General features: G+C 37.6%; 6 protein-coding genes, 1 non-coding gene and 1 pseudogene across 8 annotated transcripts; 7 read left to right on the forward strand and 1 right to left on the reverse strand.

The window, feature by feature from the left end:
- The first annotated feature begins 21,643 nt into the window (after positions 1-21,643).
- Positions 21,644-32,677, forward strand: LOC145766251 (small ribosomal subunit protein eS8-like). The gene is made up of 3 exons (XM_082577925.1): positions 21,644-22,011; positions 32,101-32,236; positions 32,487-32,677. Exons 1-3 carry the CDS (start codon positions 21,677-21,679, stop codon positions 32,640-32,642), a joined length of 627 nt encoding a protein of 208 aa, XP_082434051.1. The 5' UTR covers positions 21,644-21,676; the 3' UTR covers positions 32,643-32,677.
- On the forward strand, positions 31,095-31,200 carry LOC145767745 (U6 spliceosomal RNA). Its single transcript, XR_014288893.1, has one exon. It is a non-coding gene; the product is annotated as a U6 spliceosomal RNA (small nuclear RNA).
- Positions 32,678-66,306: 33,629 nt separating the features above from the next.
- On the forward strand, positions 66,307-67,659 carry LOC145766756 (uncharacterized). The gene has a single exon (XM_082578462.1). The coding sequence runs from the start codon at positions 66,307-66,309 to the stop codon at positions 67,657-67,659; it is 1,353 nt and encodes a 450-aa protein (XP_082434588.1).
- Positions 67,660-68,974: 1,315 nt separating this feature from the next.
- Positions 68,975-71,574, reverse strand: LOC145766757 (uncharacterized; annotated as a pseudogene).
- A 315-nt stretch (positions 71,575-71,889) lies between these two features.
- On the forward strand, positions 71,890-73,800 carry LOC145766400 (KICSTOR complex protein kaptin-like). The gene has a single exon (XM_082578107.1). It carries the CDS (start codon positions 71,891-71,893, stop codon positions 73,097-73,099), a length of 1,209 nt encoding a protein of 402 aa, XP_082434233.1. The 5' UTR covers position 71,890; the 3' UTR covers positions 73,100-73,800.
- Positions 73,801-73,810: 10 nt separating this feature from the next.
- On the forward strand, positions 73,811-75,178 carry LOC145766401 (succinate dehydrogenase cytochrome b560 subunit, mitochondrial-like). The gene has a single exon (XM_082578108.1). The coding sequence runs from the start codon at positions 73,831-73,833 to the stop codon at positions 74,365-74,367; it is 537 nt and encodes a 178-aa protein (XP_082434234.1). The 5' UTR covers positions 73,811-73,830; the 3' UTR covers positions 74,368-75,178.
- An 8,571-nt stretch (positions 75,179-83,749) lies between these two features.
- LOC145767002 (solute carrier family 2, facilitated glucose transporter member 5-like) lies at positions 83,750-98,831 on the forward strand. Of its 2 annotated transcripts, XM_082578729.1 has the most exons (11): positions 83,750-83,889; positions 86,794-86,925; positions 87,177-87,308; positions 87,860-87,995; positions 88,540-88,661; positions 88,767-88,867; positions 93,020-93,167; positions 93,702-93,896; positions 94,600-94,747; positions 95,225-95,382; positions 95,958-98,831. In XM_082578729.1, exons 2-11 carry the CDS (start codon positions 86,896-86,898, stop codon positions 96,159-96,161), a joined length of 1,374 nt encoding a protein of 457 aa, XP_082434855.1. In that variant the 5' UTR covers positions 83,750-83,889; positions 86,794-86,895; the 3' UTR covers positions 96,162-98,831. The 2 variants fall into 2 exon arrangements, with proteins under 2 accessions (XP_082434855.1, XP_082434856.1); XM_082578730.1 differs by lacking the exon at positions 87,177-87,308.
- A 7,706-nt stretch (positions 98,832-106,537) lies between these two features.
- LOC145767121 (kinetochore protein NDC80 homolog) lies at positions 106,538-119,079 on the forward strand. Its single transcript, XM_082578881.1, has 16 exons — positions 106,538-106,724; positions 107,023-107,138; positions 109,611-109,780; positions 109,939-110,041; positions 110,370-110,429; positions 110,936-111,032; positions 111,554-111,648; positions 112,165-112,269; positions 112,443-112,544; positions 113,166-113,309; positions 113,768-113,947; positions 114,385-114,474; positions 114,922-115,014; positions 115,425-115,555; positions 116,105-116,252; positions 118,434-119,079. The coding sequence occupies exons 1-16, from the start codon at positions 106,580-106,582 to the stop codon at positions 118,521-118,523; spliced, it is 1,869 nt and encodes a 622-aa protein (XP_082435007.1). The 5' UTR covers positions 106,538-106,579; the 3' UTR covers positions 118,524-119,079.
- The last annotated feature ends 2,817 nt before the right edge of the window (positions 119,080-121,896 follow it).

Consider the following 121,896-nt stretch of genomic DNA (forward strand, 5'->3'; position numbering starts at 1 on the left):
GCAAAACTAAACAAAACTGGATGTCCGCATGAATCAAATTTGGTTAAATTTTGCATTAAATATGCTTTTGTTGAATACTTTTATGGGGGCGCGCGAGACTACATTGATTGCTCTGAGGGGGTCGCGGTAGAAAAAGGTTGAAAACTCCTGGTTTAGAGTGTCATTAGGTAAAGTATTACCATAGGTACCTATTATTCATTTCTTTCTTTCCAAAATCTTTTCCATCTGCTTCAAATTTGACTATAAAATTTGTGTTTGTTTCCAAAACCAATGTGCCATCATTAGCCATTTTTCTGTTATGTTTATGTTATTTTGTAGTGAATAATTTCAATTTTTCATGTATGTATTTTTATTACATTTTGTAGCTTGGTTTGCAAAAATAGGCCCTTCTCTAGTAAACAGCCTTAGGCCTACAGTATCCTTAATCCGGCCCTGGGTTTGGGGCAGTTTTTTCTCTTCCTCTGCTGACTAAACCGAGTATGATATCTTTTTCTATTGATTTACTTCTCATTATGTACCTAAACTATGATAGTTTCTGGTTGACTATTCTATTTAGGCAACGTTCAAATATTACGTAACGCCTTCGAGGGGGAGGGGGGGTTTATGCAAACCGTTACGTTAGCGTCACAGCGGGGGGGGGGAGGGGGTTCAAGCAAAACGTTACGTAACGCTTTCGAGTACGGAATGGTAGTTTTTTGTGCTGAATTCGTAGTGAAAAAGTGTTACATGGGGGAGGGGGGATTGAAAAAATCGTTACGTTGGCGTTACATGGGGGAGGGGGGGTAAAAAATTCGGAAAAAAAAGCGTTACGTAATATTTGAACGTTCCCTTATACTATTTATCTGCAATTAGGAACACTAAAAAGCACTAAACTTTATAGCTTGTTTGATGTTTCATCGTTAATCGTAAATTTTTACATAACTTTAGTTTAATTTTACTTTGCCATCACAACTTATCTATGTTTCAACTTATCTATGTTTTTGTCGAAAGTAAGCTTTAAGAAAATCTCTCTTTACAATGATAGCCTACAGGGCAGGCGAGATCCAACTGAAAAACTGCCTTGATGAAACAAGTAACGTTGAAAATACAAATTGAGAATACACGGAATCGAAGTTTCTATTAATTACCTCTGCATACTCTTTTGTTGTTCATAAATCTTGTAAAGTATAAACGGATTACTGTCGATCTCGTTGAATCACCATCTCAATTACTTGGTCTATTTTTCTCTTACTGGTGCCAGTCTAATTTTCCGTGGACTACTACAATATACACCTTGCATCAAATCACAAAGCTTAATTTTAAATAGATCAACTTAGCTCAGTCGCAATGAGATTTTGTGTAGTGGGATGTAGGCTACTGTATCTTGAAAAGTGCTTTGAGATAAAATTTTGTTTTATTTCAACGTAAAATTGTGCTTTCACCTCGAAACAGTAGCTTTTCGTTTTGATATACACACACACGCTCAAATCAACAATCAAACGTGTGAGTATAGCCTTCTTTTAACACTAAAGCCGTTTTGAAGGACTAAACGTGTGGATTTGCAAACAAAGTGCTCGGCCAAGATGTGCAAATTGTTATTGCTCAAAAGGTTTTTTTAGCTTAGATGCAACAAATTTAAAAACTGTCTTTTGTGCAAAATTCCTTTGTCTTGACTTCGAGTTGCGTCTGTTTCTTGCGCTGAGACCGCCGCAGGTCACGTTGTGATATCCAGGCGCAGCAGCCAATGGATTGCAATATCCGAGTAACTAATTCTGAGTAAAGGATTTCCATTGGTCAATTTGCTTTGTTTTAAGCCGTTCTTAAAAATGATTTATTCATTGATCACGCTTTAAAAAGTCCAAATAAACTTTATTTTCAACAAAATATTGCAATATTAGGGAATAAATCGATACGGTTTAACTTGATTTTGTCCATGGTCATTTAAAGATGTGTTTGTGTTTGCGAGTCAATGACATCACTGGCTAAAATCATTTTGTGACTTATAGTAGACCTACCTTCGTTTTAGCGGTGAAGTTTAAGCAACTTACCATAATTAGCTTACATTGTAGTCTAACTTAGATTTAAACAAAAAATGATTTTTATCCTTTCGTAACAATTTTTGCCTTCGCCACTGGCTGCTCTTGTTATCGGGTGAGTCCAATTTGTGGTGCATAAATTTCCCTTTGCAAATTTAAATTAGCCGTTGAATATTTTCACTGCGTCCAAAAAGGTTTACATTATTGATGGACCACTTTACCCGTTATTGTGTTTCAAGAATATTCCCGTGAAATAGCAAACCAGAGAATTTTAAGCACTCTTAACATTATAGGTCAAGCTGATAAGTTTAAAACTACTTTAGCAAATTATGTCTTTCGTTTTAGTCAGTTTATAGGTTCAGTTATTTTAAGGCAAAGGTGAAGTAGATATACCGCAGAATAAAATATGGCCTTGAAAACTTTGCTTTGTCAAAAGCGGTCAACAATAGCCTATAGTAAGTATTTTGTTTTTAGGCTTATATTTTTATGTTTACAAATAAAATAATTTATAATGTCTTAAAAAAGATTAAAAGAACTATGAGACACTTCAACAGGGGCGGATAGATATGAAATAAATGATACCAAAAATTACCTGAAAAGATAGGTTTAAAACTTACGCTAACATAATTTTTAATTCAAACTTCGAAAGTCTTACTACTATAGAAATAGTGTTTGTTAGATAAATTCAGTCAAATAGCCTACAAAGTGTGCGTCTCAAGTAAAAAAACATAACATTGGCGTACAAAACAAGCTAAGAATTGCCAACGTTTTTTGAAAAACAACCACCTACCATCCTCCTGTCTCCCTTTTCATTTTTTTTTTTAATCTCAGTATTTACATTATTCATTCTGCTTGGAATTTTTCGTTGTGGAAAATTTGGTGCCTACAATTTTTTTTTGTAGATCCGCTGTTGTACACACATGGATGAATTACGCAAACATTGCACAGCAAATGCACGAAACTTTGCACTTTTAAAAAGCTACATCGGTAAAGTTATAAGCGATTTCACAAAAACACAAACTGTAAGCTAACGAAAACATTCGACTTTAGTGAATAATTTTGTAAATTTTGTTATTTTAACTAAGGCAGGTCACTCATTGTCAAGCCCTGATATGTAAGATTATCAGAGCTAGCCAAGAGCAAGTGGACCTATAGCCTGCATTGCTAGCTTGTATTGTTAGGTTTGCTGTTTGCTTACACATCCTTTTTTGTTCCAGAAAAACTGATGACATTAGGTCTAAATAATTTTTTGCTATTGAGCGAAGGATGTCACATGACATTTAGTTATTTTTTAGCACATTTTACGTAGAAGGAAGGATTGAATGCTTTTGCATTGGAACAGGTCTCGTATCGAAGGAATTACTAATTTCTGGGCAAACTGTTAGCCTACGTTTTGTACGAAAGATGGATACTAAAACCTAAAGAATGTCTACAAATACATCTGCTCAAAGTACGGTTAAAGACAATCTTACAAACTCAACAGAGAGTGTTAACATGGATTTGACCTACTTACATTACGCAAGATATTCAACAATTGTTCTTGCAATCATTTCTTTTTACATGTTTGCCGTCTCAATCTTTCACGAAGTAAAACACAGAAGAGTCAAGTCTTCATATTCCATGAATTATCTGCTTTGTATATCAACGCTTTGCAGCTCTATCAGCTGTTTGAGTCAGATGCTGGAGCTGTGGTATGAAACAAACTCCATTCCATGCTCTGCTCACAGATGGACAAATGTAATAATGTACATGTTAGGTATCGCTATAACGTACACTGTGTTATGGGACCGCCAACGCCATTTGTATTCAAACCATTTGTTGAAAACAACAGTTAGTCCAAAAGTGAGACTCCTAAGTATTTTTACCATAATTGGTATATATTTTACAATCGTTGGAATTGGGTTTGCTAACATTGTTCGCGGATATATATATACCAACACACCGGCGGGGTGTTATATTACTTTTGGTAACGTTATTCCCGATGTTCTACCAGCAAGTATCGGGTCTATCGTGGCAGCTTCATTTTTCCAATGCCTACTGTTGTTGCTTATAGCTTATCCTCTTCTCAAAACAAACTCTAACGTCGTTAAGTTGGAAGCAGATATCCGTAATATGGTGATACGCCTTGCGAAAGCTGTTGTAGTGTGCATAATGTCTTCCTTAATCACAAATGTAATGATTATTTTAATTTCTTTTGATTATTTTAGATATTATTTATCGAACCTGGCCGTTCTTGATTTGATTATCAACAATGTATGCATTGTAGTCACTTTTGTAAACTGGAAGCAACGTCTATTTCCAATGTTTTGTTCTTCAACGAGCTCGGGTTTACGACGCCCGAGTTTCTCTCGTTCCAGTCGCGCAATAGAAATGGCATAAACTATTTTTTGTATCAGTGCTCACACAGGCCTAGCCTCCTAGAGTAGCCTTTTGTCTCGTAGTTCTCAAACCACAATTGATTTTATGTCAAACTGATACCCAGGGCTTCATGATAGGGTAGATTAGCCTGACAAACTGAGTCGGCCCGGAATTAAAAAACAAGCGGTCCACTTTTATCAAGTCCCATTGTATCGCTAATAAGTTACAATGCTCGTCTCATTAACTATTTATTACGGTTATAAAAAAATGTCGGCACGAAAAATATTTTTGTGCTTTTTTTTGAAACCTTAATCCTGGAAGTTTCGCATAGCCTACTTGTAGAGGCTTTGAACTACTGCCGCGGTCATCGAGATTGACAGAGTGAAATTGCCGATTACTGAAGTGTTGTTTTTTGTGAATCATTCCATCCACTATAAGTGCAGCTGAATGGAGAGCAGACCTTAAAATGGGTTGTTGAAGCGCACACCCCGAAAGTCGTACCAAACTCCCTTGATAGGCTACTGCAGTTTCTTTGTTCGTAAAACTGGGCGCTTAACCATTTGAGTTATCAGGGCGGATCTTTTGTGTTCATCTGTTGGTTGATGAGTGTGTGACCAAGAAATTAAAACCAGTTAGAAATTCGCTTAGTTTCTGATCGTTACCTCTGCCAGAACAGATGCAACCTAAAAATTGCAAAACAATGTTTGTTTTTGTTCACAATACGACAACCATAGTCTAATCGATGCAAATGACTATCCGCGTGATCAAACCGAAAATATACATTTCTACCATTAAATTTAGTAGCCTACTTTTAAGTTGATGAAATATTCTTTTGATAATCTCGCATAGGTTTTACAAATCACGAGGATTACCGCCACAACGATACCAACAGAGTGGTCTAGTGATTTGATACTGTTCCCAATTTACGAACTGTTTTCGTTTTTCGAGCAGAACCTGTTTTTGCGTTTCCAGCAGAGAGAATGTGTTAGGGTGATCTTGACTCAACTTTGTCAGTGTTGCTGTGTTGTTTTTGTACTGCCAATAATTATTGCAAGGTTTAACGTGAGATCTCATGTTGGTTCAGTCTGAGCAGCCCATTTGCACAAGAACATTTTACAAAATTTAGGCTAAATTGAATATTCCATATTATGGTTCAGAACATGAGTACCGGTAATTTAAATTCATGTACCATTTGTTATAATGGCAACATAAGTATTTTAACGCATTTTTTTTCTTTCGGGGGCCACTTTAACATGAAGGAATTCTACTAGACCCCAATGACACCGCTAACCATTCATAACACATTGTAAGAGGATACCGTCCAAGACCAATTGTGACCCTTCTAGAACTCAACCAGAGAATTAATCCTTGCTTTGAACTTTGTTTAGTAATTATAGTAAGTAATTACAAGAATAATAGTAGCGGAGACTGTGGACAAAAGTAACATATTTAGTTAAATCATGCCGAGATAAGTTGGTATAAGTTATTAAAAAAAGCAACACCTGCAACTGCAGTAGGCTAGGAAAGGCTAAGAATTGAGCTATTTAGCAGCATTGGCCTAGTCACTTTATATTTTACAATGAGCTCGCAGGAAACAGTAGAAAATTACAATTGTTTCGTTTCAAGCACATGCAACAAGCATAGCCAATGAGGCAATTGTAACACTTATTGCCCGATGTAGTTGCCCGTTGTAACACTTGTTGTAACGTTGCCCGTTGTAGGTGTTGCCCGATGTACTTAAACTCACTTTTGTAAGAAACCAAATTATTAGTGAAAACGAATAGTAGGCGATATATATCGTCTAATTGTGACCCTTCTAGAACTCAGCCAGAGAAATAATCCTTGCTTTGAACTTTGTTTAGTAGTTACAAGAATAATAGCAGTTGTGGGAATCGAACCGAGGTCATTAAAATGATTACTTCATAGCCCTAACTGTAGCCTAACCATCACTTAACTTGCTTTGTAGGCCCTGTCATCTGCTTTTTGCGCTGTTTTACGTCATGGAAAACGTAGCTTATAATTGGTTTAGTGGTTCGAGGTTTCAGTGGCTGTGGTAGAATTTTGTCATGTTAAAGTGGCTTCAGGTAGCCACTTAATCATGACAATTCCCTGTAAGACACCGCCAACCAATCAAAACATATGTTTAAGTGACTTCCCTCCAATTGTCATCTTTCTAGCATTCAGCCAGAGAGTTAATCTTGGGTTTTGTGGCCGTGCTAACTACTGATAGGCCTATATAGCCTACTACATAATTTTTCATTCAGGCACGTTTTAAACCTTTCAAGGTTTTGCCACCTTTTCTCGTTCGTTAACATGCTGGTAGGTCTATATCGATTTTTGTAGTTAGTATCTTTTTCGTCCCGGACGCGTTAATGACGAAAAATAAAATGATTGATTGATTGATCCTACTTTGAACTTTGTTTGGTAATTAGGCTACAGAAGAAAAATGAGTTATGACAGAGGTGGAAGTTGAATTCAAGTCATCGAAATTTATTCCCTAACCTTGAGGCAACCCCCTGGACCACGCTGGCTACGGTGGAGCGTTCACTGATTTTATTTTCTATCTAAATTTTTGCGTTTTTTCTTCGTTTTACCTGTAGCCTAACTTTCTGATTAGTTGAAACGCTGTTCCTGTAACTTCTGATTGGTCCAATGAGTGATTTGCCTTACCAAAAATGTTTATGTTACCTGCCCTTCAACCACAATGAAAAGCTGCTTTCATTAGCCTACCTCTGATCTCGAAGTTTTTTAGCATGAGTTTCAGTGGTGCATCTCATCTGTCTGTAATCCTGATTGCAAAAGACATCAGTTTGACACCGCTCGGAAGCATTTTTTTTTCAAACATTTTCAAACTGGCTGCCCAGTTTGGTAAGAACTTGAGCTCACAGATAAATTTAACTGAGAACAGTCGGGCAGCCCAGTTAGGGCACAACATATATTACCCGTTTGGTACCCAGATAGTTTCCAGTTGTCATTGCTGGCTGCGATAGGCTATTGTAGGCTACGCAAGACAAAATAAATGCATTTTAAACAATATACAAACAAAGCCAACAAAGGGTTTGACATACTCTGTACGGTATTTTAAATGCTTGACAAAAGTTATAAAACATCTGTGTTTTGCTTGGCTTCGTTTGCTCATGCTATGGTTTAAAATCAAGCTAGGCCCATTGTAAATTCACCCAAATTTTGGCGCCCCTTTGTAAGGCATGCTGCAATAGCCTACTCCAGCTACCGGTAGTCTACCGTAGCTAATGATAGCATATCAAATGCCTGGTCTAAGCAACTGAGCACTACTCTGAATATAAAATCTCGCCTCGGTCTATTTAACACTTGCTGGTTCTGAGCTTCTAAGACGGGAATGGGTCACGCTGAACCGATTGAGAAGGAAAGTTGAGAGTTTTTACGCTTGCTTGGCACGTTGGAGAGTGAAGGCCTCTACTACGTGTCAGTGTGGTGTGGCGCAATGGAGCAAACAGCAAACCACATCATCTTTGGCTGTCCCATGTAGGCTATTCCCCTCCCAACGGAATAAAAGGCATCCGCAAACTTGACGACCTGACGAAAAATTGGCTCCAGTCCTTCCATTCGGCTTATCACAAATTTTCTGACAACCTAAATTTTTCTTTTTGGGTTATATCAGAAATGCTCCAAAAAAAGGAACAACGATTGAAATATGATCATTAGTTATTCTAGCACAAGGCATTTGGTTCATTACTCCGATTTTTCTGCTGGAATTTAACGCTTGTTTTCCTAAATCAGGAAAGATAAAATTATTTGAAACACTTGATAAAAAATGTTTAGGCTTTTTACTGATTTTTTTCAAGCATGCATTCATGGGGAATACCCTAGCCTACGTCATTGAGCTCCTTCAACTGATAATTACAGTTTTGGACAAAACCAGCAAGAACAACAAAACAACTGTAGGCTATTGAATTTTTACAATATTTTATCTCAAACACTTTCGATGATTGAGGTCGATAAACCTTAAAAACAAACTTGATTAATCATTCAAATTGCAAAAATATTTAGGCTACTTGTCAACAAAAGACAACTAATAACAAAAACCATTTGCCTAATTTTACAGGATCTGAGTATAAACATACAATCAGAATCCAAATGTCCTGCTAGTGTGTATAAACTGTCTTATTGACTGTATATTCAAGTAAATCGGAAATTTCACTTTGTCAATCTCGGTAGCCGGCCCTGTGTCGAAATCCTCTACAACTACAAGTATGCGAAACTACTAGGAATAACCTATCAAGGCCTTGTCAGTCCGAGGCAGGGCCGAATTTACCAGTAGGCAGAGTAGGCAGTTGCCTAGGGCGGCAAATTATTGGGGGCGGCAAAATATACGAATATATTACGTACATTGATAATACTGTACGTGAATATAATAATTCACAACAGATATATTCAGATATATAGCAATTAATAAATATGTTATCACATCACACACATTTATAAACAGTGCGGCAAGTCATGTATGGCAAGTCATCGCCCCTAGAGTACTTCACGCTTGATTGGTTTTCAACAATATGTGCTGCTTAGCGCTTCTTTTAGTTATCTGTCTCGCTTAGTATGGAGAACTAGGCTTTGTCTGTGCAATTTTTATTAATCTTTGTTCGGTTTGTTTCACTGTTAGTAAATTTGAAGGAGCTTATAAAAAATGTTTTTAGTCAATGTTAGGTTAATGGAAAAGTTGCAGGCTATTTTGTGTACTTGCCTTGATGCTTAAAGTATGTATAAGGCTAAACAAACCAAAAAGTAAGACTAGTATACGAAAGAACTTTAGTTTCATGAAGTTTTATAAAAATGGCGGCATTGAGGACGAATGAGAACAAGTGCCTGTGTTGTATCAAAAAATCGAAAATCAAAATCGCAAAATTTTTTTGGGGCGGCACTTTTTCTCATCTGCCTAGGGCAGCACTTAGGCTAAATCCGGCCCTGGTCCGAGGATGAAGATTCCAAACCAACCAGCAAGTAGGCATATAGGGGAGAGTGGGGCTAAAAGTCACAGGGGTAGCCCAAGTTGTCACAAGCCTGATTTCAGCGCATCTAATGTATGAAACTACTTTCTGGCGTCATAAAAAGCGAGTAGCCTACTACTTCCTTGGTTACACGTTGAGATCGGCCATGTTGTTTTAAGCAACAGAAGTGAACAGAATCTAGACAATAACCTGTAGTGATTTTCTGTTCCTTGCGAAGACGAATTGCCCAAGGTAGGTATTTTGATATAACTTAAACGTTTCTGAATAGGCCTATATACGGAATCTTTTTTGTTTCTGTTAGTAGTGACAAATGTCAGTAATATATGGATGAACTTATCATTTAAAATGCTGAAGCATGTTAACCAGAATTTTAAATTTTGAAACTAAAGATGCTTTGGGGTAAGTTGTCACATTCGGTAACAACTTACCCGGAGGATCAATACTAATACTTCATTAATCATTTTGTTTCAATCAGGGTGTATTTCTGCAAATTTTGTTATAATTAGGATAAACCTACTGTACAGTAGGCCTATTACCAATAATTCTTATTTTTTCTTTAACATATAAAACCAGCCTACCGTAGCTTATATCTTTGCCGATGCGTAACGACCAAAAAAAAAATTGAATGTGGACAGTATTCGAAAAACGCGATGGAGGCTGCTGCAGAAGCGGTTGTGAATGGTGGCCCGAGCATCAGAAAATCTGCTAGCAACAATGATAACTACTAAACCTTAAGTCGTTATATCCCAATCTATAAGGATAATAACAACAGCCTGAAGGACGTCCAGCTTGGTTATACTTCTCACCGCCAAGTGCTGACCACAACTACGGAGAATAGTTTAGCAGAGCCCAGGAAAAGGAAGAAGGGAAAATCCGAGATATAACTTACACAGACTCACCTGTTATGAAAAGGATGGCAGAAGAAAAGAACAGCGAAAGAAAGGGGAAGAAAACAGCGCTAAAAGAGTGATAAACTTTCAAAAGAAGACCAACACTCCAGCACCAGAATCATCAAGTGAGGACAATAAAAGCTTAGATGAAACAGCCTTGTGCGATGATACCACCGATGGAGACTCAGATGATGAAAGTTGCGTCCAGACACCACTTAGTCTTAATAACATATATAGGCTATTGACGACTTCGAAAGTGATCGAGCCACACAATATTACGTTGGGAGAGTTTTAGAAGTCACCGAAGATCAGATTAGATCAAACTTCATGCGGAAAAATGCTTTGATAAATTTGAAAATATGCTGTTTCATTTTCCTAAAAATTCTGATACTTACCTCCACCACTAGAGAATGTTGTCTTCAAGCTTCCAACTCCAGTTTGTGGACAAACAAAACGAGGAGCAAACTTGTTTAGCTTTCATTGCTTTCAATTATCTAAGTACAATGTGCAGTAGTTTTGGACTCCACACAAAAGTCTTTCACTTTCAATTTTCCAATAGCAAATAGGCCTAACTTCTTTATTTTCTTTTCATTATTATTGAACATTAGGCTATTTTGTTTCAACGTTATTTGCCAATCCTTGACATTTGTCACATTAAGAACACGAGAAGCAGATGACTCGATATTATTGATACAGTTGTAGAAACCCTGTCTACAGAGACTATTTGAAATGAGCACTAGCAAACTTGTATAAAAATGCAGTTTACTATGAAGGGGAGCTAGCAAATATTTGCAACAAAGGCAAATACTTGGTCACCCAGATCGTAGGGTAGGTGCGGGACCCATGGGACAGATTTTTTTATTTGTTAATAGCGACTCCAACATAAAAACTACGTCGTCCATTTTTTCATAGTTTGTAGATCCACAGACTTACAAGTTATGATGTAAAAATTATTGAAATGTTATAATTAGTTATTGAGTTATACAACATTTTATCAATGTTGTTGGTTGTCCCATGGGTCCCATACCTATGGGACCGATGGGACAGTGTTATGGGACCGATGGGACATATCCAAAATTGCACAAAAGAAGTACAAAAAATGATTTTATGAACTGAAATTGGTTATTTACATTAAAAGTGAAAAATCAACATGAAAAGTCAAGTTCCTTTGTCAATGTTCGTAAGCAATTGCAATATCCATGTATAGATTGTCTATACCAGGGGTCGGCAAACTTTCTGTACTACTGGGCCAAATCTACAAACTTCCGGTAACGTGCGGGCCGCATAAATTTCAACCTATAAACAATCGCCACATTATCATTAAAATCATGGTGCACCTGCAACTCCTATTTCTGTGTCTATTGCACAATGAGACGTGTTTGTTGCCGTTTCATATTTATTATCAAACACGGGGAATGTGGGGAAATGTTGTATGGCAGAAAATTTTCACTAAGGATGAAAGGAAAAGTATATCGGAGCTGTGTGCTGCCTGCAATGCTATATGGTAGCGAGACATGGGTATTGAGAGAGAGTGAACTGGCAATCCTGAGAAGAACGGAAAGGTCAATGGTGAGAGCAATGTGTGGGGTGAAAACGAGAAGGGAAAAAAGGACTGAAGAATTGTTGGATATGCTAGAGATGAGAGAGACCATAGACCAACTGGCAAGGGCAAATGGAGTAAGATGGTATGGACATGTGATAAGGAGGGAGGAAGGAAGTTTTCTTAGAAAGGCACTAGATCTAAAGGTGGATGGGAAGAGGAAACGCGGTCGTCCAAGAAGAACGTGGAAACAACAAGTGAAGGATGAGTTTAAAAAAGTCGGACTGAAGGAGGAAGATGCAAGGGACAGGGTGAAATGGAGAAAAGAGATTAAAACAATTGCTGCGCGGAAACAATCGGCCACCCCCACTAGTGGGGAACAAACCGACGATGGATTATGATGATGAAACACGTATTAAAACGCAATGCATTGTTTTTATTTACTTATCATTTATCAATGTGAAGGATGATGTTGTTTCTGTGCCATGGCCAAGGTGTTTAAATCAACTGGCAACTTTGTTGATGATATTTGCAATACGTCATTCAAATGACGATCTGACAAGCGAGTGCGAAGTTTATTCTTTACGTAAATCATGTTTGAAAAAAGCTGCTCACAGAAATATGTGCTTCCAAACATGCACATTACACGTTTTGCATTGTCATACAGGTGAGGATAGGTGGATTTCTGGACATATTCTTTATAGAAGTTGGCAATTGGAACTGAATCGTATTTGGCCTTCAATATGTTGGATGATTGAAGTTCAATTATTTCCATTTGCATCTCATGTGGAACAGTATTGACATTCATTGAAAATAGAATGCCAAATAAATCGAATTTGTTTTTTTGATTTTTCAAATCGCAAAAACGAGATTCAAAGTTAGTTTTAGTGGAAACGATAAGTGATATGTACTTATCAGGGTTGGAAGGTTTACAAAGGCCAAAATTGGGAAAATAAGCAAAGTTGGAATTGAATTGATTGATAATGATGAAACTTTAGTTTATGCACTAAAAGTAAGATCGTTCGAGGGCCGCAAAAAGTTTGTCCGCGGGCCGCATTTGGCCCGCGGGTCGCAGTTTGCCGACCCCTGGTCTATACAGACGAAACAATCTCTGAGAAACGTAGAATGCCGCTTAGGCGTGTTGTCATATCAACTGGTTGTGGCAAGGATTATTTTTTCTTTATCTTTTTGAGAAATTGAGGCAACATCCTCATTGTTTGGAAAGACAAATTAAAATGCCTATTTAAAATGCCCTTGTCCCATCGGTCCCGCAATCAGCAATTTTGGAAAATATTTTTCTGCTGTCCATGCTGTTGACATCTGAAACTCCATTAGTATCACAAACCTTGCTTCCTATATCACTGAGTTAAAACAACTTTATTGTCAATCATTGTTATTTCTGATATTTTCCACAGATTTTTTTTAATCCTATAGCTACAATTTATTTTAGTGTCTTAAAATTAATATTTTGCCGCCATTGTTTACACAGTTGAGCTAGATCCTACTCCTTTCACGTGCGCAACCTGAGATACATATTTCGTGTCCAAAATCAACATTGCCAAAAACTATTCACTAGAGGGCAAGATATCGCGCTGTCCCTTCGGTCCCCGTGTCCCATCGGTCCCGCACTTCCCCTACATGGCCAAGAGGCATAAAAGAAAGAAAGTACACAAAGATGAAAAACAAAAGTTTCAAACCTAGGCAAATACCAAATCACCAGGTAACACCAAACAGGAATCAGAGAACAATAGCCAACAATGGCGTTTATGACAAATTAACTTGGTTCTTTCAGCATGTGATCAAAAACTGATTTAAATTTAACAATGTTCCAATGCTGAAACATAAAAACAATATTAAAAGATTAAAACACACGTTTACTTACAGTAGCCTACTCTTTCCATGGCGAACAAAAACCCAAAAACTAAATTTATTGAAATCTACAAGGCGTCAGGCGTGCCTTGCGGAAGGCGGTAGAGAGCACCAACAAAACAAAAAAAGGGAGCAAAGGAAACTGGCCGCTACAACAGTCTTTCGCTACTTTCTGTTTGTCAGCGTAAACGCAAACGTTCGAAAAACCATACGCCGTATGCGTCAACGTAACTTGTATAAAAAGTTGGCTGCGTCAGCGTCAGCGCATACATTAGCGCAAAATAATTATGTTTGCTAGGTGCCAAACATTCACACGGTATAAAACACTCGAAACAAACAAGTTTTATTTTGAATTTCCACGAAGAAACACAAGCATCTGAAAGTGTTCATCTGACATTTTGCTGTGTTTTGGTTCCAATATGTCTTTGCCCATTGAAAACATTCTTTCAACTGCAGCGCTGGAAGGTATTGGTGTGTTGTACCGAAAAAAATACATTAAAAAGTATGCGTTGATGCTATGCGTTAAAAAACCGCGAAAACTTTACAGCGTAGCCTCAAGCGCAAACTATCCAAAAAAATGTGGCCGCAAGCGTTAGCGTAAACAAAAATTCTACGCCGCAAGTCTGCGGCGTAGAATTTGCGGCGTATACGCAGGGGCGCCGGGAGCGGGGGGGCAGGGGGGCGGATGCCCCCCTGCCCTCAATTTTTCTGCAGATGGAGGGGCAGGGGGGGCAATGGTGCCCTTTTAAAGTCATGTAAGCAACTGCACATTTTGCAATATAACAATTTCTGCTAGTCGCTTTTAGCCTAATAATAATCTTTCATTTTTGCCTCAAAATAATATTTCCGGCACAAAATTTTGCAACACAGTACAGGCCTTAAAACTCGTTTTTTTTTCGGGAGCTCCTTCTCGGCGGCCAAATCTGTGTGCTTGGAGGCCAAAGAACAAAATAAAAATAACGATAGCACAAGTAGCCTAAATAGAATTAAACTTGCAACAATGCAAAAATGATCACTTAGCGTTGTTGAAGTCTGGGCCTGGGCGACGTCTACAATAGAATCGTTGCACCACGCAATAACTGCTTTATCGGGATTGTAATCCAGTACTGCGGGACCATCTAACGACACTCGCACGAGTGGTGTCTCCAATGTGGCTGATTTTAAAGAAGTTTGCCACTCCCCTAAAATTCTTTTTAGCAACGAAAAACAACGTTCGACATGTGTTGACGATGACGGCAAGGTAATAAAATAAGTATTTCAATGATGTGAAGAACATTACTAAAAGAAGCATAATTTTTGCAAAATCCCAAGCAGCAAAGATTGGCGTCTTGCCAGCTCCACGCTAGCGAAGTTATTGGCGACGCGCCAGCGATAATCGCCAGCCAGCCGCCACCGATCTGCTCATCGTTTAACCGGCGTAACGCTGGCGAAAATCGACAGTAAAGTTGGCGGCGCGTAAACGCCCAGAACACGAAAGTCGCTCAAGTTAGTTAACGGCGCGCTGTCTGTATGTCAACGAATTTCGCTAAACTTACTGGCACATTTTTCCGGCTGCGCGCGCTGTCGCTTGGCTGACGAATGCCGCCCTGCTGAAGCCCCTTTTTTTCGGCCACCATCAGCAGCTGTTGTTTTGCGAAATTACCAAAACAAAACACTAAAACTTTTGGAAGCATTTTGTGTATTAATTGTCTTTTTGTGATTAAAGCCAGACGCAATTCAAGAATGTAAAACAACGAAAACAATGAAGATTTTTAATACACAGTCTTCCCACAGCTCCATTTTCGTAATAGCCTACAATGCTAAAAAATGTTTCAGTAATTAATGAATGGCGGTTTTTATGATCATTTGTAATACAAATAACAAAACAATTTACAAGTCCAAGCCATGTGAGAGCAAAGCTAGACTATAAACATGAGGTTATTTCATAAAAGCCCAACAGCTGTTAAGTGAATTTTGACAGTTATCGCGCAAACAATAATTTTTAAGGAAGAAATTCTATTAAAAAAACTTTCTTGGTTTTCGAAACTATAATGGGTGTGAGTGTGATTCAAATTTTTGCTTGCACGATTTACCCTAGGGTAGGCTAAGGGTAAGTAAAATTTACTCCCGATTATAAACGAATTGTGTACTACATACTACAGTATCATAACCATAGTTATATTTAGTTATATATCGTTATATATAACTATAGTATATATAGTAATATATAACTGTAAAGTTATACATCTAGTTTCGAAAACCAAGAAAGTTTTTTTTAATAGAATTTCTTCCTTAAAAATTATTGTTTGCGCGATAACCGTCAAAATTCACTTAACAGCTGTTGGGCTTTTATTAAATGTTATTATTATTATTTCCTTAAAAATTATTGTTTGCGCGAAAACTGTCAAAATTCACTTAACAGCTGTGGGGCTTTTACAAATAAGCAATAAGCATATATGGTAGGTATTCCAATACGTCAAAATCACAGCACTGGAAGAAAATACACAGCAACATCAAGAACACTATTGCTTCCACTGTACTCTATGATGTAATAAAGATTAATACCAGTGACGTTCGGTGGCTTAAACCATTGGGAAAGCAACTTGGAAATATGTTGCAGCAAGGTAGTAGGCACGAGGGGCGTAACCGTCGGGCGAAGCCCGAAGGCGTGTTGCCGAAGGCAACACTTCCAGCGGGGGGTCTGGGGGGCCTCCCCCAGAAAATTTTGAAAAACACTTCCAATTTGGTGCGCTCTGAGAGCATTTCCAAAACAAAATCTTCGGACTTTCCCAGCCCGAGGATAAAGATTCAATCAATCAATCAAACTGGGACTAGTCTAGAATGTTGGCTGCTTTTTTAGACTGAGCACAAAAACTTATTGTCAATGTCATCTGTAAGCATTTACAACATGCATTGGACTGGTGCACTAGTAAAGAGCAAATAATTAGCCTATAAATTAAGCTAGTCCATTCTTGAAGAACACAAGTATGTTTGCTCTGAACTTGTGATGTCAGTCTATTGACCCAAAGAATTTAAAAAACACTTGTGCTGTTTCAGTACTGGTTGGTTAATGTACCCTTTGGAATTGCATGTCTTATTGTAGAATCTATGTTTTTTTTGGTAAGAGAACCAGCTTTATTTTCAGCGTACTCAGTAGCCTATAGTTACAAGCCCGAAAATCACTCATGCGTAGAGGCTGTATTCCTTTCGCCTGAAACCAAAAACAGCCGCTATGAGATACGCATTGACGTCACTGGGAAAGCAAGTTTAACCATAACACCAGATAACACATCTGATTGGCTAAGCAGCTGGTGTCGTTTTGCAAAACGATTGAGGATTGGATAAAACGAAGGCGTTTTTCAATGTAAGGTAAGCACTTTTGAAAGTTGATTTCCCTGGAGCTTCAGTGATGGTTTCTGACAAAAGCGTTTGCGTTAATTGGCATTTATAGGCAAGAAATGCGGTTTGGTGAGGACTTAGATACTCACAAGAGTTACGAGTAATTCTAGTCACGAACACAGTAATTTTCAAGTTAAAATAGACTTGATAAAAATAATAAGAAGTTAAACCTAGAATTCAGTCATTATATTTTGCATAGTTTTCGCTCAGGTAAGCACTGCTTTCCTTGCTTTCCCTCACCGATCGTCACTGATTAATACACAGCCAGCAGAGAAATTCAAATTAATGAGTTTTTCGTGCTATCTGGCTTTGATGGTTGCCAACACGGCAACCACAATTATAGGAAAGGGCCGCCTGAACGACGACCACAACGCATTTTCGTTTGCACATTTGTTGTGGCTGTCATGCTGATAACCTTCAAAGCCAGATATCACAAAATTCAAACCCTCATAACATAGCCTACCATTGCATGAAAAAATCGTAAACCCACGTAGGATATATGCAGTATATCAACAATCACTAGTGATTATTGCGTTTCGACATCCATTAGGTAAATATGAAAAAAAACTGGGAACAGGTCGTTTTGACGACAAAGAGCTTGGGTTCGGGGCAATGTTAGGGATTAGGACTGGCGGCAAAACACCCTCCGAAAACACGTTTGAATAACAACAGTAAACATATTAAAAGTGAACACTAAAAGGTCAACAAACAATCAAAAAACAGATAGCGTTCATGTATTGTCGGAATTTTTATCTGCGCCGGAAGTTTTGTTTGCCCAGTTCTTTTTTTTTTGCTTCTGTCACCAGCCGCCTTCAAATATCGCTTCATTGCAGATTCGATATCTTTGTCCGTCGCCTTGGCTTGCCTTCGAATCACATCTGCAATAATATGATACAAAATGAGCTCTCTGTGAAAACAATTTCGCTCACAACAACTTAGTTACACTACTAACTCACAATTAAATGTACTGTATATTGGTATAAACCTCCAATGACGTAGCAAGACGGGTAGTAATATAAAAAATACGTCAAAAAATTGTAATTAGGGAACGTTCAAATATTACGTAACGCCTTCGACGGGGGGGGGGTTATGAAAAGCGTTACGTTAGCGTCACATTGGGGGGAGGAGGTTCAAGCAAAACGTTACGTAACGCTTTCGATAACATAAGTGATATATATAATATACCGGTAATTCATCAGTGATAAACTCAGCATTATTGAAACATCTTTTGTGATAAGGTACTGCTGAAACCCGTGTTTTATCCAGCAACAACAACCACGCATGTGATATTGGGAAGGCAGGGCTAAATAGTAGAAGCTGATCTAATACTGGACGTTGTCACATTTTAACGTTTATATTACAGAAAAATATTCCATTCCTTGATAAAACTTCCAATTTGTCAATCCTCAGTTGATTTGATTTATATTTAACTTGCATTCGTAAAAACAAAGAGGCCTGGCATTTTCCACCATCGTACTGTAGTATGCATGGTGTTAGCATTGGCAGCACTTATTACTGACGATAGCTCGTAAAACTACGTAAATATACAATTATATAAATACAAACTTACCAAATAACACTTTTTTTATTTTCAGATCAAGAAAGGCAGTTTTTACATTTTTTCCAGTCCAATTAATCTGAGCGGCCAGATCGTCATTCATTAAAAGTCGCATAACTCTCCACACAGTTTCGGTACAATCGTTTTCTCCAACCGTTGTTATTTTCCATCGCTGTTAAATGAACATCCACACGTTACTCAATAATCAGTTTAAAACTGAACAAGGTAACAAGCCAAGTCTAGAACTCTAGATCGTGAACTCAAACCAAACAACTACACGTTCTATATATTGGTTATGGTTAGGTTATGCTTTAAAAATCATCATAAATTGGTCTAATAAACATGATTCTATTTTACAAACTAAAGTATTTCTGCACACAAAATGTATGTGGAAGCGTTTAGAGCAAAACAAACAAGTTTTAAAAATTAAAACAGAGCAGTTGAATAATTAGAAGGTTCTAATCTTTTTTAAGTATGATTTACCGTAGTTACCACCTGCAAAGCGAAAAAAAAACATGAACATCTGTAATGTAACATTAACTCACTTTCTGAAGAAGCAGCAGCTAAACGTTTTGATGCACCAGGTTGATATTCAGACGCATGAGCATGATAGAGCAATTTATAACTAAAATATAAATCAGGAGACAGACAAAGCTTAAATCTAAAATGACAGTCAATGGCGTTAGTGAGTGTTAAAAGTCCTTAAAATTTCGAAATAGAACTGAATTTCCTTGATAGTGAGAGACCTGAAATCATAGCCGTAGGAAAGTAAAACATTTTTTTTTTGGGGGGGGGGCGAACAAAATTTTCCCAAATTTGGCCTTTGCAAATATATTGTCAAAAATGCAATATTACTCACAATCTCTGAGGTAGTGTAGTCTAAGAACTCCTTACTCATCAAATGTAAGCCGACAAAATGCAAGCCTACCATAAGGTACGGGTACTGTATGCTACGCTAGCTACTTTAAACACTTTTCACATTTATTTGAAAATTTAAAGGGGTCGATCTTAACTTTGTTTTCACTAGCCCGCACGATTTTTCACTAGTCCGACCAGTTTACTGACTTTTCACTTGTCTGATGACGTAACATAAGTGTTTTGGCTTGCTGGCTTCTCTGACCATTGTGCAGGCGTGCTCACTACTACACGTGTCATGTCTAGCAAAGTTGCGAGAAAAAAGTAGTCACGTGCTCATTGACCTACTTTGCAGCCTTCTTCGCGCAACTTCGCCTCTGGCAAGCAAATATTTGCAGTATTTCAGAGTGACGTCACCAACCGCCATTTTGTAAACCAAAACTTCTCACCAGCGAATATTTTCACTAGCCAATCGGACTAGTAGCCTACTGCATTATTTCTACTAGTCCGCGCAAATTTTCACTAGCCATTGGCTAGCGGACTAGCGTTAAGATCGAACACAAATTTTGTGTGTATTCTTTAAAGTATTTATGCTAAATATCTCAAATTTGGTCATCATTGGGTGTTACCAGACAAAAAACTTGCTGTCCACTTTGAAAAGCACTACAAACACATTGATACAACCAAAAAAAAAATAGATAAGGCTACTTTAAACACTGTCCAAACTTATGCACACCAACATAAAGCTAAATCGCTAAAAAAAAAACACTAGAACACTAGATGCAATCCAAAATCACTAGATCTGGTGAAAAACACTAGGAGTGGCACCACTGACAATTAGACAAAGAACAAACAGGCTTCAACTCAAATCAACCGCTTGTTTGAAATGGCACGTGACTTCAATCAAGCGCAACTAAAACGGTATCATGACGAAATTTTTCTAAGGCCTGTCGTAGGAAACTCGACGGCGCGTTGTCAGCGGAAAACGAGCGAATATCGAAAGCGCGTCTCTCGCGCGAAAGTCGATGGCTGGAAGCCAGCAGAAATCGATAAACATTAAAGAAAAAAATTCATGACGATATTCGCCATTCAAGCGCTAGCCTACCGCTAACGATTTTCGATGTCGCCAATGTGAGCGCTCGCCGCCCTGATGACGCCAGCTGCACGACGACTGTTGCTACCTGGGATATGATCAAAAAATGTTTTCCCCTTGGATGTCAACCAACCTAGTTCTCCTTTTTAACAACGATTCAATGTCCGACAACATCGAATCGACATAAAAACGACAATATTGCCAGCCGATGTAAATTAGCACTTGGGATTAAAACTTTGTTAAAATAAACGTCGAGAATTACAAACAAGACTTACTGCGCTGGTGATCGCAGATGGATATATTCCATCAATAACAAATATCCCCGCACAATGCAACAGTGGCGATTATGACGCGCTGACCTAATTTTGCGTCACTCTTTGATACTACATATTTTCGACAGTTAATCCACGATCATTTTATTGCGAAATTAAATAATTGGTTAGAAGAGACCGGCGGCCAAACTTGGCCGATTGAGGAGGTAGCACCGGCGGTCATTCAAGCATTATTAGCGGCCACGGCCGCAGGCTGCTTTAAGGTTTGACAGTAGGTTACATTATTATAACATAGCATGATGCCCTTCTTTGTATACTGGACACTTGTAGGCTATCATTACTCAATACATAGTGAGCTGATACATTAGCATTATCGCTATATCTTATCTTAAAACTTGACAAAAAATTTGCCTTTTAGTAAAAAAAAGTGCCCTTTTTTCGTAATCTTGCCCCCCCACTCAAAAATCGTTCTGGCGCCCCTGCGTATACGTACATCTCTGGTTGTGATATCTAGATCATATTGTTTATATTTGCATTGTGCTATTCTTGCAGTTGCAAGGCGCTGCAACCGTGCCATATTTTAAACTGATTGTCCTGCTTTGATATCGTGCACTTAATAACGTCCGCGTTTTGTCATTTCTACCTTTTTCTAGACCTCTGCAATGTTTGTCATATATTGTTTTTTCGTTGTAATGGTCAAAAATAAAAATAAACTAAACTGATTCTCACAATATGCAAAATAAAAGTTTTTTTTCTCCTTTTTAAAATTGAAATAATAGTTTTTGGTTTTGCAAGATTTCAACTCACCCACAATGCAATGCTGCACATGAAGTTCTTTTCGGTGTTACTCTTAGTGAAAGATGGGGATATCGCAAGACTCATGGCATAAAAGGCGAGCTACGGGTGGCAAACGCCCTCAGCCACGCAAGAAGCGAAAGTTTGAGCTCGGTAGACCACCAGCAAATACTAAAATTGGAGCTAAGAGAATTCACCTTGTACGTACTCGAGGTGGTAACAGAAAATTCAGAGGCTTACGTTTAGACTCTGGTAACTTCTCATGGGGTTCTGAAAATTGTACAAGGAAAACCCGCATCATTGATGTCATGTACAATGCAAGCAACAATGAACTTCTTCGTACAAAAACTCTGGTGAAAAATGCCATTGTTTTAGTCGATAGTCAACCTTTCCGCCAATGGTGAGTAGTATTGTTTACCGTATTTACTTGATTGTAAGCCGCATGTAACAGTGTTAAAAATTTAATGTAAACCGCCCTTGAATGTAAGCCGCAAATACTGTTTACACGCAAAGCTGAAACTGTTTACTGTTAAGTACCATAAATAAAACTGACAACTCCTTTTTTTCTTTCGAATGCACGTCATAAATGCATGTGACAATTTTAAATGCACGTCACAACTTCACAATTGTCGGCATCAGACAACGCAGTACGGCAAAACATCTATGGCAAAGTCGACAAGGAAAAAGAAAAAATGTAAGCCGAATTTGATTGTAAGCCGCCCTTGAATTTAAGCCGCAAACATGATGGAAAAAAAAACTTTATAAGTCGCGGCTTACAATCAAGTAAATACGGTACGTACCGGTAGTATATTACGAATGCAACCTAGTTTGTACCCTGAACAGTTCATACCCTGAAAAGATCGAGAGAAAACATTAAAAAAAGCGGAAGTCGCTGATCGCAGTTTCCGCAAACATTTTAAAATTTTCCCCCTGAAAAGATCGAGGGAAAGATAGCACAAAGCCGAAGTCGCTGATCGCAGTTTCCGCTAACCTTAACCGTAACCCTATCCTAACGCTAACCCTCGCTCATCGCAGTTTCCGCAAACATTTTTCCGCAGTTTCCGCTAACCCTAACCATAGACTAATCTATGCTCTAACCCTAACCTTCGCTGATCGCAGTTTCCGCAAACATTTTTCCGTAGTTTCCGCTAACCCTAACTCTAAGTCTCTAACCATAGAGTAATCTATGCTCTAACCCTAATCCTCGCTGATCGCAGTTTCCGCAAACATTGTTTCGCAATTTCCGCTAACTGCAGTTTCCGCTAACCCTTACCTTAACCATAGAGTAGTCTATGCTCTAACCCTAACCCTCGCTGATTGCAGTTTCCGCAAACATTTTTTCGTAGTTTTGCAGTTTCCGTTAACTGCAGCTCCCGGTAACCTTTACCCTAACCATAGAGTAATCTATGCTCTAACCCTCGCTGATCGCAGTTTCCCCAAATATTTTTCCGCAGTTTTCGCTAACCCTAACCCTCGAGTTTGTTTGCGGAAGCTCCGATCAGCGAGTTCGGCTTTGTGCTATGAAACTGCGATCAGCGACTTCGTTTTTTTTTAATTTTTTCTCTCGATCTTTTCAGGGTACGAACTGAGGGTACAAACTGTTCAGGGTATGAACTAGGTTGCACCCGTATATTACAGCTGACCAAATGCTTGACAAGTTCTTGTACTTTAGCATATAAAGTTAAAAGGGGTATTGCAATAGCACATTTGTAATTGCTGTTGTAATTTTAAAGTGCTTCCAAACACTGCTGTCACACAGGTTGAATGATTCTGCGCAATCTGCATAATAATACAATTCATAAAAAAAACAGTGGTAAATAATACGATGACAGCAACAACAAGTGGACCCTAATAAATCACTTTTTGTTGACGTATATATGTTTTCACGCAATGGCTATTTATACCATATGTTGTGCATATAGCCTAAGAGACTATATGCACATGTCCACTCCAGCATGGCATTCTTTTCGTAAAATTTATGAAGCGTGTTAGCAACATTTTGATGTGGCCTCCAAACCAAAGACAGATGCCTTGTTGGGTTGCATTCCAGCATTTAATTTGTTGTGTTGTTGTACCAGAAACCTACAGACACAGTGCTCGAAAATACAAACTTAACCGAAAAGATTAGGCAGTGGCTATTTGACCCGTCTTTAAATCTGAAACACTATTTGACCGGTCATGACGTCACTATATAGGCACTTTTTTCTTTTTCAAAGCAAAAGACGAGAAGAGCGCCTATATAAGTTCTAAATTCGACAATTGTGTTCAACTTATTCGGTGGCGCGTAGAATACGTCTCGGGTTGGTGTTCCAGGGGGAATGAGTTCGATGCGGTACTACGCAGAAGCGTTTTTTTTTTTTTAAACTAAATTTTGACCCGAAGTGACTCAATCGTTAGGCTGCTGTATTTTTGTGGTCAATTTTTAATTTGAGTAGCCTACAGCCCAATTTTTTATGTCTTTTCAAATTATGAGTAATAAAGTTAGAGTTTTTTATAGAGATGTACCGATACCAATATTTTGGCCGATACCGATATCACTTTTTTAGGCCGATACCAATATTTTGGCCGATACTTTAGTGTTACAAAAAGAAGCAATTTTGGTATTTGCAAATAATTATATCAAATGCTAAGTTTTACCTTATTTGCATGAAACTATTAAAAAAAGCTTTGAATTGGCATATTAAGCCAATTCAACTTAAAGCACAAGATCAAAAGTAAAACCACAAGATCTTGTGCTAAAACACAAGCCGTGGCACCACCGCGACTGACACAGTGACAAATTAGTCTAAAACCAAAAAAATCCCCTAAATTCAAAATTAGTTGTGTTCAAGTTTGGCGCTTACAATAAATAAATTCCAAAATACGCCACAAAACCAACAAAATTTGGAAATTTATAGAGCAGCAAGGGGAACTTCAAATGGGCAACATTAGGTGCGAAAGGGAGCATTATTACGTCATTATGAGTGACAATGGACAGATTTGGAAGTCCTTGGCATTTGAAGATTCAAGAATCCAATCCCAACTGAATGTTGTGTCATAATAGTAGGTTTTAGTAATGAAAGGCCACCATGATTGAAACTGGGGAAAAGGGAAGAAACATTATATCATAATTGGGGTTTCTGAAAAATTAATAAAAGGTTTGCGCAAACTCTCCAAATAGGCAATCATAATTGATAATAAGATGTAAAATGTAAACCAAGTCATTTGTGTAGTCGTACAAAAACTATTCGACAAGTAATGTGCAACCTAAGGGCGGTAGGCACTTTAACAGGGTCTGCTACTATTCGGAGATTTTTTAAATTTTTTTAAAAAAATTATCAGTAATTATTATTAATTTTAAAAATTAATTATTTAAAAATTATAGGTTTACTTTAAACTGCCACTTAGGTTTTAACTTCATCTTTTATGGCAAACGCTATTTGGCAACTGTCTTTTTTTAGTTGACACGTTTTCGCTGAGACTTTATCTCATTAACTCCTATTGTTAATCATTAAAACTGTTGTTTTGATGTAAAACACATATTTTGAACAAACCCAGACAACAAAATTTGTCATTTTTACATTGATTCGAATGTCTGCAGGCGTTAAATCAATGTAAAAATGACAGATTTTGCTATCTGGGAAGGCACTCAAAGGTAAACACTGGATGAAATGCAAGAATGCAAAAGAAACAATATTGTGAAATAAAATACAAAATTCTCTTTAAACAGAAGAATCGGACATACATCTCTCTGTTATCATTTTTAATGTAAAAATTCCTTTTGTGGTCCCTTTGTCTGGAACAAATAAAAACTGTGCTGTTGAAATTTCCGATTGTAGTTTTAGATTGTAGTTAACTCATCTAAAGCTTCGATAATTTCAACTATAAAAAAAGATATTGTGGAATATCCTAGTATGCGTATCCTAGTCAGCTAAAGTTCTCTTTTCTACACGATTTCAACGTTTAGCGGCGATTTCTGCTGGTCGGGATAACTAGGCTATGGTATTTTAACGTTTAGCGACATTAAAACGATAGACCACACATTTGGTTATCTGTTACTACAAGTTAGGCTAACTGGGTTCTTGGAACAAATTTTTACTGGTCGGGATAACTAGGCTACGGTACCCGGTAATTTCCTTTCAATCCAAGCTGTAGGCCACACATTTGTTGATCCAAACTACCGGTAATCATTTTAACTATTCAAAAGTATTAACTTATAGACATGAACATGATTTTTTTTTTTGTAACATCTTTTTTTATTTTCCCTTCATATCTTAAATTTTTCTGAAGGTGTTGCGACCGTGCCAAATTTCTTTCAACTCAATCATTTACTTCGGTCACAAGCACGTTTTAACGTTCGTGTTTTGTCGCTTCCACCTTTTTCTTGACCTTTGCTATGTTGACGTGTATTGTTTTTGATATGATGGTCACAAATAAAAACAACTGAACTGACATGACAAATTTTCATTTAATTGTTGAAACATTTTATTTCTATTTTCTCTGCACGATTTCAACGTTTAGCGACGTTGAAGCGATGTAAAAACGGCAATGATAAATAGGCTAGGATACCCGATAATTTTCTATTTTTTTCTGCACGATTTCAACGTTAAGCGACGTTAAAACGATGTAAAAACGGCAATGATAATTAGGCTACGGCACCCGATATATTTCGAAAAATTTCCGAATAGGGAACTCTCCGAAAAAGGCTGTCTCCGAATAGGGAACTCTCCGAATCGGACTCGCCGAAACGGGCCATTCCGCTTTAACATACTGATATCCTATTGAACCACGAACCATCAACCAATCAGAAGCTACGTTGTTCATGACGTCATCAAGGTTGCGTTTCTCGGAACAAAGGAAAAATGCAACTTCCCACCACTGCTATTGCTCTTGTTTGTTGTGTAATTACCAAAAAAAAGTTTAAAGTAATAATCAACTCTCTGGCTAAATGCTGAAATGGCCACAATTGGACGGACAACTTAACATCTGATAGTTCGGGTTCGTTCAATTGGATATCAGTATGTCAAAGGTTCTACCCCTAAGGGCGCTTGTCGTTTGGTTGAGAAGCTTTTACCAGGCCAAGACTACCAAGGTAGCAAAAATGTATCATTTTGCATCGTTTTTACGTTGCTAAACGTTCAAAAATCCCATGTAACTTGGTTGTTTTTAGTAAGCTGGTTCTATCAGTTTGTGATTTAATTTCCACCTTTCGTTGTAATAAACTCATCAAGCTTAAACAATGTCAGAGTAGGCTAAGTACTAGGCTGTGCAACAAACTCCCACAGCCACAGTTATCACCACTTGCTGCTGACAAGTCAAAGAACATCTATGTCTTTTGATGTTGCCTATTTGCGTTGCATTTTTGTGTTTTTTTTTTATAGTGATACTTGCTCTTCGCTATTTCTGTTACGTTTAGATGATGTCACATTATTATGCCGATTTGAGATATAATAATTTAATTCATGACGTTGTATGGATGAAAAACTTTTACAATACAAGTTTTATACTCTGCTGAGAGTAAAAAAGAAACACAAATGATAAATATTGAAGAAATTGAGTCTCTTTACACAACTTAAGAATCGAACAACGCAAAACCGCTGAAACAAAATGTTTTGTTTAAGTGAAAGAATCACTCTAAGCAACCAATGTTAAAACTTGCGCGCAAGAAGTCATGGGAGTGTGACGTATCAAAAATTTGAACAGGTTGTTATTTTTCTACATTAATGTGACGTTAGTTACTACTTTAAAAAAATTATATCTTTGCTTCTGTAGAAAATCTGCAGCAAACGCCTTTTTTTACGTGTTTAGTATCGGCCAAATTTTGCCGATACCGATACTCAAAAAATGGCCGATATCACCGATATCGGTACATCTCTAGTTTTTTAATTTTCTTGGATTTGAGAATTTCTCTGGATAATTTTCCGTTTGTCATAAGAGGATGTGACCCCCAAGTCTGATCAGAACTGACGATGCACTGAATAAGTGCGAAATATATTTTCTGTAACATCTACTGACAACTGATCCCTGTTACCTTAGCAATTGAGGTTTTAGCTTTTATCATAGTAGTTATCAAAATTAATTCATATTTTTTATTTGACATGAAAGAGTATTGGTATAAGTATAAAATATGTGAATTTCAGTTCTTAATTTTTATACCCATTTTTTTATAGGCCCTCAAAGTTTGGCCTCCGAAAAATGCATGTAGCAAATTGAAACCTCTATAATCATATCAAGCATTTCTCTGACGACTTTTCAATCTATATTTTTGGACTCCTTGGGTCTTAAAATGTCTGTCTAGCAATTTTTAGCCATATTGTATGATCGTAGGTTAAGAAATTAGAAATATGACAAGAAATTGGACAAAATCACTGAAGCGGAACAGGCAAAAATGGTGATTTTTTAACGACCAAAACTCCACCAATGTTTATCAAAATTAATTCATATTTTTTATTTGACATGAAAGAGTATTGGTATAAGTATAAAATATGTGAATTTCAGTTCTTAATTTTTATACCCATTTTTTTATAGGCCCTCAAAGTTTGGCCTCCGAAAAATGCATGTAGCAAATTGAAACCTCTATAATCATATCAAGCATTTCTCTGACGACTTTTCAATCTATATTTTTGGACTCCTTGGGTCTTAAAATGTCTGTCTAGCAATTTTTAGCCATATTGTATGATCGTAGGTTAAGAAATTAGAAATATGACAAGAAATTGGACAAAATCACTGAAGCGGAACAGGCAAAAATGGTGATTTTTTAACGACCAAAACTCCACCAATGTTTAAAACTTTTCAATTTTTTTTTGCATTCTTAATAATTCTTTGACATCTACAAGTATGCCAATTTTCAATAAAATCTATGACATGTGGTGTAATTTTACCAAAAAATTTGCTCATGTGGCATGGAATGACCCATATGCAATGATCAAAGTAACCACTGCAAAGCAATTTCAGGGGGGCCATGAAAGTTTCCGAGTTTGCAGCATGATTGATAAATTACGGAATTTAAAAATTGGTTGGTTGTGCTTTATTTATGTATTACCGTGATTTTCAAAGTGCGCTTCTCAACTAGGATGATTCATAAATTGAAATTTTTGTAATTCAATGGGGCACCCTTTTGTATCGTGTCAATACCTGAAAAAATAATCCTGTCAAATTTTTAGGGCAATCGAAAGCATTTTTAAGGTTGCTACCGACTTTGAAAGCCGCACATAATACACAAATGGGTCATTCCATGTCAAGCTCGACCATAGGCGCCGAGTTTTCAAAATAGCTGGGCGGGCGAACACGCTGTCACATCATGAAGGTTATTTTGTGTGTTTTTCAAAAGGGCGATTTTGCGAGGTTGTTGGGCTAGCCTAGTTTTACATTTAAGTATATGTCTCCTCTAACACGATTTGGAAACAAGTAATAAATGTAATTGGTACGCAACAACGTCTGGTCCTGGTAATTCAGTTCCGCATGTTTTTTGTGATTGGTATGTGCGGGTTGCGGGACGAAAACTGCAATACTGTACTAGTTCCATAATTACATTACTATTGTTGATACAACACGATAACACACACACAATACATCGGTGGGTTAGTCGCTCCTAGCGGGCGCACAGATAAGAAACAAGATGCTGTAATGCAACGCAGAAGCGATTTCACGGCAATTCAGCTCCCGAGAAGCCATTTAGCGATAAACTGCGCTATTGAACCGAGCTTACATTGAATCTACAATTAGAACAGTTATATAACGAAGGAGCTGAATTGCAACTAATGACAACCAACGGTTTCATCCGGCCAAACCAACAGGTGTGCACATTTCTTATCAGTGACGTAACAGACGCAACTGTGATGATTGAGATGACAAAATAGAGCATTTTGGCAGCAGAGTTAATTGATAACGTCTTTTGAGAGAAAATTATTCCTTTGAAGAACAATGCTACAGTTTTTACAACGATAAAACATCTGGCGATGTTAAAACGATGTAAAAGCAGTGGAAATTGAGGTCAGACTTTTGCCGCAAATGAAGTTCCTCGCATGTTTGGGGAACGTTCAAATATTACGTAACGCTTTTTTTCCGAATTTTTGACCCCCCCTCCCCCATGTAACGCCAACGTAACGCATTTTTCAATCCCCCCCTCCCCCATGTAACGCTTTTTCACTACGAATTCAGCACAAAAAACTACCATTCCGTACTCGAAAGCGTTACGTAACGTTTTGCTTGAACCCCCTCCCCCCCGATGTGACGCTAACGTAACGCTTTGCATAAACCCCCCCCTCCCCCTCGAAGGCGTTACGTAATATTTGAACGTTCCCTTGCGCAATTTATTTAATTTATAGCACTGGGCTACGAGTGGCAGAGTGGAGACAAACGGCGCGGCCGGACACTTTTGCTCGCTTAACGGCGAATCAACGTTGTTTAACGTTGCATGAATGTTACAATGGCAATAATTGACGAAAACTAATAGCTTAATTAGTAGGTCTAGTAGGGGCTATCATATGGCGACAAAACCCTGCGAATAAGGTAAGTAGGCTAGGATCAGAAGGTGGCAGATGGTTACAGAAATTTTGGGACTTAAATTGCATTAATTTTTTTTTTAATTCCTGAAATGTCCGGCGGGCGCGGCCCGCCCGCCAGGGACTCGGCGCCGGTGAGCTCGACCCTCTTAGATTTTCTTGAAATTCACACTAGATGTATAATCAACACAAAAAAATTTCAGCTCATTATCTCAAGACGTTTAGAAATTATAGCCCTTCAAAGTCACCAAGGTCCCTCAAAATGCGTTCGCGTGTAAATTTTCCTCCATGTTTGGGTCTTCATAACTTTTAATCTAAAGCAGGGGTCACCAACCTTTTTTGCATGCGGGCCACTTTGGCACTAAGGAGAGCTGTGGCGGGCCGCACTAATAAAATGATAGGTAGGTTGACTCGTATGCTAGAAAAGAACGCATTTTGTACCCAGTATCCAGCATTACATGTTGTTCATACTTATGTTCGAATACCGCAGCTCAACAAAATTAATCGAACAACGCTACTGCCAGGCCAAGCTCCTTTTACAACACTTTTGACTTTTTTAACAATGCCTAATAAACGAGGCCACTTGTTTTGTGCACTTATAGCGAGGCGAGCGGTTTCATCGGAATATTCATCGCCAAGCAAGAGTGGTGTTGTTACTTTACTTCGCAAAAGATATCTTGCAATTAACAGTTTCAGACTTTCAGTGAAAAAGGAAATGTTTGACACATCGCAATACAGGCAACAATAGTGACCTGCAAACATATCAGCGAAAAATAGGCTCCAATAACAGGGAAAAAGAAACCAGGTACCATGAAACAAACGCTTGTGGAAATCACCAAAAAATCGTAATTCATGAACAGTCTTCCCTCTAAAAAAGCAATGAGTTGGTTTTTCATCCTTTTTGTGAGAGTCAATAAAACCGTCTTTATTTTATTATTGACAACTCTCACTTACGGTGCTTATCAGCATGGCAAGAATTGTTGATTAACAACATTTTGCAGTACTTGCTTCGGCAGAACATATACTAAAATTGGAACGATACAGAGAAGATTAGCATGGCCCCGCGCAAGGGTGACACGCAAAATCGTGAAACGTTCCATACTTCTTAAAAAAAAAACGTTTTGCAGTACTAAGCTAAATATTTTCATAATACAATCAGAAAAAGTCTTTAAATCTATGTATAATATTTTGCCAATTTGTTATAAATTGAGTTGGCACACCGACCTATTTTGCCAACAAAAACTTGCATACAGGGAATACTGCTCATGAAACACAATAACGGTGAAACGCACACTAGTGTTTACATGACGTTTGCAAACTTAAAATAAGCAACCCTATGCTCACAGACAAATTCGAAAAGAAACGTTTTAATCAACCACTGGGACAGTATGGCTGGACATCGCATTGGAATAACTTTAAGCAACCCCCACCTAAAACTATAATCTGATTGGTCGGTCGGTGGAATCGTATGCAAAGCGAAAATATGCTTCCCGGAAAGTATTTTTTGCCTTCGTGCTCATTAACTCCTCAAGAAAAGTATTTTTTGTTATACTTGTACGCTGATACCTTCCGCGGGCCGCAGCGATGCAGCGTGGCGGGCCGCATGCGGCCCGCGGGCCGCCATTTGGTGACCCCTGATCTAAAGCATTTACAAAGCTGAAATTTGGTATTCTGCTTAAGAAGCAGCCCTAGTTTTCATATCTACCACCAAAATTGCTAATTTTAAATTAGTTTTAAATATAGAACCTTTCTAAAAATGAAATTTTTTTATCAATTTTTGATGTCCGCTATCTCCCAAACCAATAGTCACATAACTACCATTTTGCATATCATTAATCTATACTAGTTGGTAATTAACCCCCATGAAACTGACACCAAGCATATGTGAAATTATTGAAGTTTGGAGGGTGCAAAGATGAAGGAACCATGTGAGGATGAGCAGTGAGCACTGTCATAAAATTATTTTTGACTTCGCCTTTTAATGTAATACCCATTCTTTTTAATAGGTATGAAGCTCATTACGCCATTCCCCTTGGACGGAAGAAGTCTTCAAAGCTTTCCGAGGCAGAGGAAGCCAATTTCAACAAAAAGCGTTCGAAGTCCAACCAGAAAAAGTACATTGAGCGTAAAAAGCTGCCAGAGGTTTGTCAAACAACGGTTTATAAGTTAAATATATTGCCCCTGTAGCTTTCTGTGCTGTAATTTTTGGTACCGGTACGTTATTAGTGAGACTATGGTAATTTGCCAAGCTCTTAAATATAGTAATATTTTCATATTTGATATTGGTTAATACACGTTAACAGGCGTGTATGTAAGGTCGCCAAACTTAAAGGGCACTGGCTTATTTCACACCATCTGGTTCTCACAAGAATACTCATTATTTACTTTTCAGGTTCTTCCAGGTTTGACCGATCAATTTTCTCAAGGTCGCATATTAGCCTGCATTTCATCCCGACCTGGCCAATCAGGACGCTGCGATGGTTACGTGTTAGAGGGAAAGGAATTAGAATTCTACCAAAGGAAAATCAAGGCTAGAAAGGGCAAATAAGCCTAATGTTCCTATCAATAAATTGACATCTTCTACTATTGTGTGGTGATTGCAATTTAAGAAACTAATCCATAGATTTATGATTTGATACATGACGTTTGCTGGTACCGGTACCTATTAAGTTTCGATCTTGTGTTGCTGGGTGTGAAATTATGGTTCATAAAACATGACTCCTTTTGGGTACTTATCAAAATCGTCGCGCGGATGAGTGAGAAAAGCTTCAAACTACTGACGCAGTTCAGCTACCCGATTCCCCAGATTGGAAGTGGAGTTTCCATTTTAATTATTTGCCACTGCTGTCATTGAAGCTCTCCATCTTGGGACTGAGAAAGTGCAGGATAAAGATTTGAATCATGTTACGTAGACCGAGGTCGCCATGATTCAATCCACCGACCAGTGTGTGATTGTAGACTAGAATACACCGTTCGCCGAAGTTTTACAAAACAACAGGAGAAACGTGACAATCGCCACAAAAATGTAGAACACGCGTAGGCTACTGTATATGAAAATTGCTTGCATGAAGCTGATTTATTTGGCTTATAGCGGCTCTATTTAAAAAAGGTACCGGTAGGCCACCCATACACAGTTGCTGCAGTAGTGCAACAACAACTTTGACACGGTAGTGGTGGAGAAACTTAAATACTGAGAGTTCTAGGCTACGGTACTAGTTTTCATACCAAGAATTAAGACGCTGGACGTTGCAGCTTAAGAACCAACTTTTATATTAGGCTGCAAAATTGATTGCACACGACAGACCAACAACTCGGATGGACGCAAAATTATGTGAATGGCAGAGAGCAAGCACGCGCTCTGAAATTCCAGCCTGAGGATTTGTACGCAACGCAAGAACAAAACTATGTACCTGTAAGGCCACACGGGTTCCACAACCAATTATGAAAAGACATATGCATTATGCAAAGCCCGCAGGAGCTACAGGCCAAATTCACAAATTTGGGAAGCTAGAATCTAGGTGATGAAGTATGCTTCTACGATTGAGAGAAAAGGCTACTGTATTCTTCACTTCATATAAAATTTCCCCCCACAATGCACACGCCAGAAATGAAGTGTTTTTGCTAAAATTCGTTTCCAACACTTTTTAACAAAATTAAAATTTATTGATGAAGCTTTGGTAGAGAGGTTGCTTTGTTGAACCCAAGGGTTGAACCATAAACAAACAAATCAAAGTAACCTTAGCGTATTTAACATAATGCAGACTATTACACACAAAAGAATATAACATAATACAACTTAATTCAAACGTTTTCGACACGTAGGTACGTGTGTCCTCATCAGGAATTACTTGAATCTGCAATATACATAAAGTGTCAAAGTTTAAGATAATTTTGACTTTGTACTATAACTATAACGACACTCCGCACTAAAAAGCACAAAAAAACAAGTGATACAAGAATGATCACATGAGGTGTAAACTACTGGCATGTGACAAACAATTGGAACACACACAACCAGTGGCGTACGCAGGATTTTCTCAAGGGGGGGGGGGGGCATTGAGAGTAGCGTAGCCAGGATTTTTGAAAGGGGGGGTTTTGACGACCGGCGAGCGAAGCCCGACGGCGTTTTCGCTGAAGACGACACCCAGCGGCGGGGGTCTGGGGGGCCTCCCTAGAAAATTTTGAAAAATTACTTTGAATTTGGTGCATTCTGAAAGCATTTTCAACAAAAATGTGGGTATGAATATTCCTGTAAAATGGTGCTGTCAAGTGGCATAGCAAAAGGATTCATGTTTTCTTCAGCATTTTTCGGAAATAAAGCTAAGTCTCTATGTTTTCTTGTTGCTAATTCCTGACTGAGATATTTGAATGTTTGGTATTGACAAAACTCGCTCTTTTAATGCAGTTTCGTTTAAAATTAGGCAAACTTTGTTTAAGAGACATAGGTTGATTGCTTTTTTTGCGAGATTATTACAGTTTTATTATTTATCAATTTTCTCCTTGGTTGATTCAAAAAACGATTTTATTCCGGTAAGTCACTAACTTTTATGCTCTGAAGTCAACCCAAAGTTTAGAAAATGTAACGTCATAGAGGTCATACATCTTGATAAGTGTCAAACAAAAAGCTTTGAGACAATGAAGTTACTTTAGGCTATTTCTGATATATTCAAGTTTTGTATAACGAATAGCTGTTTAGATGTTAATCTAGATCGAACAAGCGATCTCAGCAGTTGCAGATGGCTTGCATCCTTGCACAGTTTGACGTGAAATTACATCATAGGCTAAAACTTTTCTTGTAAACAATGTATTAACATCCGTAAATTTAATTTGAAAGGTTGAAACCCCCGAACCCCCCTCCCTTGGCCACGCCACTGGTGCAAGACAGTGGTGTATTATTTAATTTCTCTTGTTTTCTACCAGGGCTGGAAAAAACGTTTAGCTTCCCGGGAATCTGTTTTTTTAGAGAAAAAATTTCCCGCGGCTTACAATCACGATAATGAGAACCTTATACTTTACTGATCTCCAGAGCTGACGTAAACCTTAAAAGTCATGTCGACATATTCTTGATGCCCCCCTTATCGAAAATTGTTCTTTGTATTACCGCTTTGAAGGAGGATTACGACTATGAACAAAAGAACAAATTTTAAACTTCATTTTGAATGGAAAAGACATGACGTAATGTCTTCCAACCTTAGTTATATATTTTTTCATTACGTAACGTCTTGTAGGAATAAATTGAAAATCAGTATGATCACTCAAAATGAAAGCAATGGGACAACGAATCCTCACTAAACCAATCAATCAATGGTCTTGTTGCACTGAAGATGACAACCTTATATTTTACTGATCTCCGGAGCTGACGTAAACCTTAAGGCATAGATCTGTTGACTCAATGCAAACCATTTCAAGGTTGGGAGGCGGGGGGCTGTCAATTCAACTTTTTTGTATCAACAGTTGTATCTTTAAAACCACTGAGGCTGCGATAACGAGATTTCTTGACTATTCCTAACTTTTATTCACCTCTATTGAGCTGAAATTTTGAGCGAATAAAGGTTATAAATTGAAAGATATAAGGCATTTCTCAGCACATCCTCTGAAATATTTCATATTCTATTGTGAAACATTTTCCCACCAGCTGGACGAAAGTAATTAACTTGGCCCATGTCTCGTTAATCCTAACTGTTTCACAGCGTGAAGGGCATTGGCTGTATGTAAAATAACGTAAAAAAAATTAATCCCAACATTACTATGCACGTTCTTCATTACTTTACCAAAAAATAATATATAAACTCACGCTACAAATTACACTCAAAAGTGACCTCAACATTTCAACGTACATGAGCAGTTCTAAAATTCACATAGTTTTAATTTTCGGATATGCTCAGCGTGAATAATTTTACAAAGTGAATTCCAAATTTTGAAACCGTGCCAAAATGACAGAGATATGACTCCTAAAGCATAAGAAGAATTGACAGCCCCCCCCAAAAAAACTGAGCAAGACTCAGGAGCCCAACCTTCTAAGGCTTAAAAGTCATGTCGACTTATTCTTGATGCCCCCTTTATCGAAAATTGTTCTTTGTAGTACCGCTTTGAAGGTGGATTACGACTATGAACAAAAGAATAAATTTTAAACTTCATATTTGTATTGAAAATACATGACGTATAATGTCTTCCAACCTTATCACATTTTTTTCATTACGTAATATTTACCACCACCAAACCACTTTTGACGATCGAATTTGTTAATTTATTATTCGGTAAAATGTTTAAATGATGTCACGTCATTACGCCGATTTGAGACATAATTTCATTCATGACGTCGTATGGATGAAAAACTTTTACAAGTTTTATACTCTGCTGAGATTAAAGAAGAAACATAAATGATAAATATTGGAGAAATTGAGTCTCCTTTACAACTTAAGAAGCGAACAACTCAAAACTGCTGAAACAAAACGTTTTGTTAAGTGAAAGAATCACTGCAAGCAACCAATGCCAAAATGCGCGCGGAAGAAGTCATGGGAGTGTGAGGTATCAAAAATTTAACAGGTTGTTATTTTTCTACATCAATGTGACGTTAGGTAAAACTTTAAAAAGTCTATATCTTTGCTTCTGTAGAAAATCTTTTTATCTACTGTACAATTTAGTCATCAAGGTTTTCCATACTTTTTTTAAAGAGAGAGCTTTTACCTCCCCCTCCCCCATGCAACTTGAGTTGACTTACTTGAGGTTGGGATCCAAATATTAAAAAAAATATATTAATATGTATTAATAAAAATAAAAAATGATGCCCAAAACATTGGGGGGGCAGCTGCCCCGCCTGCCCCCTCCCCTGCCGGCGCCACTGTTTCTCAGAAATGCAAAAGAAATGATATTGTGAAAAAGAAATACAGTAACAAAACTAACAAAAGGAAAAGGTGGCAAAACCTTAATGGTTTAACCCTTTGCTTTTCAACGTTTTTTTGGAAGTTAACTGCTCAAGGGGGGGCCGTTTTTGGATCAAATTCAATCAGCTGTTACGTGTTATCCGCTGATGCTATTTGAACAGAAGTTGCACTGGTGTGAAAGCAAATCATTTGTATATAAGTTTGAAAAGTCATTATTTTAAAATTTTATATGTTAAACTTGATATTTCAATTTTTGCAAAGGTACCCAAAAACGACAATTTTGATTTAACTTGCCGCTATTTAATTACCGTGCTAATCCGATTTCATGCAAACTTCTGAATAACAAAGAGCTCGATCGAACGCACGAAGTGTGTGTGCGGTGTGCCGAATCATTGCATTGATTAGAATTTACGACTTGCGAGCAAATCTTATTGTAAGCTACTCACTGATTCTAAAATAGTTACAATCAAAGTAACATTGTTACACGAATTTGAAAAAAAAACAAAACTGCGTTTGTTGTCTTACATTTTTATCCTAAACTAATGCATTCCCAAACTCATGGCTAGCTTCTAGTTTTATGGAACCAAATTTCTCATAAGTAACACCTTAGCCTGCTTGAATAGCTGTTTACATCTTCGTTTGTGTATTTAGGTCTACAATTGAGTTTGTAGTATGAATATTTTTAGTAGAGAGAAGACAGTTGAACAAGTTGTTGAAATTATCTGAAATTTCTAAGTTCAAATTAGGTGCTTTTGAAATTGTGGATTTGTGTCAAGTCGCATCACAAATATCATGCAGGCCACATCATAAGTCATTTCGCTTACGGGTGTTTATAAACATGACTCATAAATTACATCCACAAAAAATACAGCATTTATATCAACAAAGCTAAGTTCGAAGCTCACTTTTTATTGAAGATTGTGTCAATCAATTCGAAATAATGCAACAGCGAATTGCCGCCAGCGTCGAAATAATGCAACAGCGAATTGAGGAACGTGCGTAAACAAAGGAAATGTGAAATAACCCACAGTCAGCAAATCTACATAAATTTAACGTTTACAAATGTTGAATCAATGTAAAAGGACTGGATTGCTGACTGGGTCCTTATTGTTTGAAGCACTAAAAATACGCGTAATATCGACAACATCAGCAAGGCAGTGATTATGTTTCTGGCCAAAAAAAAAAAAATAACTTTTGACTTCAAAGATAAAAATGATTATAACGAAGCTTCAAAGTTTGTCGTAAAACATTTTACAGAGATACAATAAACATAATCATTTTGTGCCAGATTGTGAGAAGACTTCCTAGATTCTTTCCAACCATTTGCATGATTGCAAATTATTTTCTATAACTCTATATTGCTAAAAAATGGCTTCTTTGTTGAAACAACGTGGCTACAATTCTATAAGAAATTCTTAGGCCTACTACATTGAAGTAATGAAATTTTTTTTGTGATTTTGCTGATGACGTTTTACAATATCCGAGAAGTAAAAAATAATAATGATGAATTATTTTATAAAACCGTGGTTTGCAAGTGCTTCACAAAAAATTGTTGAGGGAAAATTTACTATTAGACGTAAAACGTTTGTAAAAGAAAATTGTCGGTTTACGTATTTATAATGTTTATTGCGCTGTTATCGAATTATAAACTGCCTGTATTGTCTACCTTTGTGGTTGCCGGCCAGCTTAGAGCAGCATGCAAACCATGCGTTTTTGGTATTTGCATCGTGTTATGATTCTCGAAAATCTCCCACAAGGTCTTTATTTTTATCGTGATATTTTTGTGCCTTGTCTGTCCTGAACTTGAAGTCATTGTGCAGCACAATCCACATCGGTTTTTAGACTCAGTCTTCATTGAAAATCTTTTGTGTGGTGCATCATTTCAAGTAGTGTCTTCCCCTAAACTGTTACACAAATCGCCCAGAACCAGAACCATCGTGTTATCTTACAGCAGTTGAGAGCCCGTTATTGTATGTGTGGAATTATTACTGTAGATGTCTGACTAAATTCATGCCAAAGTTGAGCAAATTCTGCTTTCGGGATCCTTGCCGTTATTTACGGTATTTTTTGTTGATAAGTTTGGGCAGCATTTTTCCAAGATAAATGAAGACATCGGTATTGTTCGTCACTTAGATTTAGTTTTCTCAGCATTGTTTATTCATTCTTTGATCCACTAGTTTGTCCCACTTTTGGTATAATCGGATCGTTTATAGCCTAAATGGCGGGTCTTCACAATAGCCGGCCTCTTATACATTGGCGCAACGTATTCAGATGTTGAATCAATGATGAAGAAAGCTGATTTGTTGTTTGTCTTATGTGACGCCTAACTTTATGCCTCGTCTACAGTACAAAATATTTTGTAATGTACATTGTGTACATTGTACATTTTGTTTGTAGGCCTACATTACAAAATATTTTGTAATGTAGATGAAGCATTATCATCTTTATTTTGCGCTCTTTGGAACAAAACACAGTGCACTGTGAAACAAAAATACAGGACATAACAACAAGTAGGCGACATAAATCAGTGAAGGGACGCCATCGAGTTAGCTGCTACGTGTAAATGAAGCCTATCTCATAATTTTGAGTATCTCACAATTACTGTTTGCAAAAACGCTATTTCTCCGGCTTCTCCCAAAAGCATTTGCAGTGATACATTTCCTCAATTGCAAGTTTTGTCAATGAGAGCATTTCCATAGAACGTTTATTTCGAAACCAAGTTTTCGTGTCTTTATCCAAGAGAAGATTTCTTATTGTAACGTTTTTTATTCGTCAATGAATATTATCTGCTTGAAACAACTGTTTTGAATAGTTTGTGGCCTCCATAGTCTACTATTTTGATCGTGGATTGCTATTCTTCTTTGTAGAGCTGATAACGCAAAAAACGTTTGCTATTATTGTTTCTAATTAACAGCTTTGCGATCACTGGCTTTTCTTTGTAGCATAAGAAATAACGCGCTTTGTATTATTGAGGTCAAACCAAACAAAAGAAAGCAAGAGAATGCTTCTCTCTGCTCGCGCATATCGATGCACGAAGCAATTATGAGCTTATGGCTTGTCATCGCAATGTAATCCATTTCACGCTTTGCTGGAAGTTAGCTAGAAATAGCAAAAATTCACCAAAATCTTGAATTTACAAGAAAACTACACAACTTTTAGCATCAAATTTAATATCATCAGATCCGCCTGGCAATTTTAGGAAAAGTCAAGAAAAACCAAGTGCATGGCGTTACTGTGCTTCAAATAATTAAAGGAAATATGAGGGGGGGGCCAAATCCGGCCTCCCTTTGAGGAGCAAAGTGTTAAGACGTGCATGAATGGATCTAATATTGCGGTATGCATCAATAAATATAGTTAAACCTTCTGATAACTTAAAATTATAATTCGAGTACCGGTAACAATTGTGTGGAAATTAGTTAATGGAGTCAGATAGCCAAATTACTGTAGTTAGAATACCCGTTAGACAGACAGAATTTCATTAGACAGCCAAATAACATTTAAAACCATCGCTTAACATTCTTACACGTATAATAAACACTTCCACATCTTTATAAGTTACGAAAAATAAAATATTACCACAAGTTTACACCTCATGTGATCTGTTTCCCACCGTATAATTTTACTCGTTACTCGTAATCCTTCTGGTAGCCTATCACTTGTTCAGTTTGTGCTTTTCAGTGCGGAGTGTCGTTACGGTAAATGTCCGTCCCGTTAGCTCAGTTGGTTAGCGCGTGACCTCTGGAACGAAGAAGCTTCAAGATCAAGCGACGCTGGCTCGACTCTGGAGGTGTGCGCTTGAGCAACGCATTCTAAGAACTGCTCTCCATTCAGCGGCACCTATTGGAATTGGATGGAAAAATTCCCTGGCAACAACACTTCATCAATCGCAAATTTCACTCCGTCAATCTTAGTAACCGGCCTGAACCGAGGATAAAGATTCAAAACCAAATCAAACCAATAGTGCAAAGACAAATTTATCTGACAATTTGTCAGTTTATGGATATTGCAGATTTAATTAATTCCTGATAAGGACACAAGTAGGCTACAAATCGAAAGCGTTTGATTCATTATGTTATATTATTTTGTGTGCAATACATTATATTTAACCCGCTAAGGTTACCGGTGTTTTTTTTTATTTAAAATTTACCTATTCTTAGAAACTGCGATGAGTTGTTTGGTAATGTTAAAGGTTAAGACGTAGCGTAATCATAGATTTAACAAAAAACTATATGCTGCATAGCAAAAAAAAGAGTGTACTTTACGAATAAATAAAAGGCTAACATTTTTAAATAAGAAGAATAAGCAGCAAGAAAAAAAGCACACAGGCCTACACCCGTTTTGCCTAAAAAGAATATGCTTCATGCTTATATCAAACATAGTTTTTATGGTTTTTACTTTCTAAAACATTTACAACCTGTTTCACCCTAAAAGGGGGATCATCAGAAGGTTCTTATTCAAATATAATATTTATGGTTATAACAATAAAAGCAAGCTTCATGCTTATGTTATTTTGGGCTCAAATTTTGTAATGATAGGTTATCTGGATTTCATTTGTTAAATTTAATCTGAACAAAACATTTTTCATCTATTGTTACTTGCTAATATTTAAATATTTCTCATTCACGTTCTGTTTTTTTTTTTTTCAGTTTTTCACGTTGCACTGAAATTTAAACATCCTTGCTACAAGAGTTTAATGAAACAAAACAAATCGACTGACCAGTGCCGGTCTTAGGGTATTTTGGGCCCTGTGCAAATATGCTTTGCGGGCCCCAATGACAATGATTCAATTCAGTAGCGTAGCTAGATATTTTGAAAGGGGAGGGGTGGTTTGACGGTCAGCGGCGAAGCCTGACGGCGCAACCGCCGAAGGCGACACCCAGCGGCGGGGGGTCTGGGGGGCCTCCCCCAAAAAATTTTGAAAAATTACTTTGAATTTGGGGCATTCTGAGAGCATGTTGAAAATTTGGGTATGAATATTACTGTAAAATGGTGCTGTCCGGTGGCATAGCAAAAGGATAAGATCATGCATTCTTGGGCATTTTTCAGAAATAAAGCTATGTTGAGTCTAGATGCAACCTATTTCGTCCCCTGAAAAGATTGAGAAAAATTTGAAATGTTTGCGGCAACTCCGATCAGCAACTTCGGCTATGTTGTTTTTTTCTCGATCTTTTCAGGGGACGAAATAGGTTACACCCGTTGAGTCTCTATGTTTTCTTGTTGCTAATTCCTTTGTTGAATTTTTCTATTGGAAATGACAAAATTACTGCATTTTCTGAGTAAATTGCGGGCCCCCTAATTTGCGGGCCCTGTGCGATCGCACGGTTTGCACACTCCAAAGACCGGCACTGGACTGACTGACTGACTGACTAGTGACTAATGATTTTAAAAGTTTTGGTCACAGCGGTAAACCATAATCTCTTCGTGGGAAAATTGTAACATAAGATTCTCGGATCCGTTCGTCTGTATGTAATGACCGAAAGAAACACTCCTTTGAAAACGTCTATTCAAAATTGTATTTCTGTAAAATTAGCCACCTGGCTGTCGAAATTGGGACGCAACACCGTACACCACTAAAAACTTGTCACTACGATACAAACTACTTAGATAAAGACGGAATTTTCGTCCAGCTGGTAAGCACTAAGCAAACAGTTAAATACGCTACCAACTTTCAAGCAACCATTTTACGAATGACTATAATAGATTGCAATATCTCAAACTCACGTACGCAGTTACTGTGACGTCATAGTGAAACATTGTGAAGTAATTCTCAACTGGTGTAATACAAGTCTTACGAACGATGGTGCAATCTTGGCTCATTTTTTAGGAAAAATTCCATGACGTAATACGTTAAGATTCAGTAGACCTGAACGGTTGTATATGACGTTTGATTTGGTGAACCATTGTCGGGAACATTGCGACCCCTGGTTATGACAGTCTGACATGGCATAACTAAAAAAGAATTGACGACAATTGTGAGCCAATGAATAAAAACACACGATACACAAATTGTTTGAATCACTCACGTTTTAAGTTAATACGCAAATACAAAGGGCATGCAAACAATGAACAGCAATAAGAATAATACGTGACGATACATGAAATTGGTACCATAGGTACACACAAAAATGACGCTATATACAATTGTTGCGATAATAACCGACTGTTCTGGGCTCAGACAAGGGTCGGCCACCGCAGACAAAACCAGGCTCAAACCCTAACACTTAATTAAGTGTTCTTTACGGGGGCGAGGCACGAAATATCCCTCAACAGGTAATCTACTTTCACTTTCCCCGTACTCTCATCATAGTTGCAAACGGCAACTTTAGCTCTACGAACCACAGGCTTCCCTTTCCCAATTTGTGGAACTACCTCATGCACCCTCCCAAGTTGATACTTCCCACGTTTACCAATGTCTTGGAGAGAACCCACCACTACAAGTTGACCAGGCTCCAAATTCTCGGCCATTTTTAACCATTCTTTCAGCCCTGAAGCCCTGGCAAGTAAAAATCGATCCATTTGCTCCAAAACTGCTGAGAAAGTGACAAATTGATCCGATAATCCCTTCTTAATTGGTCACGATCATGTGGTTCCCCAACAGCACAGTATGGGTCTAAGTATGGGGTCAAAAGTGAGGCAGGGGTGATGACAGTAAAATCCCTAGGGTCGTCACTCAAAGGTACCAAAGGGCGTTCGTTCACGATCTGAACGGCACTGCCTGTGTACGTAAGCAGTTCAATAAAATTGGGCGTCCGTACTGAAGTGTCCAAAATGTGAAAAAAGTACTTGGTCATATCGGCCACGAAACCAAGTCTACCAAGCCGAAATCTAGCCAAGACATCTACCAGAGGGTTCAACAAGTCAGGACAAGAAAACATTACATCATTAACACAAGTTCCTCGAAATTCAGACTTGCCATTGTAAACAATACGCTTTTTTAATTGTGACGTCACAAAGTATGGTAAATACCACTCAGAACCGTTCACATTTCCTGCTTCACCAGCACGCTCGATATAACCATTAGATTTAAGATCTTTCATGGTGTCAGTAAGGAAATCACGAAGTTCAGGTTGTTTTAACCCTTTGCTTTTCAACGTTTTTTTGAAAGTTAACTGCTCAAGGGGGGGCCGTTTTTGGATCAAATTCAATCAGCTGTTACGTGTTATCCGCTGATGCTATTTCAACAGAAGTTGCACTGGTGTGAAAGCAATTCATTTGTCTATAAGTTTGAAAAGTCATTATTTTAAAATTTTATATGTTAAACTTGATATTTCAATTTTTGCAAAGGTACCCAAAAACGACAATTTTGATTTAACTTGCCGCTATTTAATTACCGTGCTAATCCGATTTCATGCAAACTTCTGAATAACAAAGAGCTCGATCGAACGCACGAAGTGTGTGTGCGGTGTGCCGAATCATTGCATTGATTAGAATTTACGACTTGCGAGCAAATCTTATTGTAAGCTACTCACTGATTCTAAAATAGTTACAATCAGAGTAACATTGTTACACGAATTTGAAATAAAACAAAACTGCGTTTGTTGTCTTACATTTTTGTCCTAAACTAATGCATTCCGAAACTCATGGCTAGCTTCTAGTTTTATGGAACCAAATTTCTCATAAGTAACACCTTAGCCTGCTTGAATAGCTGTTTACATCTTCGTTTGTGTATTTTAGGTCTACAACTGAGTTTGTAGTATGAATATTTTTAGTAGAGAGAAGACAATTGAACAAGTTGTTGAAATTATCTGAAATTTCTAAGTTCAAATTAGGTGCTTTTGAAATTGTGGATTTGTGTCAAGTCACAACACAAATATCATGCAGGCCACATCATAAGTCATTTCGCTTAGGGGTGTTTATAAACATGACTCATAAATTACATCCACAAAAAATACAGCATTTACATCAACAAAGCTAAGTTCGAAGCTCACTTTTTATTGAAGATTGTGTCAATCAATTTGAAATAACATTTTTAGTCCGCCAGCGTCGAAACAATGCAACAGCGAATTGAGGAACATGCGTAAACAAAGGAAATGTGAAATAACCCACAGTCAGCAAATCTACATAAATTTAATGTTTACAAATGTTGAATCAATGTAAAAGGACTGGATTGCTGACTGGGTCGTCATTGCTTGAAGCACAAAAAATACGCGTAAACGCGACAACATCAGCAAGGCAGCGATTATGTATCTGGCCAAAAAAAAAATTAACTTTTGACTTCAAAGATAAAAATGATTATAACGAAGCTTCAAAGTTTGTCGTAAAAAATATTGCAGAGATACAATAAACATAATCATTTTGTGCCGGATTGTGAGAAGACTTCCTAGATTCTTTCCAAACATTTGCAGGATTGCAAATTGTTTTCTATAACTTTATATTGCCAAAAAATGACTTCTTTGTTGAAACAACGTGGCTACAATTCTATAAAAAATTCCTAAGCCTACTACATTGAAGTAATGAAATTTTTTTTTTGTGATTTTGCTGATGACGTTTTACAATATCCGAGAAGTAAAAAATAATAATGATGAATTATTTTACAAAACCGTGGTTTGCAAGCGCTTCACAAAAAATTGTTGGGGGAAAATTTACTATTAGACGTAAAATGTTTGTAAAAGAAAATTGTCGGTTTACGTATTTATAATGTTTATTGCGCTGTTATCGAATTATAAACTGCCTGTATTGTCTACCCTTGTGGTTGCCCGCCAGCTTAGACCAGCATGCAAACTACGCGTTTTTGGTATTTGCATCCTGTCATGATTCTCGAAAATTTCCCACAAGGTCTTCATTTTCATCGTGATATTTTTGTGCCTTTTCTGTCCTAAACTTGAAGTTATTGTGCAGCACAATCCACATCGGTTTTTAGACTCAGTCTTCATTGAAAATATTTTGTGCTGTGCATCATTTCAAGTAGTGTCTTCCCCTAAGCTGTTACACAAACCGCCCAGAAGCAGGTTGATTATTATGTATCTTACAGCCGTTGAGAGCCCGTTATTGTATGTGTGGAATTATTACTGTAGATGTCTGACTAAATTCATGCCAAAGTCGAGCAAATTCTGCTTTTGGGATCCTTGCCGTTATTTACTGTATTTTTTGTTGATGAGTTTAGGTAGCATTTTTCCAAGATAAATGAAGACATCGGTATTGTTCGTCACTTAGATTTAGTTTTCTCAGCATTGTTTACTCATTCTTTGATCCACTAGTTTGTCTCACTTTGGTATAATCGGATCGTTTATAAATGGCGGGTCTTCACAATAGCCGGCCTCTTATACTGTAAATTGGCGCAACGTATTCAGATGTTGAATCAATGATCAAGAAAGCTGATTTGTTTTTTGTCTGATGTGACGCCTAACTTTATGCCTTGTCTACATTACACAATATTTTGTAATGTAGATCAGGCATTATCATCTTTATTTTGCCCTCTTTGGAACAACACACAGTGCACGGTGAAACAAAAATGCAGGACATAAGAACAAGTAGGCGACATAAAGCAGGGAAGGGACGCCATCGAGTTAGCTGCTACGTGTAAATGGAGCCTATCTCATAATTTTGAGTGTATCTCACAATTACTGTTTGCAAAAACGCTATTTCTCCGGCTTCTCCCAAAAGCAGTTGCAGTCATACATTTCCGCAATTGCAATGCTTGTCAATGAGAGTATTTCCATAGAACGTTTATTCCGAAACCAGGTTTTCGTGCCTTTACCCAAGATTTCTTATTGTAACGTTTTTTATTCGTCAATGAATATTATCTGCTTGAAACAACTGTTTCGAATAGTTTGTGGCCTACATAGCCTACTATTTTGATCGTGGATTGCTATTCTTCTTTGTAGGGCTGATAACGCAAAAAACGTTTGCTATTATTTTTTCTAATTAACAGCTTTGTGATCACTGGCTTTTCTTTTGTAGCATAAGAAATAACGCGCTTTGTATTATTGAGGTCAAACCAAACAAAGGAAAACAAGAGGATGTTTCTCTCTGCTCGCGCATATCGATGCACGAAGCAATTATGAGCTTATGGCTTGTTATCGCAATGTAATCCATTTCACGCTTTGCTGGAAGTTAGCTAGAAATAGCAAAAATTCACCAAAATCTTGAATTTATAAGAAAACTACACAACTTTTAGCATCAAATTTAATATCATCAGATCCGCCTGGCAATTTTAGGAAAAGTCAAGAAAAACCAAGTGCATGGCGTTACTGTGCTTCAAATAATCAAAGGAAATATGAGGGGGGGGCCAAATCTGGCCTCCCTTTGAGGAGCAAAGTGTTAAAGCTTTCTTTCTTAAAGTAGCAGCTCTATCTGACGCCAACACAAAATTGTTAGGTAAATCAATATCTTCCTTCAACGGTACAGGTATCTCAAATCGACCATCTTTCAACTCAATATTCGGTTCAACAAGTTCTCTAGCCAAAATGTCATTGCGAGACAATTCACAGGTCTCATTTTGCAACGTCAAATCCTGAATGACTTTATTCAGGTCTGCTATTTCCATATCACGAGACTCAATTTTACGCTGAAAGCCAGAGATGACATCCGACTCCACAGACGTCTGCACTCTGCACACGTTAGCAACGCTTTCATCTAAGGGTGACTTACCACCACAAGCCAACCAGCCGAGAGGAGTGAGTAAAGCATGCGGTTCACTACGATTCTCACCAACACGCTCTTCTTTAGCCCACATCAAATAAGCGTTGTCGTTGCCAATCAGTACATCCACAGTACTACAATCATTCAAATGAAACATATTCACGTCATGAAATTGACGTAAACCACTTAAATCCCGCTTATGCGGTAAAGTTTTAACATCGTCAGCCCAAGCTGGGTTAACCACCGAAGTTATATCACAAAACCGTTCATCCGTCTCTAACGACTGGATGTTGAGTTTAACAAGGTTAGCACAAGTAGGTTTCTGACCAGCCAGAGTATCCATTTTAAACGACACTTTGTCATACGGTTTAACGCCAAGTTCGCAGACCAAATCACTCAAAACAAAAGTCAACTGCGAACCAGGATCATGCTGACAATACACCAACTTCGATTTGTCAGTCATTGGATTCAAAACACGAGCAGCAGTAACGCGGTTAAAGGCTGCTTTAACATTTCCAATCTTAACATTACGGACAGGAACTCTGGCACCAGCATCATCTTTACCGACCGAATCCAGAGAATCACGTGACGTCACATAAAAATCATGCAGAAGAAAAAAGTGTTTCCTATCGTTGTTAGGCCCACATTGACGACAGTTGTTTGCATGATTACAGTCTCTAACCATATGCTGGCGCAAACAATTCAAGCATTTGCCAGCTTTCACAATAACATCTCTCCGATCTTTAGGTGTCAAGCGCAAAAATTCTTTACAATTAGACAAAAATGATATTCAACTTGACCCCGTGACGAACAATAGCTTAAATACATGCCGGTAGGTCCTTGCGTCTGGCCTCACCACCGCGCGGTGCGCCAACAGCAGTCGAGTACTGCGAACTCCGTGACATTACATTATCATGGGGTTTTACCGACGTCTGCCTAACCCAGTGGTTCTCAACCTTTTTGACCTTGCGGCACCCTATCAAAGAGATAAATAGTTTGCGGCACCCTGGTAAAACTGGATCAATTTTATGAGGTTTCTGCATTTCAAATAACTGTATGAAATAACAGAATGAGTTGTACAGTAGCCTATAGCGCGGGTAAATAAAGGTATTTATTCAAAAGTTAGTGTGAAATTTGGGCATGACTTCTTGCACAAAGGCCCTTAATATTTGGAGGCACATTCGATAAAGCCACTCACATTTCTTCCTCGACTATAAGCAGTCGTTCTCGTTTTTTAGTTTTTATGTTCGTTAATACAGAAAATCCACTTTCACATAGGTATGACGTGGAAAACTGCAGCAAAAGCACAATAGCTTTCTTCCAAACGCAAGGTTATATATTCATTTTGAATTTTTATCCAGAACTCGTCGAGAGGCATCTGCTTGTGCATAAGCTTAAAATTTCCATTGTTACGAATGTCAATTAATTCTTCTTCTTCTTCTTTAAGATTCAAAACAATATGAGAGTCCAGTAAAAATGGATTTCTCGGTATCTTCGCAAAATAAAATCATGAAACCTTGCAATAATGATGCGTTTTAAACGTTTTTATGGAAAGAACAACAACGAGTTAAAATCTCTTTCACACTGTTTTTCCTGGTTGAGAAAACAAAGGCTTACCGCGGATTATCAACCTACCGCCAGCGACTTCCCCACTAAGCGACTCTCCAGAAAGGAGCAGGGAATAACTGGGAGACGCCAAACTTAATACGCACTGAAACCCGGTTAGAAATAAATAAATTTCGCTCTTAACGGGTTAAAGTTAAAATAAAGAATGAGCCGCAGTATTGCAATATCTCAATATCTCGCGGCACCCTTGAGCATTGCAATTGGCACCCCAGGGTGCCGCGGCACCCCGGTTGAGAACCACTGGCCTAACCGGACATGAAGGCAATTTTCCTTTGCCAAACTTTTTAAATTGCTGCGACTCACCAGAATCGCCCATTAGCAGAATGCTAAAATCAGTCGACTTGCGTGTTTCCTCCCGTACTACAAAATCGAACAAACTCTGAAAAGTAGGCTCATCAGTGCTGCCATACTGATCACCTAAAAAGTCAAGATAGCGTTGTTTCGCGTCAAACGGGAGTCGCTTAGCCAAATCCAAAACAAAACGTCCTTCCAATTTATCTCGCTGACCATAAGCTTGCGCGTAAAGCAGACACTCCGACAATTCATCTTTAAACTCTTTCAAATCACTGGAAGAGATCGAAGTTAATTTGCTACCATAGCGATACTTTCTAATTTCTGGTTCGGCGAAAAGACCTCCACGAACTCCAAAACGTTGGGACAAGCGAGCTAATGACATTTCTATCCTGTCTTCCTCTGACAAGCCAGGAGTGTCAGAAACCAAATTAGCAATCGTTTGCGCAGCTGTCTTAACACAAGCTGCTTGTAACAAAGTCAAACGTGTTCGTTAAAAGGGCGAAGATGCCATCAAGGCCGTAATACGATTTTTAAAGAAGACAAATGGCATATTGTTACCATCGTAACCAATCAAGGCCGCCTTATCGAAAAACGTCCTACTATTTTGGTATTCAAAAAAGCAATCCTGCTGTTGAGAACTCGATTTAGCGGGAGAAGACAAGCTATATCCCTTAAGGGGCTGAGGGGGCTCAGCCACGTGCACAGCACGATCAAGACCCTCACAAACGTTAAAATCAGTAGACGCGACACGCCTCTCACAACCACCCAAATTATGTGTAGCCTAGCTGGGCAATCAAAACCTAGCGGCGCAGAAAACTGCGAAGGGGGCAAAACATTACTGCTGATGGCGGCCCCGTGACCTGTACGCTCTGGGGGAGGAGTTCGGTTATTATTCGCAGGCCTTGGCTTTAGATCCTTAGGAAGATCCTTAGCTGCGGTTCCGAGACCTCCTGAAACAGCTTGAAAACGTGTGGATTGTACTGGACCACTTACGGATTGAACAGGTGTCTGGAAAAGGTTATCTAAATTTAACCGAGATTGATGTTCACTTCTAGAATGCCTAGAAGATCCCTTCTTAGAGCTACGCCGGGAGCCCGCTTCTGATCGATATTCAGCTAAAGCTACCTCCTTACGTTGTTCAGCCCTCAACTGGGCGTTTTTGAGTGCAAACTCAGCCGCTCTCGCGGCGGCCTCAGCAGCTCTCACTTCGGCCTCAGCTTTCGCGGCAGCCTCAGCAGCTCTCGCTTCGGCCTCAGCTCTCACGGCAGCCTCAGCTCTCGCGGCAGCCTCAGCTCTCACGCAGCCTCAGCTCGAATGGTCTCAGCTCTCGCGGCAGCCTCAGCAGCTCTCGCTTCGGCCTCAGCTCTCACGGCGGCCTCAGCTGCTCTCGCTTCGGCCTCGGCTTGTATCTGGAGCTCCTCTCGTCTTAGCTGTAAGTTAATTTGTGCAACTATCCGTGACGAGCTCTCAGACATCCTAGTGCTTACATTTGAGGCTTTATCCTCAGGATGTATGTCAGCATCCAACATATCTGAGAACTCACTTACTTTTTGTTCGAAGTTATTTTTTAACGAGTTAAAACCCTTTGACCGCCAGCACTCATATTTGAGTGCAAGTCTAAAAACCACAACATCTTGCAAACGGTGGCATCGTTGATGCTCGTTGACCTTTTAAATCAAAGATAAAGCAATGGAGAAGTAAAATATATATTAAAAAAGTATGGCTTGTATTTAGACTTTTTGAGATTTTTACTGCCAAACTTGGACAAAAATTTTGCTTGGATTTTCCGCGCTCGCTTCAAACGAGAGAGCGTTACCGTCGCGCTAGAAACTGTTTTTTCAGTGTTGCCGATAATATTTCAAACATTTTATTAATTTTCAACACCAAAAGCACTGAAAATTTAGCTCTTATTTGGGGTTGAAGTGAGAAAAGTATGAAAAAAAATGCAGATAACTTTGCGAGGTCAAAAATTAATTAATATAACTGTATAAAATAATCTTTTTACATTTTTGAAAAGAGAAAGAATTGCTCTTCGACATTCATGTGAAGGTTATTGAGGGGGGATTCATGCATGAGGTATTTAAGGCCAACAAACTTGTGATCACTCATGCGTGACGGTAGGGTAAATTTTTGGTGGCGGTCAAAGGGTTAAATTCGGGATCTACCTTATCACGAAGTTCTGCCAAAATTGTAGAGTTGAAAATTTTACTCAAAAGAGCATGGAAATGCCGGAATTCCTCTTCTAAAGTAGATAAGTTAGATCCGGGGATATAGTGAGCTTCGGGATACGAAATCACGTGACCTCGCGAGAGCACTTCTGCGCACAGTAGTGTCACTGTTTGGCAAGTATTCAAAGTTTAAACAGGGCTGTTGGTTAGGGTGGCTCATTTTCCTTGATGTTCTTTAAAATTTTTGTCAGTTTGGAGTAATGTTCCATTTTGCTCACTGATATTTGCAAACTAAAAATTTTTGTTGGGGGTTGACCTTTGAGCCTGGTTCACCCAAGGAGAAATTCTAAATTTTTCTGAAAAAATGGTAAATTTCAAAGTGGTTTAGCAGTATCTGAAGAGAGGATTTCTCAAAATTTAACCACGTGATTTTGACGTTACTTCCTCTGTTAACTTCCACATGGAACATCTTCACCCTTCTCCAAGTCTGAGAGTCACTAATAGTGCATACTTTTAGTGTCATTTTAATTGATTTTACAGCCTTTTCGCAGTCAGTGAATCTATAACATATAGACCAACAAAAATTTTTGGCACAAAAGATGAGAGTCATTTTAGAGTATTTCAGGGCCCCTGATTCCGAAAATGCACTTAGTTTTTTCGAATTGGCTCTAGTTTTCGAGATATTCGACAATGAACATATTTTTGAAATCGTTACTCAAAAGTTGTCAATTAACAAATTACTTATTTTCAGCCCTGTTTACCACTATGATGTCATAATTGCACTTGTCTAGTTCAATTGGTTCATATTGCATGAAAGTTTAAAACGCAAGCAAAGGTTGAAATGAACTGTGTTTAATGTAAAGGAGACATAAATACTCAATGAAAAAGTTGTGAATTAGTAGGCCTACATCACAAGAAAAATATCCCGAAAGTCATGAGTTTATGAATGCAGCTTTATATTGAAAAGGTAGGCCTACTGAAATGGATACTGTACAAATGAAATTTTATTCTAAGCCTTTGCTAAGGCCAAGTCTTTGCTGCAAGAAGTTTTTTTCTGGTCTATAGGCTAAATAAATGACATATAGGCTAATAAAATACGCCTTTGACAAGTAGGATGCTGTACAAACAACCCAGATATATTTTGCTGCATGAGGCAACGCATTCTGCGATAGATACAGCGCTATATAAAAACAAGCATTATTATTATTATTACTTTGACATGAAGCTGGGTGATCAAGACAAGTCCTGGGTTCCTCCTAAAGTATGCATACATTGCACTCAAACCCGTTTCTGGGCTCAAGGCTAAGAAGTTCAGAGTGCGATGGCATAAAGAGAGCCGTGGAATCACCATGAAATTGATACTTCTGTTCTGTACGGTGAGCATGTTCGAAGGAAGTTGGAACATCATGTTTACATGGAATGTGCAAGGCAGTCATTGCGTGGACGTTGCTATTTCTGTTTTTTGTTTGCCCTCTCTTGTTTCAAGTGGTGATTTGCTTGAAACAATAGGAAAACGGGGATGACTGAGAGTAACCTCAATATCTTCAGTAATGTTTTGGAGCAAGGTCAAGCTTTTTTCTCAAAACCATTTCTACCACCTACTGTAGGCTAGTAGTTAAAGATTTAGTTATCAAAAGTGGTAGCTGGAATCTTGGCTAACTCAAAAACTAGAGCCAATTCGATAAAACTTAGTGCATTTTCAGAATCAGGGGCCTCGAAATACCTTAAAATGACTCTCACATGTCCTGCCTTTATAAAATTATTTTTTTGTTGGCCTGTGAAAATCAATAAACATCGTCAAATGATTCAAGAAACTGAAAGCAGTTCATATTCACTACAGTGAACGGTGCACAAAGAAAATCATGTCTGAAATGTGGTAGAATTTGGCATTTTGAAAGTAATACACGTGTCAGTGTTCATGGAGTTGCTAATTAAACCACTTTGCTTGCTACAAGTTTGTGTTACTGCCTCTTATTGTGTCCATTAAGATGCTAGAGTGCATTAGAAGATAGCGAGTGAGCAGTTTCAGGGATAAGCAAAAATTCGATATTTGAAAAAATTCAAACCAGGTGAACCAGGGTCAAACGTTAATATTTTTTTGTGAAATTTGGTATAGGAAATACATTTACCAAAAGGAACAATATTACAAACTGACGAAAAATTTAAAAGAAAAAAAATTTTTTTTCGAGATTTTGCGCCAGCCTACTGTTGGTGGTTGCGGTTGGGCTGCACGTTGAAGACTAGTTAGTAATGAAGTTTAGTTGTGCAATTGGGATAGAAAGGCTAATGAACGTCTTTTGCATGCTGGTTTTCTGTAGGCTATCTGCAAGTACACATGTAAATACTTTACAAGTGGATTTAAACTAGGTTTATAAGACATTATGGTATTTTGTATTGTCCATTGAAGCAAATTTGTGTGATCAGTGTTGTTTTCTGTACAAAGTGGAATAATAAGAAACAAAACAGGCAGTTCTGAGATTATTAAGATTTATTTTTTGTATTAAAAACATGACTGAGGTCTGAGGATACTTTTTATACAAATGATTAGTTTGTGGGCCTACGGTACATTGGATATGTAGCCTTGTCATTGTAGTGAGAGCTTTCAAGAGTTAATTTGTCGGAACAAGAGCTAGTAGTAAGAGTATGGGTTAATTTCAATACATCACACCATCCATACACTGACTAGTATCATTGACTAATCCAATGTAGCTTTGTGCATATTAAATTGTGCTAGGCCATAGGCAGGTGAAGCAGTTGCCCATGGCTCTATCATCAACAAAGTCATTAATTTGGCAAAAATGTATGTAATTAAACAATGTTTGGGAAACTACAAAACTAGCACAATCTGATAAAGTAGGCTATGTTAATTAGTTGTTTGTAGGCTACAACTTCATAACAGGATAGCAATATTTACACCCATCACAGACATGAAATCATTTGTAAACCTTTGTGCATCTGCCCAAAATAGAAATTGCAAAAACCTGTAAACATACTGAATAGGCCTACACTTTTTGCTACTTCATGTCCACCTGAAGAATTGTTTACTTGATCAAAAATGTTAAAAACTTTCAATCACTCCTTTATAAAACAGAAACATTTCTTCAGTTTAGGAATAAGAAATAGCCTATATGTATATTATGGAAAAACCTTGTTTTAGAGAAAATTGACATGCAGCTTTGCTCATCAGTTTTGAATACCATATATGCTTTGTTTGCTTAATACTAGCTGATACAATATGATACTTTGTTAATATCATACTGACCATAGTTATTTTTTTATTCTAAAGGACGAAGGTCTTAGTAGTCTACTGCATAACAGACAGAGTGAACGTAAAGTGCAGAGTTGGCAGTTTCACAGTAGCCGTAGTTTAGGGTTACCATATTTGAAAAAGCAAAATTCCGGACAGTGCATGACTATTTTCATGAGACCATATATGGGCTACCGAACTATTAGCCATTAGAATTATTCAAGGATTCTATATCAAAAATTCACTAGGCTTCCTCCTCTATGACATTTCAAGTAAATCTCTGATTATATGTGCGAAATCGCCTGCTTTTATAGACTGTTCAATCAATCAATCAATGTTTTATTTGTCAGTAACAGGAACATAGGTACATGTTTGAAATATGTAATATACACAGTACAAAAGTTACACAAGTTCCCATACCGACAGGGAGACAACGAGACGACCATACGGTCTACTAGTCAATTGCCACCCTACGGAAATTACGATTTTGCCATTTAAAATAAGCTTACAAGAGAAAAATAATAATTGAAACGTTCCCGCGCTTCAACAACAGCATACGCACACAAAAAAAAACATATTGATGATAACGTAGGCCAAAACACAAAATTCCATGAAGCAAGCAGAGAATAATAAAGTTTCCGAAGCAACTGACAAGTTGGTTTCCATAACATATCACTTACGATGCACTGTAGCTTTGTAAAATTAACGTTTTGATCTCTTTTTTGAAACAATGAAATGATAAGTTTTTTAGCCTACTTGGAACCTCTGACCAGAGCATTGGTCCCAATACCTGCATGGACTTCTTGCCAAATTCTGTGTTTGATCTGTTTATAAAATAATTGTTGCCTGTTTGATATCTTGTGTTATGCTGATGAATAGATGAAGCATTTGTAAATAAATCACAATACGTAGACGGATACTCATTCATATGAACTTTGTACATATGTTTTTTTATTTCAATGTTATGTATGTCTTTTAGTTTCAAGATGTTCATTTTGAAAAATAAAAAATTAGTGTGAGCATAGTAATTTTGTTTCGTAATTATTCTTATAACCTTTTTTTGTAATTTTATTAATGGATCCAGTGCACTGTCACAGGCCTTTCCCCAGCTTGAAATACAATATTGCAAATGACAGTAAATCAAAGCGTGATACACATCTTTTAAAGTGTCTGTGTTGACATAATTTCTGAGTTTAAGCAACGCCCATGAACCTTTTGCTACTTTTCCGCAAATTTTATCTATGTGATATTTCCATGTTAATTTGTTATCTATGTAAACGCCAAGGTATTTTATTTGATCTTTTTGTTGAATGCTTGTGTTACCAATGTTAATGTTAAAATTTTTTATGTGTTTTTTATTTGTTATTAGCATGTATTCAGTTTTTGAGAAATTTAATGATAATCTATTAAGCTTCAACCAGTTGTAAACTTTTAGCACTTCGGCATTCACATTGTTCTGCAAATTTATTTCACATTTGTCGCTCATCGTAAGATTGGTGTCGTCAGCAAATAGTTTAACATTCATGTTTGTTGAATTTGGTAAGTCATTTATATACAGTAAGAAAAGAAGGGGTCCCAATGTCGATCCTTGGGGCACACCGCAGGTAACCTGTCTTGAGTTTGAAGAGATTCCATTGACGACCGTGTGCTGTAGACGATTGCTGATATAGCTTTTTAACAATTGTATTGGAAGGCCCCGAAAACCGTATGTTTGCAGTTTCTGTATGAGAATAGTGTGATCAACTGTGTCGAAGGCTTTAGCTAAATCAAGAAATACAGAGCAAGTTGTATCTTTATTATCTAGGTTAGTTAAGATGTTATCACAAACGTTTGACACAGCTAACGAAGTGGAATATTGTGGTCTAAATCCATACTGATGTGGTGTGATCAGGTCTTTTTTTGTTAGATAATTGTACATTTGTTCATACAGGCATTTTTCGAATATTTTGGTGAAGGGGGACAATAGTGATATGGGCCTATAGTTGGAACAATTTTTCCTGGAGCCACTTTTGAAGATTGGGGTAACTTGAGCGACCTTTAGTACATCAGGATATACACCTTTATCGATACACTCATTGAATAACTCAACTCATCTCATCGATACACTCAACATCATACATCTCATCGATACACTCAACTGTTGGAATGTTCTAGTGATTTTCGCAGCATGTGATCTATATCTAACCAATTCTGATTCAGCACAACGGTCAATAAGTTCAAGAAAGTTCCAAAGCTCCAGAAAGTTCTAAGTGGTAAACATCATTGATAAGGAAAACGCTCTGTTACATATAATTCCGTACAACCTCGTAGTAAAAAAAATGGCAGTGTTGCACAGTACGATTGCAGATGCAGTGAAATGAGCTGGCTGAGCGCATTTTCTAGAAATTTTTTTTCCAATTCCCCCAAAACGCCCATCAAAAAATTCCGGACATTTGAGCATTTTTTTAAATTCCTCCCGGACGCAAAATTTAACACTAAATTCCGGACATGTCCGGAATTTTCCGGACGGTATGGCAACCCTACCGTAGTTGTAATATACGCTAGGCCTATATATTCTTGAACTCAGTCAATGGCTGTTTTGGTATTTGGGCACTTTCATTAAAATTGCACACATTTTTACCCCTTAAAATGGCTCTGTACGGATATAGGCTAGCTGTAGGCAGTGATGGGCATTATCGGCGATAATTATCGGCGATAAATTTTTATCGCTTATCGTTATCGCTCAATTATTTTTTCAGTTATCGTTTATCGTTATCGCCAAAGGCAATATTTGATTATCGCCGATAATTAATCGCCGATAAATTTTATTTCGGATCAACGCACAAGTGGAAAGACCATGAAAATTAATATTTTTACTAGCCACCTAGTTAATGAAACTAAAATTAAAACCAGTTCTTCTTCAGTGCCTGAAGTGTGTATGCACAGGTCGTTGTCAGGGGAGGGGGAACGCCCCCTGCAGCAACGGCCCTGACAACACAATAATTTTTAGAGTTGCAAATTGCAATGAAATGCATGCAACAAGTCTCTTGTTGTTTTGCTGCAATCGACAATCGCGAGTGAATTTTACAATTAAAATGTAAGCGCACAGGGGGTACAGATTCCTTTGAAGCGAAGCGACAGAAATTGGCAAGTGGTTTGTGAAAGTGTCGCAATACGAGGCCGCTTTTACATCGGAAACATGGTCTTTCGCGCCACCTCACGATCAACTATTTTATTGTTGTGTTTTCTTTTTTTGTTGGAAGTGTTAGTTTTTAGTAATTGTGGTAAAAAAATAAAATCTCTCTCGTCAAAAACATGAAACTTACTGTTTTAAGTGCATTAAATCTTTAGATGAGTAGATTAACTAAAATTGCAAGAACTTGTCTTGAGACGTGCGTTTACGTCACAAACTCAGTTTAAAAGACAAAATTCACACACAATAACAACACAAGATTGGTTATAGACTGTAAGATCGATTTTTTTCTAGCTTGACGATATAACTTTAATCCAAAAATAATAACCAAATGCATAAGTGCCATTTAACTTAAAAAGTTAAACCATTTGTGCCGAAAGAGAAAGTACTTAAAAAAAATTTCGGAAAATTTAAATATTGCATAATTATGACCTAAAAAACATAACACAATTAATTTTTTCCTAATTGTGTTTGTACTTTTTGAGAAAAAAGCCTTCCTATATATAAGACGCTAGGCAAATCCGTTATCAAATTTCACAAGCCTGATGGATTTCACAGTGTATGCACATTTTTACTACCAATAACGCTTAAGATTACTGATAAATTTTCAAGCATTTTGCGTTTTTTGGAATTTTTTCAATTATTGCTGACTTTGCTGTAAACAGCCCTGCAGAAAGCAAAATACAAAGTTTGGAATTTTTTATGGTATTTTCATTTGATTAAATTATTTTGCCTACTGCAGCGGCAGTGTAACTCAATTGATAAAAGCATCCAACTGGTATCTAAAGGTATAATTAAAAGCAAGGCGGTTACCTCAGTGGTTTGATTCTGGATCAAGAGGTTGAAGATTCGATATTTACTGCCGCTGTTGCGATTCTATTTATGCATAACTTACAAAAAGGTTTGTCCCTTTACAGTATATTATGTTCGATTTTTCGTCATGTTGATGAAAACAGTTCGTGCTGCATGGGATGGGGCAGCGCTAATCAAGAAAAAAAAAATTATCGTTATCGGACATTATCGGCGATAATTCATCGTTTATCGTTATCGCTTAACTTTTTTTTGATTTATCGTTTATCGTTATCGCTTTAGGCATTTTTCGTTTATCGATTATCGTTATCGCTTAACTGAAAAATGAGTTATCGCGCCCAACACTGGCTGTAGGCCTATGCTATAATATGAAGTACCGTACATCAGTATACGCTAACTAAAGGGCTAGCTTTTTAGTAGTCGAGAAAGTTATTTATAAACAAAAGTATACATATGTTAAATTTTAGTAGCAATCCAAGGTTTTAATCTGATCTTTCATTTAGGTTTTATTGTGATAAATTCAGTGCTTTAATAATCTATATTTGTGAAATGGGGTTTGTGTGTTGTGTAACAAGCTGTAAAAGTGGGTACAAGTCTTGCAAGACTGTAGTGAAAGTACCAATGTTTTGATTTCCGAAAGATGAAGAAATGAAAAAAAGATGCTGCTTGTTTCATAAATTTAATTGCAATGTGTGGAAAATCATGTCTGTTACAACACCTACAAAAGGTAAGAATAAGATCAAAAGAATGGCTTTAGTTTGGTTGTTAAATTTATTTAATTAGGTTGAAATTGTGTAGAGTACCAACAGTAGCCTACTTATTACGGCCCAGCAAATAAGTTATTTTTCTCATTTATTCACCGTCTTCTGACTTTGATTCGAGGCAAAAAAGGTTCGTTCTGGCGAGGATAGTAGGTCTAAATTGTATGTTGTGTACCAATGGGTGTACACTGTACAGTAGAACACTATTCAGAAATTACTAATGTGCACTGCATTTTTTCAGCTTTTCGAAAAAGAGATGAGATGTGTTCTCCAATTGAAGCTGATGGAATCAAACAACAACCAAGTTTGACCTTCTTGGGAAAAGCTAGGGATCTATTTATACTTTGGAAAAAAAGAAACCTTTCTGGGCTCACTTCACAGACATTTACTGCATGCATTTAGAGTTTTAGACCATGGGTGCGGTTCCGGAGTTGGCGCAACATTGATAACCAACCATCATTTCACCTATGTTCTCACTGGAAAGTTTTTGTCCAGTTCAATGGAAGGACGGTTTGGGTGGTATCAGCAAGCCAATGGTGGTAATTTTTTCATGTTTGTAAAACATGTTTGTTTGTAAGATGTTATTGGTAAAAAATGTTGATGGGCCGAGTCTCCTTGAGTTGGTACCACATTATCGTGCACATCTTTTTGAAATAGCTGACCGTGGTGGTTTATCCGCTCCCACAGAATACTGCTTTGCAGTGACAGCGCTGGCTGTTCAATATTACACTGCTATATTGTGTGATGATTTGGCTAAGTCGAAACTGTTTAGTTTGTTGAATTAGCGTTTTATTTTTACTTCTTCAATCTTGAATGTCGAAGAGTCTCGTGGTATTGGCGATTTAGTTCAGCAAAAGTGTGATAATGGACATTCTGACGTTAACTTAATTGTGTGCACTGCATTTAACTGTTTCGCTAAAAATGAACTGAAACGATTTAATGCTCCTTAGATTGCACCTTCCACAATGGTGACTAGTCGAAAGGTTCAAAAACTTACTTTAAAAAGCACACACAAAAGTTAGTTATGTTTTGTTTACACGTTTTTATTGCTACTTTCTTTTTATTTGTTATACCCCACAGCCAATAGAGTTGCTACTCTCATAACCACCTGAACAGTTTTTTCAAGCTTGCTTGGTATTGTACTGTAATGTTTATTATAATTATGCTTACTTCACATTTATTTACAACCAAAAGTGAGTATTGGTGAAGTATTACGAAACATAGTGTAATCTAAATGGCGATATAAAGTAGACATTTACACTGTAGAATATTTGACTTGGGTAAATTTGATAAAGGTGTTGGAAGCATTAATTACGTTGTTCAAATTGCTTGTATCATCAATCTTATCATTTACTTGCTTCGTTGATTGTCACTATTGCATGGTATTGTGCTCTGTCATGTTACACCATCTGATGTATCTTCTTGAAGAAGTCAATTATATTGATTGATGAAACGTACAAAAATAGATATTATCGTTTTCATTACTGTGTAGCTGTTAATAATGTTAGGTAACATGCGTATTGCGTAATTATAGTGTGTCAATGACAGTAGTCTATGTACGACTTGTACGTGCTTCAGTGCATTCAATGTTGTGCTGGACTAGTGCGCGTATATATTAACACCGTATAATAATGAATACCGTATAATATAATGTTTACAAACCTGCAATAAATTTATATTTTCAACTACAATAGTCATGTATGTTTTTTGCGCATTAAAATGCAGTGGAACGGTTACGAGCAACCTATTTGTGCAAAAATAGTTGTTTTTCTACAATCGCCCTTCTCCCAACAACGCCTGAAATCGCCTTCGCGTCCCGATACTCACTATGTCCCCGGTTAGATCGAAAAATTAACAGTTCCTGCTTATCATTCAAAGAACCTAGAGCCACAGAAAGTTCCCCAATTTGAGTCAAAATATCCCTTCTAAGATGCCGAGCCTCTAGAACTGACTTAGCCTCATCGTTACTGGGTCCCTCCCCAGAATGGCCTGCCCCACCGCAAAGAACATTATCAGGCTTAAACTCAGTCGAGTCGACGGCGGTCGAGTCCCTGTCGCCACCGAGTGTAGACATATTAAATGTTGGGGCTAAATTTAACAATTAAAAAATTAAGTTACACAAACACACAAAATTATTACAGTAGTTATAAAAAACTTAACTGCAGAGACCGTAAAAATACAAAAAGAATTTAAATGAACAATACCGTAGCTGTAGGCCTGTAGGGGTATATATATGAAGTCCTAAAGTTCCACAAAACTTGCTTGGATTCGTCCACTTGAATCTTCAAGCACAGATCGATTGTCTTTAATCTTTTTTCTTGCCCATGAAAGTTAATGTTGTTTTTTCTTCAGAACCAACAAAGAAATGCCTTTAATTTTCAACCTTAAGTTCTTCAGTACCAACTGAGAAGAAAATTCTTTAATTTTCTTTTGCTTTAAGTTCTTCTGCACCAACTGAGAAGAAAACGGCTTTAATCTTTTGCTTCTGTAGACTACCAACTCGATCGCAACAAATCGTCTTTATTATTTATGCTTTTGTAGACTACCAACCAGCAGCAAATCGTCTTTATTATTTCTTTGCTTCTGCAGCCTACCAACCAACAGCAACGTCTTTATTATTTATGTGCTTCTAAGTTCCAACTGACAACAACGTCTTTATTATTTATGGTCACAGCGGTAAACCATAATCTCTTCGTGGGAAAATTGTAACATAAGATTCTCGGATCCGTTCGTCTGTATGTAATGACCGAAAGAAACACTCCTTTGAAAACGTCTATTCAAAATTGTATTTCTGTAAAATTAGCCACCTGGCTGTCGAAATTGAGACGCAACACTGTACACCACTAAAAACTTGTCACTACGATACAAACTACTTAGATAAAGACGGAATTTTCGTCCAGCTGGCAAGCACTAAGCAAACAGTTAAATATGCTACCAACTTTCAAGCAACCATTTTACGAATGACTATAATAGATTGCAATATCTCAAACTCACGTACGCAGTTACTGTGACATCATAGTGAAACATTGTGAAGTAATTCACAACAGGCGTAATACAAGTCTTACGAACGATGGTGCAATCTTGGCTCATTTTTAGGAAAAATTCCATGACGTAATACGCTAAGATTCAGTAGACCTGAACGGTTGTATATGACGTTTGATTTGGTGAACCATTGTCGGAAACAAGTTTTATTTTTTCTCTATTAATTTTTAACAGCGGAAATAAAGTTATAATTTGAATAAAACCACAGGAATTCACTTGAGTATCGCAGCAGCATATGACTTTTTTTTCTATCATTTTTACTGAACATCAACTTGTTATGTTTCAACGTAATTTGCCGATGCTTGATATTTGTCACATTAAGAACAGGGAAGCAGCTGACTCGATGTCTGATATAGTTTTTTGCTACTTCGTGTTTATTGTGGTATCTAGATTGCTATGGTAGCCTACTACTTTATTCTAGGGATGGTACATTACGGGACGCGCAACTCCGTTGTTCCTTCAATATTAGGAGGGTCAATTGCCAATTTGACATTTTTTTACGTTTTACTGCAGGCTTGCTTTCAACTAAAAACCTTAACTTACTTCAAAACCAGCTGAACTCTTCTTATATAACCCATAAAAAGTAAAATATTTTGTAAATTAGAAAAAAACGTAACCCTTCTAGTGTTGCGGATAAGATAAAAGCGGATGAAGTTTCGCATCCCTATGATCTAAAAGCCCTACTTTATTCGTAGGCCATTGTGTATAATTGTACCGTACTATTCTCACAACAGACGAAATCGAAGTTTTCTTTCTCTATTTTATTTTTGTGTTAAAGCTATGTTTATGTGCTAACCTTTCCCACTGCTAAATAACCGATCAGAGTTTCAGCTATTTTTTTTAAATTTTTGTAGAGATTTCCTTTCGGCTGTTCGGCAATCTACCCTGTTAGGGCCAAGGATGCCAGAGCTTGGTTTTTCCACCTAGATCTGGGTTTTTTTGACCACATCTGGGTTTTAAGTTTTTTTATTTCAAGTTTAGGTAAATCTAGGTTTTTTTGGTTTTAACTTTGTGCAGAGCTTGCACGGTGTATTAAGGCACTGGGATCTTCGATAAATGGTCCACACTGCAACACAAAAATGATAAGGTACTGGTAATCAGGCCTCGAAATTCGTTTTTGTTGACGGCGGACAAACGTGTCCGGTCTGAGCAGCTATCTCGGCGGACAAATTAAGTAACACGGCGGACACACCAGTTTTAGCGTCGATCGTCACGCTTAATCACTTTATCTTGATAATTCTTCGCCATTTGAGAACTATAGCTACGGTTGAGAAGTCTTTTTAAAATTTCAGCGAAGTCACTTTGAAAGGCTTTCATCAGACCAACGACGTGCGCTTGAAGAGTCAAAGCGCCGCGTAGCTGCTTAATACGCCACATAACTAATTAACTTCCACCGAACGAGGTCGTGTGGCTTCTTGCGTCACAATGCTCTGGACACGAGTTGAAAAACTTCTACACTAACGCTACTATTTTCTGTTGTGCAAAGTTTCACTAGGCTTTTTTCTTTAGGTTTATTTTTGCGAGTCATATGAGCGAAAGTGAATTTTCCCTGGGCCTTTTCTTTCTTACTGTAATACCAAAACTAAACAAATTTTGCTGCATCTTGCTGTAATAGCCTACTCGTATAATCTAATTTTGTAACCAACCTTGCCTTATCAATATTACTCGGAGATCAAGGCCAGACATTGTAACGTAAAACTTGAACTAAGTTGCGCGTGATTAGTGTGAAAGTACTGGTACTCCCATCGGTTCTTAGCGAATAATTCACCTTTGTTACGCTGATTCAATGTCACCAATCGTTGAAGCAACGTAAAAATCGAAAGTTTTCCTGCTTGAATGAAAGCTAAAGGATACAGTATTAACATTTTCTAGATGCGCGCTAGAGTGCGCGGGAAATTATATATTCGCAACAATTGTTCGTGCTATGCAATGACGATTTCTACCGCTATTTCTCGGCGGACAAATATGACCGATCTAGATGGTACTTCCCGCGGACATCACATGCTGTGACGGCGGACATGACCGCCGTGTCCGCCGTGAATTTCGAGGCCTGGGTAATGTTTTTTGCATCAGCTACTGCAGTCAGTGAGGTAAAGGATGCTGAAGAAATGATATAACTTTATGAAAATGTGGATGACTAGAAATTGGAGTAGTACAACTATTTGTGTTACTGAACATTTATTTATTGTGAATTTGAGTTATTCTTTTCAACATTATGTTCAAATGAAAAAGGCTAAGCAGGGTTTATTGCTAAGAACCAAGTTATCGTAGTTGTACACCAAACTGTAAGCAGTAAGCAGGCATGATGATTCTCCTCAGCCGCAGTCTACAACTCACACAGCAAAAATTTTAGTTCAAAAGTCTAAATTAACCTTAATGGCTAGCCTATACACTCATACATGTATTATACCAGTACATCTAGTCAGTTTTAGAAATTTTGGTTAAACACACACTGAACCTTGCTAGCTAGACGCTTTAACATAAAAATAATTTTGAACCAAAATCTTTGGTGTGAGCCCATATAGGCCTACCAAGCTCTTGTTTTTGTATATAGTTATTAGTTATATTACATATATAATATATATATATTAACTACTATAGGCTACCAACATAAGCATGTTGTATATTGTATAATTATATATACGTGTTACTATTTGTAGCTTTCTGAGGCTTCTGTGTAATGATTTAAAATAGTGCTGAAAGCACACGCAGGTTTTTTTTAACCGCTTTACTACATATTTTCTGGACCTGGGTTTTTTTGCCTCATCTGGGTTTTTTTTAGCACACAATCTAAGTTTATTGGAAATTTGTTGCTGGCATCCCTGGTTAGGGCCTGTTTCATTTTTGAGTTATGCTAGTTCTGAGTGTTGCCTTGGCTTAGCCTCCGTAGCCTATATTGTCTAAGCCTAAATTTTTAAACATGATGAACCATTGCAGCCTCCGCAAATCATCAATTACCCTATCAATATTACAGTTTGTATATAGCTAAACAAGTGGCAGGTAGGGTAGTTCTAGTTGCTAAAATTGCAAAAATTTGGGTATGTTGGTTGGGAGGGAAAAAACAAAATTTAAGAGGAAGAAACCCACCAGTACTAAGGCCAATTGTTATTAAATTTTTTATTTTGCAAAGTGGATATCACCTATGCCCATAAAAAAATGAGTAGCCTATTGTGCTGCTACCAAAAAGTTGCCTTTGTTAAATTTTTGACTCAGAATAATTTCACCAGCAATGCTATAAGATAAGTTACTAGAACTGTTAATATCCCAGCCATCCAGCCAAGTTTGCCTTTTTTACATCATTAATATGTTACCGAGTGTTAAAACAATGTAAAAACGGCAACTTTTTCTGGTGGGTTTGTTCTATCAACAACAAATAGTTGTTTACACAATAGGTAATTTAGTATTTTGTACCAGTCCATTCTATCTTAGCCCAATACGGTACATGGATAAATTTGCTCTGTAAAGATATTATTAAGAGTGTAAAGATATCCCTGGCCCAGTGAAATAATTTTGTCAAACGAACAGGTTATTTTGTTAGAGATATTATAATATATTTATAGTGTTTTTTTTTTCTTTTTGTGATTGTCAATCATTTGGATTTAGTTATTTATAGCATTCTTAAAAATCATGACAGACCTGGACTTGCAAAGCATTAAACTTAATATAACAAGAAAATTTGGATCATTTCATTCTTCTAATATTGAAGAGCAACTTAAAGCATCTGAAGAAAGTGACTATGTACCACCTGACTTCCCAGTTCCTCTGCCTGACTTCAGCTCATACAGTTCAGCAACAAAGATAGAATTTGGAAACGTCCTAAAGCAACGCCATTTTTATGTGGATCCAAATTTTACTTTTCTCAATCATGGTGCGTTTGGTTGTGCTTTGAAAGAAGCTTTGCAAACACTACAATTACTGCAAAATTATGTAGAAATTCAACCCGTTCGATTTATTGACAGAGAGCTTTTTCCTTTGATTGTTCGGTCCCAAAACAAATTAGCTAGTTTTATTTGTTGTAAACCAACTGAAATAGCATTTGTTGAAAATGCAACAATGGGAACCAATGTTGTACTGAACAGCATGAAATTCAAGGAAACTGATACCATTTATCATCTGAATACCATTTATGGAGCTGTGAAAAAGTCGATTGGACAAATACACGACAATTGTGGCGTGCAACTTCACCAGGAAGTTCTCAAATTTCCAATTACCAATGAAAATGATATTTTAAATTTGGTTGAACAAACTTTAAAACCAGGTACTCGATTGGCTTTGTTTGATCATATCCCAAGCAATATGCCCATTATAATGCCCATTAAAAAGCTTGTAAAACTTTGTCATTCAAAAGGAGTTCCCGTTCTAGTTGATGGTGCTCATGCTCTTGGGTCCATTGAACTTAATCTTCCTGACCTTGGAGCAGACTATTATGTCACCAATGCTCATAAATGGTTTTGTTCACCTAAAGGCTGTGCTATTTTGTATGTGAAACCTGACTTGCAACCTGAAATAACAGCTTTAACAGTCTCCCATGGTCATGGATACGGATTTCAGTCAGAACTAACATATTGTGCATTAAAAGATTACAGTCCTTATTTGGCCGTGGAATGTTGCGTGGATTTTTGGAACAGCATTGGTGCTGATGTTATTAGGTCTGGCATAAAAGAGTTACTCAACAAAGCTATTGAATTACTTCAAACGAAATGGAATGGTCAACTTATTGCTCCATTGGAAATGCATGCAACTATGGCATGTATTTCATTGCCTGCTGTGTTGTATGAAGGAAAAAATATAACATATGAGTGGGCAGAAATAATCCAAAACAAATTGTATCATGAGCATTCTATCGAAGTTCCTATTAAATGCATTGGTGGCAAGTTGTATGTTCGAATATCTTGTCATATTCATAATGAATTTAAAGACTACGAAAAGTTGGGTAATGCTGTGTTAACTATGTTAGATATATTTAATGGCCAGATGTAAACCATTCAATTGGTGTAATCACTTTAGCAGGTCTTTTTTATTGTTATTGTATATATAATATGTATTATTTAGACTACTGTGCTGGCATTTGCACATATCAAATCCATTGAGCACTTGTTATGTGCTACAACTTAATCAATCATGTTGCGTTTAATTCAATATCACTTGTACCTGTAGTGCTATTTTACTTGAAACTTACTTTTAGTTGAACTGCTGAAATCTTTTTGACAGTACTAAGCCGGTGTTGTTGAATTTAAGTGAAATTTTGATAAATGTTATCACGTTTTTATCTTCTTGACTTTTTGTTACCTTGGTACTTATTGTGTGACCTCAACAACCAGTGCAATTAATTCTAATAATAGACCCAAATACTCAATGCAAAACGCAAGGAAAATGTGATGTGAGACCATTTGGAAAGTATAGCTTTGAGAGAGAACTAATTTTACAATACCATAAACTGATGACTGGCAGTAACTTAATGGGATCGAATCCAATTTGAGAAGATATATAATGCTTAATTCTTTACCGTAAAATGCTTAGCAAGGTCACAAAGCACGTTCCTGTGCAACTGTCTATATATACGTAGCCTTAAAATACTAAATGCATAGATAAACTGGACCACACTATTCAGAGGAGTTAATTCCAACTAACAGCATAAATAACTTATTTTAATGCAATACTAAGGTTGAATGTAATGTTATTTTGGAAGACATTGCTTGTTTGTGAATTATTCTCACTCATCAAGATCATTTGATTTTACTATGTAGCCTAAAAAAATTACTGAATGCATGGATAAACTAGACTCAGGGAATATATATATATAATCAACTGATGTGAAGCAAGCCATTTTATGTTACTGATGTCTTTCATTAAAGGATTAAGAAAAAACTTTAACTGGTATTTCTGTCCACTGCTTGACAGTTTGCAAGTTGTTGTTTTTTTTAATTACGGCACACAGTACACACCTATGCGAATTGTTTGATTAAAAAGTGTTTTTATTCAATTTCTGAACAAAAAGCTGTTGTATTTGCAATATGGCAAAAAGGTGTTAAGAAAGCCATAAAAATTGTTTTATAGGTTTAATTATAAATTAGATATGTCATTTACACACTTTTGTATAAGCTCATACCCATAGGCGCCGACTTTTATTTTTGCACGGGGTGGCGGATAGCACAATATGGCAACCTAAAAACTTTCAAACTGCATGTTTTTGTTTGATTTTTACTAAGCGTGTTTCGTAGATGCAATTGTCTTTTCACGCTTGATTTTAGCTCGATAATTTACAAAGTAACTTTAAAACAAAGCACAGGAGGTATGTCGTGAATTTTATTGTTACGTTGCTGCTCTGACACTTAACATTTGGCAAAAGTATTTTTGCGAACAGCAGCTCTGTCAATCCAACTGTTAATCAACTGGTCAAGTTGTAACCGTGAAGCTTCAGCTTGATAAATATTTAAAATTAGGACGTGGTTCAATCGCTGTTGCGTCATAATGGTAGATCGCAAGTAGGATTTTATGCGCCTGAGTGCACTAAACGATCGCTCCGCCTCGCAGGTGGTGGAAGGCAACAATAAGTATATTTTCACAATACAGACCACGTTTGGAAGCATTAATGAAATTGTTTCATTGCTTGCAAATAGATCAAGCAGTTGCGACACAGTTGAAACAAAAATCTGTTTTTGCTGTTGAAAACTTTCCAGCTGTTGCAATTCCAGACGCAGAAGCGTTGGGTTTATGTCATCTTTATAGGCTATGTGGCAGCGACATTTTCAAAAGCAGCTCTGTTCTCTTCCGATGCTTGATCCTTGGCAAGCAGAATTGTTTCCATGTCATTGATCGTTTTCATGTCCTGCTGTGAATAACGTGACAAAAGTGAAGAAGAACACTGTTTAAATACGTCTAAATAAATGCTTTGGTAGTAAGCATCTACGGTAGAAAAAAACGGTTGCTGTTGCTGGTCATCGAAAGATCTTGCAGTACGTCTACCACGGCCACGCGGCAAAGATGGCAACTGCAAACCCATATCAACAGCTGATTTTTTACATGTGTCGAACAACGCAAATGCCTCACTTTCTGTTGCTGCATTTTAAGAAACTGTTGATGATACGGCTTCCAGTAATTCACGTACCTTTCCGACATTGATCCCACGTTTCTGAACAGCGATATGTACAGGGCTTAAAATAAGCAAAAGCTTTTGCAGGACACGCAAGGAAAAGTAAACGTCAAAATTCTCCATGGATCAAACATGGCTAGTGGCATTGTTTCGAGTGACAGCATCCATGCCATCTTCTTTCGATGCCGTGTCAAGCCAATCTAGTATGACCTCATACTGGTCAAAAAAAGCATTTACGGCTGGGAGCTGCATTACCCAGCGTGTGGTACAGAGAGGGCGCAATGAAGGCGAGGAAGAAGATTCATTTATCTTCATGAAATCATTAAATTTTGCCAGTCTTTTCGGAGATGCTTTTATAAAATTAACAACAGCACCTAACACTGATATTGCATGCAGTCCTTGTTTAGTGGATTTGAATTCAGGCGTTCGGTCACTTTCATGCTGGCTGAAATCCTGACTAGACGCAACAAAAAATGACTCAATGGAGGGCTGCAATTTTGAACGCTTTTGTAGGTGGCATCTTTAAGCTGAATAAAACTGGAATGTCGGCGAAAACTTTTACTGGACGACTTTTCGTATTTTTTTCTATGATGTAACAAGCAACTCCTATGTCAGACCAATAAATTCCCGCCTCAGACTTTTACAGGACGACTTTTCGTAATTTTTTCTATGATGTAACAAGCAACTCCTATGTCAGACCAATAAATTCCCGCTTCACAGTTTGTCACGCATTGACACGCAATATTACTGCATGAAGTAGATAACAAAGTAGAAATTAAAGCATGAAGTAGATGACAGTACAGAGTACACTCCAATTGAAATTGGAAAATAATTCAAAATGCAAAATCTTGAGTAATTGAAAAAGGTTGCTTTTATTATTGGGAATTGGCAGAGGGTGTAGCTTTCCTTGAATAGAATCATGTAAACGTGTAAATTTGCAGAACGTTAAAACTGCTACTTTACTAAGTGCACTTTTTAAATAAAACTCAAAAAGTTTCGAAAATTGCATTTTTTTTAATGAAATTTGAAAATAGATATTCATTTAGGGGGTGGAGCTATCAATCATCGAGATAATTTTATTTCCAAGTATTTTATAGCTGTCGTAATTTATAGCGATATTATGAGCAGTTTAAAATTTTTCAAAAAAGATTTTTGAGGGAGGCCCATGGAAAGATCATATTTTATTGATTAACAAATCCCATTGTAAACCTAATAAATGTAACAATGACTTATGACAAGTAACAAATAAAACGATCGCAACAACAAGGAAAAAAACTCGTAGCCACGTGTTGCGTAATCTTCACGTAGCTTGCTTGATGTTACGCGAGTATCATGCTTGTGACAAAAACAATCATTTTCTTCGCAATACTGTATTGGTTCATCTCTTGCTTTACGTTGACTTGAAGCGAAAACCAATGATCAAAAAAAGATTTAAACGTCCGTTCAAATTACATTTATTTGCAGTAAGTAATGTAACCTAAACGGAGTGGCTGCCACCCCGCCACAGCGGTTACGGGGTGGCGTGGCCACCCCGTAACCCCGTAAGTCGGCGCCAGTGCTCATACCTACGTGTCTATGCTATGATCTTTCAATGTCTAAGAAATATTTTTAGACAAGTTTAGGTCCATTTCACGTTCACACAGACAATCTCCTTTTTAGACAAATCAATTAATAACGATTTTTGAGATCGATCTGTGTCATTCTGTCAAAAAAGTTCACATTTTTAAACTTGGGCCATCCTATTTAAAAATGAATTACAGAAGCTGGCCCTTTTCTATTTGTAATTACAAATTTCCAGACATTGTTCCAAGTTGCAAAAAATAGTTTTGTATGAATTGCAATTGCTATTTCTCTGGATCTGGATAGTCATTCAACATTTGTCATTATCTTCTCTTATTTGTAATTACATTTGTAATTTGTACATTTGAATGATTACATGATATTTGATTGTATTATAATGATTACATTTGTAATTCAATGTAATCATTGATCCATTTGCTATGATGCAATTTCATGCTGTGAATCTCATCTAAATTGTGGATGTTAGCATTAAGTTTCTGGAGTGCTTATGCGTGGCTGTTGCATTAACGGTCATGACCTAATTTTGTGCAGGAGACTATGACCTTGACTAAAGATTTAAGGTTTGCAGATTTTCTTAACGAACTCAATTTTGATGTTCTGCCTAGTCAAACCAACATCTATGGAGTTACTCTGATCCAGAGCCCTGGACAATTTGCAAACAAAATCCTAGTGGCTCTTCTGGAAGGTAGAATATTTGTTTGCGAATACAGTCGGCCTAATCCTGATGCAGAGGTCCATTGGGTTTGTAGGGAAGTGACTTTCACATACATTCCTGGAAAATGTCACATAATTTCGCTCGACAACTTCAGTTGCGCAGCACGTGGTCTCGTGGTCGGAGTTACATTCTCTAAGGCATCTGGTGAAAATTTTTTCAACATTTATTGCAATTATGGCGAAGACGTTCCGATAGGACAACAGTGGAATTTAGATAACGTAGCGCAAAATTGCCGCAGCTTCGACTTATCTTACACTCCGTACCAACTCACCCACTACAAAGTTGAATGCCCGGATGAAGGTGACCCAAGAACTGTATTTATCCTTTTAGGAAATGATCATTGTTTTCATGTGTTTGCACAAAGAAAAAATGAAGCGGAATTTGCAGAACAGCCTGTCGAAAAATATTTTGCAGAACTGAAACCTACTACTTCTACACCTACCTACTTAGTTATACACAATCTTGGCAGCCAGAAAAGAGTTACTGTGTTTGGGACGAAATCTGGACAAATTTATGCAATTTTAATGGATTGTGAACGCAATACGCCTATATCTTCCTGGAAAATTTTCCATGACTGCCCAATAGCTCAACTTCAATTGTTTCATGATTTAAGATACGATTCTTTAAATCTGGTTGTTGTAAGTGCCAGGGAAGTAGCTGCAGTATATCGCAACATATTAGAAATTGGATTCTCCAACCCGCTAATTCTGTCAGACAGCGACAGCCATGACTGCTCAACCACTTGCGCTGTTTATGACGTCAATTTTGATGGGAAAAAAGAAATACTGATTGGAACTTATGGCCGCAAATTACTCGCATACGCATTCGACGACACCTGCACGAAACACAGCATCTTATGGACTAACGATTTTGCTTTTCCCTTGTTAAAAATTCACTTTATTGATATGACTGGTGATTGTTTGGACGAAATGATCGTGGTATCCACCAAGGGTGTTCATATGTTCCAATTTGATCTAAAATATTTATTGCATAAGTGTAAAGCGAAACTAACAGGTGAACACGATTTCTGAAGCAAAAAGTTGCTGCGGTTTCCCAATACATTTTGTTGCCTTTTTTCGCGTTGCCTTTTAAATTGCAATTTAGAACAATAAACAACAGCTATGTATGTTCAATAGTTGATCTTTGGTTATTGCTCTATGCACTACTGTCACTCCATTATGTCCATTCACGTTCAGTTTTTGTATTGCACCGAAAACATAATTTTTAAGCAGTCTCATAGCACATACAGTATAACAACTTCCTTGTACGGTTTGAAAACCCTAAATCTTGAATGTTTTTGATTTTACGGTAGGTTACAAGAAGCGTTGGAAAAGCTTTGTTGCTACAGTTTGGGTTTTTCAGCTGTATTTAATAGATTTTAACCCTTCAAGTGGCTTAACTGCAATGTTAGATGCCCAATTGCCCATGCTTGCTTGTAATATACGTTTGTGATCATATCTGTACTAAGCTGCTGAAAATCACTTTAAAAGTTTTAGTGACAGTAATGGAGTTTATGAAAACTACGTTTGTTTTTAATGCTAGGAATAATAATAATAGGTGATACTTTCAAAGCACCGTTAAAAGCTAAATGAAGAGTTTTGAAGTGGTGGTACGAAAGCGGTGTTTTTCTTATGCTTTTGTTGCACCACTCAAACTAAGTTATTAGAATTAGTTATGCGTTTATATTTTTCCATTCCACTTGGCTGCATTTGTCTTTCACAGTTATTTTCTTTTACAGGGTTTTGGTTAATTGTCTGAGAAAATGTCATTAATAACAAGGATGTTTGCTCGCCGGACTTTGGCTATTCAGGCAAAGCATTTGGAGTCAAGCACCGCATTTCCCATTGCCTTAAAATCAACTGGATCTGCCCAGCATCAAATGGACGCATTTTGGCAGAAGAACCGTTCTGCTAACCGACCCATGTCTCCACATCTGACGATATACAGCCCGCAGCTCACTTCTATGCTGTCCCTTACCCATAGAGCAACTGGTATCGTGTTAGCTGGAGCTACCACAGCTTTTGCCGGAGCAACTTTGCTGCCTCCAGCGGCTATTGATGCTTTCCTGTCATCCGTTGCCACAGTTCATGCCTCTGGAATGGGATATGTTTGCCTTTTTCCTTTGAAGTTGATGCTAGCTTGGCCTGTGATGTTCCATGTGTGCAACGGTGTAAGACATTTGATGTGGGACACTGCCTTGGGCTTAAAACTAGGAGAGGTTTACAAAACTGGTTGGTTTGTTCTCCTTTTGAGCACTATTCTAGCAGCCGCTATTTCACTGGCTCTTACAACTAAATGAGTTTTGACGATGTGAACATTTTTTTTTTGCAAAATATATGTGGTGATTTTCTGGTCTGCTTATGACAGTAAAAGTTGCTTTGTATAATTTCGTTTTCCCAGGATTTCTGCTCCCGTAGCCTATATTTCATTGTCTCAACAGAAATGAATATGATGTAATTAGAACAGGTAGCAGCAACATGTGCTATGATTGGTGTAGAATTGAAAATTATGTGAGTCTGGTTCGTGTTTCAGTTTGCCAAAGAATTCAGATCTGAATTACCTAGATTTTATGCCATTTTATAAAGACCCTGTAACATCAATTACATCATCTACTTTGATTCGTTTAGGAAATTTCGCTTTTGGACTTCAATTAACTTTTTGGAACCAGGCTTAACACAACCTAAGACTCATTGAGATTCTGAAACAGATTTATGTTCTTGTTTAGTCGTTTTTTCTTGGAGTAACAATATTTTATTTCCACTTTTCTTTCGGAGTAGCCATAACCAATCTTTGAGGTATCACCTAATTCAGGCTTGCTTCTTTCATCCCAACCTGCAAATCAGTCTTTATTTACATTGTCAGCAGACGTACCCAAGAAAGAAATTTAGAATTGGTAAACTTACTGTTTTGAAAACAACTCGAAAGTTGTTCTCCATTTGAAACATGAGAGACTCTGCATAGATCTACGTGTTGTAAATTATCTCGTTCAGGCTATACTGCTGTAGTGTCTTTCATAAATCATTCAGGTTTTGGATTGTTTATCAACGTTCTTTTGACTCATGATTTATTTCAATCTTGGGTAGGCTATATCATTAAAATTTGTTCTTGCGCACTGTTGTTGAGTCTTCTTTGATTGTTTCAAGGAACGAGTTGAGGGAACATTCCGAACATCATAACTTATAACGGCTTTTCTCGCACCTTTTCACCTATTGTGAAATATGGCGTAATTACCAGACGCCAGTTTAATGTCATACAGGCTCTAATTCCTGGTTCCACTCTCAATTAGCGTCAAACGTTATCTAAACCAGGCTTTCCCAAAATATTTTGCTCGCGACCCCTTTTAATCTCCTAAAATGTTTCGCGGCCCCTGATATTTATTGAAAAGCTTAAATCTAACGAAAACCAAAAACAATTTACCGTTCTCAGTTTAATTTGTTTTTATTGATTTCTGACCATAACAACGAAGCCTATGGGCAGCCTACTGGGAACAAAACAAAAAAGCAAACACATTTATTCAGTGTGATGGGTGTGACTGCTTTTTGCAGCAAAGCAAGTCCAGCCGTGACTCAGTGTTTGTTAATGCAGGTCTCAAGGCGGTTTCAATGTTGCTTAGGTTGGAACGGTAGACGAAGTGAGAACATTTCAGAAAATTTTTTTGAAAATATATGTTTCCAGATGTTCAAATTTTTGATGAAAGCATCAATTTTAGATTGCAATGCAAAATATTGATGTCTTCTCTTACGAGGGACAAATTAAATTCGTTCAGTTTTTCAAGCAAATCTGACATTTGGCACAATTCCAAAAGCTAGATGTCATAGCGAAAATAGTGGGCCAAGACTGAATTTTTATTCTATTGGAAAAATCTCAATTTCGGTTTTCAACGTGAATTGGCTATTTTAAAGCTTTGACTTTTGAAAGCCACTTGACGATGCAGTAAAAGAGTTTTTAACTCCGATTCCATTTCACCTCTTCAATTTTCAAAAATACTGGTAGCCTATTGAGTGCGCGACTCTTAATAAAGTTAATAATTGTGACAGCATCTCGCACAGAAGTGTTAATATAATATGCAGTAAGCTACGTTATGCAAATTGGTATAGCCTACTTTCTGCGACCCCTGAAGTTCATTACGCGACCACTAGTTTGGGAAGCCCTGATCTAAACGGTTCAGTCCCCTTTTTTACTTGGGTGCATGATTTCATTTCGATTGCGCACCAAGATTCATGAATTTGCAGCCCGGTTTAGTTTGCGGGTCAGGTATCGTCGTTACGTTATCATAATCGGTGCAATTTAAGTCAATGTTGGCTTTCGGGGTATATTTCAATTTTTAGGAATGCTATCCGTTCAGAAGCACATAGTGGATGGAATAATTCCCTGGCAATAAACTTTGTTGTACCGTAACCGGCTATGCACCAGTGGTTCAAAGGGTAGCCACTTGAACATGACACTTTCCTGTAAAACACCGCAAACCAATTACAGGATATATATTTAAGTGACTACCCTCCAATTGAGACCCCTCTAGCATTCAGACAAAGAGTTGGTCTTACTTTGAACTTTGTGATTGGACTTACTTTGATCTTTCCAATTGGTTAAAACCCTGTTCCTGTAACGTCTGATTGGTGCAATGATTTATTTGTTTTACCAAAAAAATTTATGTTTAAGTGCCTACCGGCTCAAACTATGCGAAACTACTGTTACGGCCAATCTCTGTACAAATCAAACGTCATATAAAACCGTTCAAGTCTACTGAATATTACGTCATGGAAGTTGCTAGAAAATGTGCCAAAATTGCACCATCGTTCATAGACTTGTGTCAAACTTGTTTGGACTTGTTTGGGCCTGTTTAAACAGGAAATATTACATCAGCTTTAAACACCTGTTGGAATGACTTCATAATTGTCTTTCATTTATTGCGTCACAGTTACTTTCTACGTGAATTTGAGATATTGATATCTATTCTGGTCATTCGTAAAATGATTGTTTGAAAGTTGGCCGCACATTTAACTGTTGGCTTAGTGCTTGCTAGCTGGACAAAAGTTCCGTCTTTTATCCAAGTAATCTGTTGTGTAGTGACAGTTTAAGTGGTGTACGCGTTGCACCCCCTCGTTTTCGGTAGCCTCGGGCTAATTTTACAGGAATACACTGTTTGAAAAGAAGTTCAAGTGTGTGTTTCTTCGGTCATTATATACAGACGAACGGATTAGGGAACTTTATGTTAAAATTTTCCCAAGAAGAGATTATGGTTTACCGCTGTGACCATAAAAAATAAAAGACGCCGGTTTGTAGTTGGTAGGCTAAGAAGCACTTAGAAGCAAAGAAATAATAAAAGAAGATCTCATTGGTTGGTAGTCTAAAGAAGCAAAGAAAATTAAAGACATTTCTTCTCGGTAGGCAACTGAAGAACTTTAAGCTAAAAAGTAAAGACATTTCTTCTCAGTTTGGTACAGAAGAAAAATAACTTTGACATTCATTGGCAAGAAAGAAGATTAAAGGCAATCCATCTGTGCTTGAAGATTCAAGTGGAAGAATCCAAGCAAGTTTTGTGGACTTTAGGACTTCATACTCGTACAGCTACGGTATCGTGCATTTAAATTCTTTTTTGTATTTTTACGGTCTTTACAGTTAAGTTTTTTATAACTTAAATTTTGTGTGTTTGTGTAACTTAATTTTTTAATTGTTAAATTTAGCCCTAACATTTAATATGTCTACACTCGGTGGTGACAGGGACTCGACCGCCGTCGACTCGACTGAGTTTAAGCCTGATGATGTTCTTTGCGGTCGGGCAGGCCATTCTGGGGAGGGGCCCATTAACAATGAGGCTAAGTCAGTTCGAGAGGCCCGGCATCTTAGACGGGATATTTTGACTCAAATTGGGAAACTTTCTGTAGCCCTAGGTTCTTTGAGTGATAAGCAGGAACTGTTAATTTTTCGATCTAACTTATCTACTTTAGAAGAGGAATTAAGGCATTTCCATGCTCTTTTGAGTAAAATTGTTAACTCTGCAATCTTGGCAGAACTTCGTGATAGGGTAGATCCCGAATTTAACTCGTTAAAAAATAACTTCGAACAAAAAGAAAGCGAGTTCTCAGATAGGTTGGATGCTGACATACATCCTGAGGATAGCGCCTCAAATGTAAGCACTAGGATGTCTGAGAGCTCGTCACGGATAGTTGCACAAATTAACCTACAGTTAAGACGAGAGGAGCTCCAGATCCAAGCTGAGGCCGAAGCTAGAGCTGCTGAGGCCATCGCAAGAGCTGAGGCCATACGAGCAGAGGCTGCCGCGAGAGCTGAGGCCGAACGAGCAGAGGCTGCCGCGAGAGCTGCTGAGTTCGCACTCAAAGACGCTCAGTTGAGGGCCGAACAACGTAAAGAGGTAGTTTTAGCTGAATATCGTTCTGAGTTGGGCTCCCGGCGTAGCTCTAGGAAGGGCTCTTCTAGGCATTCCAGAAGTGAACACCAATCGCAGTTTAATTTACCTAACCTTTTCCAGACGCCTGTTCAATCTGTAAGTGGACCTGTACAATCCACATGTTTTCCAGCTGTTTCAGGAGGTCTCGGGGCCGCGGCTAAGGGTCTTCCGAAGGCTGTAGAGCTAAGGTCTGCAAATTACAACCGAACTCCTCCCCCAGAGCGTACAGGTCACGGGGCCGCCATTAGCAGTAATGCTTTGCCCCCTTCAAAGTTTTCTGCGCCGCTAGTTGCTGATCGCCCAGCTACACGTAATTTGGGTGGTTGTGAGAGGCGTATCGTGTCTCCTGATTTTAACGTGTTTGAGGATCGTGATCAGGCTGTGCATGTGACTGAGCCCACTCAGCCCCTTAAGGGATATAGCTTGTCTTCTCCCGCTAAATCGAGTTCTCAACAGCAGGATTGCTTTTTTGAATACCAAAATAGTAGGACGTTCTTCGATAAGGCGGCCTTGATTGGTTACGATGGTAATAATATGCCATTTGTCTTCTTTAAAAATCGTGTTATGGCCTTGATGGCAGCTTCGCCCTTTAAGGGAACTCGTTTGACTTTGTTGCAAGCAGCTTGTGTTAGAACAGCTGCGCAAACGATTGCTAATTTGGTTTCCGACACTCCTGGCTTGTCAGAGGAAGACAGGATAGAAATGTCGTTATCTCGCTTGTCCCAACGTTTTGGAGTTCGTGGAGGTCTTTTCGCAGAACCAGAAATTAGAAAGTATCGCTATGGTAGCAAATTGACTTCTATCTCTTCCAGTGATTTGAAAGAGTTTAAAGATGAATTGTCACAGTGTTTGCTTTACGCGAAAGCGTATGGTCAGCGTGATAAATTAGAAGGACGTTTTGTTTTGGATTTGGCTAAACGACTCCCGTTTGACGCTAAGCAGCGTTATCTTGACTTTTTAGGTGATCAGTATGGTAGCACTGAGGAACCTACTTTTCAGAGTTTGTTTGATTTTGTAGTACGGGAGGAAACGCGCAAGTCGACTGATTTTAGCATTATGCTAATGGGCGATTCTGGTGAGTCGCAGCATTTTAAAAAGTTTGGCAAAGGAAAATTGCCTTCATGTCCGGTTAGGCAGACGTCGGTAAAACCCCATGATAATGTGATTTCAGGGAGTTCGCAGTACTCGACTGCTGTTGGCGCACCGCGCGGCGGTGTGGCCAGACATAGTGACATACCGGCGTGTTTTTGTTGTTCGTCACGTGGTCAAGTTGAATATCATTTTTTGTCTAATTGTAAAGAATTTTTGCGCTTGACACCTAAAGATCGGAGAGATGTCATTGTGAAAGCTGGCAAATGCTTGAATTGTTTGCGCCAGCATATGGTTAGAGACTGTAATCATGCAAATAACTGTCGTAAGTGTGGACCTACCAACGACAGGAATACACTGTTTGAAAAGAAGTTCAAGTGTGTGTTTCTTCGGTCATTATATACAGACGAACGGATTAGGGAACTTTATGTTAAAATTTTCCCAAGAAGAGATTATGGTTTACCGCTGTGACCAACTACCAGGAATAAGCGATCAAAGGATTTGTCAATCCGGAAGAACCGATATTCTGAAATAAAGCAGATTGTATCACGCTCCAGTGGATAAAACCTTTCAACCATGACTCCTTGAGCAGGTTAGTTAGTTTATTACCGAAATGGGGACTTTTAGAAAGTGTTGCCAAATAAAAAACATGGTTGGTTTTGAATTCTAATTCTCGGATTGACTATACCTTGATAGGTTATTCTTGGCAGTTTTGCATACTTATAGAGGCTTTTGACGCAGGGCCGGTTCCTGATATTGACATGCCCTCCCCAAATTATCAAAGTTTTGATTCCGAAGTTGAACCCTTTGTTGAAAATATAATTTGCATAAATTTATATCGTTTTCCAAGACATCTGGCGATTAAACACCCCCCAGGACTTGTTTTAGACACACAGAAAGACACCAATAAATTTTGCAAATCGTAACTCCCGCAAAGTTTACCCCAAATTTTTTTTCTGGCTACGCCACTGTTGCCGAGACGTCTATTAAGTACTTCTGAAAGAAAAGGAGCTAGTCTTGAGAATGCGTTGCTCAAGCGCACACGACGAAAGGCAAACCATTGCCGCTTGATTTTGAAGCTCATTCATTCTTCGTTTACAAAGCCACGCGCTAACCAACTGAGCTATCGGGGCGAACCAGAAATTTGTGAAAAATCAAAATTGGCGGAAAAACCGAAAAACTTCTTTTGAAGTAAATAAAAATGTTTTTTTTTCAAAAATAACACTAAACTTGCAAAAGCCGGAAATAATGCAAGTTCTTCGGCCCTTGGGATAAGAAATTTTGTTTGGGGAATTTGCTCTAGAGTACCTACCAGAAAACATATCTGTCTGCATCTGGCAACACTTTGTTCAAAATGTAAGTAAAACTCAAGGTTGCCAGGTCCGCGGTTTTCCCGCGGAATTGGGCTAGTTTGGTTGAAGAGTTGCGGGAAAAATTGAGTAGTCGCGGGTTGCGGGTTTTTGGGCTTGTTTTTGTTTTTTACTGCGGGTTTTTGGGCTTGTTTTTGGAGCAATATTAAGCATAAAATAGCAAAAAATCACAACAGTTTTCAATGAAATTCTATAAATTTCGCTTTACAGTGAATGAATCAGAGTGAATTTTAGGTGAACTTTTTTCTGTTAAACTGGATTACGTAGCGCCTTAGCGGAAAAGTGACGAAAACGTCACGTAAAGGAGCGGTGCCGGATTAAACAAGTGCCGGGCCTGTAGCAGATTGATTTGATGTACAGATAATGACTAGGAAGTAATTGAATATTTTATAGATTTGATACTTTTTGATTATAGTGTAGCCGCTCTTGCCTCATCGTGTTTCGCAGATAGGCTAGTTTTTAATGGTGCACGGTCGATTGGTCAACAGACATTTGGTCGACAGGACAATTGGTCGACAGGACGTTAGGTCGACGACGATTCATTTTAGGGTTAAGGTTAGTTAACTAACCCTAACCCTAAAATGAATCGTTCTGTCGACCTAACGTCCTGTCGACCAACTGTCTTGTCGACCAATTGTCCTGTCGACCAACTGACCGGGTACCGTTTTTAATCAATTTCAATTTTGAAAATGATCTCTTTCCTGTAGCCCACAATTAGTATACCATCATACATAGATAAATGCATAACAAATTGTCAGTTAGGAAACGTGGTGTCAATGTTGTTTTCTTTAATCGAAGTGAAATACTGTAGTTAGATGTTGTATAGAAGGTTGATCAGAACAGGCAGTTGCCTCCAGCGGAAATTACCAGTTTTTAAAGTTTACAATAATTAGGAAGGGATAAGACGTTGGGACTAAGTAATTTAATCCTACAACTATAATATTCTCCCATGCCATTCCAATTTGCAAGCCAAAAATTACTTCCAACTATGTTCGACAGCTTTTTTGCAAAAAAAAGATGTTTTGCTCACCAAGCGCGGGCCTTGTGAAGCGCGGGGCCCGTAGCACCTGCTACATCTGCTCTATAGTTAATCCGGCACTGTGAAGGAGGAATGGTATGGCTGCTTGTTTGATCTATTAATTATTACCTGCTCCCAGTGCTCTGTCTTACTGTCTACTACCAGAGTGGCACAATTTGTTCTCTCCCTGCTTCCATTGCCCTTCAGCAATGCAGCAGTGGAACGCATTGGGGTATTTGGGGTTACATGGCTCGTTGTGGTGTTTGTTGCAACAAATTTCAACCGACACGAGCCATGTATTGTTTGTTTACCTCGGATATGTACACCATTGAAAGCGACTCCCAAGCTAACACTAGTGATTTAGAAACTAATGCAGACACTGTTTTTGAACTGCTGATGTGATTTCCAAAGTGTAACAATTTAATGTGTTAGTTTGAGTGTAAATCGTTGCATTTATGTGTACTGTTACAGTATTTAATACAAAGCTCGAAGACTCGAAGGTAGCATCAAACAACATAATATTCCAGCAACTAATCTGTTGAACAATCATTTAGTGGTACAAGCAATTAGGCAGAAGTAAACAGAATGAAAAAATAGTTTCAATGTTCCCTTCATCATTGTTTTTTTTGGGCAACGTTTTTGTTGTTTCTTGATACAATTAATTTTAAATCCTTATTGTATCTTGCATTATTGCACATTTAGGACTGTGCCTTGCTGTTTAGGTGTTTTTTTAAGTGTGAGAAATAAGATCTTTGATGATTGATTGTGTTTCGTCAATTTGGACTGATTTTGTGAACGAATTCTTCTAATTTTGGGATAGTTTATACAAGCAACAATATTGGGCTATTTTGGACTAGTTTGAAATTGCTTTTGGGCTGGAAATTTTGAAAACATCTGGCAACCCTGGTAAAACTGGTTCTTTTTCAATGTTACCCGATAATGTCGCATGTTGAACTATTGCTATTCTAAAATAAAATCCAAATTAATAGTTTTCATTTTTTTAAATTAAAAATATTCCATTAAAGAAATTTTTTCTGTAGGCTATATACGCAATGGACAACGGTTTCATAAACGTTTAAGAAAGTGCCATGGCCTACTGGTAGAGACCGATTTAAACTTAATGTTGATTGAATGTTTATCCTTGGACTGGAAAAGCTTCTTGCAGAGCTTAATCCTGGCAGTTTCGCATACTTGTAGAGGCTTTGAATCACTGACGCAGGCCCAGTCACCAAGATTGACAGAGTGAAGTTTCCGGTTGTCGAAGTCTTGTTGCCGGGGAACTATTTCATTAGATGCCGCTGAATAGAGAGCAGTCCTTATCGTGTGTTGCTCAAGCGCACACCGGAGAGTCGAACCAGCGCCGCTTGATGTTGAAGCTTCTTTGTTCCAAAAGTAACGTGCTAACCAATAGAGCTATCGGGGCCAATATGTAGCCTACGTACCCTAATTTGCAGCTGTTAAAACATATAATTCCGTACCATTCATTTTTTGTTTTTCTTAAACTTCCACCATGTATTTGTCAGAAACCACTTTAGTAACGATTCTGACAAGTTTGAAATTAAGATTGTTATATCCTATTAAGTATGATACTGGATACCGTACTCCTCATCCTTGATTTAAGTTTTAGCACTTGGCTATGTATATACCGGTACCTAGCTTTATCAAACTTTTAGATATCAAAATTAAAGAACTTGTTATTTTAGGATACCACTGAATATGATATGTTCAATATGCATTGAATAAAAAAAAAAGAACCAAATTATTTAAAAGTTAAAGTAAAAGGCATTTAACATTTAAAGTGTAATCATGTTGGAGCTCTTCTAATCAGAGAAGATCAACAATCAGAGAAGCTTGGTTACTGGACACTCCAATATGAGATGGTCTTAAGACTGATTTGGGGCATTGCATTTTTGGCAGAGTTATCATCCCCCATAGGTAGGCTAAAGGTTGTCATTTGTTTTAGTTTGTTTTGTTCGTATGCGGTTTTTTGTGTACAGTACCATAATATTCTGGTAGCCGTGTGTCAAAGCGTGGGAGAGCTTTTGTTGGTCTGTGATTAAGTCTCCACTAGGAGAGATTTTGTTATTCCAGAAGTTTTTCCACTCTGTTATAATATCTTAACTTTTAATGTTATTAACTAGACTATCCACGATTCCACGTGTTAGCAGTGGATTATTCTTTTGTCAAAATAGATTAAATTTGATAATATTGTTATGGAACTGCAACAGCATGAAACAAGCAAGACACATGAAATAAGACTGATGTTATCGGAAGCTTCAAAAAAATCAAATAAGGTTCAGAATGATATTTTGCTTCTTTTTGCATTTTTTTTTCAAAACAGATAGGCTAAGTCAGAAGGCAGAGGCTGTATGTGTATAGGCCTCTCAGCTCCCAGCAACAAAAATTTTTAATCAATATTTTATTTTGGCTGCCGGATGCCAGAGTTTGGCCACCGAGAAGAAGCTTTGGTAGGCCATGCTTGGTCGTTGTGAAAGTAATGGAGCTTAGAGGCCTGCTATAGTTGCTTAATTTGTTAATGAAATATGTATTATATATAATTGAAATCTGTATTATAATTTGTTATTGTGACATCATAAGCAAGCATCATTCAAACATTGCATTAATCTGAATGTAGGTTGGAATCATGATGATGTCACAATGAAAAAAAAAAGTTTTTTGGGAAATCTGTAATTTTTTATTGTGACATCATAAGCAAACATCATTCAAATATTACATTAATGGAATATGTAGCTTCTCATGCATGTCTTTGATAAAAGGTTGCATTGTGCAAAAAGGACAAAAGTCTCATAAGAAAAGATTATATTATCATGAAGTATATGCAAGTAACTTTCAAGAACGAATTCTTTTTTTGGGATATCTCGTTACCCACATGACAATTTGAGGGTTGGCATTTGGTCCTCCAATTTTTTTGAAATGCTCCATAACTTCTTAGCTGATTCTTACAGACTAAAATTGACACCATTTTTGAATTCTGCATCATGAAAAATGGTGGAATAGACACTTCAACCGACTTTCTACCTCAAATATAATCATTCTTTATTACAAAATACATGGAAAATCAGCAGAGCCCTATTGGCATATGCATTTCGCTCTAACTTTAGAGCATCTTTAGTGCCTAAAAAGCAAACATAAGAAAGCAAAACCTAAAAACTGTCACTAAATAAATAAATAAATGAATCTGCAGTAGCCTAAGATACTGACCAAGACTAACTGCCAAAACTAACTGGTAGAATACTGCGTAAATATTAACTGGCTGCGTAAAATATTTATAGGTAAATTTAAACTATATTTAAACTAAACTACACGAACCTAACTACTATGACAAAATAATGATGACAATGCGCAAAAACAAACCAAGGTTGATGGGAGTCTTTAGCCATTCGACTCTCATCAACCTTGGTTTGTTTTTGCGCATTGTCATCATTATTTTGTCATAGTAGTTAGGTTCGTGTAGTTTAGTTTAAATATAGTTTAAATTTACCTATAAATATTTTACGCAGCCAGTTAATATTTACGCAGTATTCTACCAGTTAGTTTTGGCAGTTAGTCTTGGTCAGTATCTTAGGCTACTGCAGATTCATTTATTTATTTATTTAGTGACAGTTTTTAGGTTTTGCTTTTTTATGTTTGCTTTTTAGGCACTAAAGATACTCTAAAGTTAGAGCGAAATGCATATGCCAATAGGGCTCTGCTGATTTTCCATGTATTTTGTAATAAAGAATGATTAATTGATACTTGATGGAGAATCGCTGGCCCGCTGCTTCTTAGTCAGGAGATCCCCTAGCATATCCTTAATGGAAATCAATATATGTACCTCAAATATATATAACCCTAAAATCAAAAAAACATTGGGAACATCAACAGCGCCACCTAGTAACAGCCACAAAATTTCAAAACGCGATATCTCGAAAACCACTTGTCCGATTTTCAAAATTTTTTTTTTGCTGAAGTTCAAATTTGGTAAACAACAAAATATATCAAAACCAACACCTTTTGAAACCTAGTGGTTACATTTCTTACTAAAATTTGTTGAATTATAATGAAATGCCTCAGGTGTAATAGAAAATGGAGTAGTAAAATCATGTTTTTGTTTGCTGGATTTCTTGCTCTGTTTTGTGTTTTTTTCTCTAAGGGATATACGCTGTTTGTAATGCATTTGTTAATTATACATATATAATACTAGTTATTTGATGAGGTGATTCTCATTTATTTACTTATTCTTCAGTTCAAGTTTATTAAGCTTAAATAATATTTTTCAGATTCATAACACTTGGCACCAATAAAAAGACAAAATTACAAAACCAAGAAGTTGAAATAAATACATTAATAAAATAATATATAGTACAGTAGTCCTCGCTGAATGAGTGCAAAATCGTCCGTCCCGAGGTGTGCTTAGTAAGTGGGACCATTGTACCAATAATTTGTACAACCACCAACTTACTTGTTAACAGTAGCTTTAAGTATATATGTTCCGATTGTTTGGCATTATCGGGTACTTACGAAGATTGATTCTTGATTTTTTTAAGCAGATGGTGTGGTAGACCAATATTCTATGGACTTTATATTTTTGTTGTATTTATTATTTTAAGCAATGTTGATTTTCTTTGACTGATCTCGACAAAGAACATGTTGCCTAAACTTTTTTTAATCAATTTTTAACTTTCTTTGACATTGGCATACAAGATTTCTGTTTTACTATGCTGATGCTTCAAACTTTTAAAGAGCAAACAACTTTTATTGTAAAGTGTAAATGTTTCTGTACGTTTAATTTTCAACATAGAAACTGTTATCGTTTTTTTTTTTTTTTTTTAATTTCAGAAATTGACTTCATGGGCAGTTGGGTCAGCAATTTTGGCTATATTTTCTGGATTTTTTCAATATGGTTATTCCATTGGTTGTGTCAATGCTGCAGCTGAGTCAATGCAAAGATCAATTCAACAATATCAATTAGTAAGTTAATAGACCAATATCCAGTAGCAAAATTAAGAGATTTGTATTAAAGCAAGTATGATATAACTATTAAGGAATTTTGGCTTTTCAGTTTTGTTTGAGTTTTTATAGATTGAAAATTCTGGCAATAGAAGGTAAAATTAACTTCTTTGTGCCATGCTATACTCATAGGTGAATAAAGATTTAATTTCTTGTGAAAACCGGAATGTTGTAAAGAAACACTTAAAATACGACATGTGTTCTATTTTTAGGAAAGACACAACACAACTTTTACACCAAGTCAGCTGAATCTTGTTTGGGCATCACTTGTAGCCAGTTTTCCCATAGGTGGACTGTTTGGTTGTGTATTTGTAAACACATGTATTCAAACTCTTGGGCAGCTGGTAAATAGAGTTACTATTAAGGATATGAAGGAAATGTTTCTCAATTATTTTGATGTCATGTCTATTGTCTACGTAGTGTTATTGCAATTATTATATCAACCGGAGAAACGTTGAACAGGATTTGAAGTTGTAAAACATTTGCTTTGCAGATAGACTTTAGACATCAAATAATGCAATGATCTTGGTCAAAAATTTTTTATAAAAAAACATAATGTTACAAACAATACTAAGCATTGTCATTTGTTTTATCTTCTAATTTTCAGGTCATTTTGCCTTTTAAGTGTCTAGTTCTGTGCAAATTTACATTTAACAAATACATTCAGTCACCTACTTTACTTTTCTAATCAGTCGTCTATTCTCCAGAGAGTGTGTGTTTAAGTCATAAACATTTGGTAATAAATTATTATTTTATATACAGTGCTTGCTCATGCTTTGAAAGAACGTTGTCATTAAAGTTGTTTTTAAAATCTCCAACCAAAATATTCTCCTGTTTCAAGACTTTTTGCAAGCATTCAATCCTTAAGATATTAACTTCCTGTTGTGTGCTTTAGCCCACCTTGGTATGGATGCATTGCTTGACGATTTTAATGAGTGTGCTGATGATGCTAAGTGATGTGCTCAAGTCATACGAAGCTGTAATTATTGCTCGGTTTATCATTGGTGTTTCAACTGCATGTGCAGGAATAGGTAGGTCGTCACATAGTGATAAAGTATAAGCAGGTTGAACTTGGAATTTAGTCCTTCCAAAATGTTTTATCTAATTCCCTTTATACTAATGAATACAATAATACTGCTGATAATAATGATTAATCAATACTGATAATTAACATTGTCCTGATGCCGGTACTGATAATTTCTGTTTCACGGATGCTGTAATACCATGTATATATATTGTATATTTGCTTTTGCGGGAGGGAACAGAAAATTCATAAGTTTCTTGATTGTCTAGTTGTAGTAGAACTTTATCACCAAAGACAATAATTTGCACCGATCTGCAAGGTTTAAAACCTGGATCTCCCAGCAACCCATATCTGCAGACATTTAAATCATGCTTCCGATCATTATTTTTTTCTTCAATTTTCTGTAAAATGTCGTAATGTAATCGTAATAATAATATTAAATAATAATAATAATGTAATCGTAATGCTAATCGTGACCATTTGTAGCGTTAGTTCTATCTGCCTCAGATGCAACTTTATGAATTTCTAAACTGTGCACATCTTTCTTGCAGGGATCTCCCCTGCATATGCTGTGGAAATTCTGCCCACATCATGGAGGGGCATGGTTGGAAGTGGTGTTGCATTTTCGATAAATGTTGGAATTTTTCTATGTAATTTGCTTGGATTGCCAGAAGTACGATTCTTAAAAAATAACTCCTTATTTCGCATTTACAGATCAATGCACAAGTTTGCAATAATGCTTTGATTTTTCTAAATAATGTATTTTTTGTATTCACAGGTGCTAGGTGGTGAAAAGCTTTGGCCGATATTGCTTGGAATTATTGGCGTGCCATCCATTCTCTTTATAAGTTTATGTTACTTCATGCCAAAAGGCCCTCGGTATAATATTGTGTTGTTTTGATTTTGTAATATTTCACACAGCATCCAAAGTTTATCATATAAGTTTTCGAAATCTGTCTTAAATTGGACAACTTTCTTTCAGTAAAAATCCTGTGTATACCGTTTTTGTTGTTTCAAGAATTAATTTTATAAAAGGAAATATATAATAAAAAACTATTGGCCGTTGGCGTTTCTGATCAGACACCCTGGCAGCTAGAAAATTAAAATGATTTTTTTTTGGTTCAAGCCTAAAATCTAAGATCCCTTTTTTATATTTCTGGTTCAATGAAGTGGTAAAAGTACATAGTGTTTACAATGCGGCGAATCTAGCCAGGTGAAAGTTGAGTGTTTTTCATGTACTGGCATGATGATTTTCTGTAGTGGCATGCACCGCACCTTGTAGTAGCTGTAGTTAATATTTTCTTCTCATGATATAAGAGTTACATGATGGCCTTACCCAGGGCTGGAAAAAATGTTTAGCTTCCCGGGAATCTGTTTTTTAGCGAAAAAATTTCCCGCGGCTTACAATCACGATAATAACGTCATAATTACACCGTTTACAGTTTTCCGGCGAAAAGCCTCACGTACAAAATATATTATAGACAGCCATTTGTAGCTTCATAGTTCCAATAAACAGTCTCGATATCGTATTTTATTCGTAACCAGGCATGTCGCACTGTTTGTGCCTGATGTGCCCACTTTGATCGGAATAAGTTGGAACAACAATAGGCTAGGCTTAATAAATTAGACGCCGCATGCTCACAAATTAGATCCACTGACTCAAAGACCACCGTGTCAATGTCATGAAACAATACCGTACATCACGAGCCGCTTGTTACGTACTTGACAAGTTGACAATAACAACACTTCATGCTCGAACGGGTTGATAGTATGTGCAATGTGCATGAATATAATAACCAATTACGAAAAGCGATATAGGCATATAGCACAAAAAACGGCCAAACGACTGAATGCACAACAAGTTTCGCTGAGTGAGAACACAAGAAATTGCGAAAATTACTTCTGTAACCTACAAAACAACCAGTCCGCTACACGAAAAATAACGAAACGCTTTAATTAGTTTGACGACAAAATCAAAATTACGACGCTAAAACAGCTGTTTTTGTCAATCAAAGAAACCGCAAGAAAGTTTTGCCCGTGCAAAATTACTACAAATACATTACCGGGACATAAATGGTGACGATTTCTTGTTGTTTGTTCTATCTAGCACAGCCAGTCTTCGAAATTAGCGTCGCAGATGCATGAATGGCGCATTAGCGTCAGCAATACAAATGCCGACGCCACACGAGCGCGCGTCAGGACCACAAGATTACAAAAAAACTAATTTTCTTAGACTACACCAGACTAGGATGTTGATTCAATCTTACTATTGCAGGATGTTTTCTTTGGGTTACTTCCTACTTCGCCGGGTGCCCAGTAGGGTGGATCGAAAAATCCAAAAAATTTATTTTTCTTAGCTAGTATGTCAAAAAGGTGCGAAATACCCATAATAACATACATGCAAATTTTTTTTGGGTTTTGACAATTTTTTGATCGCCCCCCGCAAGGTTTTAATTTCCCTAATATCGGGTTGGAGAAACTCTATCACAAAATTGGTCAAAAGCATAAATACTGTGTGACTCACTTATGCGCTTTATGATGTCATAATAAGCGACTTGTGTTTAAACAAATAGGCTACAATCATTATTGACCGTTTTATCACCACTGCTAAACTACTTGGTTATGTATCTCAACAATTAGCTGATGCAGTATTTGATTCTTCAAAAGAATTCTAGACATAAAAGAAGCTTTATAGTACAATTATTGGAATTTGCTTGCACTGCAGGTGTCACAAAGTTTAATAAAAGTTATATGTGCTTCTTACAGATTAAAAGGCAGTTCACTTAGACTAGTACGGGTAACCCTACTGGGCGATGGCCTAGTTTTATTATTGCTTGGTGCTTCCCTTCTCCAATCTTCACCATTCAGCGTATAGCAGTGTGACTGCACTGGTGAATGTAGCATTGATCTGGCGATGCGAAACCCAGGATGCTTGAATCACTCAGACACTCACGATGGCTGACTACAGCTAATTAATAGAGCCCTTCTATGTCAGCGATAACAATCCGTATGGGAAACTGCAAGCATTGGTTATGTTCATTATCCGTGTTTATGCTCCAATGTGGTTCACAATAAAATCACACTCATCTTGCAAAGATGGAGTTAGACACATTCATCAAATGATAACCACATCACGATATCTTAGTCCGAAGCACAAGAAAATTATCAACCCAAGTTATAGGCTACACCGCAACTCATACTTTGCTCATCCGGAAAATATAATTTTGGCTATGATAACTTACCATCGACCACATATTCGAGAACTAGGCCTGCGTGGAGTGATGAAAGCTAGAGCTGCAAAACCCAGCGGAAAAATACAAAAATTTAAAATTCCCGCAAAGCTTGATTTTGATACAGTGAAATACTTCGAATTGATTAACTGGACAGATCTTGCTATCACGGAGCCTCATATAATTAAAGCAATGACGGATGCTGAGCTCCGGCAATTCATCATGATAGATGTGACTCCCACTGTATTTTTTCCCCAAATTTCCATGTCACACGCATGCTGTTGAAAGGCTCTTGGAGCTGGTTACCGACGCATCTAAAGCAGTTTGTGGACCGAAATATCGAGAAGGCTTCATTCGTGCCCGAATTGCTTCTCGTCAGCTAATGCCAACATTTCAGTCTAAACGTGACTTAACTCACTTCAATTTGTAAATGGTTGTTATATTGCTTGCAGTCTTTGTATGCATGAGTGCATAAATTAATAGGAAGTGACTTTGCCAATGGGCCACCTGTCAACCCGAACCCAGTCATATAAAGTTTAAGCTTGTGAGTCTATAATCGGTCATCTGATGGTGAATGTTAATAGGCGTTTACCTGTTGGAACCGCGGGTGGTCCATCCGCCAAGTCACTTAAAAATTAATATGCTGAAAGAGGGTGAAGTCAAAACTCTTAATTACGCACATTTTCATTGTATTTGGTGTTATATTAGAACCTTTTGCCGTGTCTGCAAAGCGAGTTAAAATCGAAAAAAAAAAATTGCCTTGCAGTTCTTGTATGTATAAGTGACTAAATTTGAATGTCGCGGGGGGAGATCAAAAACTTGTTCAAACCTCTTCAATTTTTTACATTGTGTTTTGGTGATATATTGGCAACTTTTGCCATATCTAGCTAATGAAAATTGAGAAAAAAATTTTTTTTTGCCATTTTTGATCCACCCTAGTGCCCAGCTGGAAGAATTGAATCTTTTGTAGAAATATCACCCTATTTGCATTGATTTAACGCCAGTAGACGTCAAATTATTGTAACCATCTACTCCTTATCGCGCCATGCTTTCCGTTATCTCGTCCAGCTGAAACAGCATCTGATGATACCGATTCTGACTAGTTCTTTATCAAACAGACTTTGTGTTGCTCGCAGTGTCCCAATTGTGCCGAAATCATGTTAGCTTATACGTAAATCGAGGCAATCTTCTTGCAGGAAGCTATTAATTTGTTACCGTACCTGGTTGAGCAATTAACGTTTTCTTATTTTATGATAATTCAACGTCGCTAGATGTCGAATTAATGTGAAACAAACAAATGTAAATTTCTCATTGGCCATTGTTACGCAATATAACCCGCCGGGAAAGTTAAATCGATTTGTGCTGACTCGAACGTTGAATCAACCCAAAATTAACTTACTTTCGTAAACGTATAACTAACTCATAAATACGCAGTGATACGAATCAGTGTCGGAACTGCAATGTGTGTCAGCAAGTTACGATGACGTTGACGGTGAATGAAAGACGTTAGTAACGTGATTCTTACGGTGAAAATTTCCCGCGAACCGACAAATTTCCCGGGAATGTCATTCCCGGATTCCCCATTTTTTCCAGGCCTGGGCCTTACCACGACTTACATAACGCATCCTTTATACGGACTGGATGACAGCAATACCGGGTAGTAAGAATTAATTATCAGGCCCAAAATGAGTTAGACTGAGAAGACTGTCTGCTGTTTCAACCTTCCCAACTGCCAATCAACGATAGGTACTTTAATCCACTTTAAAATACAATTTTGAAAGAGGTTGTTGTTTTTCCAAAGAACTTTATACATAATTGAAAGAAAACAAAAAGAAGCGGAACAAGTTTTGAAAAAACTGAGAAACTCAGAAGATGTTTCAGGAGAAATTAACGAGATGCATAAAGAATTCTTGGCTCTTCAGTCGTCTGTCAAGTTGTCTGTGCCCCAGGTAAGTATGTATGTAGAAAGTTTGGTTTGGACTGCGGCATCCAGTGAAATAAAATATACTTTAACTTTGTGATAAGGTTTGGAAATATTTTTCGACTCTTTCAGTAGGCCATCCTCTACATCTGATAATTAACGCAGCCAACGTGGTTCAAGTACCGCTATCTCATGCATAGCATTGTTATATTGCATTTTACATACTTCTGTTAAAATTACAATTTAGGTAGAGTGGTTACTTTTTGTAGCCATAAACAGACGAAACTCATCATTTAACATCATAAAAGAAACAAAAATAGCAACGTGTTTCATCATGTGTTTGGTTATTCATCGTTTTCGGCCATACAAATTTCTTTCATTGGCTTGCCAAGGGCTAGATGTTTAGCCGAAAACGTTTGCAATTTTTTTATCGTGTTAATTATGAATTTGCTGAGTTTCCGTCTGCTTCTGCTTGAAAAGTCATAAAAACAATGCTAATGTCATCGTATTTATACGTTGTTTAACAATCAGTTTATACGATACAAGTTTTTACTTTCAACAGCTTGTTCGATCTGCTTCTTTCCGCCCGCAACTGCTCTGCACCATAGTTCTAACTGTGGCATATCAAACAACCGGCCTGAACGGTATTGCCGCGTACATGAACAGACTTGTTGCCACAACGGGAGTGAATGATGGAGTGGCTCACTACACCGCGAGCTTCATCGCAGGGACAATGACATTTGTAGCACTAGTTGGGGTAGGTTTCTATTCAGTGGCGGACCCCAGTAAACCCCAGTGCCGGACCCCATAAAACACAGAAAAGTCATGGTGTATTTGCAAGGTCTGATGAATGTAGGCATACACATAATTTTGTTTTATTGAAATCGCCCCCTCCCCCACTAAGATTATTGGATCCGCTTCTTACTTTATATTGTGATAATATGGTATTATGGTATGACGACTCAAAATTTCGGTTTTAAGAATTGAGAATTAAATAAACCTTTAAACGAGTCTGTTACCTATAGTGGCAACAACGTACAGTTAATATTTTCCTTGGCTCCGCATTCAAATCAGGGTTGTAGCGGCTAGCTACCTGGGTGGGCTGAGCTTTTTCATAATTTTTTTTTACTAAACTATTTTCAAAGTTTTAATCCAGTATAGTGCTGTCGGTATATCAATCAAACGGTTTGACCTGTGGTTCTCAAACGAAAACCACTAAGCAAAAAAATTTTTTTAGCAAAAAATTGACCGATTTTTAACAACCCTGATTTAAACACGCTTGGTTAGCAGTTTGCACAGTGGCTTTTCAGATTATATCAAAATGAAATGTTATGATATGAAAAAGCATTGCGCAAACTAGGTAGCCTACATTTTTATATTTTGCTGAAAAAAATGAACACCCAAAAAATGGTCACTGATTAGTAACATAGCCATAGCAACAGCCAGTCTGTCTTTTTCAGGGTTTTGCGGTGAAGAAGTGCGGACGTCGCACTCTACTGATCGCAGGTTACATTGCTGAAGGACTGTTCCTTTCATTGCTGACAATAACAATGCGGTATCAGGATCGTGCACCTTGGCTGCCCTATCTGGCGATCGTGTGTTGTTTAGGTGAACCGTTCAAGAACGCTTAAGAATTACGTTTTTATCAACTCCCGGTTAAACCGTTGTAACGTCGTGTAGCACTAGCAGATTACATAGCGTTGCCACCAACCCAACAACAATTTCCAACTACTCAATGTAAAAATGACGTGTTTTGTTGTCTGGGTGACACACAGTAGCTGCAAAAATTGATGTTTTAGATTTTTGTAACATCGCTAGACGATTAAACTTGTCTGTGATGCTTGCAACGCCCCCTTGTAGCAATTTCTAATGCAGCTGGCTCTGTGGTATCATTGTAAGTCAAGTTAACAACGTTCAGCCCAGACAGCAAATCATCCATTTTTACGTTGATTGAACGCCTGCAGACGTTAAAAATGATCGCTGCTGTCTAGGCTATCAAGCAATTTTGTAGTCAAAATGTATGATCTTTCACATGCTTGCTTTTTTTTTTTACTTTTGTGGCAACCTCATTGTTCTTACTTGCAGGTTATCTCGTGTCGTTTGTTGTGGCTCCTGGCGGTGTGACGCTTCTCTTTGTTGCTGAAATCTTCACCCAAACAGCCAGAGCATCTGCAGTCATAGTGGCTGGCTTCATCCTTTGGGCCGGGTTTGTTCTTGTGGTGGTAGTGTTTCCTTACATGCAGGTGATTTGTAGTTGCATGTTGTGATAACATCATTCCTTCTATAATGCTGTATCAAAGGCATAGGCCATCGAAGCTACGTAAGCTAATCCAGCCTATTTCATTTCATCCAGTCATGGTACAGACAAACTCGTCTGCGTCTATGACTTGGTTTTGAAAATACCGTGTGCCAAGAAAATCGGCAGTTTGTGCTCATTTTATATTCTTTGATACCGCGAAATAAGATCCCTTGACCACACCCTAATAGTGGACTGTGGGCAGCTGGGAGAAAAGAAAAAATCCTTCTATGTTTAGTTCATTAAAATCTTCAACACAATGTGTCGTCGCAACTTTTTTGTGTATGGCCTACTACGATTTACAAGTGGCCAGCCAACCTGTCTTGCGTTATGAACAACAATCCATTGAAAATGTAAACAAGCCACTCGTATTAAAATGCATACGCCATCAAACCAGATATACTGTATTTAGTACCATCTACCATCTCTCCTCAAAGGATAGTTGATCTCACGTGCAGTTTCACGAATGTACAAATGCCGTAACTTATCAACCATCATCTAACGTGAAGATAATTTCCACAGGATGCACTTGGGCCATTCGCTTACCTGCTTTTCGCAACGATTGCTTTGAGTACAGCTTCCTTTCTATACTTTGCTATGCCGGAAACTAAGGGTCGCTCGTTTTTAGAAATTCAAGGTAATTTTCCAAGAAATATCTGTTGCTGCTCATATCGCTCATCTACCCCTAGTGAAGTTAGCGATGAACAGCTTTGCACCGAAGTGTGAGAAACTTTTAACCAATTCCAAGTGCCTCACCAGCTTCAGACCACTGTGAAGTCAGTGCTCCGCTTTTTCTCTTCAAAATCAAACGCTGAAAATGTTCCACATGTTTTTGTTCTTATGACAGTCGCTTTTAAGTTTTTGATGAATATGCGCTGAGCTGTTGCACATTGTAATGGTTATAAATGCTGGTATTTCCTCACTGTAATATTTTAACATCATTTATTTAATTATTTAGTAAGAATCGATGGTTTCGTCACAGCAATGCAAGGTAATTTGAATAGAAATAAGTCAACGGTTAAATTTTAAAACGCCTACTTTTACAAAACTTTTTGTTATTGGCCTCTGTCGTGCTTAGCCTACTATAACCTGTAAGCTATGTCAGCAAGTATACAAATGGTTTTGGCCGACTGAACGCAGCAAAGTTTGCCAGATTGGTGTTTTTTCATTGCTGCATCATTAACAAACGCTAAATTAATTTGAAAAGCTCCAAATCTTCTGCCTGTCGAATGTCGATGTTCATTGAGGTTACTGGCGATATTTTGGTTTTACTTAATCATTTTTCTCTAAAAACCCTCGTCCAGTTGTCGGAAAGCTACATCTAGACATAGTGTTTACACTGGTCACATGCTTTGGTATTTCAAGTTTGACTTGATCATGCCTATGTACACGATTGGCAATTGGCACACGTCTAATTGTCTAGTGCGTTGCGATATTTCATTTCAAGAACAAAATATGTATTTATTTTGAACTGTTTCTAATCTTATCATCACATCATGTGTAGTTTGTTTTAATACGAATTCGATGCGTTCCTTTCATGACTTGAACCATTTTGCTTCGTCTCAGTGTTAACTATTCAAAATTTTTTGTTTCTCTGTTTTAACTTAGATGATCTTGTATTTTTTTCTTACGAATTCGATGCGTTCCTTTCATGACTTGAACCATTCTGCTTCGTCTCAGTGTTAACTTTTCAAAATTTTTTGTTTCTCTGTTTTAACTTAGATGATCTTGTTTGTTTTTTTCTTGTTGTTTTATGATGCAAAAGAATGTTCTCTAAAATCAAGCGCACAAGAAGAAAAGCAGCAGTGAGCGACATCCACCGCATCATTGAAATATTTGTGTCTGTACAATATTTCGTACATTTGACAAAGAAAGCTAGTTGACCTACAGATTAATAAAATTAAGACTCTTCTGTCCTTTGTTGGACATCTCCGAAAAAGGCTGTTGCCAAAATGGGATATCTCCGAAACGGATCCTTCCGGTCATAGGCGTATGAAGGGATTCTCTTTTTTTAATGTGCGTTTCATTTTGAATGTTTTGTTTCATTGCCTCAAAAAGCTGAACACAAGAAAAACGAAAAGTCTCTCGTCAAAAGGAAACGAACTTCGGATTGTTTTGTTTCGAATAATTGTGAACGACGTAAGATCTCATCTCTCCGTGAAAATTTTCTGCTTGCGTCACTGTTGCCAACTGACGCTGATAACCGAATGATCCTAACTGCTGTGCTGCGACTGTGCGAAAGTATTCATCAAATTAAACAACTTTTCAAAGATCACCACCAACAAATATCTTGCGCTCAACCATGACAGATGATAGGCTTTCTGCTCTTGCAATTACCTCCATCGATAACAAGATTGCCAGATCCCTGGACTATAACGCATTGGCTAAACAATTTGCGCGGCACAAGGTTCGAAATAAGCGCTTAGCGTAATTATGGAGTAGCTTACATGCACTTGTACACACTGTCACGATAGACAATAGACATGTATACACAGTGCTGGGCGCAGCTAACGTAAAAGTTAGCTTTCAACAAAAAAAAATCAGCGGATTTTCAATAAATTTACTTTCGCTAACCAGTCCGCTAAATTTTCTAAAGGGTACCCTTCCCTAATAAGGCCCGCCTTTTTGATTTTGTCGCAAATTGATCATGAAATTAAAAAAGGCTATCAGCGAAAATGCTAATTCGCTAACCAAAGCGATAGCTTCGCTAATTAGCGGAACTGTGTAGGCTATAGGCCTACATAGGCTAATTATGAACCCTGCATGTTGTGTATAATAAATTCCGCATTCCAGTTTCTGCGTTGTAAGGGGCCCCGACTTATGTTCGGAGGGGTTGATTTTGAATCTTTATCCTCGGAGTGACAAAGCCTTGATAGGTTATTCCTGGTAGTTTTGCATACTTGTTAAGGCTGTTGACGTAGGGCCGGTTACCAGTGATGTACGCGCATACAAAAAGTATTGACGCCGTCAGCGTAAACGCAAACGTTCGAAAAACCATGTCATATGCGTCTGCGTATGCGTCATCGTAACTTGTAAGTTAAAAACAGTTGGCGGCGTCTGCGCATACACTAGCGTAAACTCATTTTGTTTGCTTGGTGCCAAACGTTCACACGGTATAAACCACTCGAAACAAACAAGTTTTATTTTGAATTTCCACGAAGAAACACAAGCATCTGAAAGTGTTCATTTGACATTTTTGCTGTGTTTTGGTTCCAATGTCTTTGCCCATTGAAAACATTCTTTCAACTGCAGCGCTGGAAGGTATTGGCGTGTTGTAGCGAAAAAAATACATTAAAAAGTATGCGTTGACGCTATGCGCTAAAAAACCGCGAAAACTTTACGGCGTAGCCTCAAGCGCAAACTATCCAAAACAATGTGGCCGTTAGCGTAAACAAAAAGTCTGCGGCGTATACGTAGGCCTACATCTCTGCCGGTAACTGAGATTGGCAGAGTAAAGTTTTCCGATAGGTGAAGTGTACTGTTACCGGGGAATTATTCCATTCACTAGGTGCCGCTGAATGGAGAGCAGTCCTGAAATGCGTTACTCAAACGCACACCCCGAGAGTCGAACCAGCACCGCGTGATCTTAAACCGGACGCGTAACCACTGAGCTAACAGGGCGGCGGCGTTCTTTATTGCTACGGCCCTGGACAGTAGAATACCGGCACGACTCACTTAACTGATTTTTTTACGAAATGGACAGCTGGAGGTCACTAAGAAATTCAAAAATTAGCAGAAGTTGAAAAAGTTTTCTTTGCTTTTACGTAATTCACTCTCATCAAATGAATCGCTGCATTTTGCTTGAAATTTTTGATGCTAGAATATCTGCTGAACTTTACTGCAATAGCGTGAGGCTACCTAGTCTACCCTTACCGCTGTTGCGTGAAGTCTGTATACTCCTGCATTATCACGACTTGAATAATATGAACATGATATCACATATTTCCTACATTTATTTGTGGCGATACACACGTGGACAGGTAACATACGCTGCACTTGGGTAATGGGTATGCGACAAATGTCAATGGACTTCAAGCTGTAGTTTCACCAAATTTTGTTATAAAACTGTGACTCTCCAATGGTCCACCTTCTTTTTCAGTGAACAATCCTTTTTGCCATCCCTAGCTCGACCATGCAAACTTCATCAGCGCTAAGCTGATTCTTACCACATGGTGTCGTTCATCTCTTGTTGCAATCATCTTTTCACTGACAAATAATTTCAATATTTTCTCCACGTTGAAATTCGAGTGATGTGATATCGCACCTGCACAAAGCCTAGCCTAGCCTAGGCTACTTGTAAAATTGCAATGGTAGCCTACCGTAAAGTTTGCTGATCGCACTCATCGAGATTGCTTACGCATATTAATGAGTGTGTAGCCTTTTCTATGCATGAGTGTGCAAATACATTTGTTATGAGATGGTTGATAGTCACTTACGGTTGTGCTGTCATTTTGTTTGTCCCTTGAAATAACGTATTGTTACTCAATATTGCTTTGTTTGTCATTTTTCATGGCGTAATTAAAACAATTTGGGCTTGACGGTCGTAAATTTTTTTAGGCCAAGCCTAATGGCTGCAAAAAATCTTTGCAATATTTCTAGTGCTCGTAGACAGCCTTTTGAAGGTGAATTTGATTTTAAATTTAACAATAACTTATCTTTTATTGGGTTTTACCGAATCGCCATTTTATGTGTGTGGACATGATCGCACACAGACACACCATTTATCACTGTCCTTTCTACCGAGTTCGATATAAAAACGCTAATCTCACTGCGCTTGATAGCAACGCAGTCTGATGGCTGTAGCGCTTGGATGGAATAACGTAGCTAAACTTCTACCACCCCATTTCACACTCAAGAAAAACATGAGTAAGTTATAGTTAAAAGAAAAACTCGTGTTGTGTGACCAGCTTTTACCGTTTAGCGTCATTTAGTGGATGGAAAAAATTGACAAACAACAGCAACACTTTCACAAACGGAGACTTCATTTTCTCAATTTCGATGACCAGGCTTGTATCAGTAGTTTAAGTCCTTCAGAAGTATAAAAACTGCTTGTATCAACTACAGTACCGTATCAAGGTCCCAAAAAAGGTATTGTAGGCTAGGCTATATTCCGCAACCAATCCGTTCAATCTCAAAATAGGTAAACAAACTTTCAGTTTTTGTTAAAAATTGTTTGTTTGTCGTATCCAGGTTTGCACCTGGGGGTTGAAGATTTAGATTAAGTGGACGGGAAGGCAAGGAAGCCGATCTTCATGTCCACCTTCAGGCATGCCTTGACGTGTCTTGCCAAAGACACAGCGACAGCTGCATGAGCGGTGTCGAACCGACGACGTTTTGATTGCCTTTCCAGCGCTCTCGGCTATGCAGCCGACAAAAATTGAATGAGGCTGTTCATCAAGCGTTTAGTTAAATACCATGATATGCGTTTTCCTGGTGCAAACTAAGCTGAACTATCACAAAATGTACAAGTGATAATTTGCTTTTATTCCAATGTTTTTTTGAAGTTGTGTTTTCAAGTGGAAACACCACACTGTTGAGATAATAAGCCAAGCGCGGGAAAAGTAGCTATCAGAAAAACTTGCAACAGGGCTTAGGACTGAAGCCTGGGTTACCGTATTGGCGTTTTTAATGCCAAATTCGAGGAATTTGGCGTTTTTTAAATGCATTTGGCAGACTTTTTAGTTTGGCATGTCTGCGTTTTTTTGGCAATTTAAATTGACCGTTATTCGTTTCATTTATCTGCAATATGTCTATAAAATCGGGTTTGAATGGCAAGTTCACTTCATTTCCATGATGCTTCCTACAGCCTACTCCTGACACTTAGAGCTGAATTTTTCAAAAGCATCCCTCGTTCCCTCGCTTATTTTCTTCATAAGTTTGTGTTGATTTGGTTGTTGGGAGGCATAAGGTAAGATAACTCACTGTGATTGATAACAGAAAGGAAGCATAGGCTAGACTTTGTGTACAATGTACATGCAGTCATGCACGAATACTCAAACTTTGCCTACACACTGTGTCGGTTATGTGGCTCAGGTGAAGATGCTGATGAAGCTTTTAAACATTTTTGTAAGGTATAGGGTAGCGACAGCGTTGCTTATTGAGTAGAGCATTGGTTCCATGCTTGATGGCAAGTACCTTACATTCGGTTGTTGTTGGCTGCTTGACCAAACATCTGTGCAATGCTTGAAAGAACACTGTTCTAGTGGCTGTGTGTTGGAAGCACTTGACTTGATGATTATACTGGTATCACCTCCACACTAGCCATCAAGACTTTTACAACCAACATATGTTTTTGGACAGTTGATTGTGGCGATAGGCTACTGATGGGCCCAGCCCCTTTGACAAAAAATATGTATATATATAGCTACACTCCATGCCCAGAAACATTTTTGATTGGAAAACGCTTGAAAGCTGGACCGATATGGTTAGCAAAATGCAATCATAGGCTACTTGCTGGTTTAAAGTAAGTCACGTACTTAGCTTTATACCGTACCGTACTGTCGCCAGGTATATATATCATTCTTATGTTATTTATGTCTTAAAAAAAGATGCAACCAAACACTTTTGGGCTGCTTGCAATAAAATTGGCCGTCTTTAAATGTAGCAAACCTCGCAAACTACGAAGTTGCCAGATGGTATTTTTTTTAATTACAGTATATATTTTTTTAATTTCTCGGCATTTTATTTATCGGGTGCAGGTTTTTTAAAACCCTTTTGAATATGTTATTTGTTTAGTGTTTATGTTTTACTTTTATCAATAAAAAGATGTCAAAATCTCTACTTTGTTGGTTATGGTTAGTTTTGATATAAATACATGTACATTTTAAGCAATGCTTTTGCGATCAACATTTGTGAAATGTTGAAAGGTAATATTAACGCAATATTTGGTAGTCAGACATTCGGGAATCAGCACTCAATCCCTTAGACCATGGTTGAGTGAGTTCACTAATCACTGGTTCTCTAAATACCAAGCTGCATACGTTAAATAAAACTTAACTTTTGCAGGTGACCGTAGTTCCTGGGCTACGCCATGTGACACACAACGAAAAAATTCCTGATGACAAGTTTTTGTGTGTGTTTAGAATGTAAGGAATATTTTGTAAACAAAACCGGTTTTTCAAAAGTTTTGGTCATTTGAAGTGTGTTTAAAATACCTGTATGCTTTGGCTCCTTTTTGGGCTACTTGCAAAAAAAAAATTGGTTTGATTTTGGGGTTGGTTTGAAACATGTTTTTGGCTGGGTAATTTTGTGGAATCTGGCAACTCTGCAAGGTTTGTTTCTTTAAATGTAGCAAACCTCGCAAATCTTGAGAAAGGTTTCTACAATGATGGCCGATAAGGTTTTCAACTGCTTATAGTTTGCATAAAATAGATAGGCCAAGACTACAGACAACCTTGCCATTACTTGCTGCTAGTCTAAATCTATCTTCTTTAGGGAGACTATGAAAACCTATTGGGGTAGGCTTTCAAATGCAGAAACCTTCTCAAGCTTTGCGAGGAATTCGGAGTTTGCGACATTTAAAGACGCCCGCTGAGAAAACCTCATAACTATCAATTGAAAAATGCACAAACCTTCCTCAAAGTCATAGCCTAGATCAGAGGTCGGCAACTTTTAGCATTAAAAGAGCCAATGTTTCCAAGTTTCTTCAAATTAAGACATATTCGGAGCCATAACATGTAACTGTCGAGTTGGCCACTAAAACCAAAGGTAATTATAGCCTACACTTCATGTAGAATTTCTTTCAATTTTTGCTTTGTACATGCAAATATTCTAGAATTTCAACAAACAAAGCCTGACTATTAAACACAACTTTTTTTAGTAGGCTACCTACGGGCACAGTATTGGGTAAAAACATACATTTTCAAATAATCCTTTATTTCACCCAGCATACCGGCAAGCAAGTTTCGTTAGCAATGAAAGCAAATGAATCTGTCCATGAAGGGTTGAACATTCTTTTTTCGTTCGCTACTTTTCTCTTCTTACACTTTTCCATTGCTAATTATTAATCGATACAAGACTATACTGTTTTGTTGTAATATCGTTTCTAAACTCTTTACTAAATAAAAGATTTTCAGTTAGGGAACGTTCAAATATTACGTAACGCTTTTTTTCCAAATTTTTGACCCCCCCCTCCCCCATGTAACGCCAACGTAACGCTTTTTTCAATCCCCCCCTCCCCCATGTGACGCTTTTTCACTACAAATTCAGCACAAAAAACTACCATTCCGTACTCGAAAGCGTTACGTAACGTTTTGCTTGAACCCCCTCCCCCCCGATGTGACGCTAACGTAACGCTTTGCATAAACCCTCCCCCTCTCCCTCGAAGGCGTTACGTAATATTTGAACGTTCCCTTAGATGCTGCTCTAGACTACGGAAACTAGGCTTACTAGTAAAGATAATGCTGGTATACTGGCAATAATTTGGCAAATTTGCCAAAGTTACTGATTAATAACTAATGGCGATTTACATATTTAACAAAGAGTATCTGACACTTTTAACTGCTTACAAAATACTACAGGCTACTACAAACTGCACTGTGACACTGCCAGGTATAAGATAATGCTAACATTAATTGTGCGGTAAATCACGTAACAATACCGTATGCTCTTTATCGTTTCACAGACGGGGCGGGCAAATCAGAATTTGGCCGCATACAATACATGCATTGTAAGCCGTGAGAAGCCGACATTATTCCTAACAGTCCTAAATGGTTTTTTCCTTAGCAAGATAAAAGCATTAAATCTTGGTGAAAAAAAAGCATACTAAACGGATTTGTAAGTCATAATTTTCAACAAAACTAGTTTAAACTATAGACTAGAGCAGTTATTAATTTACAACAAAATTTTTTTGTATTGCCCAAGCTCGCAGTGTTTAAAGTCACGGGAGCCAGAGCAGAGGGCTGAAAGAGCCGCATGTGGCTCCGGAGCCGCAGGTTGACGACCTCTGGCCTAGATAGTAGTTACTATCACTAGGTAATTGTACAAACCTTGTGAGGTTTGCTACATTGAAAGAAGCAAACCTTGCAGAGTTGCCAGATTCCACAAGATTATCCAGCCAAAAACATATTTCAAACCAATCCCAAAAACAAACTAATTTTTTTGCAAGTAGCTCAAAAAAGAGCCAAAGCATATAGGTATTTTAAACACACTTCAAATGACCAAAACTTTGTTGTGTGTCACATGGCGTAGCCCAGGGTAGGAACTACAGTCGCCTGCAAAAGTTATGTTTTATTTATCGTCTGCAGCCCGGTTTTTAGAAAACCAGTGATTAGTGAACTCACTCAACCATGGTCTAAGGTAAGCTAAGGGATGAAGTACTGATTCCCAAATGTCTGACTGCCAAATACTGCGTTAATATTAACTTTAAATATCTCACAAATGTTGATCGCAAAGGCATTGCTTTAAATGTGTTTATATCAAAACTAACTATAACCAACCAACAAAGCGTAGATTTTGATATCTTTTTATAGATGAGAATAGAACATCTGCAACATCAACACTAAATAAATTTATATATACATATATATAACATATTCAAAAGGGTTTTAAAAAACCTGCACCCGATGAATAAAGCGCCAGGAAATTTAAAAAAATACAATAAAAAATACCATCTGGCAACCTTGTGGTTTGCTACATTTAAAGACGGCCATAAAATTGGCTTGTTTTTGCAATATTTTCTTGGAAAAATTTGTAAGCTCTGACAACCCCGAAGGCAGGTGCAGGTTTATCGTGGCTTATGCTAACCAGTCTGCCTATTGGAAGTTGATTTTTTGATTTATGTTAGACTATGTCGAAACAGACTCTTTGTATATAGTGAGAATGGCCTGGACTTTGTGAAGAGCTACGTGGTGAGAATGCAACGTTCGAAGGACATGGGTTCGACACTGCTCCAGAGTACCTACTCAAAAAAGACACTTAAACGCATGCTAAAATAAAGAGAGTAGCCAACTCGGAGATGTTTTTTACTACTTTCTGTTGTCTGTTGTATTGAATCTGTGATCGCAGTGTGGCTTACTCTATGTTGTCTCAATGGGCGCAAAATGAAATATGATTATTATTTGTGAAGATATGTTTAGTTCAGTTCATATCATTTTCCACTTCCCACAATATTCAATGATACAGTATTATATACGGTTGTTTTGAGAGAACAAAAGAAAGAAGAAGAAAACGATTGAACCTGAGAATGAGAACTTGTTAAAATGATGGTTTTGCAAAGCTTCCTTTTCATGCCGTTGTAAGCGTAAAGCTGAGCCGGTTTCCCAAGCCATTTTGTTTTTATGACATCATATTGCGTGAATAAATGACGGTCTGTTAATATTTTGTATTGCGGTTTATGCGACTTGAGTGTGAAACAAGTTTGGTATGCATAGGACGTAGCTTGAACGGACACACGTTAGGTAGTACGTAAGTCTCAGTCTAGTTAGTCGTCCCTCTTCTTGCAGTTGTAAATCTTAAAGGGGATTGTCATGCCGACTAGACAGCCTCCTTAGTTGCGCCCCTGGTTGTAGCTAGTCAGGAAGTGCAAATTTTGGTTTGTATTAGCTACGGTACTTGAAAGGAAATCTTTTCATCAGAAAAAATGAACGAAATAAATAAAAAATGACCGAAATTTGTCAAGTCATTTCGAACAAATGACCGAAAAGTCTCAGCAACAAAAAAACAACAACCCAGCTTCCAGGTACGGTACTGAATATGATATGGTAAGAAATAAATATTAAACTATAAAAGATTTTAACTTAAAAGCATGATCTTTGTCCAGACTGTAGTGTAAGCCTACACCAAAAAAAAGTCTCTGCATTGATAGTAGCCTAGTTCTTATGGTTTTGTTTGCAAAACTTTTTGAACTTTTTTGATCAGTTGCCATTTTTCTGTGATCCGATGGCCATTTGTTCTTTAAACCAGTTGTTTTCATCATTGGCTTAAACTATTTGTTGTGTCATTTTTATCTGGCCCATTACTTTTTTAAACTTTTGCGAATGTTGAAATCATTAAAGCTGCTTAGCCTGCTGAAATTGCAACAGCTTTTGTGCATATGCCATGGGCCTCATGTACTTTACTTATGGTGACAATTTATAGCATGTTATGATTTGTGTAGATGCGTTTTGTGTCTTATGAATTAAGTGTTTAAGTATATAATTGGAAATATGAATCGACCGCAAAGATCAACTTCTTTTGGCTTGGGTGAGCCATCACGGAGACCAAGTAGCAGTTTATATCGACAAAGTAGTGGAATGAAAGGAAGAAACACACCACTTCTCAAGTCAACCAAACGAATTCCACTTTCTGCAGGTATTTAATGTTTTATCATGTAAAGGTCTATGTATTACATATTGTTAATAAGCTATAACAGAAGCCTACTAGACAGAGTCAATATATACATCAAAAAACTACTTCGTGCAACTTTTGCGCTAAAGATGGATACTGTGATTATGCACAAGCTAAGAGCCTAAGATGGGATTTTTTACAAGTACTCAAGTGATGCTGTATTTTCATTTTGTCCATGAACTCATATACGCCCACTGTAGGAGTTTGTGAAATTTTTCACGTTTTGTAATTGGTTGTTTAAAAGACCTTTCATAAATTTCAGCAAAAACAAATCAACGGGAGTCTTACATTGGCACTGCTAATCACCACACCATGAAGGATCCCAGACCATTGTCCGATAAACCTCACATGAAAAGATGTATTGTAGAGATTGTACAGGTTAGGTTTCTCTACAACGTGATTAATAGGGCAACCAATTTTTTGACCTAAATACTTGAAATTTTGACTTTATAATTTACAAATTTTAACCAATAACTTTCTGCGTTTGCAACTCAAATGTAAATTACAAAGCACATTAGAAATCAAACCGTTGGGTAAGGATATCTTGTTTTTTTTAATGAAATATGAGAAAAATGTGGAAGACTCAACGACACCACTGCTAGGTAATGAAAGTCACTCGAAAAACTGCAAATCCCGAAATTACTGAGAGGGTTCTGCAGTATCATACTTCAACATCAAGTAATGTTTCACATTATCGCCTTTGAAATTCCTGTCTCTAGCCAAAATTTTTCCTAATATAGAGAAGCTTCTCTCTACTGATACAGAAGTTGCTTGGGAGTTCCTCAGCAGGCTATATAAATGTGGTGAAATGTCTTCTCGTCCCATTTTCACAATGCACTGGATGTCATTCCTTGAGATTCTTGCTTGAATATATTTTCCAATTTGGCAGCCATCAACACCAAAGTCAAGGGACCTCATTTTCTGGTAAGCTTTTTGAATGGTGTAACGGCTGTCTTCCATCTTCTGAATTATATCAAACAGTGCACTGTACTGCTCCTTTATTTCTACAAGGTGAGTAGCTAAATTGGGAGCTTTTATAGCATCTCGAGCACGCCGCAGCAAGACACCACCATCATGGCAGCCTTCCACAATATTTCTTACTTCTGGTAGACTTCTTGAATAATAGAAAGCAGCTTTCAACCAAGTGCCCCATCTAGTTACAAATGGCTGTGGAGGCTCGGAATGGCCCGTTTCGGTGAGTTCCCTATTCGGTGAGAGCCCTATTCAGTGATTTTTTTTTAAATTATTGGGTATCGTAGCCTAATTATCATTGCCATTATAGGGTTAAGGTTAGGGTAGGGGTTACGGGTTAGGGATTAGGGTTACGAGTTAGGGTCTTATTTCAACATTTAGCGACGTTAAAACGATGTAAAAGCGGCAATGATAATTAGGCTACGGTACCCAATAATTTTCGAAAAAAATTTCAAACAAATCACCGAATAGGGCTCTCACCGAAAAAGGCTCTCACCAAATCGGACTCTCCGAATAGTAGCAGACCCGTGGAGGTTGGCCAATGGAAGTAAAACTAGCTCTTCTTGACCTGTTTTTAATGGTCACTGCTTTAACCCTGGCAACCAAGTCATCAACAACAGGGTAGTTGGCTAATATTCAATCGTCAGTAGTTGACGAAACAAGATTATTACCTCAGAAATTGCAACAAATCGATTATTATGTCAGAATAGCAACAGAAATTACAACAAAAAATCAGTATCTGTTTATTCGTTAACTTTAATAAAATATCAATGGAGAAAAAAAAACTACGTTAAAAAAATTTTTGACCTAACCATGAAATTTGACTTCTTTTTTTTACTTAATAACTTTGAAACCTCTCTTCGTGTCAGCCTGAAAGTTAGTTTATGGACGTTTTATAAACTTTGAACAAGGCAGAAAAATTTTGACTTTATTGACTTTTGGTTGCCCTAGCGATTAATTTCATTGTCAACGTTTTATGTGAATGTTAATACCTTTAAAGGTGTCAAGCTTTGGATTTTGTCAAGCTTTGAAAAATATAACCATATATATTTGAGTACGGCAGAAAAAATATATATGGTAGTTGGTTGTGGTTAAGGTTCTGGGTACATCTGAAAGCAATTGTTCTGCTTTTTATTTGGTCTTTGTAAGTCTTTTGTTATGTTTGTGAAGAGTGTAGAGGGTGTTATTTCACAACTGTGTCATTGTAGGCCGTAGGGATGGGCATTTTTGAATATATAGTTCACGATTCGAATCTATTGTAGAATAATTATATCGAATCCAGAATATCGAATCTGCTTTGATATACTTTCGCCAAGGAAAATGAATCAAATGTCAAATATAGTCAAGGTTTGTTTGGGCTACGAATTATTCCCATTAAAACGTGAAATAATTATTGCTGTGCAGTGTTTATATCTTTCCAGGCCTTTACTGTTAAATGTCTCATTTGATGGCACTGGTTAGCTCTGCACTGGCACCTAATAATGCGGAGACTCAAGCATTGCAGTCACTGTTCCAGTGCTCCAGCAATTAGCAGCTGATATGGTCATGAAAATCTTGATTAAAACCTGCAATTTGGCATGTGTATTGTGTAGTGACATAAAACTTAAGCAGTTTTTAAACTATGACTTAAATAGCTAAAATTGAGAAGAATATTGAGTGCCACTTTTTGAACATGACATCAATTAAGCACAATGTTTTATATGTTGCTCTATCTTGTGGGACCGGGATGTGTCACGTCCAAGGTTGCTAAATGTTTTCATCATAGTACAGAGTAAAAATGGTTTTTGTAATAAGCTTAGTAGTTAGTATGTATGTTTTGTAAAGCACTCAATTAAATGCTCAGTTATTATTGTGGTTTTAATAAATACTTTTTTTCAGCTGCTTGGCACCCTAAACTATCCCAATGCGGTTACTCCAAAAATGTTCAGCCCCCCTTCCAACAAAGACTATCAGCGTGTTTTTGAATTCCTAACATTGCAAGTAATGGGCTCTTTTCGCATCATTGGAAAGCCCGATGAAGAAATGCTAAAGGTGCTGAAAGATTTAGGGTATGTAGCACTTTCCTATTTTTTTTGTTTTGTTTGAAATGAAAAGCAGGTTCTGCGATTAAAAAAACCACATTACAACTGCAATGTATGGTTTGTTACCTTTCTAAACATGTGCAGTCATGCATAGATGATCTTTGTAATTTTATGATTTGCTTCAGGTATCCCTACAACATTTCAAAAAGTACTTTGAGCAATGTCGGTGCAATGAGCTCTTGGCCACAGGCCTTGGGTGCATTAACTTGGATTGCTGACCTTGTAAAGGTAAACAGGTCGACTATATGTGTTTTGAAGCAGTTGTGATATTTGCAATAGTAAAAAATATTTTTATACTTGTGATGCACAGTGTGTTTTTGTGGGCCACGATTAATTGAATTTTGTGTAGTCCAGTCGCATTCTTTGCAATAGCAATGCTCCTACGCAAAGTACTTCTAATTTCTCAAGTGCAATTCTTATTGGTTTCAAAAATTCAAATGCTTCTCAATTTTCTGTGACGTTTTAAATACAGTTGCTGTTTTTTTGACTGCTGTTTTTTTTTCTCACCATAACTTTATTAAAATCCTACTCTGTACTGTAATATAATTTCATTCAGTATTCACATGCTTGCTATGACGCCGCTGAGGAAACGTTAGTAATGGATCAACGAATTAAGGTATGTTGGACTATGTTACAAGACTAACAAATTGTCAAGCCGGTTACCCACTTAGACAGCAAAATCCGTCATATTTGGATTGATTCAACGTATGTAGACCTTAAATCAAGTAAAAATGACGTATTTTGCAGTCTGAGCAGCTTTTCATTATAAATCATTGCATTGGTCAACGGGCATTGAGACGTTGTCACAACATAGTTTGCATATCACTTTGTTGTTTTCTTGTACGTTGTAGAATTTGTTGCAATAAGCCACGTTTTAATTGTAATACCCAACGTTTCTGGCATCAAAAAGTAGTCTTGTGGTGAGATGTACCCTGCGTTGAGATGTGTTCCTGCAGCAGGTTGGCCCCGGTCAGTTGTCTTGCGACAGGATGTCGTGTAGGCTACCCAACGTTTCTCTTCTAATGGCGTGACAAAGCTATCTCCACCAAAATTGCATTTTACATGATAGGTCAACGACTCAACGTGTTTATGCGTTGTAAACCTGAGATGATGTTGTTTCAGTTGAAGCAAGAATATTGCAAACAAACGTACCACGAGTTCATGTCGGGAAGGGACGGTCCCTATGTTGAGATTGATGCCGAATTAAGACGCACTCTTGGTACGTAGTGGTGTCTAGTATCCCACATAAAATCCCATCGGTTTTGGCTCGACGTGACGTTAACGTTAATGAATCTATAGTTTCAAGAGAGGGTTCGCTTTTTTGTACCACAAACAGCCTAACAGGCAAAAAACAACAACTTAACTTGGTTGAGCATTATAAGACTATATTTTACATATTTACAAGAAGTTTGAACAGTCGAACGTTTTCGGGTTAACCTAAGCCCTCCTCAGGAGTCTAAAAATATTTGTAGGAAATGCAATAAAATTCAATTTCTTGAAGATAGCTAGCTAGCGAATTGGTCTAGACTAGAGAAGTAGAGAAATGGTCAGCCCTTCAAAAAAATACAATCACGTAGAAATGTAAACATGAAACATGGGTTAAAATACCTCAGAGGTAATCTTCTTAAGTTTCTTTATGGACTATTGTGCTGGCTGCCTTGTCACAAGGCAGACATCGCGACATGATATTGATTCCTATAACAGTGACTGCACATTTTGAGAGATCTTCACTTTTTTCAGACGGATTTGACGCGGACGCCCATAAACAACGAGAAGAGTTGCTCGCCGCCCATGCAAAGCTCACCGCTGAATATGACGCTAAAATGAAAGAAAAGGTTATGTTTGGTAGCATATCCATATAGTATAGCATGCCCAGACTGCGAAATCCTTCATGTTTACGTTGATTCAATATCTGTAGACGTTGATTCAATATAATAATCAATTTTGCAAAGTGAAGAACCGGTACCGCAAATACCTATTACAGTATTACATGCATTGTAAATTTTTCAACTATTTTATAAAGACAAAAAATAGTCCATTCTCGTCGTTCAACAGTTAGCCTTTTTTTTAATTGATAACGCTGAAACTTATAACGCTTAGCTCAATTTCTTCAAACGCTCCTGCCTAGACCGTATATAGATTTAGAGTATTTATGAGGACCTTGTCCAATGTCTATTAACAAGGCCATTTTAATTTGATACAAACTTTTCATTTGCTTTTTTTAACAAATTCAAAGTTTTTTTCTTATCTTGCAAAGTGTGAGAAGGCACACTCTGCAAATTTACTCCCTACAAACGTGTTATTTATATATTATATACTGGTGTTTTATAAAATCTGATTTCCATTTTTAGGAAGCGTACAGTCAATTAGGTGAAGAAATTTCAAGAAAAAAAGGCGACATCGTAAAGCTCAAGCAATATCTCGCCCAGTGTGATGAATACATTGAAAAAATGAAGGTAATGTCCACGCACTAACTAGGCATTTTATTTTAAAAGGGGCTTGTGTTAAACTTGCTTGCAAAGAATGGCAAAGACCGGCTTGCATCTGACTTTTAATTTACAATTTCCGCGTTTTGAATTGTGGTTGCGATGTTTGTAACTTATTGACCGGCCTTGTGTTTCATTCCCAGGACAAGACGAAGGAAGCCCGAGCTTTAACAGCAAATAAAAAGAAAGAAATTGAGAATGCGACCAGTGAACTTTTCCAACTCAAATCGAAGATCACCCAACAGGTAGGCCGAAGTTACTAACAGTTTGAATTCAGTGCAAGTCACTGCAATTGCCATTTTCTACTTTACTTTAAACACAAAAAAGTGTCACTGTTGGTGGCTACCAAATTGGTCCTTTTTTACATTGTTTCAACGTCCATATACTTTGAAGAATGTCAGTGATGTGTTATGGTGTGGTAATTTATTTTTGTTTGGATGCGAAACAGAACGTACATAAAATATGAAGAAATATACTGTGTGCATCCAATACGAGAGTCTCTCTCTCTCTCTCATCAGAGAGAGAGAAAAACCGTAGCCTAGCCCTATGAAGTCGTAGGAGGTCGTCGAGTCTGCACTCTCTCTTTCAAACAGACGAAAGATAATGTAAGTGGAGTGTAAACGTCTGTATATGTTGACGCAATGTGAAAAAACTGATTTGCTTCCCGGCATGAACGCATTTTTAATCTTGCATTGCCATCTAAACTGCCCAAAAAGCAAAGTCCGTCATTTTAACTTTCAGCGTTTGCAGACGTTGAATCAATGTTAAAATGACGGATTTTGTTGGTGATAAGTTTGTGCGTGTGAGTGACTTAACAGAATAACACAACAGCCCATTAAGGTCACCATCAATCCATTGCATTTCAGGAGCTAAGTCCTGACGATGTGAAGCAACTGTCATTGGAGAAGCAACGATTGAACGACGCCTTGGTTGCCGCCTCTGATCGGGTCAAGCACTTAAGCGAATCAAAGTGGGAATTGGAGGTCCAAGCTGGGAAACTTGCACTGCAGGCATGGTTGCTAAGTTTAGGAGCAAAATAACTCTTGCTTTTGTTGTAGTTTCATTTTTAATTTACGTTACTTTTCAAAACATAACACCACAGGACAACCATCCCGACATAGTATATTGTTTTTTACGCCATATGCTTAATAGTAGAAACGCAATATTTTCTGTACTATATGTATGTATATGTATAATGTATATGCCTATATGTACGTTTTCTACCATTGTGGCATTATTATCGGTTCGTGCAAAAGTAAGATTGGAAGCGAGTCTCGGGCTACTTGATTACGAAACGAAAGGTTTTAAACAAAAGTAGCTCACTTCGATTACGAATGCGAATTCGATTCTTGTAGAAAAAATGCTCTCCGTGCCTTCACATGGCGCTAATAATGTGACGATTTTGCCGCCTTTTGTTGCTTTCGAAAGACGTTCACCATCAAGAATTTTTTCAAATCATCTTTTTCAGAGGGATGGGCTTGTGAATGACTTCAATGATTCTATGAAGAAGCTTATTGACTTGCTGCCTTACGTCAAAGAATCGCTCTCATCGAATATCAAGGACTCGATGCAACACAAAAACTATAATCTCGCCCTTGGCCACAAAGGAAGCGAGCTCAATCAAGGTCACATCATCAATAAAATACAGGTACATTCGCTGTCTTTTACGTGAGGAATTTTAAGTCTGCAGACGTTGAATCTTATGTAATAAAGATTTGGGTTCTTCCATTTCGATTAACGGGTCTCTGATTGAGAGCGATGAACTCAAATAGTATACGATGGTATTGATGTCCACCACTTGATATATTGTGTAATTTTTACCAGCTTGGGTTAGTGCTCGTTTGTTTTTTACATTGTTCTTGTTTATGGGATGTGACTCTTAGAAAGATCTTACCTGGTTTTATTATTTAGGATTTTTATGATATTCGTTGTCTAGCAAAACTTAAAAAAAAAACTTGAATTAACTGCATTACCCAGACAGTAAAATCAGTCATTTTTGCGTTGATTCAACGTCTGATTTTGACTGATTTTGCTGTCTAGATACTTATCAATTATTATCATCTGTAAACTCGTATTGTTTTACAGCCGTTTCTCGCGTCGTTGAACACCGAATTGTTTGAAATCCTCGGGAAGGCTGAAAGCAAACAATACCAACTCTCCAAGCAGATCAACCAGGTGTGTTGTGATGTACCCACTGTGGCATTTATAGCACGCACTGCCAAGCTGCTTTTTTTCAATCACCAAACATGAAGCAGCCATTGTGTTCATATCGATGCCCAGTTCACTTCATTTCTCCAAGTTCTCGTGTTAGAAATACTTTTAATTGACCAAAACTACAACTTTTTTAGTGTATCAAAACTCTATTGCAAAGTTTGTAATAAGAACCACATCAAGCAACTCATTACTTACCGTGGTGGGGACATCGCAATAACTCAAATATTGTATTTGTATGTGATTGGCCAGAAACATGGCTGATATTTGTGGTTTGCCCTACTTAGAAACAGTTGTATTTTTCCAACTTTTGACGATCAAATAGTGTTTATTCAGAGGAAATTTAATGCCCTCTAGAGGTGCCTTGAGATTTTAAGATAAATTTTCTTTTTACTCCTTTTTGTTTTACAGAACGACGAGATATTGACGGACTTGAATGGGAAAAAGCTTGTTTTTGAGCAGCAGCTGACAAAGCTAGCCAACGAAGAAGAAAGCCTCAAAGAGGCAAGTATTGACACTTGACAGCGCTTCTGCCTGCTTGCTCTACTGGTGATCTTCTGTGAGATGAAAGCACTCGCATTTTTGCACTTAGTTTGAACCGACATCCTACTGAGAAAAACTTTTAATATAAGAATGATTTTATTTGACCATCGTTGACTTCATAAGAGTTCATAGTGACTGATCAACGGATAATTTTTAATTTTGCGCCATGCAAGGTTGTTGAAAATGTCTTATCGAAGGAAGTCTAACTTTTTCTGCATAGTTTCTCTTTCACTGATCGTTTGTTTAACGTCAAAACATTTCTGTTCTATGATCTGTGTAGGAATTTCTAATTCTCGGCATGGGCAATCCCCTGCGTTGCTCTGCGGCAAGAAAATAACTTCTTCTAATAACAAAAAATATTGTTTCCGTAGGAATTCCGTAAAACCGAAGATTCCCTTAAAGCGGAATTGGAGCAGGCTGAGACGACACTTCAGAATGCTCGGATAGTGCAGGACGAGTCCGTCGACGAAATAGCCGCCAAGTTGGAAGACGCAAAAGCCAAGTAACATATCCATTTTCCGTATTTATACCAGATTTTGTGATTAAATTCGGTGGCTTGGTATGAGAATCAGGACTGTGAAGTCAGGCGAAAAACATACGACTCCGACTCCACGATTCCGACTCTACAGCCCTGATGAGAATGCCTCTGATTCGGTAGACATGCGTTTAAAACCATGTGGAGTCATGTCAAAGACGTTGTAGAAATGACACTAAAGTTCTTTTCTGCTTAACACGCGCAGAGACGAAACTGCTTTGTTAATAATGTGTTTGCCTGAAACTATCTGCCTTGTAAAGTGCCGAAAGCAATGCATGTCTATGATGGATAAAGCTCTATGTAGAGGTTTTGTATATAACAGTATAAGGTATGAAAACACATTTCTACGAATGTGTCTGGACAAAAAGAGAATAACTATGTTAACATGCAACATAAAAGCATGCCAATAAACGAGAAATGTGTCTTGGTTTAAGACACGTATAGGTTAGTTGTTTGAGTAACGTTTTGTCCAGCTAGCACGGCCATGAAATCATCTGCTTTCATTTATCTTTGCAGCACCACAAAGTTAAAAAGGAAGTGCGATTGTGAAGTGTCAGAATACAAAGACTACATCCGACAGCTTGCCGCTCGCGTCAAGAAGTTCCAGCTCTACACGCATGATCTCCTGAGACGCCAAGCAGAGACGCTCGATGCCACCGACAAGGTATCGCTCCTCATCACCTCAGTGGCAGCAAATGACAAACTCATGTTTTTGACAAAATTTTAAGAGTTTCGTTGCTTTTTTAACGCTGGCAAACAGTTCTGAAACTGATAGTTCAATTGGGCAACTTATACGAAAACTGTACATTAAGTTTATGGTCAACCAGTGCTGTGTTAAACCCTTTGTGGGCCCCGGGGCCAGAATAATTTTGGGCCCTCTATTGTCTAGCAGACTTATAGTATTGTGTATATTTTTACTGCACCGATATGAAAATGTTCACTTCAATAGACTTTCTCAACAGTTTAGAAAAACAACACACATGTAAGTAAACACAAACACAGGTCTATCATTTCTTAGCTACACCTCTGCTCGGAATAAAAGCTAAAGGTGTCAACAACTTCCAATAAACAAGATACTGACAATAGAGTATGGTCACGACGTGGTAATACTACCGTACCGCGCGGAATTTTGACTGTTTGAACTTTGCCGTGTGGTACCGCCCAGATAAAATCTGAGGATAAAACCAAAACTGTAGACATTATTAATTTTCATTCAGATTTGATCATCTGGTAACATTATAATTTATTGTTTTTCACCATTTTTATAGTTTATCTGGCAACACTACTTGTTCTGTCAACCAAGGTAAAACATTGTGATTGTAATTTGTAAACAATAACAGTGTAGTAAAGCGTTTTGAGGAATTATTTTTATTCAACATTATTTCATTCATTCCAAGGCAAAGCTTTCATTATTTTATGCGGGCCAGGCATTCAAGTTAATTAAAGTTTTTAGGGTATGGTAGCCTAGGTTAGTAGCAAAAATAAACAGGTCACTTGTGATAGAATGATTTTTGTTTTTGATCAAAGCAATTTGAATAGGCCCCTGTACAACATTGTGACATGCCAGGTCTATAAGGTATTTGAAGATAAGAGCAATTTTATGTGCATAATGTTTAGAAAAAAGTAAATATAGAAGAACGTTTCTGCTAAAAGTACCCAGCATTCAATAAAAGGCAACTAAGATTCTGAGCTATCAAAGGTGGATAACAAGTGCTGTGAGTTACTCAATTGCCTAAATAGGCCCTACATTTTTTTCCAAAATTTGCTTTTGTTTAATAGATTCTCTTGCATTTGCTCTGCACTTGCGCAAGTGCACTCTTATTTTTTGTGGTGGGGAGACATGTGCAGTGCGGCAGCGGACAGGTTTTCCTGCTCGCGACATCACTAGTCAAGAATATTTTTAATTACGGTATTGTAAATGTTAAAAATTAAATAATACCGGTAATTAAACTATCAGGAATTTTATTATGTCTATACCTAACAATTTTTTAAAACAAAACACTTTTATTGATAAAAATAAATTGAATATATATGTGAATTCACAAAGGGCCCAACTCCACTTTTTATGCTTTCTAATTTCTTTCAATGAAAACAAATTGAAATGTGATGTGAATTCAAAAAGAGCCCTCGAGTTTTTTTTTCATTTCACTATTTGTGCTTTCCAATGTCTTCTAAATAATACTTAGAAAAAAACGGCCAAATTTTTCAAACATATCGGTAAACACATAAAAAATACCCTATCAATATTTCCATTGATTTTGAAATGGGCCCAACTACAGCAATTGCACTTCAACTTCTCCATAGTTTCTCCACAGAATCTTCACCGAGTGAACTTTTTATGTATGATAATTCTTTCCAGTATGTTTAAGCATGTAATCATTGTCGAAGTTTCACCACAAAAGTAAATGACCCAAATAATTAAAACGGTTGTGTAAAAACACTTTGTGGCAATTGGGCCCTTCTTGAATTTCACATATTTAATTGCATCCCACCTGTTATTTGTTAAATACATTTCTGCAGATCATGTTACTAACGGTATCGCATTTTAACTTTCTTTTAGGATGGTAATGGTGTTTTTAGAAATGTTTCAGTGAAGTAAGGGCCCAAATGTGAGATGTTTTAGTATAAGTAGACCTAAATCAACTCTTTAATGGACAAGTAAATGCAGTGAACTTTAGAAAATCAAAAAAAAACCTACTGAAACGCAAAAGTCTATTATTTGTAGGCCCCCTGAGATAGTGGGCCCGGGGGCCGGGCCCCCCTTGCCCCCCCCCCCCCCCTTAACACAGCACTGTGTTCAACGAATTTAATTCTGACATTGAACTACTGTACGTTATGATTCTAGGCGTTGCTGGAGCAATTGGAGACGTGCACGAACAGCCAAGCGGTCGGATCAAATTCTTCAACGGAGACACTGAGCGAGATTTCTCCATAGGCTACCCGAAAACTAGCTAACTTTAAATCGCATTTCGAAAAAATTTACCAACATCCACTCACTTCAAGTTGGATTTGAAGGTGAAAGCTTTCAAGGGAAGTGGTGTTGTTACTTTACAATGGACGATTATTTGTAAATTTTCGTTAAGGCAATTTGCCTGATTTCTTTTTTGTCCGTGTCTATTTTAAGATTTGCCGAACTATTAGCCTGTTAGCGATAGGTCTAACCGTCTCTATTAAATATAGTTTCTTTTAACGGAACTTTCCAACTACCGTCTTGTGATTACCATCAATTGCTTTCTGACAACGCCAACGTATTTTAACGACAACTTAGGTGCGCCCTGTTGCACCAACTATATGGTTTGGTCGATGGGTTATTTTTGGGGGATTTCGTGGCATTTCGCCATTTGTTGTACGCTGAAGTTTTTTTATTCTTTATGTGGAGTATTTGTTTTCAAGTGTTCATAAACTCTGTCGTTTGGAGACAATGTAACTACCGCAGAAATGCTACACCAATCTCCTAGTTTTTAGTATAAATTTTCTTTTTTGATATACGATTGTATTTGTGTTTTTTGTTGAATTTGTTCGTAGTTTACAGGCACGGCTAAGTTGTGACTACGCTAGCAAGCCAGTTGTCAACTTCAGACAACACACTTAAGTAAGCGCGAGAAGTAGGCTATATTATTTTCTCGTTTACGTTGTACAATGTAGGTTACACACACGAACTCTTTGAGTTCGGCACGAACGCGTGATCAACTCATCATTCACAAACGTGAATATCGATTAAACTCAACGGAGGAGTTTGTAGAAGGAAAAAAAACTTTAGGCTAAGCTAAGCCTATAGGGGAAGGCAGGGCAAAACGGAAATGCTGACTTCAAAGTGCTCTATTTGAGCAAACAAATCTGATATCCTTGACCCATTGCGTTTTTTGAATCAACATTTCATTTACCGTAACAACAACTGCCCAGAGTATGAAACTTAACGTGTTTTTGTTTATTTACAAAAAATGATTTTTGTTCTGGGTGTCCGTTTTGCCCCGGGCATGGGGTGCTCAGACGGCCCTGGTAACACGCTTAACAATAAATGACTTCTAAATTTCTGTCATTTTTATGTTTTTATTATATAGCCTACAGGTAGGCCTTACAATAAATCTAACTGAACAAGGGCATGTGTGTAGGTGAGCAAGAAACGGGGTGATATTCATGTGTATAATGCGGCTTTTTGCAGTTGACATAGCAAAAAAATGAGACTCTATGCCTTGGAGGCTCATATACTGGTTGGCAGTGTTGTAGGCCTACGCGTTAATGAAATAAATTGACGGCGTCAGCGCTAATTTCTAGCGCTATTTTAGCCAAGGTCTCACAAAGCAAAAGTATTTCAACCAAGTTTAGGCTAACAATAGCTATAAATAAAGAGCAGGTATTATGTTTTAAGACTGTATTGTAATTGGCTGCTTTGTCTATTAGGGAACGTTCAAATATTACGTAACGCCTTTTTTCCGAATTTTTGACCCCCCTCCCCCATGTAACGCCAACGTATCGCTTTTTTCAATCCCCCCTCCCCCATGTAACGCTTTTTCACTACAAATTCAGCACAAAAAAACTACCATTCCGTGGTCGTAACGTTTTGCTTGAACCCCCTCCCCCCCGATGTGACGCTAACGTAACGTTTTGCATAAACGCCCCCTCGAAGGCGTTACGTAATATTTGAACGTTCCCTTATAGTTATTAGGCTAGGTACTTATTTTCTTGTAGGAACACAAGCATTTAAAAATGTTTGTCCGACAATCTGCTGCGTTTGGGACGCATAATGTCCTTTCTAAGTGAAAACATGCGTTCCACAGCAGCGCTGGATGATATTGGTGTGTTGTATTTTGAAAACGCTTACTCGGAAAGGTATCACTGTTCCAAGCGTGCTGTGATGGTGTAGCATAATATAAATCTTTTCACGAGGTCCACTGCACCAACAGCGCTCTTTTCAGGGGCATAGAGCTCTTGAAATAAAGTAGGCCTACTGTATCTTCAACCTCCGCAATGACATTGATTGATTTTTTGCTTTCTTTGATCCCTCGTTCTCGATACTGTTCACGATATGAGTGATCACCATTTGACGAACTTCTTCCGCTTGTATTCCAGGTAGCCATTCCAACCAACGCGAAAGCCGGTAATTCGGATAAGTCGCGCTGGCCAGAATACATTGTGAAACTCTCAGTGTGAAACGAGATTTTCCACGAAAACAAAAAATGATGCATAGCGCGTGACGCTTAAATTCGGCAAAATCGTTGACGGCGCTATCACTTCCGTCAACTAAAAAATAAATTGACGTCGCTAGCCTCAGCGTCAACGTACAACACTGCTGGTTGGCCACCCCGGGCTAAACTGTAATCAGAATTCAAATTTGAGTACCGGTACTGTAGCCTACAATTTTGAAAGGCAGAATCAAAAGGAGGTTATAGGCTACGACAACTCTTGGAAACAAATAATCGTAGGCCACAACTCATAAAGTTTCATAACTGCATCAAGACTGTTCATAAGCGGAAGAAGCTGTTCAATTACAGTATTATAAAAATTTCAATAATAAACGTCGGACAATCGTAGCCTGTTAATTAGGTTATGAACATATTTTACTAAAAATATGATATGCAAAGTTGCCAGGTGGTCCCATATAGGCTACCGGTACTCAGTTGTTGAGCTTCTAGGAATGAGAAGATAATTAAGGTTCTATCTCATCACACTGGACTTCGGCGCTAAAGAAAGTAAGATGGCTAGTTTCCTTGGCCGCTTTTCCCAAAGCAACTTCACGGCCGCCCCGTTAGCTCAGTGGTTAAGCGCCCGACTCAAAAATTAAGCTGCGCTGGTTTGGCTCTCGGGAAGTGCGCTTGAGCAACGCATTTCAGGGCTGTTCTCCATTCAGCGGTACGGTACCTAATGGATAGAATAAGTTCTCTGACAACAATTGGAAACTTTACCCTGTCAAAGTCGGTGACCGAGCCTGTGTCATTCCTAGTTCACAACCCGACTCCCAGTAGGCTACTAGAATTGCTGCCAGGATTAAGCACCCAAAGAAGCTTTTTCAGAGTTCAGTCCGAGGATAAACACTCTCACATCAACTTGTTACCAGTGGCGTAAGGTGACCATTTTTTGGGTGTCAGCAGGATTTAAACGATCATTGAAAAGCTAGCACTTCATCCATTCGGCAGTTCCCATCCAAAAAAAAAAACGATAGGCTAATATAGCTCAATTTCATGTGCAGTGTCCGATGGCTACCAAATCAGTCGGACTTTAATTGTTTTCATGTTCAGTTGTTCTTTTATTTCTGACCATCATATCAAAAACAATACACGTTGACATAGCAAAGGTCGAGAAAAAAGTAG

This window comes from Aplidium turbinatum, chromosome 3, assembly GCF_918807975.1.
Source record: "Aplidium turbinatum chromosome 3, kaAplTurb1.1, whole genome shotgun sequence".
NCBI lineage: Eukaryota > Metazoa > Chordata > Ascidiacea > Aplousobranchia > Polyclinidae > Aplidium > Aplidium turbinatum.

Coding starts and splice junctions, on each gene's coding strand:
- LOC145766400 (XM_082578107.1), top strand. CDS start 71,891: ATGACCTTGACTAAAGATTTAAGGTTTGCAGATTTTCTTAACGAACTC.
- LOC145766401 (XM_082578108.1), top strand. CDS start 73,831: ATGTCATTAATAACAAGGATGTTTGCTCGCCGGACTTTGGCTATTCAG.
- LOC145766251 (XM_082577925.1), top strand. CDS start 21,677: ATGGGGATATCGCAAGACTCATGGCATAAAAGGCGAGCTACGGGTGGC. Junction 22,012..32,100: donor AGTCAACCTTTCCGCCAATG/GTGAGTAGTATT, acceptor TCTTTTTAATAG/GTATGAAGCTCATTACGCCA. Junction 32,237..32,486: donor AGCGTAAAAAGCTGCCAGAG/GTTTGTCAAACA, acceptor TTTACTTTTCAG/GTTCTTCCAGGTTTGACCGA.
- LOC145766756 (XM_082578462.1), top strand. CDS start 66,307: ATGACAGACCTGGACTTGCAAAGCATTAAACTTAATATAACAAGAAAA.
- LOC145767002 (XM_082578729.1), top strand. CDS start 86,896: ATGCAAAGATCAATTCAACAATATCAATTA. Junction 88,868..93,019: donor TTCATGCCAAAAGGCCCTCG/GTATAATATTGT, acceptor GTTTTTCCAAAG/AACTTTATACATAATTGAAA. Junction 93,897..94,599: donor CATTTGTAGCACTAGTTGGG/GTAGGTTTCTAT, acceptor TGTCTTTTTCAG/GGTTTTGCGGTGAAGAAGTG.
- LOC145767121 (XM_082578881.1), top strand. CDS start 106,580: ATGAATCGACCGCAAAGATCAACTTCTTTTGGCTTGGGTGAGCCATCA. Junction 109,781..109,938: donor AAGGTGCTGAAAGATTTAGG/GTATGTAGCACT, acceptor GATTTGCTTCAG/GTATCCCTACAACATTTCAA. Junction 111,033..111,553: donor CGAATTAAGACGCACTCTTG/GTACGTAGTGGT, acceptor CACTTTTTTCAG/ACGGATTTGACGCGGACGCC.